Source organism: Falco biarmicus, chromosome 6 (assembly GCF_023638135.1).
Source record: "Falco biarmicus isolate bFalBia1 chromosome 6, bFalBia1.pri, whole genome shotgun sequence".
Lineage (NCBI taxonomy): Eukaryota > Metazoa > Chordata > Aves > Falconiformes > Falconidae > Falco > Falco biarmicus.
Genome location: NC_079293.1, coordinates 22,382,101 through 22,516,953, shown reverse-complemented (window position 1 = coordinate 22,516,953; position 134,853 = coordinate 22,382,101). Strand labels below are relative to the sequence as shown.

The window sequence follows — 134,853 nt, the reverse complement described above, 5'->3', positions numbered from 1 at the left end:
CTCTCTGTGATTACCAGATCAAAGTGAGGACCCTGCCACACTACTGGGTTGGTGTAGCTTGGCAAGTGATCATGTGTCTCCCGAACCTTGGTAACTGAACTTGTTTGCACTGTCATACTATTAGCAAAAATGAGCTAATTCCAGGTACTTTTACCACCAGGCTATAGCTTAACTGATTCAATTTACCTTGCAGGCTGATGGATAGTTACACCAGCAAGGCAGATATGCTTAAGCACATTAACCCATCAAAATTTGATCAGGTATCTAAGATGTTATTAAACACTTTTTTGTTGTTGTTGAATTTGTCAGCTGTGTGACTACTTTGCCTTTTCCTTGTTGCTGTCACTTGCAGAGAGTTCCTCCAAAGGTCAAGCTGGATATATAACAAGCCTCTCCAGTAACATGCTTATATTTAAGCTCAGGCAGTGTGGGTGAGATGGGTGGGCAGTGGGGTGGGCTGAGAACCGGCTGAGTGGCAGAGCTCAGGGGGTTGTGATCGGTGATGCAGAGTCTGGCTGGAGGCCTGTAGCTCGCGGGGTTCCCGGGGGTCAGTACGGGGTCCAGTCCTGTTCAACTGATTCACCAGTGCCCTGGATGAAGGGACAGTGTCCCCTCAGCACCTTTGCTGGTGACACAGCACGGGGAGGAGTGGCTGAGACCCCAGCAGGCTGCGCTGCCATTCAGCGAGACCTGGGCAGGCTGGGGAGCTGGGCGCAGAGGGACCTCATGGAGTTCAGCAAAGGCAAGTGGAGGGTCCTGCCCCTGGGCAGGAATAACCCCCCGCACCAGTACAGGCTGGGGCTGGCCTGCTGGGAGGCAGCTCTGCGGGGAAGGGCCTGGGAGCTCTGGTGGGCAGCAAGGTGCTCATGGGCCAGCAGTGTGCCCTGGTGGCCAAGGCCAGTGGGACCCTGGGGTGCATCAGGAGGATCATGGCCAGCAGGTGGAGGGAGGTGATCCTGCCCCTCTGCTCTGCCCTGGTGAGGCCGCATCTGGGGTGCTGTGTCCAGTGCTGGGCTCCCCAGTTCTAGAGAGACTGGGAACTACTGGAGAGGGCCCAGCGGAGGGCTACCAAGGTGGTGAGGGGACTGGAGCATCTCCCTTGTGAGGGAAGGCTGAGAGAGCTGGGCCTGTTTAGCCTGGGGAAGACTGAGAGGGGATCTTACCAATGCCTACAAATATTTTAATGGCATGTCTCAGGAGGATAGGAGCAGACTCTTTTCAGTGGTGCCCAGCAACAGGACAAGGGGCAATGGGCACAAACTGCAACAGAAGAAGTTCCTATTGAATATGAGGAAGAACTTCTTTCCTTTGAGGGTGGCAGAGCCCTGGCACAGGCTGCCCAGGGAGGCTGTGGAGTCTTCTTCTCTGGGGACATTCAAAACCTGCCTGGGCACAATCCTGTGCAACCTGCTCTGGGTGACCCTGCTTTAGCAGGGGGTTGAACTAGATCTCCAGAGGTGCCTTCCAACTCCAACCATTCTGTGATTCTGTATCCCTGACTGCATTTTTGCCAGGACAAGAATAGGTCAGGCTGACTTCCATCCAAAGTACCTTTAGCGTATGTGGATATAAGAGTAGAAAGAGCCCATGTGCATAATGTCATTGGTTTTGGCTCTGCATGGGTATTTGCCCACATACAGACCCCAATAAGAAATTATTCTAGTGAACAAGGAAACTATTTCACATGTGTAGCTCAAGCAGTATTAGCAGCACCTAAATGTGGAAGGAATTAGGTTGTCCACCCCCTAGTGTAGCAGCTACAAACATCAGTGCAGATAGTGAGGTGACCTGAACAAATAGCATCTTTGCTGAGAGCAAGTATTTGTGTTTAGTTTCTCAATTCCTTTTTAACTAATCACGGCAATCTGGCTTCATGTCATTTTGCTTTACACCCTCAACTGAGGAAAAGTGAAGAGCCCAGCCACCCAGCACTCCTCAGTCCCTGGAGAGGTGGGCTGGACAGTGATCAATCCAGACCTGCCTGCTCCTCTCAACTAACAGTGAAAGACAAGGGTGGCCAGGCTCTGAGGTGCTTCAGTGAAAAACCTATGCTTGGAGAATGAAATGAAAAATTCATTTATTTTGGTGAGATGTAATCCAGTGAATTTCAGGATTAGGAACTGGCCAAGCATCTGCACACCTGTTTGCAACATCCTAAATATTGATTCGGCCCATTTTGCAATACACAGTTTTGCTGGGCACAGACAGAATTGATTCTCCCTCACCTTCATTTCTGTTTGTGTCATAGGGAAAGTCCTAATAACCCAGCAGCTGCACAGGTTGTAGTCAAATGTCACAACTGACAAACAGAAAGATCCACCTCAGCCCCGGTGTAATTGGTTTTAAAATGTAACACGTCAATGTGTCTGTGTATCCTAAGCAATCACAGAAATATGTGCTATTTATTACGTGGTTTCTAGAGCAACCAGAGAGGGTTGCACCCACTGTGCAGAGTGCTAAACAAATGCATTAGTGAGAAAGCTCTCTGGGGTGAGGTAGATGGCAGAAGCATTTTCTTTGTAAAGCAAACCTTCCTGAAGCTGAAACTGTTTATGGGTCAGTTCCAAACAAATTCCTTCTTTAAATAAAAATGCTAGGGAACAAAAAATATTTTCAATTTTTCAAGCACCCCATTGTGACATTTGTAGAAGTTTCCTTTTTCCAGCTTGAACATGTGTTACTTCAGATCTCTTAATTTGTGTAAGAAGTCAAAACTCTATGGAATTATTTTGAAAATATAGAAGTTTATTTCATTTTAGACTCTTGCTTAACAATTTCATTAATTTTAAGTTAATTCTAAGTTGGGATTTTTAAATTTATGGTTGAAAATTGCTATGGTAGGGGAAAACAGTTTTGTTGCTGTTTCTAATTATTTGCAGTCCTTCATTAAAGACCTTGTGGTATAAATAACTCAGTAGAGCATATAGTTGGGAGTACACATGCATACACAAAATCTTCAGGTGAGCTTTAACGTGTGACATATTACTTGTGCCTCAGTAGTATTATGGCTGAGTTTGGAGAAGGACGAGGAAGAAAAGAGAGGGAGGACTGGTGGGGGAGAATTGAAAGGAAAAAAAAAAGACAAAGTCTCTGAAAGAGATGGAAAAAAGAGGGATATGGGACAAGGGAACCAGTTAAAGATGAGAAGGATGAAAGGAAGCAAATGAGAAAGCAAGACTTGCATTACAAGTGCATCGGGGGGGGGGGGAGGTGGGGGGGGGTGGGGGGTGGCTATAGGAACTAATGACCAGTCACTGGAAAATTCATTAAGTTTGGGGGATGGATCTGAGCTGCTGAGCATAACTTCAGTAGTATCCACAGGATGATGAAAACATACAACAACTAGATGAGGCATCCTGGTCCATCAGTCTTTGCCTGCTACAGCTGCTCCAGACCTGTGATTCTTTCTAGGAAGAAATTTTGTTATGGTTATTGCTATTTTTGAAAGGGGAAAATGGCTCATTTAAAAGGTAGTGGCATTCAGTATCTGCTTAAATTGCCAAAAGGAGGTTATGTATTATATTTTATGCAATTACATTTATGAAATAAAAAAACCCATCAGCTGTCAATCATACCACCCCAGCGTTTAAGAAATCCTCACCAAAATTGGCTTGTGTAGGAATTAACATGTTTGAACCCTCTCTGTGCTTTCCTTACAACCTTTCACATACGGAAAAACCCATATGCATCCCATCTCTGGTAATATAGATCTTCATCATCTAATGTCAAAAGGCCTTATTGAGGGTTTTCATGGCTGCAGCTACTAATAGCTAATTTCAGTTTTCAGCGGAACTGCTGACTTTGCCCTCACATCCCAGCAGGGTCAAAGGTTTTTCCTGCTAAATGTCTTCTACCATGGTAGATCAGGGTAACAAATGCCGTTGTTCTCTACTGTTAAAAGATCTTATTTATTGAACATTTGAAAGATGGGGACAGTGCTCAGACCTTTTGCTCTATCGTAAAACAAAACTGTAAAAACAGAATGTCATGACCCACTAGTAATAATTGTTGTAGATCTGGCCATGGTTTTTACCAAACAGTAAAGTAAATATATGTGTGCATTTGAAATATATTGAAAAGGCTAATTTAATCTACACTTTATTTTTGCTGAATGTCTGTTCCATTTTCCGTGCGTATGCAGAAGATAGAAGGAAGAACGTGAAATATCTACACCCATCCAGTAAGACAAAGAACCTGTGTTTTCTTTTCACAAAGCAGGGAAATCCAGGGACATTTTTTGTGCATTTCTAGGAGAGGCGTAAGCCAAGTTTTCTGACTTGTATACTTCTCTTTCACTACTGGACTTTGCCCTACACATTGTTCTGATATTCCTCTTCACTTTGGTCTCTTTGAAGTATGTTTTCCTATAATTTCTTCAGGTATTATAATAGACTTACACAGTATTTTACTTCTCTGACACTACAGTTAAGCCTTTGGAGCTGTGCAAAATCATTCTGTGTTCCTGACCTGCATTTTCTATTTACTCATTGCCAAGGCCCAAGATAGACTTCTTGGACCTCCTCAGATGTCCACTGTGGAGGCAGCTGCAAGTCCTTCCATGAGCTGTCACAGCAGCTGGAAGATGAATGCTTACAAAGGCAGTTGTTGCATTTTATCTGGGAGGAAGGAAAAGGATAAATTCTGAAAAGCTGTAGCAGGGAAGAGCTAAAGATTTTTCTGGGGTATCCAGAAGTCTTGGGCTCACAGAATGAGGGTCATTATTCACAGTAATTAGCTAATACATTCTTTATTATTCCCACATTTTAATACAGAGGATCTGGGATTCCTCTTACAGATCCTGAAAAGCAATAAAAGGTAAATGGCTCCTTCAGGAGCTTGACACAGCTATTCAGCTGTGAAAAATTGAGGAAAGGGCTTTTAGGAATTTGCTAGGCTGTTTGAAGTGCATGATCACATGGAGCCATGTCTGAACACAATGTGTTATCACTGGCTCGCTCTTTTTCCTTGCAGTCATTTGTTAATTTTGATAAGAAGAGATAGAGTTATTTAACTGTATTAGTCATTTAAATTCTAGAATGACTGAAAAGTGAATCTTCTTTAACACTCCACAGCATTATTGAACACTTTTTTGCATTTATGGCTTGCAGAGGGGCAAGGAAGTGGAACTTGCAGATCTCTGGGGTCAAAGGGATAAGGCAGCTCAGAAAGGCTTCCAAAGAGCAAAATGACCCTGGCTGGCTCAGAAACAGCTGCTGTGGGGAACCAAACCCTTTCAGGGTAATCACCACAATATTGCTATGACAGCCCGTGTTTTCTAGATGATTTTCGGCTGCCAAAAAGGAGGTGGGAGTTGGTGATGCCAAAACCAAGATGACCCCTGACAGCTTCTGTGATCCCCTTCAATATATCTCATTTTATGCTTTTTCCAAGATAGAACCTGAGGGGTGCAGCCAGCTTCCTCTCCTTGGTTTAATAGGCTGTGTACATGGGTACTCTGCCCGGTAGCTGAAGCCTGGTTTCACAGTCCTGCTAACTGGAACTGTGCTATATAAAAGTGGACAGGCTGGATGAAAGCAAGAGATCACGAATTCCTTAGTCCTGCTCTTCGGGGGATGGGGAGAGTGATAGTTTTGTTTTAGCAGTCTTGGTAGTAACCTGAGCTATGTAAAATGCTGGGATTCTTCAATATTTATTAGTGTAATTTATATGAGAAATGTGTTTGTGTTTGGAAAGCCAAACAAATTCTGTCTCTTGGGCACAACTTAATATGAATAACAAATCCTCTAAGTTATGAAATGGGCAGATAAAAACATTTTTTTAAAAATAGGGAAAAAATGCAGAGAACCGCATTGTGCCACTGGAAAAACATGTACCATAAAGCCATTTGAATGAAAATGTCTGAAAATGGCATAGCAGAGTAACAAAAATGTACGGAGGAGAGTGAGAAGGATGATGAAAGATTTAGAACAGCTTTGCCATAGTAAAATACTAAACAGATTCCTTCATTTGGGAAAAAGAGGACTGAGGAAGGGATATGGTAGATGTCTGCACAATTATGAATAATACAGACACAGTGAATAGGGATCGATGATCCATTTTTTTTCACAACCAAAGAACTAGTGGCACATGATTAAATTATCCGGCAACCTGATAAACAAACAAAAGGGAAATTCTTTTTCAAATGAAGCATAATTAAATTATAAAGTGCATTGGCACAGGATATGGTAGAGGCTATCAGTATAAATGGGCTCAGAGAAGATTAGATCAATCCATAGAGGATGGATCCATTGGTGGCTATTAAAAACGATGGTCTAGATCAGGAGTTCTCAAACTACGGCCCGTGGGCTGGATATGGCCCCCCAGGGTCCTCAGTCCGGCCCCCGGTATTTACAGACACCCCCCTGCCGGGGGTTGGGGGGGAAACCAAGCAGCCGCAGATGACTGCCTGCCACTTCATCCGCGCGTCGGCCCCCTGGTTAAAAAGTTTGAGGACCCCGGTCTAGATTAAAATTCCATCTCGGGAAGTCCCTTAAGTGCCGATTGTGGGAAGCTGGAAAGGTATTCTAGGCAATCTGTGTATTTCCCCTGTTTACAGCAGCATCCACTTTGGACCAGTGCTGGATCCAGCATACTGGGATGAACAGACCTTTGCCAGATCTATCAGGAAACCTTTTATATGTGTGTGTGAGAAAAAATGAGAACAAAAAAAAGAGAGTTAATGCAAGAAGAGCAAAAGCAACTTAATTAAACAGTGATTTCCTTTTAATTCCTTTAAAACTTCCTTTTAAAAGTTAATACTTTTCACACAGGCCTCTTGCAAAGGAAACTTCAACAACCTTAAATCTCCTACTATCATTTTTAATTTTTACTTCAATCAGAATTTTCCCAGCCCTGCTGTGTTTCTGTGCATTTGTTGTTTATCAGCATGCTATCAAAACAATGCTCAAGAATATTGTATTTGACAATACTGCCACCTGGGCTACATCTGTAGTAGTAAATTTAAATACCAGGAAAAAGGCCCAACAAATAGGAATTTGATTATTTATTATGTTGGTTAGAGAGATTCCTGTCTTAGTTTTCACTGTCCCAAATATTCCCAGGCTTGACTAGGGAGTTAGCACAGACAAGGGACCATTCCCAGTAACAGTTCGGGTGAGGCCAGCCAGTTCTTGAGGATACGGCTAGACCATGCCAGTTGGCATCCCGGCCAGAGGATGAGACTTTGCCATGCCTAATTTACTATGTAGATGTTGTAACATTGATTGGATGTAACCTCTTGTGGACTGTGTTAGAAAAGGAATAGGCTTGCCACAAGTGGTTTTAGCCACTTGGAGAAGATCCAAGCCAAGCCAATTAGCAGTCTCCCGGGAGGAGCGAGGGGGCTGTAACAGCACCCAGGCGTGCATGCATTTGGTCATTTCCTTTAGGTCAGGATCAGCCTAATGAGAGTCCTCAGTGACACATACCCTGAGCAGACTGGAGGTATCTTTGGCCAGGGTCAAAGGCCATCTGCAAGGAATACTTTAATTGGACAGCAGGCTAGTGGACTTTGAGGTACAGGAGGTACCTCTCTCCTCAGTCTCTAAGTATCTCTATTCTAGAAGGGGTGATTTGGTTTTCTCAGATCATGGAGTGATGCGGTACTCATACTCTGGACACATTTTATGTTGTGCAATTATATGACCAAATGAAGTTGCACCTGCTGTTTAATCCAGACATTTCAAGGTTTGTGTTTTATTTCATCTGTTGTCAGAGTTAATATGCCAGGTGCTATACAAGACAGAACTAAAAGAACAACAGCTACCATAGGGAGTTTACAGGCTGAAAGAAAAGCACACATAGTAAAAAAACGGTGGGAGGTCCAAAGCAGGCCAATAATAAAGAAATTAAAATCCAATTAACTAAGAAGTTCAATATCGGTTGCAGTTCAATCTTACTCTTGTATTGCAGTGGAGAAGACAGTTCATTGCTTATAAGTCTTACTGATGTGAGCCTTTTAAAGTATGTGAGTGTTGTGGTTTAACCCTGGCTGGTGACCAAGCCCCACGCAGCAGCTCGCTCGCTTCCCCCACAGTGGGATAGGGGAGAGAACTGGGAGAGTAAAAGTGCGAAAACTTGTGGCTTGAGGTAAAGACAGTTCAATAGGTAAAGCAAAAGCCACACACACAAGCAAAGCAGAACAAGGAATCAATTCACCACTTCCCACCAGCAGGCAGGTGTTTGGCCATCCCCAGGGAAGCAGGGCTGTATCATGCATAACAGTTACTTGGGAAGACAAATACCATAATTCCAAACGTCCCCCCCCTTCCTTTTTTTTCCCCCAGCTTATATACTTGGCATGACGTCCCATGGTATGGCATACCCCTTTGGCTAGTTTGGGTCACCTGTCCTGGCTGTGTCCCCTCCCTATTCCCCGTGCCCCTCCAGCCCACTTGCTGGCAGGGCTGGAGAAACTGAAAAGTTCTTGACTTAGTATGAACATTCCCAGGCAACAACTAAAACCATCCGTGTGCTGTCAACACTCTTCTCACACCAAATCCAAACCACAGCACTGCACCAGCTACCAAGAAGAAAATTAACTCTGTCCCAGCTGAAGCCAGGACAGTGAGCAACAAGTCCACTGAGACTGGGGCCTATTTTGTGGATGGATGGGTTATGAAAAAAGTATGATTAGGAGATGGAAACAGTGTGCCTGGTTATTGAGGGCAGAATGAATGCATAAAAAAGAGGGTCAACACAGAGGCATATCTTGGTGCAAGACTTTGCAGGTGAAGAAAGAGAATTTAAACGGATAGGTCAGGCTTAGAGAGGTCAAACCTGAGATGATATATTTGAAAGATGGGTACGGTGATTATCAAACTCAGGAAAAGCAGTGATATCAGATTGTTTCTATGCAGTGACTTTCAAAATGCTCACTTAGACCACAGGCAGACAGCAACGGGGTAGAAGAGAGTGTGTGTCCCTTAGCTCGTACAGAAACTTCACTTCCCTGACCCAGAACACAAAGTAACATCCTACTCTACTCACCCGCCATCCAATGCCAAGCGCAGCTCAGGCATGATTCAGAGTTGATCCCCCAAGAGATCAGCTGCACCTCCTTTACCCAGTTTTTAAACAGATGTGATTCTGTGGGCTTCAGCAGTTTTATTTTGGATTTACCTTAGACTGTAACCTATTCTCTAGAGACAAAAAACCGAGTAGAAGCTAAGGGTCCCTCTGTACTTGTAACTGGTTGGGAACACGCCGCACACCTGAGCAATGGCAACAACCATCCCTACCACAGCACATGCCCTTGCCCAGGTTTGGCTCATGCCAGCCAGCACTTCCCCAGGTAATGCCTCCCTAGCAGGGTAAGGAACAGCACAAGCCAGGGCACACTCCTGACAGACACCCATCCTGTTCTGAGGACAAAAGCTGCGCCATGCCAGCTTGATCTTGGGCACTGGTCCATTTCATTTCCCACTGTACATGTAGTAGCCTCAGGGTTGAGTAAGCCATATGGATCTGTCAAGCTGGTTCCAGCTCAGCAATGTCTCCTGACATTTCCAAGCTTAAGTCTGGAGAACTTCAGCTGTGAAAGGTTCCTATCACAGTCTTGAGTGTCGTCTGTGCACTGTTGCACTGAAATGCATGACAGATCCATCACATTTTTTAAAAAGAAAATGAGATGCTAGATGTAAATGAGTTTATGCCTCCTATTTATGCAGATCACAGCATCATTTTACTGTATGTTCAGCTTTCACAGAAGCAGATATCTCTGTACTTTTAAAGCCTATCATTTTTTATTGCTATTTTGAGCTCTGTTGAGAGTGAAGACTTCTCCCACTATTTTTTAGTTTCAGTTTCAGAGGCAGGTTTTTGCTTTCTATTTAGACCAGTCTGTGGTGCAGTAGTTTGTATATTGAGAGGGGATTTTAACTAGTAATTTTGTCCCTTGTCTGTAGACTGTGTGTTCCGTATATTTTTTAAAATCTTAAGTTGTAAATCATTCTATTTTCATGATCTCATCTTTGTTTGTCAATGCCCATTGGAACAGTGCTAAGGCTACCATTTTCCTCTATGTCCACGGCTGTAGAACGTTCTGCCAGTAGGCCCACCTTGACCGAAGGGCAAGCTGAAATACTGTGGATCTATGAGACAAAGGAGGCGAATGACATGAAATGAATGCACCATTTTATGACACTTGAATTTCAGCATGCACAAAAATTCTGTGGTAATCCGCCTGACTTCATTACCATGAGATATGAAGGCTATTGCTGTGCTCATGAATGAAGGATATGCTTTTCATTTCTATGGTCAGTAATAAAATCAGTAATTTCTAGGAAAAATGTAAACTGAATAAGTAAAGACCATGTATGTCTGTTTTTGAAGGAATAATATGACTTTGAAGTACAATTCAACCTCACACAAAGATTGTCTTTGTAATATTGCAAGAGCCACTGAGACTTTAGATTATGTTTCATAAGTGCAGAATACAAAAATTTAATCTCTTCAAGGGCTGAAGGAACTGACAGTAGCCATTTGAAAAGACAGTCTAAACAATGAATTAGTAATGTGAATAGGTATAATCATAAAATATAAAGAAATTAGAAGTACTCATGCTTAGGAAGTAAACTAATCACTAAGAGCTACTCATATCCCTAATGCAGATTCATAAACCCAAGGAAATCACAAAGGAGTTTTAAGTTCCTTTGAAACATTTGCAATTGACCCTATTCAAAACAGAATACAGCTTTTTTTGCAGAATGGAAATTCTAACTTTTTTGTGCTCTCTATACGATCTTCTAGGCAACATGCTCGCTGACACTAACATATGTATTCATATAGGATAGCTATGAGAAAGAAATCAATTCTAATCCTAAATCTACTGGAAAATTGAGGCAGAAAGAGATTGACTGAATTGTACAAATTTGCACTGGGTTTCTTACAGCAAAGTTAGAATCTGACTTAAGGATCCCATTGCATGACCTTTCGTATTCATTTTGAAAAGAAAATTTATTTTCTTCCTTTTTTCTGCAAACATGCCAAAGCCATAAATATTTAGTCTAGTTTAGCCTACCCCTAAAATTTTTGTCTAGTTTTGAGCAGAGCTTGTGAGAATAATGCTGATTTCTTGCAAGGGAGAAATAATGTTAAGCATTTTATTTTCTTTGGATTATTGTACAAGTGTTTCTGAATATATGTATATGATACAACTTTGGAATAAATTAATAGCTTCTTTTTGAAAAATACAAAACTACTGTTTCAATGTAAAGCTTGTTTATTATGAAGTTAACAGTAAGATCTCCTAGTTTGTTACATGAATGTAAAGGATCTTTCAGAATATTTTTGTTATAACTTTCATTTGATTCCTTATTTCTCTGCAGCCAAATTAGAGGACAGGCATATGAGTTATACAACATAGGCAGATCATGTGAGCGAAGTCTCCATGGAAACTGCCTAATTTGTGCTTTTATTTAATTAGAGTTGTCCATTACCTCTGAAAATGAAATTTAATTTAAATTCATATGCCAGTCATTTTTTAAATTGTGTATGACTCTTTATCCATCACTTAACAAGATCTCTAGTAGGCTGTATTTTAGCAGAGTGAGTTTATTTAACAATTGAGTTTATAAACAAGATGTTTATTTGACAGTTCAGCTTATCCAACATTCTTAACATCCTCGGGACTTATTTTCTGTGCAGTGTTTGTGCTATAACTACCCGTTGTTATCATTTTTATATTCTTAACCTCATGAATTGTGAATACCAAGAACAATTGTTTGAGAGTATCTACAGGAGTATGTTCACTCATTTTGCTTGCTGTCAGATAATTGGGAAAAAAATCATAGCACAAATAAAAAGTGCAACCAAGACCAAGAAATACACAAAAGACATGTATTTGTTAAATGGAGCATTGAAACAGGAAAAACAGTGTGTGTGTTGTAAGCTGAACCACAAAAACCAGCTTGTCTGATACAGGGGTTGAGGTAGTCTGAAGAAAAGTCTTGAGTTGGTTCAGACTGATGGGAATGTCTGCCTGAGGATATACAGAACATGAATTTATGTGAGTTATTTAGAAGTCATCAATCCTCAGTTGTGCACTACAGAAACGTGGTCTGCAATACCTGATTTTATCTTTCTCTGAAGAATTCCTGGTTGAATGTATTGTGAGAGGCTATGGAGTACTCCACTCTTTCACTGTTCTTTTTAGGTGTCTGTGCTTGTAGCACACACAGATGGTAAGAAAGTACAGTAGAAGGCTGTATATACTCAGAGAATTTCCACTCAGCTGAGACATCAGCAAATATGGTTAATAGGGCAAAAATATTTGAAAAAACATTAAAAAAGCCTATACTATTGTGTACTTGTATGAAACACATCACTGCAATATTTTGTATCCTAATCTGTGTATTCTCAAGCCAATCTTGTACCTTAAGGAATTGTTACTGGCCCAATTTTCCATATGCAGCTCCGTGTTAGAAATATCTGAGCTAGGTGCCAGGTCCAAATTAATCTGTATGCCAGCATGACAAGAGCACAGTGCAGAGGCAACAAGCTGTGATTCTAAAAGCGACATAGGCAGGGTTGCTAAAAGCTGCGCTTAGGCCATTTGGCAGGTTTCTGCGTACCTCACTGCATTTATACAGCATAGACAAATAGTCTGAACTTAAGTACTTTTCTAGAATTACAGAAGTTGTCTCTTGCACAAAAGTAAATGTTATTGATGGAGAAAGTCACCATAACAGCATTATCAGTGTTCAGAATCGCAGAGTTGAAATGGTTGTGAATAAAAGATAAAGAAAGTGGCCTGAGAATCATGAGTGGCATTATTATCATCAGAGATGGGAAGTGCTAAAGCTGCAACTGCAGGACTGACAATAATGATTCTTTCTGGAATAAATACATTAAGCCTAAAAGGCAGTAGAATTCAATGTGACTAAGCAAAGCTGAAAAGAACAATGTAAAAAATGTTATAAAAAAAAAGGCATTTATGAATATTATGACACTAGTGATGAGAAAACGTTTGGCAAAATGAAGAAAAAAAAAAAAGAAGAAGAAGATCACTAGAACAACTTGCAAAGAGGAATAGATACTACAGATAATGGCACCTCAACAGCTTCACAGTATCAGAGATACTGACTGGCCATAGGTATCACTGAGTGGGTTTAAAAACTAGTGGAGAGTTTATGTCTGGATATACAAAAGTATCAGCATTATTAAATAGCTACTTTGTTTCTGTCTTTTCAGAAGAAGAGGGTGGCGATCTGCTCAAGTCGGGCTTCAGTTTTCCAGGGACGCCAGAGGAGGAGCTAGGTACAGATACCATCTCTCAGATAACTTGTACAGCTTGTACATCCAGAGGCTGGTGCAGCCATGGGGGTGAGGAGGCAGGAGGCTGCTCTGTGGTACAGCCTTTCTCCAGCCACAAAACCCACAGCAGGCATGGTACCGGGCGGTGATAATGAGAGTGGCCAAAAACCTCTCAGTCCAATCTTCCTGGAAATTTCTCACCTACTATATAAGGTTAGAGAATCAAAAGCATCAGATTTGGGTAACATCCAGGCAACCAAGAATTCATAAGAAGGTGTTAAAGGAAATTATCAGCTTTCCTTCTTTTGTCTTTATCTTTTTGTCCTACCTCCTAGAGAACACAATAATTGCAGAAAGTTTTCAATGTTACCTTTTAAATTTAAAACAATAACAGAAGCAAGAAGTCAGAAACTCATAGAGCCCATGAGTGAAATCTTGATACCTCTGTCTCACAAGGCTAGTAGTAAAATGTCCCACTGGCTTCAGTGTAGCCAGATTTATACCTTTGAGATTGTACAAACCTGAGTTTCTGTTTGTGGAATTTCATATTCAGATTGTCACTGTTTTATGTGAAATCCATCAAAATTTTAATTTATATGCGATTCATTTATGTGGTTATTTTTGGAAGAGAAATATGGAAAGTCATTTCTGTGTGTTTGCTGGTTAAAGCTCCCTTTATTCAAAGTGAACATACTTACATTTCAGCAGTTGGTGTAACAGTAATTTTTCTGTTTATGCATATGCTGATGTTAATATATTACAACTCTTTATTTTGTGTTATTAGTGTACTTTTCTGTTTGACAAGAATATTATAAACTCTTGCACACTGATAGGGAGATAAATCATAGGTGCTATATTAAGGAAAAAAACCAACAGCTTGAAGAAGGAGCATGACTTCAGGCAGGGATTGTCATCATGTTTAAATAGGCTCTTAGAACAGGATTTTCTAAAACAGGTAGTGTTGCCACTCGGTTACACTCAAGTCAGGGAGTTCCGTAAATGTTCAGTGTAAAAATACCAGTATTGGACTTGTTTGTCCACTTAATATTCAAAAACAAGTGAAAAAAGTGAAGTTACAAAGATTGGACAGAAGGATCTTTTAAGGAAGAAACTGAAGAACCTTTAGGCAGTTTCTATCTTAATTAAAATAGTGTAAGAGGGAAGATACAGTTAAACAAGGCTCCCTAGGAACCTCACATGTGAATCCTACAGGAGTCATGGAATGAGCACACCTCTCAGCGTTCTTGAACATTGGGGTTTTTTTACCCTGCTGCCCCATTTCACAGCACACGGGAAGGGGTTCAGATGCCCTGGGGTAGAATTCTTCTCATCTAACAGTGGAAAGTAATTCAGATGTAGATGTCTAAATTGTGGATATCTGAACTTCCTTGAGAGTCAATGAAGAGTGATAGACTTTTCTAGGACATAGCAGATTTGGCCTACTTTAGAAACTTAACATAGGGTGAGATGAGTCATGCCCTAGAAGTATCTCGAAATTGTTCTCCTTCCCATTTGGTTGACAAAGAACTGCAGGATTTCTGAAGCCAGAGGAAATGATGTATAAGTTAATAGTATTAAACATCAGGTGTCTACAGGAGTAGGGACACTCATGTGAAATAGGTAATCCAAGATTAACACAAAGCTATAAACTAAACTGATCAATCATCCAGAATCCTGATTAGGAAGAAGAACAAGGGATTAGTCAACAGAAATGAGGAACAGGAAAGCAAAAATCTTGAATGAAATCACAACCAGACTACAGAGAATCTAAGCTGCTTTCAAAAACTTCAGCTATTTATGGCCAGAGGATTGGAAAAAAATACGCTAAAAGCAACGAAAGATCTCTCCTTGCTCCTAAATTTTGACTCCTTATCGGTATCCTCTGAAAATATGTTCCAAAGATTGCTAGGTAATGAATGGAGAGAGGTGGGTGGCTTTAATATTTTCAGAAGGAAATCCTGTCCTGCTTAGCTGCCAAACCATAGATGGCCAAAATAGGTGGACTGGATACCATCAGCAATGTAAAACACATGATGTCCCATTCTCCCCTACAGAGAATCACTGTAAAACAAGGAGCATACTATGGGAGATGTAAATTGGGAAGACTTTTATAAAAGTTTTGGGATAGTCAGTTAAGTTCGATGTAGACAAGCTTTGTAGTTACAGCTGTGCTAGTGGTTAACACCTCTACAGACAGCTGGTGCATATCTGTCTGTCTGTCCCCCATTGTTGTGTTCCGTTACTTGAAGATTTGAGTTTGAGGCCATGAACTGAACATAACATTTGTGAAAAAACTACAAACTATTAGCTCTTTCTCACTCTCCACTTTTGCTTGCTGTTGCACATGTATAAAGTTAAATATTCGTTGGAGGGAAATCTGAATCTGAGAGGATACTCTAACCACTGGGCTATGGAAATGGGCTCTCTCTCAATATGTATACACATCTCAATGACTATGTAATTTTTTTCTATGAGCAGCCTCAGTCTGAAGTACTGGTAGCGATATTAATTTCTTGGGGGGGGTGGGGGGGGCGGCGCAGGGGACGACACCACAGAAAGGGCTTTCCTTGAGAAGTAAAACAATTGCCCCAAGACAATGCAGAATCTTTAAGGTAGCTTTAACTGCAGGGCCATTCGTTATTCTAGACTCTCACTGTCCCAAGGAGCTTCAAGTTATGATCTCTCTGGAACTGAAAAATCTCTGGCTCCAGGCTCTTAGTTTTAAAGTAGGTTTAATACTTTCTAGTGAGGTTTCAGGGCTTTGGTGGGGATTAATTGATGTTCGCACAGTATCTCACCAGAGTGAAAATGCTGAATAGTCACTAAATAATATTATTAATACAATGATCCACTGCCTTAATTGGGAAAAAGTATCAAGGGATGGGACTGATCTCAACTCTTTTACATTATTGATTCTATAAAAGACATCATTAGTTAAAACAGGCAGGAATGCAATGGATTCCTTCAAAAAAAGCTTACCCAAGCGTTCATAGTCAGTTCTCAAGAACAATCTTTCATAGCTTTTCCATTACCTTTTATTTTTTAATAGAGTTCAAGGTGATAAGTATTGCCACGGTTACAAGATTCACACTCACACCAAAAATTCCTGTCCTTTTCACTAGGAATATCTCAAATAAGCAACCCGATAATGACAGCAGGGCATGGTGGAAGAAGCAAGAGATCTGACATGTGTGATCTCAAGCAGCTCACTCTAAGTCTCATGGAAACTGGCGTTCTAGCTGGTGGTTATAAAATCTGGACAATGTTAATGTATTAGAAAATAAACATTTTATGAAACTACTTCTTTTGATGCAAACTAGAAACTTCTTACAATCTTCCTTACTTTAGGCATGTATAGGGTAAAACAACAATTTGCTTTGGGTGTCGAAACCAAATAGTGCAATCTTAACAAGAGACATGGAAAATGTGCCATGTTCAAATGGCATTCAAATAGTAAAACATGTGAACAGGCAAGATGGGCTGACCTTTTCTCTAAATATAGATTTTTATAGGTAGTAGATGCACAAAGTGAAGAGGGAAAAATAGTTTATTGAAAAATTGTATAAACTTTCTATAGATGAGGAAAATATTTTACAGAAGTTCAACACTTAGCAGCTTCTAATGTTAAGCAAATAAAGAGAACACACACTAAATGCTTTTTGTTTCAGTAAAGTACTGTTTTCAGGAAAGGATATTGAGTTGAGGTTAAGAAAAAGGTTAAAACCTATAAAACATATAGCAGTTAGTAATAATGCTCTTAATCTGCCAGGATTGCAAAGTAAACTGTAAGGGACTTTAAAGGCAGGTTATAAAAATGTATTTTTATTTCACAGTTGATGCAGTCATGCTTTTGATTAATTGGTATAGTTCAAGTGTCAGACAGTAACTCATGGTTATTCAATCACTATTGATTGCATGATCATGCCTCTATGACCTTACATATTGAAAGGAAGAAAAGACATAGCCATTCTTGAAATAAAAAAATATGTGAAGGCCTGACTTTCCAGTCCGTCTGTCTCTCTACCGAATTATCCAGCCTTCCTCAGTGCAGTCAGTATCTGAACGCTGTGCACTTTTCATGGGTTTTAGCTTCATATAACAGGCACAACAGGAAATTTTCCCAAGAACAGACAAGGGGTTGGCAGTGGGTGCTTGGTGTTCCTTCCTCTGTGCCAGATCCATGCCTCAGTCTACTTTCCCCTAGTGCAGGGGTCCTCAAACTACAGCCCGCGGGCTGGATACGGCCCACCAGGGTCCTCAGTCCGGCCCCCGGTATTTACAGACCCCCCCGCCGGGGGTTGGGGGGGGAACCAAGCAGCCGCAGATGACTGCCTGCCACTTCATCCGCGCGCCGGCCCCCTGGTTAAAAAGTTTGAGGACCCCTGCCCTAGAGCATCCAGGGATGGTTAAACAGCTGTAGGCTTTGACTGGGGCTGGTGGGTCTTCAGTCAGACCATGTGGCTTGGCCACACAAAATGAACTGGTACAGTGACACTTGTCCTTCTAATTATCAGGCACAGTAACAAATCCTTTGTTTTAAATTCTTAGATGGGCATTATCCCAAAGACTGAATGCCTCCCTGCTTTCTGACACTAACCCTCAAAGGTACAGAAGTTATTTTTATTCCTGTGCTATGATGAACTGAGGCAGGGAGTCTACCAGAGATGTCCACAAAGATTAACTTTAACCCAGTAAGGCAAGGTCAAGCCTCTCCATGACCGCTGTCATCACTTCCCGTGGCCTTATTCTGGATCACACAAAAAAATCATGGCTGGACAGGAAGTCTTGACTGCAGATTTCCCAAGTTAATCCTCTTAACCACAGGACTATCTTTATTCCATATAATAAAAAATATATAGACAGTTGGTTTGGTATGGAGATATAGAAGTCATTTAAGAGATTTTAAATATGAGAAGTCCCAATATGTCTCTGTGTCACTATTTTATTTGCCTTATTGGGACTAGCTGAACAGAAACTGCATAAAAGAGTCTTTTTTTAAATTCCATTGTACCTCTGAATAATTCCACTTCAAATCCTTCCTTTTGTTGTACCCTGAAACTGTAGTGTAGAAGTTCACTGATGTGATGATGAAGACCACAGAAAATGTTAATGAAATAACGGGGAATGTTTTTTTGAAACTAATTTTTGAACTTTAAATTCCTTTTAGTTATGCTTGAGAGCCTAGTCTGTGAATTACTTTCAGTCATAGAACAAAATCATGTCATATGGCCTAAGCATCATATAAAAACTTGTTAACTATCCTGCATTGTAATTATAGGCTGTTGGCAACAAATGCTCACTAACAATCTGCAGACCAGAAGCTATTTCTAAAAATTAAACACCTCATAACGTCAGATAACTCTGCAAAAATCTCATTAGGCCCAAGGTCAGTTCACAAACAGGAGAAGATATTTGTAAGGATGTAAGATTAATCAAATAGGTTATTTGTTATGAATTATTCATTCATTTCTACTACAGAATACAAAGAGGCTTATGCATTTGTTACTTTGCCAAGAAGCAAATATTTTTGTCCTAAATGATTTGTGCGAATGACAGGGCTGTCCAGCTGAGGAGGCTCCTAAGTTCAGTTGCAGAGGAAATACATTTTTTCCAAACTGGGAAGCTTCATCCCATTGTTAGATCACATCTGGACTACTAATTCCAGTATCTGCACTGGAATAAATGAAAGACTTTTCCAAGGGAGAGAGAGAGAGAAGGTGGGGAGGAGGGGAAACAGTCTGAATTAGGTTTCACATATGGGATGTAGGATGTTAGCAAAGGAGCGACAGTTTTCTGTCCCTCATACCCTGCTGACCTCTGTAACACCTGGCTGCATAGCTGATCTGCAACATTTATTTACCCATAGAAAGTGCAATGGCTGTAATGGAGATGAGAGGCTGACTCATCTGACTGCTTCGCCATGCCCGCCTTCTTCACTGAGCATCTTCACTGTATTGTCTCCTTTCAAAAGGATAAAATGTGCAACCTTTTAATTGTATTCCCATGATGAGCAGCTTAAACGCTGTTCTCTCCATTTCCCCAGAAAAAAAGTTACCATGCTCTGCCTCCACATTCATTTTAGGCTGCTTAGGTTCTGTTGAGGACAGGATAATTTGTATTGGCACAGCCAGAGTGTTGGGGGTGCTTCCAGCATGGAGGTACCTGACCATGGCTGTCTCCCACAGTGCTGGGTATGTAGGTCACTGATTCAGTCCGTCTTCCTAAGGGGATTTGCACTAGTGTAACTAGTACAGCAGGATAAACACCAGCAAATATTGCTAATACAATCCAGTTTTTCACTGGTGAGTTCAGCTGTCACCTTTCATCGTGAATTTCTTGTGCAATTCTGTTTGTTTTTTCCATCTTTTTACAAAGTAATTACTATCAGTAAATAGATGGCAGCATATTAAGATGCCCTATCTCAAACTTGCCAAGGGTGTGGGTACTGACACCACCACTTCGTTCCAGGAGCAGGGTTCACAGTTTGATCCTTCACTGCCACATGGAAAATCTGTATGCTAATGGTTGTGGGAAAAGGCAATTAATATTTGAAGTGTTTACCACGACCCAAAACAGAGCTCATCCAGGCAGAAGAGACGGCACCCGGATTTGAAAAATTCCCCATCTGAAGGTTATGGGAAAAGGGAGATATTCTGCCTGTAACCATGGCAACAGGTTTAAAAAGGAACTTGTCACCAGGCAGCTATTTCTTCCTGCACCCCACAGGAAAATCAGGATGAGACCTCCTCCATCTCAGTGGGTTGAGCTGAGCAGAAAAGTTCACAATACAATGATAAAGCAGCAAGAGGCAGCACCAAGGATGTACAACTGAGCAGATAATTATGAACTCCAAAAAGTAAAAGAAATTATTGTTTTGGGTCAGACCAAGGCTGAAACTCTGAATTTTTTGGTGAATCAAAAAGCTGCAAAGAACTGATGCTGAAGCAAACAAAAAATCGAATTCTTTCTTTCAATTCTGACAATTTAAAAGCTGTACTGAATGTTTAAAAAAAAAAAAAGTACAGCAGATTTTGAAATAGAAAGGTATTTTAAATTGAACAGTCATATGTTCTGTGGCAATTATCAATGCTTTTGAGAATTAATGCATAGATTATCTTTCCCAGAAAAGCACTTTATAAAATAAGCAAAATCTTTAAAATCTATCCATGTTTTAAAGAAATAATAAAAGGCAATGTAAAAGGAGTGTATGGTAAATATTTTTGCTTGGATGTAGAAACATTAGTCCTTGCAGTCTCCTCAGTATTACAGAGGATGGTAAACTTCCTCCATGTCTTCATAAATAAGGGACAAATTTAGAAGAATTCAGGAACAGTAAGCAAAAGAAAAATTCATTTGATGGAGAAGTTCATAAGTATCAGCATTATTTCTTTTGTTTGATTTCCATTTAAGAATAACTGATAAGCATTTATTATTAGAAAAGAAACCCTAGATATTTGTTAGCTCCATGCAGCTGAATAGTCAGTCCAGGTGGTTTGGATCCTTGGGATTTAATCTTGGCCATTGTGCTATCAGTGGCAGTATTTTAGCAGAACCGGTTTCACCCTTCCATGCCATCATCTTCCTGACTCAGGACCCTTCAAGGCTTGTAACACGCTTATTCTGGTGCAGCACAAATTGTGTTTTCTGTAAAATACAACCCTGATTAGTGATCCTCTTCAAGTAACACCAGGATTCATAGGTAAACTGAACCAAGAACTTTTCTCAGCAAATACTTAGAAATAACACTGACCCCAGTGAAGTTAATGGGAGATTTGTCATTGCCATCAATGTGACGAGGATTTCCCTTTCACTTCTAGACAGACTTGTGTGTAGACTCCTGTGTATAGCTTTGAGCTGTACTACCCAGTTGCTTTGGCTTTCTTTAATTGCTGAGACAATAGTTGCAGTTTTAATGATGCCAAGAGAATTTGATGGTGTCCTGTATTTGAGCTAGCAACTGCAAGAAGCAGAGTTTTGTCTTTTAGGAAAAGAAGTCCATAAAGCCAGGCACAATAAGAAACAAAGAAGTTTAATGGTGTTGGGCTAGCTTTTCTGGTCCGTATTTGGAAGGATTATAATCAATTTTCTTATAACCAATCGTTCAATAATATTCACATAGTGAAACCCTGATTGACTCCATACAGCTGTATTTCTCCAGAAGAAAGCTTACATGTTAGTTGGTTTAGGTCAATCTAGTCCTGATACTTTATATTTTTTCAAAAGCTTCACTGATCGTACAGATTCTATGAAAAAAATGTTAGTCATAAATCATTTTGTGGACTTACCTCTGTCACAGAACTGTTGAAAAGGTAAATAGTGACAATATACCTCAAACTTGAAAAGCACTGTGAAGGTCTGTGTGCTACATACCAGTCAACATTAGGACATCATACACTTCAAGCCAATGGAAGTCAATTTTGCATCATCCTGAGGACTCCCTGCATCCCTCTACTTCAGACCCTGGAGCTTCTTGCAAATCCCATGCTGCCTTTCATGGATTTCTGTCCTGTCCTTTGTCACAGCATGGGCACAATATTGCGCCTCTCATCCTCCCCATACAAGTGCCCGTTCTTCCACCCACAAGATGTGGGACGTCATCGGTCCTCAAATACTGTTTCTACGTTTCTCCTTTTTCACACATGGCATGCCCTGTTCTCCAGGCCAGGCAGTTGGTGGCATAACCCTGCTTTAGCATGTTGCTGGTCACAGCTTTCCCTGGTGATCACAGTTCTCTGTGCTTTTCTTCCTCACAGTATACTGCACTACGTGGCACCTGAAATTCAGTACCCTCCCCTTCCACCCCACCACCTCAGAGATTCCATTCTCACTCATTGACAGTTCTTCTGCACTCCGTTCACTATATGCCCTTTTCTCTGATCATGCTTATTTATCTCAGAAATAAATCTCTTGGGATGTTGGATTGGCAGGTCTACTAATCTCTATTTGTAAGATGGACAGAGATGAAGTTAGAACTGTTGTGCTGAAAAACATGATTGGGTGCCATCAAGTGTTTGTTCACCTGCAGACATCTGCATCAGTGCTCAAAACTGTGACTGTGCTGAATAAATGGCAGCATTCCACATGCTACTTACTTCTCCCTTTGGGTTTTCTGACTTTGCTCCAAATTGGTATGTTCTGGTCACTGATGATGTTTTTGGAATAGAATTTGCATGTCCACTTTTATCTAACATGGGAGTTATAAAAACCATCTTACCCTTGGTCATTATTCATCATGTGGTTCCACTGAATTAGCTTGGGCTGTCAAATCATTTGCTATGTTTTAGCATTAGACATGCGCCTGATATTACCTAAACTGATATATTTGTCATGTAGTTTTCGGCATTGGCACTTGTCATCTGCAGCTTTCACTGTAGTCAGCAGAGATAGATATGTACATGAAGGGTGTTATTCATCTGACATTTTTTAGATATGTACTTCAGGATGAGATGAATCATACCAGTTTCTCACACTTCAAAATAAAACCACATCCAGGTAGTATATTTGTAACAATCTTTGACCCACATTATTCTTGAAATCGTATCTCTGTATTGGTTGGAAGAGTAATATTTACACAGTATGAAACTATGATGGCAACAGTGTAACCGTATGTGCTGAGCACATCTTCTAACTCTGTTTAGTCAACTAGTGTAAACACAGCCATACGTGTCTACCACAAGGATTGCTCAGGATCCTGAATATAAAGGTATTTCATTTTCACACTTAAGTGTCAGAATGAGACAGGAATCCTCACCTAGCCCATGGCTAATGTTTGTTGGACAGCCTTGGGCATTTTGGTGTTTGGCTTTAGGTTCTCAGAACTGCCTGCTTCTCTCCTTTGATTGCACAGGGAGACTGGGTGCATGAAGTATCTTGTTGCAATAGCCCTGAGAGAGCCAATATCACTTATTTCTGAGGGACTGCTACCCTCCAAAGTTCAGTATTTCAGGTAAGCAACCTGAGATGTCAGATAGAAGAATTCATAGATAGGTGAATGCACTGCACGCAGTGCAAATGCATCAACTCCATGTAACAGAAAATAAAAGTCACCATCTAAAGCTAAAGGTTAAATTCAGGTAGTCACCCAATCTTTGCAATTTTATGTAATTTTTATACAAGTGTTGTGCTACATAAATAGGTTGGAAATCTCATGAGACCAGACCAACAACTTCAGGCATTTCCAGATTTTTTTCCTTGCACTTGGCAGGTTAGTCACTCTTCTCAATCCCTGGAAATACTAATTTTCAAGGTTAGAATAAAACAGACAAAAATACTATAACAAGTTAATGAGGAAACGGTGCTCATCTAATGCTAATTACCGCAGCCCTTGGGCAGACAAATCTCCAGCTAAAACATTTTATTTATGAGTTTTAATATTTAATGTGTAGTTACTTGATTAATATAGTTGTTTTTGCACTACTTAATATTTGTATTAGTTATAGGTTAGACTGTGAGTATATTTTTTTCATAATACATTGCAACACTAATTGAACTGAGTGGAGCAGCACAATGCAACAGTCTGGTTTTCCATACCACGTCTTTTTGAAAGGTAGATTAAGCATCTCTTTTCAGCAATGCATTTTACTGGTTACACTATGCAAAGGAGCTGTCTCTTCTCCAGTGAAAACACCACAAATGTTTCAGATGGGTAAGCAGTTTACCAAGGGGCTTGTAAGGTTAAAGCAATTTAAATTAATTTCTCAATAGAAAAAGAAGTGCTTTGTGAAAAATAAATAAATAAATAAAAGCAAAAATCAGGCACCATTTACTAGTTCCAGGAATTATTATTATGCTCTGAAAGCTTGCTTTCAATAAGTAACACACAAAAATATTTGTACAAAAAGGTTTGTGGGGACATGCACTTCTTTTGAATGTCAGAGAGATTTCCACTGTTTTCACATTGATTTCTTTAGCAAAGAACAGTGCTCCAGGAACTCCAGGGATGCACAGGCCTTATTTTTCATTGCGTAGAGGTTTTTAGCCCTTTTGCCCTAGAACAATAATACTAATTGTAATTGGTTATTTCAAACAGTTTTCTTCATCCTCAAACTTCTCTTTCTTCTCTTGATACTGACTGGCACAAGGAAGAAGCCTGAATGCTCTAAAAATTGTGACCAGTCCCTTAAGACAGGCAAAGTAACAACTCCTTGGAGTAAGAGAGCAACTCTTTTAGCATCAGAAAGTCCAAAAGAAAAAAAATGGGGAAAAAAAAAAGCAGGAAAAGGCATGGCATAACAGGGAAAGAGCTGAAATAGACAGGAAAGGATGCAGAAATCCTTCCATCTGTCACAGGTTAAAGGATGACATATCTGTATAGTAGTCTCTGAAAAGAACAATTTTAAGGGATTTTCAGGATTTTGGAATTACTGTATTCTCTCTGACATAACAGCCTATGCCTTCCTCTAGATCCTTCCCCATGGTCTTTATGTAACATCTGACTAGCCATTTAAGTCAATGGAAAGAGTCCATTTTGCTCTAATGAGACACAAAGAAAAGACATTAATGTGCTCACATATAGTAGATTTTTTCGCTGTTCCTATTCTTCAGTTTTCTTTGGATTAAGTTCATTTGTTCTTCTGTCTCCTCTCAGCTCTTTAGTTCCGACAGTGGCACTTCCTTTAAGAAACTAGACATCAGTATCCTCAATTACTTTTATATTTTTGGAGTGATTACCCTAAAACAATGTAGAGGCTGCTGTTAAAAAAAACAGAGAAAACCAAACCAAAACAAAAATCTTATATTTTATTCTAGATGTCATGACATCTAGATGTCAATGACACAGACTAAAATTCTAGTCCAGTCTGTCATTATTTGATAAATCTGGAATTATTTTGTTATACCAAAATCTCAAACTTTATTTTTAAAGGATGGAGGCAGAAACATTGATACTGCAGCTTTACAAATTTTTATGCATCAGCTGAGCTGTGGACATTGACCACAGACACACTTCTAGTCCCTTGCAAATGCTAGAAAATCATGTTATCTTAACTAAATTGTAAGATAGCACATTTTTCTTTGCGTTTCTGGCAGGCTACGAGTTAGCACATGGTCAATTACACTGGTCTGGTACCGTACAGTAATTCATTCAGCCATAGCTCAGCTGTTTCTTCGAGCCCTGAAATAGGCCTCCTGAACAAAGTCGACTGAATAGTACAAAACTCAGATGACCTGGTAAATTTATATATCATAATGCAAAATTCTGAGGATTTTCAGAGGGTTTGTAAGAGGAGGTAATGGTGCCTAGGACATAGTACAGGTTTGATGTCCCAAGCAGAGCCCAAACCTAATCGGAGTGATAAATTTACATGATGCACATGTAAGTAATTTGAGACTTTATCTAGTATCAGTTACTCCCTATTGCAAATTTAAGAGGGGAAAACTACTTTTGAAAAATGCCACTCCTTAATTCAGTTTTTAATTATTTTGATGGTGCGTATTGAATGCCTATAGTAGTTTCTAACTACTGTGTTTCAAAGAAAAGAAATCAGACATTCCATGAGGCACATAAAATGCTCTAAGTCTTTGGAAGCAACATACAGAAAACTATTTTTCTTTAGTTGCACTGAACTAGAATCATAGGGAGTCATGAGAAATGTAAAAGCTGTTCTTACATTATCCAATGCAGTACAGTCAAATCATGATGTCTCATATTCCTAGGGATTTAACATGATGAAAACATTTAAAGACCTCTAGGCTATGCTTGATGCTGGGTGAGGCCTGAAGAAATCACCAGGGACTAGCAGTTCTGTGTTAGGGAACTCGTTTAAATGAGTTTTTTACTCTTGTCTAGCTCTTTCTTTTGTTCTGGATCTCTGCCATGCCCTTCAGGTTTTTTTCCTAAATGCATTGTTGGAACATAGTGCTAGAGTTATCTTCATTCATAGATGTGCAAGATTGTAACGAACAGGCTCGGGGTTGATGCTCCTTGTGCTGTCAGTTTAACTGAAGAGCCTCTTTCCACATCCTCGTGGCTCACACCACTGTGAAAATGAAAATCAGCAAATACACAAGCACTTTGGAAAATGTTACCTGTGTTCCAGTTTCCTTTTCTGTAAAAGGAGAACAGTGCCTTCCGTTTCTCATGGAATTGTAAGAAATAATGCAGTAATCCCTGTCAGGTGCTTTGGGAACCCTTCATGAAAGCACAGACTAAGTGCATTGAACACATGGACCATCATTATTCCCCTGGTAATGTTTAGTAATATGCTGGGTTAAATACCATTAATTACAATCCTACTTATGTGGCTGAATCCCAATGCACTGCTATAATTTACTGCTTTGTCTATATATAGTTGTGCTTTTAATTGGATAATCAAAATTATGTTATTTCAGAAAAAGTTATGTTTCCTTTTTTAACTACATTTATGCAAGGTATTATAACCTAAATAGTACAACAGACTGAACAATCAACAGTAATAAGTTTTTTATTTTAATGTGAAAATAGCCAAGGATTAAGTAAAAGAAACTGGTATAAAAACAAAACAGAAGCAGAAAAGAATATATGCACAGACACATCATTTTCACACCATGATAAAGTCTGGAGGTGACGTTTGGACCCTTAAATCCGTCTTTGACTTTAGTGTGGCAGGATTGTGCCTAGGATGAAGAATACTTTATTCTTATTATTAGTTTAATGCTGCATTCATTTTAAAAAATTATGTGGAGGTCTGTTGAAATTAAGATGTAATAAAATTATCTAAGCATCTTCCACTATAGGAAGATTAAAGCATTTAGGTTATGAGATTGCTGATGCTAAAGAATTTCACAAATTGCATTCTGTACTGAAGGTATCATGACATAACACTTATTAGTTGAACAAAATTAAAGAGATATGGGTATTGATCTGTTTCATGACCATATCCAGGCATTGAGTTTTCACTAGTAAAGGGAATATGATTTAGGAGAGTTTTGTCACATGCTTAGCACCCCCTCAAAGTGCTGTTAGCTACTGTGTTATCTCTGCAGGCTGGTCTCCAGTGTCCGGTTATGTTGTTATATATAATGACTAGATATTCTCTGGCTTCCATACGGGGTGAAGCCTTTAACTTCCTTGTATCAAGCACTTGTGCAAGATTATTTAGAGTCTTAAGAGCAAATTTGCCAAAAGACTGTGCTAAGTGGATTGTATAAACACTTATGCATCTGTTTAATCCTCTAAAGGATTATCTCGCATCCTATATCTTTGTCTGCTTTTGAAATGTTGCTTAAATAAGCTGAAATTGAAGATGGAAAGTGAATGTGCAAATCAAATTGAAGCATTTCTGGGGGGTTTAATTTTCTGTTTGTAGCATTTTACAACTGCAAGAAATTGCATGAGAGAAAAAAAAATCAAAAGCTCGAGTATCAAAATCTTTGCTTACAAGCTACTCTTATTTAGTAATCATGCTTGTTTAATAACCACAACTTGGAGCACATGATCCATAGGAACAAATAATCAAGTGTACAAAAACCTTGTAGCTTGTACCTAAAGATATTTATCAGGAATAACGTAGAGTCATTAAATAAATATTTTGTAATTTGGACAAAATAAGGGAAAAAACACCTAACAGAGAAGACTTTACATTTATGGGAATAGTGGTAATACTTCTGGACTAAGGATAACAGGTGTTCAAATAGTATGAAATGCTTCTTCATAAACTCTTTAGTGATATGAAAATTAAGCTTCATTTCAGCATGTTCATATTCTTTTACTCTTTGCTGTTTATTATTTATGTTTATGAACAGTGAACTTGGGATCCTGAAGCTGAGATCCATTTAAGAAAAGGTTCAGTTTGTGACACAAAAATGCCTCTATGGAGAAAGGATACATTTAGGTTAAGATATCCAACTGAGAAACCACAGAAATAGAAACTAGATCTGTGTAACTTAAATGACAAGCCACGAAGCTTGACATATGAATTCCAAATATCAAATAATAAACTGAATACTTGAATACATCCATTAAATCTGAGTAAATTTGCATAATGAATAGCTTCGTAAAATTTAGAACTGCTAGCAGAGAATTTTGCAAACAGGAAGGAGGCTGCATTCACCCCATAATTTGCTCACAGTGGGCGCTTTTTACCAGTTTTATACTGGTGAATGAAATTCCATGAATGGTGAGACTTTCCATCAAGCTCATAGAGAAAAAATGTTAAGTTATGCAATATACTTGGATTTTGCAAGTTAATCTTGAAATCAGACACATAACGTAGGTTTTATATGTTCTCCTGACAGACCAGCAGTACTCATGGTCACCTTCTCAGCACTTCAATGAAGAAAGATATTCTCCTGCTCCGAGGAATATGAAAGGATTATCTGGTAGTCGCAACCAACCACAGTTATGTTCAGCTCATACTTGTGGCTTAGCATCCCCTGAAGATTGTGAACACACCCACGACCATATCCACCATGGGCAGGAGCCAAGGCAATCGTATCTTCTCAGCCCCACGGAGAGTTGCCCGATGGACCACCATCGTTGCTCGCCACGCAGCTCCATTCATTCTGAATGCATGATGATGCCCATGGTAATGGGCGATCACATGTCAAGTAGCACTTTCCCCAGAATGCACTACAGCTCACATTACGACTCAAGAGACGACTGCGCCATGTCTCACGGTAACCCTAAGATTAACCGTATTCCTGCCAATCTTTTGGACCAATTTGAGAAACAGCTTCCTCTTCACCGGGATGGGTTTCACACTTTACAGTACCAGAGGACCTCAACAGCTGCAGAACAACGCAGTGAGAGCCCAGGAAGAATACGCCATCTTGTTCATTCAGTCCAGAAACTTTTTACTAAATCTCATTCCCTGGAGGGATCATCCAAGGGCAACGTCAATGGAACAAAGGGAGACAGTCGAGGGGATGACCATCATCATGGGCACCATTCCAAGCATAGCAAAAGGAGTAAAAGTAAGGAGAGAAAACCAGAAAGCAAGCATAAATCAGGAATGAGCAGCTGGTGGAGCTCTGATGATAATTTGGACAGCGATAGCACTTACCGAACCCCTAGTGTGGTAAATAGGCATCATGCAGATCATATATCCCATTGCTATCCTGAGGCTCTCCAGGGGCATTTTGGGGATCTCTCATTGAAGACTTCCAAAAGTAACAATGATGTGAAATGTTCGGCTTGTGAAGGGCTAGCAATGACCCCTGATGGTAAATACATGAAAAGGAGTTCTTGGTCCACGCTTACAGTAAGTCAGGCTAAAGAAGCTTATCGCAAATCATCACTAAACTTAGATAAGCCTCTGGTTCATCAGGAAATCAAACCTTCCTTGAGGCCGTGCCATTACCTTCAGGTAAGAGGAAGATTTTATTAAGATTTGTACTGAAAAAAAGCATCACCATTTATGCCATTAATCATTGTAAAAAATCACAGAATCATAGAACCCTTTGGGTTGGAAGGGACCTTAAAGACCATCTAGTTCCACCCCCCTGCCATGGGCAGGGACACCTTCCACTAGACCAGGTTGCTCAAAGCCCCATCCAGCCTGACCTTGAACACTTCCAGGGATGGGGCAGCCACAGCTTCTCTGGGCAGCCTGTGCCAGTGTATTGTCATCCTCACAGTAAAGAATTTCTTCCTAATACTTCCTCTAAATCTACCTTCTTTCAGCTTAAAACCATTACCCCTTGTCCTTTATATATAACGTAATCTGTGTATCTCTCAAGGGATGTCTGTGTGGCTCACCTGATGCAGATATTCCATGAATGTGAGAAAAATCTAGCTTTTGTCTTTGTTTATAGGGCACAGATTAAAAACTATAAAGCTGGTGTGATATAAATTAATCTAAGGTCAATTAATGTGTTTTCATCTTTGGACATCACACTGAACATTTTGATAAAACCTATGTATCAGACTGAAAAAGGAGCAGTTCTGGCAGTCTGGGGGCTAGAAAAAGTGTTTCAAATACATCTGTGAATGAGTGATTTTCAAAAACGTCTATGTGAGATCCAATTTTTTTGTTCTTTTATTCCTTTTCTCTGAGTTTTTGTAAGTAACAGGAGAATAGATTTATTGGTGTACTCAATTGCTTTGTCATGATGATGATTACTCACAAACTTCCTTTTGGTGATTGGGTCACCCAAGATCATATTGAACTGAGCCTCTTTTGAGACCGTACTGTAAGCTGTCCTTGTCAAAAGTTACATGGGTACCTCAGGGAGACAAATATTTCAGGCCTGGCACTCAGACTAGTTGTGGTGGTGTTCAGCACACTTGTTTTCTCTAGAAGCAAACAAGAAGCTCCCACTTTCTCCAATATTTAAACTTCTATGCCTGCTGCTTACTGCCATTTGCCACCCCAAAGTAATGCTAATGTAGCCATTTATGATGCTGCATGTTGATCTGGATCTTAAAGTGATATAGGCTTAGAAAACAGCTTCAAAAATACTTTGTTTAGACTTTTACATCATGGCCTAGGTCCAGCAGAGTCCCATGGGAAGTGACATTCGCACGTCAGGGTGTACAGAGAATTGCAGTGGGAGCAGAGCAGGAGGAGGGAGTTGTTGAAAGGATAATTTCTTCAGCTAGCTTTACCACTGGGAAAAACATAGTATACGAATATTCCCTTAGGTACTTTTAGCAAGTACAGCCTGCAAAACCCACATTATTCTGAGTACCTTCTCTTTTACTCTTTTTTAAGGAACTTCTCTTTCTCCAGAACGTAACTGATTCTTACGTGGGCAAATCTCCACTCCACATTTATGTATTTAGAGATTTTCATTTCCTGTGAGCTCTGCAGAAGCCAGCAAGCACAGATTAGCAACAATCCTTGTACTTCTGTGCAGAGCTTTTCCACCTGTGAGCAATAGGGGTCCAATAGTAATGAGTCACACTTGAAGAGCCAGATCTTTTCAAATGTATATGCCGATATCTGGGATCAGTCTTCCCGACTGAAACAAGGAAAGTTCCTCATTGCAGAGCAAGGAAAATAAAGAAATTGCAACGTCATAGCATTACCATGCAAGTTGATACCAATTTAGACTGGCAGCTGTGATATTTTATCATATCCAAGTACAGTTCTCATGTATGTAAAACAGCCTGGAAGTTTTTAATCTAACTCGAGCCAGAACTGGAAGCACATCCACTGCAGAGGCTTGCATTTGTGTCTGTGTTCTAAAACCATGTGTACAGCTCTGACATGACGGAGAGGTTTAGGTATGTCTAGCTTTTTCCTTACCATGACGTACTCCTACTTCTACACAGACAGTTCTGGTTCCTCTACATCCCTGCTGAGTTTTGTGCTTTCCTTCTCATCATGTTTCATTGTCCCCACTCCTTACATCTCATTTTTCTTTGCAGAAGTCACCAGATTTTACTTTTCATGAGTCTTCTCTTCACTGCCAACGCATATTAGCATCCTCAAGTGAATATGAAACACTGAGTTCACAGGCTAACTTGGTTATCACTAAACTTTAGATCAAGCCCAGTGGCAAGCCTAGGGAGCAGGAAAGCATATTTTTTGCAGTCATTGTTTTATGCTTTTTGTGAATTGGGATGACTGCAGAAAGGAATTTTCTTCCAGTAATTTGGAAGGTTCATCCAGCTTAAAATCTAGGAGATATGAATTTTAATATTTGCTGCACCAGAGACTTTGTGGTCTTTGGTTTTAAGCCCCTTTAAAAATGGGATAGTAGCCATTCCCTGTCCACAGGGATCCTATAATGGAAATTTGTTAAGACTGGAGTGCTTTATTACTACCATAAAGGATCTATAGTTGTGTCCAAAGCAATAATACCAGGAATTCTATAACAGGAATATTGTCATTACAAAATATGCCATTCAGAGCACAGATACCCTTCAGACTGAGTGGCTGGTTTAGTCCCTAGCTGAAGGTCAGCAAACAAATTGAAGGGACCCCATTCTGTCACTGTCATAACCAAACGCTTAGTTTTGAAACTTCTGCGTTGAGGGATGCTGTGCTGTCACACTATAATCATTAAGACCAGAGATATAAGTCCCATTATTAGCTCCGCCATGAACTTTCTCTCTGACCCAGGAAATGTAATTTGTTAATCACTGCACACTGAAATTACTCTATCTGTAAAACTGAGGAGGGATATTTAATTTTTCTTACGGCAGTGTAAGAAACATCACTAAATAATGATTGGATAAAAATAATCATTAGGTTCAGAAACTGGGAAAGGTAGAGAGACTTGTCAGAATCCCTAGCTAGGAGAGTTTACTGCCTTGCTGCAGAATATCTGGCAATGAGAATTCAAGGGATTATGAAGTTGATTATGCAGCAGCAGACTTCCCTGAGGTGCACAAGTGAACAGATTAGCATAAAACCCCAGGCCCTTCACAGGATCTCTGTGTTTATAACATTTCAACACGTGAAGTTAAAAGCCATTTCTCCTGAGTGATGTCAGTTATATATTTTTAAATACTTTTTTAAGCAAATCTGTGAAGTTATAGTCCTTCAGTGATCTTATATATGAATACATAAACATACCACAAAATAAAAAAATAATTCTATGTCTATACAATAATATTATAAATTTATAATAGATATATATATATGGCTACCTAGTTGTATACCTGGTATATAGTTATATCTATTTATTCTGCTGCCTAGTTATACAAGGATTCACTGTACCCAGCTCACTTTTCTATCTACTGGTCACCTTCTTGGTTTTTTTTTTTTTCTTTTGACGCCTGTTTAAAATATTGCCACTTCTGTTTTCCACTAGAGAGTTTAGGTATACGGAGTCCCAAACTGGAAGACCATGGCAGTGCCTTAGGCCTGTGTTTTCTGTGTTGTGGTTTTGGGCTTCCATTTTGCCTTCCACAGTAATCTCTGAGCTGAGCTGCTTTTTCCTTAAAACTGAAACTCTGAAGAGTGAAGAAAGAAAATTTCTTTCTGAGAAGGGATCTTCTACCAAATCCACTGATACCTGAAAACAGGAGATGAGAAAAGTTTTGAAAACATCTGCACATTAGATGCTTAAATCATGTCCTAGAGTTGAAAGCAGGTATTTCTTTAGCCTGGTAAACCTCCAAGCTTAGTCTCTGGCTCCTCTCTTAGGGTTTCACACTCCCTGCTCCTCCACAGACAATCCTTCAGCTGGGGGATCTCCTTGGATGGGGAGTGTGCTGTTGTAAGTTAGAGGTGATGCAGTCAACACGCCTAGTTCCAGCATGGGTGGTCACCTGGCCCTGAAGTGGACAGTTTCAGAGAACTAAATTAATAGAAATAAAGCTGTATAAAATAGTGATTACTTTTCTTATCTAAAGCTCACGTGGAGGTGGTGGGAACGTACAGGGAGAAGGGAAGAGTAGGAAGCCCCTTTGGGCTCCAGCTCATTGTTAAATCAACTTTGCTCTAAGGTGAACCGGATGGTCAGCTAGCACCACAAGGTCAGAGAGCAGCCATTTGTACACTAATAGCATTTGTCAGATTCTTGTGAATGACTAGCAACAGTTTTTATGCATGGGCCGTTAATTTCTATTTTGAATGCAGACAAATCAATCTACAACTGCATTTCTGGGCACTAAACGCTTCCGTCATCTCACTTAACAGGCAGAATAGCCCAAGTAGATCGCACATACAGTAAAGCGCACTATTGCATAGTTTTAGCTATAGCAGCTGCTACTGCCTTCCATGTCATTTTAATTTTAATATAAAATATGTTAAGAAAAAGATAAATGAGTTGTGAGATCTCTTCTGTCTTCATCAGCTGTTTTGGCTAATTAGGTTCAACATGTATACAGTACAACGACTTTGATTAATTACATTCTGATATGAGTACTAGTGAGGAGCAAAGATTTTCATCAGAAAAAATGGATATGAAGTAGATAGCTGTGCTAAAATGATGAATACAAAAGTGTTGCTTACAGTTTCCAGGACTGAAATGCCTGTGAATGCTAGTTAAAGAAAATAATTTCTACAGTAAAGCCAAAAGATAAGCAAGAGGATAGCACTCACCATCACTGAAGTTCTGGAGCACAATGCTGCATGTCACTGATTAATATTCCTTCCTGATCCATTCAACAGCCCGTGAAGCAGCAAGCAATCAAGGTAAACATACCACAAGGTACGGTGGATGAGTCAGCACTAAAAAAGAAAATAGCATGTTGTTCTAAAAATGGCTTCAGCCCACTCCTGTCCTCCTAGTGCATTTAAGTACTAGCGTCATCCGTTACAGCAGTGGCACTGCTAAGCATGTGGGTAATAATGTCAGCTGTGTTCTCTACAGAATGAAAGAAAAGCACAAGAGTTGGTCTCTTACAAAAGGAAAAGAAAAAAAAAAAAAAAAAAGCAGCTGTTTCAACAAGACTCTTTGCTGGTTTAAGTTATGCCTACCTGAAGAGCTTTGAGGACAAGCTAATGGATAAACAGGTATTAAGCCCTCATTTTTCCAGGAAGTCTTCTGGGGACAGGACAGATTCCCACAAACGAAACAGTTGCCCTTGAGAGGCATGCTACTGCTTTGCACTCTCCCTCTGGTTTGCAGGGTTGGATGGATCTGAACTCAGTGCACCTTTCTCAGCACTTCATCTTTGTGAAACCAGATTGTATCTGTTTGCTTGACATAAAACCTGTATACGAACTACAGAAGCTATGTCCAATACTCTACCAGCTGGTGCATACTGTGGAGTCAGCCAGAGCTAGCAAAGTTTTGATACTAACATCCAAATCACTATCACCCATGCTGCCTTCACAATGATTTATGACCAGTGCCCACTGCAGAATTGACTGGGTTGTTTCCACAGCAGTAGGAGCTAGTATAGATAATATGTTAACAGGGTAGCCTGCATCCTAAATTAGCATGGGCATGTGCGCTACCATTTTGATTGCTACAGCCCATTCCAGCCCCACAAGCATGTCTCAGCTAGCCTTGTGCCCTCCCAGTCAGGACTGGCGATGTGCAAGAAGAGGCCCAGACAATATGGGAAATGATGGGACCGTTAATGCCCTACAGTCTGTTCACAATGTTAATGTCAGCCTGCAACATCTGGTACAGCACCTGGGGCCACTCTGGAGTTATTCCCCAGGTCAGTAAGGGTGTAATCCTCCCATACAGAGCAGCAAGCTTAACCACTTGTACTTGTTCCTTATAATGTTCTCTCTACCCATCATATCTCTGAAGTATTGCACTTAACAATTTAAAGAACGTTAAATAAAAAGGATTTAATAAAGTTGACACTTCCCTGTATTTACAAAATGCTGATGGTTTTGTGTGTCACAAAACGCAGAATACTTCTGAAATACCCCTTCCAAGGGAAAAAGGAGAAAGAAAAAGAAAATAAATACATTCAATCAATGGTGGTGTAAAGCTCAGACCAAACATTTGTCTCCATTACTGGTATCTTGAATTACTGTGTTAATCAGTGGTACAACAGCACATCGCTTCCATGCCCATGTACTAAGATGCTCATATCGGCTGAAATGAGCTGCTGAAGCTTTTTTCCAAACCAGAGTAGAAAGATTTCAGAGTTAGTATTTTCTTAAAGCTGCCAAAGCAAGTCCCTATTACTGTAGAAATGTCAAAGCTAGGAGTGGAAAAGGGAGGCCATGATCCCACTGCCCTTTAATCAGAGAAAATTGTCCTCCTTTATAATGTTAGTACAGCGCAATGCCAAATTGTTTTTCAGCATTCACTTCACCAAAGCTGAAGGCTGACCTTTGCAGTTGTTACTCAAAGGTGTTACTGGGTCTGAAGAAGTTTTCAGGCAGGAGTAGCTTGTTATTTTAGACACTCAGGCCAGTTGCATCTGTCAAATGAGACTGCCAGGGATGCACACCCGGAGCTGTCTTGACTGCACACTCTCCTAAAATACAGTCTTACCGCCTAGGGCAGACCCTGCTCCTCTCCTGAGCAGTCTGTATTGTTTTTCCTGTGAACAGGTGACTGTAAACAATGGTGAAGCATTCATAAACGTGGCTTTGGTTTGGGGTTTTTTTTGCATCTAGTTTTGGCCATCTTACAGTGCTGTGCTCAAAGGTTGTTTTTCAAAGTGGAGATGCAGGTGTGTTTAAATGGCTGAACGTCTATATGGACAAGGTCCTGGTATTTCTGGTAGAGGAACTGGTCTTTTGAAAAGTGTGCAGATAGTTTAGCGTTACCTAGTATCTAGACAGGAAAAAATACCCATTTCACTCTGTCAGCCAAATAATTTGAATCATCTGGAAATAACTGTTCAAAACTGCCAATCATTACTTCAACTGAGAAAAATGGATGAAAGGCATATATATATATATTACATAGCCTTTACAATTATTTATGTTTTAAAGACGTGCTGTTTTTTGTCAGTAGTAGCCCTATAAAAAGTTGGTTTTTTTTTAAAAGGTGATATAATTTCCTGCTTAGATTACATAAGACCCTGTTTACTACAGGCCATCTTTTGGGTCAGCCCTGAATATGCTGCCTTTTAGGTTCTTCCCTGTCTAGCTCTTATACTGGCTCTGCAACGTTGGAGTCCTTGCTACATCTGCAGTCTCTGTGGTTTTAGAGTTGCTGTGCATTTTAAGTGTGTTGGAAGCACTTCTCCTTTTCTTCCTTTAAGGGCATTTTTGTCTCTTACTCTATACTTCTATGACAATGAATGGTCTGTGGGGTCTTGTCCCACTCACATAAGGTGACAACTCTGAATTTCCCTTAGTGTCTGCAGTGGTAAAGGCAAAGATATTTCCAGGGGGACTTACAGGTGATTTTGGCTGATAAGTCATGCAGTGTTGAGACCCTGGGCTGAAGGGGCTGATGACACTTTATTTTCTCATTTCGGAAAGTGGCTAGAAAAGGACAGAATAGTAAGGCACTGCAGTGCCTACCCTGTACCACACAGGCCCCTAGCTACCTGTGGGAGTGTTGGATGTGATGCAGCAAGGCCACAGGGATGCAGGTGACCCCCGGTGAGTGGGACTACATGCCTCATGCACTCAGAGGGTCTTCTCTCCCACAGCTTCATCAGTCACAAAACCCAGGCTGTTCTTCACTGTACTGTGCAGATAGCTGTGTTCCATTCGCTCTGCAAATGTGGTTCAGGCAATTCAGTCTACCTCTCCCAAAGATATCTGCCAGGAAAACTTGTAGTTAGCCTCAGTTGCTGATATTGTGGTCCCTTGGGCTTCGTCTGCTGCCCTGTCAATCAGGAAGCCCTGCTGGCAGGTATAGTCCTGGCTCCCATTCTCCTGTAGTAAGCGATAAGCTGCAATCCAGTTTAAGTCTTTAGCCTTTTCACGCTTGGTTTTAGCAGAATTTGCATTGTAACTAAATTAATTCAATTTATAGAGAACGATGTAAAGGAAAATGCGGATATAAGCTGGCCCAGAAAGGCAAAGAAATAGAAAAACAAATTCTGGGTGTGTAACTATGGCAATTTAATTGGCAGAAATGCTGCATTTCGTGGCAATCATGAGAAGTTCCAAGTCTTGGTCTTTGATGCTTCTGTGGACCTCCATTATTACAATAATTGCTACCTTATGGTACATCTATGCTATCAAACTGCATAGTGTCGGGATGGTTTCCTTGGCACTGCACCCTGATCCTCTGTACTGTTATGTGGCTCAAGCTGTCTTGGGCATCGTTTTCATCCAAGCCAGCCAAATTTCCCTGAACAGTTCCTGGGTACAGCTCAGGGCTTAGCACAGGCCAGGGACCATTCCTGGTAGTCACACTCAGTTAGAGACAAAGATTTCTCAGTATCATGGGTGCAGAGTGCTGCAGGCCAGCTGACCTCCAGGCAGGACAGTGGGTCTTCATTCACTGAGGTATGCCCAGCCATGGGGTAATCATCACACCATTTTCATCCTTCTGTCTTGCTAGTACTGATGATTGTGCAGTGGCACAGTGAGCTGGAGGAGCTCACCAGTTCAGATGAAAATTTTTCTTTACTTATCTTTATTATTATATTTTCCAGGCAGCACTCTAAGTCACTTTACCATTACTAGCATTGCTTGAAAAGCTGAATATTGCTTAAGGAAAATCTGCCCCACTTAAGATGATGGTAGTATAACTTTAAAGCAGATTCTGCTGACCACAAAGCAGCATCCTGGGTCACTTACCAAAGTAAATATGCAGCCAACTGGAACCCAGGGTTCTTGGTTGAACCTGTACTGGGTTTGTGTCTTTGAGAAGCTACATATATATAGGTTCTTTTTTAAGTACAGGCCAAGCCCGCCCTTCAGTCCAAGCGCAACTCGTGTCAAAGTTCTGGCACCAGATCTCAGTGAGCTAAAATCTCTTTTTTTAAAAAGATTTAAATCTTTTAAATCTTTGAGCAGGCTAAAATCACTTACAGTGAGGACAAGCCCACCACTGTCATCTGACTGCACCTCACTCCACGGTGTCAAAATGGCGCAGAGTCCAGAGGGTCCCAGAGAGACCCAGCAATGTAGCAGAGGATTTGCAGGTGGCTGAACTGCAAAGGTCTTTGCCAGCAATATGAGCATAGCAGGTCAGGAGGTGTGCATTTGGCCCACATTCATCCAAACAGTATAAACAAAGCCACAGAGTCCTCACAACACTATTTACAGTACTTAACCATCCTCAGATTACAGTTAACATTGTTGCTGGGGAACCAGTTAGGAAACGAAACATAGTACTGGTTCTTTTTGGTTTAGTTCATCCCTGTTGAAATACGAGTTATGAAGTATAATTTAAATGAAAAGAACTCTGTTCTGTAGAAAATACAGAAGCGGTGACTAAGCAATCCTGAGTACACTGGACAGAAGTCTTCTTTCTGTCAAGTATCAGTTAGTGCAGCTTTGCTTGGAACGTGAAAATTGGGCAGTAAATAATGCTGGCACTTAGTTTGCCTATTCAAACATCTCCCAGCTGGAACGTTATGTTTGTGTTCTGTGATCTGCATGGTTGTCCTATCCATTCCCAACTCCCAAATTCCTGAATTCAAGTTCTTTTCAACCCAGTGTAAAATATATATTGTTTGGGATCTATGTCATGTCCTTCATCTTCCTGTGATACTATGGCTGTTCATACCAAAGCCTGGAGAGAATGGCTGGCAAGCAAAGATGCCTCTTGCTTTTCCAGATTAGCTCCTGCCTTGATGGACAGCGTCAGCGGCCTTTCAGGGGATGCTGCAAGATCTCTCTGTGCTTTTGAGCTGTCAAGGAGTTTGGGGAGTAGGGCGTGTCTTGTGAAAATTACACCTAATTACGAGGATTGGCATTGTTAGTGGTGAGGAGCAGTCCCCGGCATATTTTGTAGAGGATTTTGAATGGCTTCATTGTATAATTCATATTCTTTGAACAATGAATCAGCACATTAAAAAAAAAAAAAAAACACAGAAAAAAACTAGTCAAAAATGTTCAGGGAATGGTGTTGAGGCAAAGACACAAAGTTAGGTCTGAGGAAACAAAGTTTTTGTTTTCAGATACTGCACTTTTCCCTCCTGCAAAAGCTAGACCAATAGGGTCTAGAGTCTGCATCCAGTAAACAGGGGAATGTCATTAGAAGAAAAATCTAGTAATTGGTCACTGTCCTTTCATCTGCAAAATTTTTGAAAACACAAGAGGTCCAGCTCTCACCTGTCACATTAAGGGGGAGGGTTTTCCCCAAACCCTTTATGTTCAACTAGTCTGTCAACATGCCAGGAAAGACAAGACCCTTGTACCCAGCCAGCCTGTCAGAGCTCGCTACAGAGACTCCATGGGGCAGCACACTGCATCGGAGGGTGATTCACCCGTCCTGTTCAGGGATTCCCGGTGACAGACGCAACGATCAAATCAATTATTCGAGTTCCCGGAAACACACACAAAACAGATCTCAGCTGAGAAATTTTATCATACAGATTTGTAACATATTAGGGTTCGAGTTTGCCATTGATAGTACACTGACTGCAAGAACAAGCGTAAAATGGTATACAAAGTCTAATCACTGATAAAAGCCAGCTGGGGTAAATCATTAAGCACACATAGAATATAGTATAGCTCTTACCCAAGAGGCCTCCCTGTGGGGGAGAAGACAGGTCTGGCCCATCGGTCAGTCCCAACAGTTACAGTGGAGACTTCCCTAACTTCTTCCTAACTTACTTTTGTATTATTTCTTTACTTTTAGGTGGAGCTTGAGTGACTCCAGTCATAACATCATTTGTTACTGATAGGTGTAAAATTCTCTCACTTTACCTTTAAAGGTACAGTCAATAAAAATGTAAAGCGCACTTTCAGTGAGGGGTGGTCTTACCTTGGAGGTGGGTAGCTTTGAGATGGAGGTGTGCTTTGGTATTACAAAGAGATTATAATGAGCAAAGTTCATCCAAGGAACCAGCTGCTGGTTCAACAGCCGACACCTTCCCCTACCTTCCCTGCTGGACAGCTGCTACGTGGTTTTATCAGTACATGGTACCAGCAAGTTCCCCTCCCTGCAGGGAGTACGACAGGGTCTGGCCGCGGTGCCTTCACCCCAGACCCCCCCACACCCCCAGTTCAGTTCCCCTCAGCATGTGCTGAGGCTGCAGGTTCTGCTGCCTGGGGAACTACTGGGCAGCAGATACTGTGCACACCAGCTGCACTCCATCCTGACAGTAGCAGCTGCAGTTTTACCCTAAAATTTCTTTAATGTTATAATATAACTTTATATTTTTATATATATGTTATTAATAGATAGATAGATAGAACTTTTACACACACCTTCCATTATAATATCGAGGAAACTTCTACCATGCTAAAAAGCATTGCTGTCTGCCTTGTAAGATTGTCATCTACTTCCATCTACTTACAGCTTTGCACAAAGGCTGTTTTTCTGAGGCTCTCTGAAGAAGGCATGATTTAAAAGAAAATCTCTTACCTACAGATTGTGTTCTTTTTTTTTGGGGGGGGGTCATCTTTGTGAAGAGGCTGAGAAAGCATAAAATTACAAAAATTACATATCTACTACATAGTGTTTCATATCTTATCCTTCTTTATAACATCTATAATCTAATTACATGCACAGACAGCTTCAGCTTCTAGTAAAATGTGAAATTTATATTACTAAGGTAAGATTTAGGTCGTAATGAATATTTCAGTGCATTTTACATCTGCATGCTAATTAAATTTCACAGGACTTCTGTGAGATAGGTAATCGTCATTTTAACCTTTGAGAATGAGAAATATGAAGAAGTGATAGTCAGCTCCATCAGCTGAAGGCATTTATTTACAAGTGTTTCATTTTAGATGGTAAAGTGATATGCCAGATTTTAAGCAGATCAGCAATTTAGTGGTGGAACACCTTTAAAATTCTGGGAGCTGGGAGGAAATGCCATAGAAGTGGGTGGAACAACAGGAGCAAATCTATTTTGAAATGCCAGTGGTTGTTGCCAGTTTGATGATTTTAGCTAAATCCTAAACTGAAATTAAAAAACTTGAATTAACAGTGGTCAAAGTCCAAAAGAAAGAATATTTCATTGGTTCTCCCAGTTTTGACATCAGTAGTTCTTAGATACACACTGCTAACACTAGTTCCTGAATGGTAGCCTAGATTGGCCATCTCTGATTAGATATAAGGAAAAACTTTTTCCTCCCGAGTGTGGTCAAATGCTGGAATAGGTTGCCTAAAGAGGTTCATATGGGCCTACCTCTCAAGCCTGTCACGGTCCCTCTAGATGGCATCTCTTCCCCCAGGCGTGTTGACTGTACCACACAGCTTGGTGTCATTGGGAATCTTGCTGAGGGTGCACTCAATCCCAGTGTTCAAGTCACCATCAAAGATGTTAAATAGCACTGGTCCCAGTACTGAGCCCTGAGGAACACCACTTGTCACTGGTCTCTGCTTGGACAGTGAGACATTGACTGAAACTCTTCTAAGTGTGGCCATCCAGCCAATTTCTCATCCACTGAGTGGTCCATCCATCAAATCCATGTCTCTGCAGTTTAGAAATAAGGATGTCATCCGAGACAATGTCAAATGCTTTGCACGACTCCAGGTAGATGACATCAGTTGCTCTTCCCTCATCCACCAATGCTGTAACCCTGTTGTAGCAGGTTGGTCACCAAATTTGCCAGGCAAGATTTTCCCTTGATGAAGCCCTGTTGGCTGTCACCCATCGCCTCCTTACTTTCCACTTGCTTTAGCATAGTTTTCAGGAGGATCTGCTCCATGATCTTGCCAAGCATAGAGGTGAGGCTGGCTGGCCTGTAGTTCCCCATGTCTTCCTTTTTTCCCTTTTTAAAAATGGGAGTTATGTTTCCCCTTTTCCAGTCAGCGGGAACTTCACTGGACTGCCACAACTTCTCAAATATGTTGTCTTTCTCTTCTAACCAGCCCTCCCCAGGCAATCTGTGAGTGTTTCATTAAATGGCCATGAGTTACAAAAAGAGGAGAGCATGCCAGTTTGTTTAACATCAGGTCTAAGTCCTCTCCTTCCTGAGCACTCCAACTGTTACTGATTAGAAGGTGAGCAGTAACGTCTCCCAATTCCATAACCATTTCGTCATGGAAGGAGAGAATAAGGCTGCTCAGTCCTTTGAAAAAAAATCTGAATTTGTTCTTCAAAAGATGGTTTTAGGCTGTGAATGGGAAATGACAGAAGGGCCTTTCTGCTGCCTGTTATCACGTGCAATAAACCCAAGAAAGGAGAAAAACGTTTGAGATTTTTCTTCATGTTTTGCATTTTGTTTGCTAACTGAAGAGACCTTTTGGATGCTACTCTGAAGGAGCTAACTCTCCCAAATGCCTTGTACAGGGAATGTGGAATCCTACCTAAGTTTCTGGAGTTCACTTTCAGCATCAGCTCCATAAAATGTAGTAAGTTTTAGGTACCAGGTGCTTTGATAAAATTGGCCCCAGATGACTAATGTAAGATATCACATTGAATTAGCAGCAGAACAATTAAAAGGTCCCAAATTCCTGAACCTGGTTCTGCTGCTCACAGCAACAGTGCATGAGAAAATTGTAAGAGAGACTCATCATTCTCTGTAATAGTTATAACCAAATCAGCAGCCAGTGACAGAATTAAATGAAAAGATCCAGACCTTGTCAGCTCATTGTTCTTACAAAAGGAAATTCATATGGTAATATGCAGTCTAACTCCTCTGTGGATAGAAACTACATACACAGGGATTCATGTTAACATCTAGAACAGGAGGAAGGCCTTTTTAGACATTATAAATAACAGCACTCATCACTGTATGCCAGTAGATAATTAGGGTAATTATTCCAAATTAGCAGCTGCAAACCCTGCAGATGGGAATTTCAGGGGCTGGTAACTATTGTAAGAAAGCATTTCTGCAAGCTGCAAAGCCCTTTTCATGTTTTGGAAAATATACGTTTAATGACCCTCACACATGCTGTTAAATATTTTTGTTAATATTTCAAAATAAAAATCTTTCCTACACTAGTATAACACTTCTGCTTTTCTTTAAAGCTATGCTGGGGTCTGAGACGACCTGGATTTGGGAAGATTTTTCCAAGTATTTAACCTATCAGCTAAAGCAAATGATGAACCAGGCCAAACTGGACCTCAAGTTTTGCTTTTATTATCAGTCCATGAGGAAAAGCAATGTCAAGGGCCCTTTCCTTGGCTTTTGACAACAGGGGAAGGGCTCCAGCTGTTTTCCTAGGCTCTGCATGAAACCTTCTGAGAGAGCACGTTGTCAGACTTGCTTGCCAGGCTCCAGAAGCATCTTCCCTGTGTTCATTGTATTCTGCTCCTTTGAATGGCTGAAGGGTAGAAATATGCACATATTTTAATTGTGAATAATGTTTCTTCAACCATAATTTTTTCTGTGATAGTCAACAAGTTAGAAGGGGATTCTTGGTGCATTTCTGTGTACCATGCGGTTTTAGCTTTTATGTGAATTCATTTGAGTCCAGAAAATAAAAGAAATGTAGTCAACAAAAATAGTAAGACACATAAATGTAAGATTTATCCTCATGAAGCTCCTTATCACAGTGAAGAAACTTAATTTTTTAGATACTTCAATGTAAAGAAATCAGTCATTCCTATCTTTTAAAGTAAGATTTCAACTTCAATCAACAAATAAGCCCGTGTTTACTCATTTAAATCCAGTCCTTATCTAGTTATTTGAACATGGAATTTCAGACAAAAGGAAGTTGAGAAACTAATAATTTTTTTTGCATTTGAGTAATTAAAAGGTTATTGATCAATGTCTTTTTAAACTTTCTATTTAATTATCATTGAGCTAAAATGAAGGAAAAAAATTTCAAGCCAAAATAATGATTCTATGAAAAAGTTATCAATTTTTTGAAAAAGAATATTAAGACTGAACATAATAATTCAGCTTTAGTTCAGAAAATTGAACAGTATAGCTTGCAGTGGGCCCATGTAGATGCCAGTAAATGCTTTTTCAGCATTTGGATTTTGTTTTTAGCTATGCTGACAGGAAAGTAATAAGACTTCGAAGTGAGAGTATGTTTGTGTGTTATCAATTAATTTTTCATATACAGCTCTCTGATTCGGATTTTTACAGTTAATAGTGTTGCCAGCTGTAGATTAAAAAAAAAGCTTAAGAAAATAGATTTATTTTGTATATTTTAGAAGTCTGGCTATTACAACTATCACTACATGTAAATACTTCTAGGTCTCCTAGTATCTCAAAAAACCTTCCTCCAACATTAATCTCACACATACTAGGTCTTGGAAAAGAAATGAGAGTGATGTATCACATTTACAGGCTTGAAGTTTGGGAAGATTTTTTACACTCCCTTTCTAATCACCATCCAAAGCTGAATAATATGAAAAGTTTGTTTCTTTGCATGATGTAACCCATATTTAATTTAGATTCATGCTCTGTCCTATTACTTTATATAGGAATGTAACTCATAATTTTTTCTCTCATATTTGCCTCTAACATTTTTCTGATATGTGTGATCTGTTTCATCTCTTCTTATCTGTCTTCAGCCTCATTTTTCTCTCCTGAGCTTGTTTCTTTAATTTAATATCTCTATTTTCAGTTGTTCACCCACGTTTAAAACTTCACTTCCCCCTTAATCCCTTTTTGGGGCTCCAAGCACCAGGTCTGTTCACCTGATGTGTGGCTAAGCCATGTATCTTGAAAGAGCAGCAAAGGTGACAGGCAGATCATGTTAGTTACTTAGGTCCAATCTCCTGCTGAAACTGAGGGGAGTGTTTGCTTCAGCTCCACAGTGAATTCTGTCTGCAGAGGGTCTCAAATATGTTTGACTTGAAAGTCTTTATCAGACATCTTGCTTTGCAGAAACAGCTTAATATATGTGTAACTGGAAGTTCAGATTTATAGTATATTTGTAAATAATGCCATTGTACTGTTTAATATATATGAAGTCATTATGTTGATAAAGGATTTGATGCTGCCAAGTGCATCAGCCTTAGTCCACTGATGGGCTCTGTCACATCCTTCTTTTTAACCATGAGTCATTATAATGGATTTCAGAGAGCTGTTTATATCCTTTAAATTAAGTAAATTCTTAAGTGTGTTTCTGGATTAGGACCAGAGGACTCAGCATCTTGGAAGATTAAACAAAAAATCAAAGCATCAGCAATACTGGCAGAGACAGGCTTGCTAAATTTTCCCATAAGTCTTAAAACAAGGCTGATTTCACTTTGGATTGGAAAACCTACTCCTGCTCAATTCCCTGCCAATTTGTGGTGCAGAGAGATATACATCCACCAGCTGTGGATTATCTGACTGCCAATCTTACTATTTGATAAACGACCTCAACTGCATGAAAGCAGCCTCAACCAAATGTATTTTTAATTAACTGGCTACATTCCTGATATGATACAGCCTCTATTAACTATTTTGCAGTTTCTACATAAGAAAAAAAATCAAATTGCCACATGTGCCTTTTTTTCCACAGACATTTACCCTAAATGAAAATCCTATCCATTTATGCCAAAATTATAGCTTAGTTTAACTCAAATACTTCATTCGCCTTCCTGAAAAGCAGCCAAAGCCCCATATGAGAAGAGCTGGTAAAAGACTGAAGTGCTCAGCTTTCAGAGAGTTTTAGGTCTGGAGACACCTGATCAACTTACTGTTTATCAGCTGAAAATCTGTGTGCAAACTTCCTGCAATTTAGAGCTTGTCTGCAAATAAGACATTGTAGCTCAGCGCACAAACCATGACTTGATTGTGCCTTAGGCTCCAGCATTTCTAAACTGAAAATTTCCAATCTTGAAGTTGAAATTAAATTGCCAGATCATTTGGGTACCTTAGAAATTTCTATGTTACCTGTTTCTGAAGAATAAAAAATTCACAGCTTGTGTTTGTAAAATGAAAAATTGAAGGATGCATTTAAATACATGAAAAGAATAATGCACATTTTGTTGATGTGTTTTATGGTCTCCATTAGGTACCTCAGGATGAATGGGGAGGATACCCAGGTGGTGGGAAAGATGAAGAGATCCCCTGCAGAAGAATGAGAAGTGGGAGCTATATTAAGGCCATGGGAGATGAAGAAAGTGGAGACTCTGATACCAGCCCTAAGACATCACCAAAATTAACAGTTCGACCAGAGTCGTTATTAAAATCCATTGGACAGAGACCACTGGGAGATCATCAAAAGTAAGTTTCACTGTACTATGTTATACACCTTTCTAAAATTTGCCATGACTTGGGTGACTTTTCTTTGTGTGTTACTGGTAGTGGTCAGTATCCGTGAGAAAATATGATACTGTAGTTAAAAAGCTAACTTTTGTGTCTTAGTTTTAATTTAGCTAGAGTTCCTTATAATTACTGGGTGAAAAACTTGTGATCTCCCTCCATCTGTGTAACACACATGCTACCTCAGAAAGATTTTGTTATGTTTACTGAAGGAAATATATCCATATTTTTATAAAAAGTTTAAAATTCTGCATTTTTTCTTCTCTAGAAGGATTGTTTTATATTACAAGTCTTTTTTATTTCATTGGTTTCTCTAAATAGCAAATAACTATTCTATACTAGGTATAACAACAAATATATAATTCTGTCGTATATTTGGCATCTTACACCTTTCTTATTGCTACAATGCTTTATGTATCAGCTGTACTGTAACATACACATGTAAACATTGTGGAGGGTTTTGTTTGACTGTTGTGTTTTTTTCATTCATACTGCCTACAATATGGCCTATTAAATAACTAAAGCAAATTTTAAAACTATAGGAAAATATGTAGTTAAGTATGTTTTTCAATAGATCTCTATTTTTCTCTCCTTTTTATTCTTTCAATATATTATTTTATAACTAAACGGCAAATATACTTCTGAAGACAGTTTCAAAGTGGTAGCCTGATTTCAAATCTGCAGCTTCTATTAAAATGACTGGGTGTTTCTCACAGCTTAGAAAATGGATATTTTTGCCTGGGAGAAATACACAAAATGAAGAAATTAAGATTGAAATCTTTAATCAAAGGTTGTTTATTGTTCTGTAGATAATACCATGTATAGCATGCCATAGTGACTCATCTTTCCATAAAATAAAACAAAACAAAAACCTTAGACAGAAGTCCTTAATTAAATTTAATTATTTAACTTGCAATCTGGAGGAGAACCATCAACTTTCACTGTTGCTGAAGAGAACAACTCTAGGGTTTGCAACTCTATTATTTCACATAGCTTGCTCATGCATCTCTGTAGACTTAATTCAGATGCACAAAGGTGTCTGTACCATGAACCGATGTAAGATTTCTGAGATAGCATTAAAGGACACTGACAGGTCTCACTTTCAATTGGCAACTAAAATCAAGGCAGGATACTTGTTCATCTCAAAGGGTGCTGGAGACCTATGCTTAGGCAATGGAGCCAAATTCTAAAGGTGAATCTGAAGAATTTGCTATAGTATTGGTTCCAATGATGAAAACATGGCCTGTAACATGGGTATTTCTGACAGACCTGTGCCTGGCTGATTACCAACGATGAAAAGATGAGTGCTTAATGACAGTGTTTGGAAGCAATATTTCAATTTTTTTGTATTCTTAGTCACTGTATCTGGGCTGAGTTTGGAGTTTGAGGTGTGCTGGCTACATCAACTGGTTCAGTCCAAATTTGTGAAAGTCTCTGGGAAACAGAAAAGGTGGTTAATTTTCAGCTTGTGAGTACTTGTCAGCGGAAGTAGAGGTCTCTCAGGATGAGGAGCCTGTAATTTCTCAGCCATAGTGGAGACATATGTTGTGAATTCTTCAGTCCTGGATTTTCTCATAAATGGCTCTGAAAGCTGTGGGTCTTGCAAGAAGGCAATTATCCTTGTAGGATAAGGTGTGCTAAGGGAGAGTAAACTAATTAATGTCTGTGGCTTGTTAAGAGTGACCCTTCTAAAGGCAACAGGGAAAGAGGAGATACTCGACTTAGACTTCCACACGTTGACCAGCTTTGTTCCTGCTGGTAAATTAAACATTTCCAGAACACAGACCTAAGTACAGAAACCTGACCATGTACACCGAGAAGGTTTTGAAGTGGTCTTTCCCAGCGGCAGTCTGGATGCAGCCATCCTGCTTTGGAGGGTGTGTCATATCCATCCTAGTACCACAAACTAAAACCTTTTCTCAGAGACAGTTCTAATTTTCCAAGTACTTAGACCAAACAAAATATATTTTATTCTGTTCTTTGGTTTTGGCTATGATTGAACTTCCCGCAAGTGAATGTAGATAACAGCACAAATTTTCCACTGAGTGGCAGGTCTCAGTGCCTGCCCTAGACCCCTACAGCTTATAAGCGGATCCAGACGGCATCTAGACGTATGTATTCGAGCAAAGAATATGTTTCAAGAACGAAAGTCTCTGATCTGTTAAATCCTGAAGGCAGGTGGTTATTAGCAGGTCAGTACCAAATGTTGTGTCTTCCATCACTTTTCCATGTAATGAAAATACACTGCTCAGAATATAATTGACTAAAATATGGGTGAGATGCTGATGCAGTGTACTGGTGTTGACAGCTGTGCCTGTTCGTGCTCCCAAAGGATTTAATGGCATAGTTACCAATAACTGCAGTCAGAAAAGGAAGAAGGTTTTTGTAATACTGTGAAATATTATTAGGGGCTCCGTTGAGAATTTGTTGCAAACACTGCACTAGGAATAATTGAGCAGCCAGGCTGCTGTTGACAGATAACTTTTAAATCCTCGGGTTTCCCTTAAACTGAGGGGTGCGCCTTGAATCTGCCAGCCTAACATACAGGCTTTTTCCGGTGAACTTCAAGCAGAAATTGACAAATACTCTGGTTCTTGTATCTTTTCCTTGCAAAAAACTGCAAATTTCGGTAGTCCAAAATCAGACAGAAAATTTCTTGTCTTGCAGGAATACAAAGTGCTGGTCCTTAACCTGGGTTTTCACCACAAGCCATTTCCTCCCAGTACATCTCTGTCTCCCTGTCACTGTGGTTACCTTTTACGTCTGGTGGATTTCTGTGAGGGATGTAGCAAGGGGTGATGGTTATGGAGCCTGCCTTCCTCCTGAGCGCGGCTCAGTAATCCCCATTGCATGCCGAGCACCCTTTCAACTGCTGGTCATGCTGCTGAGCCAGAAGCCAAAGTTTTGAACAGCATTCCTGCATGCATAGCAGGGCTGAATAACATTTCTGGCATGTATTATGAGACCTTACATAATTCAAGATGTCAGCTGCATTAGCTGGCGTTTTAGCTTGTTTACCAGGATGGAGGGAGCTAATGCACAGAAATAAAATAGGGCTTACACTCTTAGTCATCTGCTTGGGTGTCAGGATAGCTCAGAACTGGGGTCTGACAGAGCACCAGTAAACCTGTAATAAAAACTGAATATTGATAGTTTTGGCAGTATAAAAACATGCATTGGCTGCAGAATGTATGTAGGTGGGTTTCATAAGAATATGCCTAGTTTTCTGTCGCTATTCTGAATAGGGTAAAATGAAAAGTAGAACAGCCTTCACTTAACCTTCAACAGACCTTTGACATGTGTGCTTGTTTCTCTGAGTTTTATCAGGCCTCTTTGCAGGAGAGTTTTCCCATTTAAATTCTGTTTCTACTTTGATGAAAGTAAGCCCCTATTTTGTTGGCTTGTGTTGCTCAAAGATTCAGCAAATTGAACATTAAAAATTTATAAACAATAAAAATGCATATTTGCATCTGAATAGAAAAAAATGTTTAACAACATACAAATAGGTAAGTGTAACTGATTTAACAGAAGCATTAAAATTCTGAAATAATTTCTTTTTAAGTTACTCTTGGAATGGAGCATATTTTATTCCAAGTGGGAATAAAAAAGTGCAGGGTCTGCCACTGTTGGTTTATGCAGATGGCAGAAGCAGGGCATATACCCAACCACTGCCATCTGATCACCACCTCTGTCAAACTGCTGTCACAACCAGCATGATCCCCAGCCTGCTTTCAGCCTGGGCCACCTGGCTCTCCTCTAGATAGTGCCCAGGCATGTTTCAGAGACTAACCCTGTTAGATGCAGCCACCCTCTCTATGGGATAACAAAGTTTAACCGTATAGGTCAGTTGGCCAAAGGGTCAGGTAATGAACCTAGCTTATTTCTGAGTATAGCTGTAGCCTAAGTGACTCAAATTTTGCTGGATTTTTCAAAAATTAAATGCTTCTAAGTATATAGATTACTTACTGAAGATAAATGCATTTTGGTTCCTTCTTTGTGAATGCTGTTTCAAAAGACTAAATAGTGTATTGCACTACAAGTTGAAGGCCGATGTAATTTAGTGTTATGATGAAATTGCATTTGAGTGAAATATAATGCAATAAGGCTTGCTGTGGTGGAGACAGAACGCATATTTGAATCTGCTTCCTTTCCAACTTTTTGCTTTCTTGGAATCCTGCCAGTAATCCCATTTATTGAGGAAATTATCTTGACTCCCAGTAGTCCCAGGAGAAAAACATATTACACATTTTTCTTTTTTTTTTATTTTATTATTTTGCATTATCATTAGACATACAAAATCTTTCTGATGTCAGTTTCGGTATCCTATGAACAAATATAGGTCTTCTGGAGGTGAAATGCAAGCTACTTCAGTCCAGTCTATTTCTTTCTGCTGTGCTGTGATGCTGCTGGGAATGGAGTTAAACTGTGTTGGAAGGTAGTTTGCAGAAGGTAGTTTGTAGAAGGTAGGTAGTGTGCTGCTAGGTATTTTCATTTACAGTAAGGTCAAAACAGCTGAACAATGTATGGAACTGGTAGCTGAAACAAAAGGAATGTTTGTCCTAAATAAGTTTTGTGCAGTCCTGGAAGAGAGACTGACCCATGGGATTTGGAAGGGTATCCTTCCAACCTAGTAAATGTCATGTCTCTGTCTTTGTGACAAAAACAAGAAAGATGAGAGATGGAAGCATCAGAGACACTGGGATCCAGAAAGGAAAGCTGAAAAGGCAACAAGACTTTGGGACTATGTGATGGAAAAACAATTCTATGACTGAGGATGATATTCCAGTTATTTGATGCTTCTGATTTCCAAGAAAAGAGTATTTAATATACCAATTATGTAAATGCACAAGATAGCACTGTAGAAATAGCAAGTTTCATTTTCAGTATCTCCTTTTTGAAGTGTTGCAAAAGACTCTAAAAACCATCTAACCATTTAGTCAAAAGGGATAACAATAGCATTTAGCCCAAAGTCAACACGCTCTATTTGAAGACCATACTGTTATCACTCATGCAAATGGGTAGTTGTGCTGTGCTGCAGTTTCCATTAGGCTCTGAAGTGACTCATAGGAAACTAGATGCTGCAAATGTGAAGATGAAATAGGTTAAGCTACAGTAAAATAAAATCAGTGACATCAATGTGTATTTTTGTTTTGTGAACCCCTCTGATAGCCGACTTTACTGTGATGATGGGTAGTCCAGATACCTTAAGCTGATGGGTGAGCAGACAGAAAGGCATGTGAGCAGATCGGTAGTACAAAAATGTGGTCTTTCATTGAGGAAGGAAATCTGCCATAGCACAAACCATTTGGTGGACTACTGCAGTACAGTACCAGTGGTGCTTTAATTTGTCTTGGCTATATTCTCCATCTAACCCTCTGCCAGGTTTGGGCCCCTGGATGGAAGTGTCTGGAACTCTGAGTCACAGTCACAGAGAAAGCAGCTGTGCCTCCCTCAGATGTTTAGTGCACTGGACATCATTAAAGCCCACAGCACAATTGACATGCACAATGCATGTCCGTATCTCAGCCGCTCTTCTTCACAGTCTGGTATCTTGGCTCAAAAAACATTTTATTCGGTATTTGAAGATAATACACCTAAGTAAGACCTGAAATGGTTGACATGTTTTCTGCGCTTATGGTAAACCAGATCAAATCAGTGATCTGAATGAAAATTAACCTTTCCCTGCTCTTCCCCATTTCAGAGTAAGAGATTGCATCTTTCCATGGCCATACTAACTTATGCTGACTTAAAGAATATCTGGACTATGACCTGATGCATACCCACATGTTCTGTTCTGCAGACTCTATTATAACAAAAACGTCCCCAAAGCACACAGCAGGGGAGTTAAACTGCAACAAGATCTGACAGCACTTAAATGCCAGAGCCCTTGGCTCAGCAGGAATCATGGAACAGCACAGGCTTCTCTAAAGCATGTGGGAAATCTCCGTTAAAAAAAAAAAATCTTACCATTTGTAACCATATGTGCTAACCGTAGCACACTTAAAACATGAGAAAATGAAAACCAAATGACAAGTTTGGAAGCACTGCATGAGACCAAACCTCTGTCTCTTCATCCGTCTTTGCCCATGACAGTGCCAGTACCATATCATTTAGTGATGGACGAATGTGTGGGTACTTGCCACTTGGTAAGTACCCAGAGAGAAGTCTTGATGTTGCAGGCTGTAGGTAAGTGTGCATATGTGGAAAAGTGGGTATGATGCAAAAACATTACAGATTGAGAGTTTAAGCACAGCTTCCTTGCTACAGAAATTAATGTCCTATTTCAGTGCTGCACACCAGTGATGCAAGCCTTTGTTAATTTTCAAAGGTAAACTTCAATTTACCATTAACTCATCTTCTGCATTTTAAATTAGAAATGGTTTTGAAGCCTTTCCTGAGAAATGTTTTCAATTGAAGAGATCAGAAAAATTGCTAGAAAAGTAACCCTCATCTTTTATATGCTTTTTATTTGTTTTTTCCTCAGTCTTCTGACTCTAAAAAGCCTCATTACACACTTCATTAGTAGCTTTCTGAGGCCCTATAGTGTAGTAGCATCTACTCAGAGTCTCTGAGGGGTGAAATTGGAGATTTACTGAGGAGAGTTTGAGGGCTAATTACAAAGCCTTATCAACTAATAATGCAATCATTGGGCCACTGGCACAGTGATAGTGTTCTCTGCTGCAGTCAATAAGATCTGGGTTAGATTAGTCCTCAGGGTTAAGAGTGAATGCTGATGAAGGGCAGCTAGTCATCTGGCTACCTAGGAAGTATCTTTTATGGGCTCAGAAGATGGTTCCCATCCTTTCTCCCTTTGCACAGTAATAGGAAATGTTCTTAAGCAGTGTTAGGCACCTTGTCCTCTTAGAAGTAGCATAGTGTGAAACTCGGGGAGTAATTGAGCCCAGATTTCCTGCCTCATTGTAGCAAATACCAGCTTTATGTTGTAGTGCTGAAATGTATCACCCTGGATGAGGAAAGGGGATCCTAAGGCTCTGAACAAAGTGCAGAGTCTTCTCAGGAATAAAATAGGCTTTGGTCAGAAAGATGCAATTATGTGATGGATTGCGGTGAAAACACAGTAAGATTCAGGCCAGTCTCACAACCACAGGTACTGAGGTCCAAGAGAGTGTGTTTCTGGTGCTTATTCATTCCTGCTTTCAACAAATATGTTAGTTTTCATTTCAAAAGGATCAAAAGCTGCTTTTCTCGTTTGATTAGTTTTTAATAAAAACTAAATGAGGCTAGAAAGTATGTGTGTAGAAAGACTTCTTCAGGCAAGGATTTGAAAATTAAGATGCTTTTGGTTAAAAAGCAGAAATCATGTATATATTTTCACTTCTTCCAATTCTACTGGGTTTTTTTTCCCCAGAAATTACAGTCTCATTAATATCTTCAGCATTAAGAAGGTTCACTTATTTGCTTAAGACCTATTGGCTTTAATGGACTTACATGTGTGTTTAATTTAAACTCATGTTCAGATGCTTTGCTGAGTCCCGATGGTCTGTAGTCTACATGTGATCTGCCTAATTATGATTTTTCACATGTATACATGTATATGTACCAAAAGCAAAGAAAAGAAAAGGGAGATAGCTTCCTGAAGAAAATTGTGACTATTACAATTCCATAAAGGGATATAGGAGCATACATCCAATATCTGAGTCCTGCTTAGATCCTCAGATCCACTTACTGAACTGCTACATGATGCTTTAAATGCCTCTAAATTTTTGCTGTAACATTTGCCTGAGTTTTGTTGTTGCTGACCAGTTCGCTGCCTACTCTCCAGGGCAAGCTCAAAATAGCATATTGGAACAAGACTTTTAGGATTAGCTATATGGGCACATCTGTCACCTCTTACAAACAAAAGCTCTGAGTTTAGATTTCCTACATCAGACTTTTTTTATTACATGTACATTCTGCATGATTTGGAGTACAGGCTTGATTGAGCCTACATCCTCTGTATCTTTACAAGGAGTGAGCAAACCACCAGACTTTAACTATTCCAGATGATTTCCTCTCATTCTCTTCTGCTTTGTGTTCTACAAAATCCCTAAATACTTACTGATGAGAAAGGTTCTCTTCTACCAGTGATTAGTAGGCATTTCATAAGGACAGAAACAGCGGTCTCCACCTCTTTGCTAACATGTTCCTGTAGCAAATTAGATGTTCAATATCTTCTAGGCACCTTTTTTAAAAAAGGCTGTAGGTCAATGATGAAATATATAGTATCTTAAAAGTTTAATCTGTCCCAAATTCTCATATCTATCACTGATCAAAGAGAAGCTCCAGTCTGACAAAGATTAAAAACCAAATTCTTTGCTACAGATAAATTTACCAGATTTATGTGTACTTTTTTTTTTTTTCAAAGAACCAGACTAACTGTGCTATTCTGAAGGGAGAATCAGACTTAATGTCTATACTCTGAGCTCCCCAATGGGCTGCATGGAGCTACATCTGTGCCCCTTTGCAGAGCTCTATTGACTTCAGCACCTCTCTCCACGGAGACACAGTATAACTCGCAGCTGCTATACAATGGCACTGCTAGCTAAGCTTAATCATTAGATTCTGGTCGATGAGTTATTTCATGTACCTACAAAGACATAGTTAAGATAGATCCAGATAGAGAAATGAATATCCATTGAAATGCAAATCTCTCAATAAAATAGGTTTTGATAACTTATGCTACCTTGCTAATCCTAATGCACTTCCCTTTTAGGTGCCCAAGATGAATTCTTTTACAAATTTTATCTTTTTGTCCCAGAATGATACTTCTGAATCGCATATACTGATTTAAACAGAAGTGATTGTACTTGCTTTATTGTTCCCATTCATTCTCAGATTTTTGGACAAATGCAGGCATGATCATGAAAATAAAAAGGGATGATTTTAGAATATTAAATTCCAAAAAATAATTTGATGGCAAATGGACTTTCTTTATATCTGATGCTTCCTTAATAAACCTGATAGACCCATTCAGAGTCAGAAGGTGACTTTCTTGCTGCAATTTTAGAAGCCTAGGAAGATTTTAATTCACTTTCGGTACCTTCTTGACCAGGGTGCACTGGTGGCTGAACATTTGACAGAAAACAGGTACTCTGGGGAGTGGTCATAATTACTATTTTGAATGTGAGTAAATCAAGGAATGACCTTGGCAAGTGCATAATGTTTTCTGCGTTGCTGACATCATGTTCATATTTTTATACAAACATAGAAAGTTTGTGACAAAGTATATATCAATTACTTATTAGAAAATAATACACACAGTAAAAAAAACCAAACACAAACAAAAAAAAAAATGGAAAAAAACCCGAAACCACAAACAAAACAGTGTGACAGCAATCCCTTTATCAGGACTCACACCCCATGTTCGCACTAGGGTTGTCTTGACTATCAAGTACAGCTGCTCAGGAATCTGAATTTGTAGGGAGAAGTCAGGAGGTTTCTTTGTTTTGTTTTGACCCTGGCTTAGCTATAAGCTGTAAAACCATGTCAGCCTCTAAATCTGTCATTTCAAGGTGCCCTAGAAGTGAAACCATGTTGTTTTACTATCATACATACCTTTTCATCAAATGACAAAAAGGTTTGTCTTCTGCAAAACATACAATGGTTGCATAAGTCACCGTAGAGTCCTGCGTGTTGTAATTCTACCTTATGGTAATGCTTGTCATACAGCAATGACAAGAAAATTCAGGAAACATGCTACAAACCATGCTGGGTGTTCATCAGCATCTGAACTCAGTGATGACAAAGCATGAGCTGAGTACCACACAAAGCGATAGACTTCAGGCGGGTGGTGCAAGGTGCTGCAGTGCACAGATCCCCCAGCACTAATTGCTGAAGTCGTTGGGCTGCTTCAGACACTATCCAGGGACATATAAACTTTCCAGAAGTTATATTAAGCAATGTAATGCGGGAAAAAATGTCCCAAAGTTAACTAGCTACTGTCTATACAGCAAAGCAAGCATCCTACTCCTTTTAAAAATACACAGTTAATACAGGAGGAAGTAGATGGCTAAATAATAGATGGCTAAAGATGAGAAAATAAGAGTCTTTCCCTTACCGTTATTTAAAGCTCGATTGCAGCTATTGGATTAGCTTACATGATTGTTTCTTTCATTAAAACACATTCTAAATAGCTTTCCAGTTTTACAAGTCTTCTGTTACAATGGCATAAGTGGGGAAAAGTTACGGAGATGTGGACATGCTCTTCCATCTCCTGAAATCTCTTGGCAAATGTTACCTAATGTTTTTGATTACAATACAAGTAAACTTCAACTTCTTCCTACATTTTTACTGTACTGAGTTCTGTTAAGAACAGCTACAAGACATGGCAAAACACAGAAGAAAATTTTTCTGGAATGAAAAAAGTAAAAAATTGTCCTTTTTTGTTTCTTTTTTGTGTGTGTGTTTGTTTTTGTTAGCTCATCATGTTGCTTGTAAGGCTGAAATAACAGGAATTTTCCAGCAGTTATTTTCCTCCATTAAGCTCTTAAATTTCATTCTTGGTGAGTTGCTGGGAAGAACAGTTAGTTTGCGCAAGAAGGAGAAGAGTTTGTGTTTTTGTTGAAGCCAATGTCAGCAGTGAGGGAGCCGGATTAGATGGCTGTAGCACGGGTGAGCTGGACTCTGCTGACAGGGGCGTTCAGGGTAGTTTCAAAAGCTGCAGAGGACAGAAGTAGGAGAAGTGGCCCAATTGCTGGCTTTTGTGATGGTGTTTTGGAAGATCTTGAACAGGACAACTATGAGCTGGGAATTAAGAGGATTCTACGGAGCAGTAAGGATTGGGATCTGGGTTGGTCAAGAATGAAGGAGAATTATACTTCAGGGTTTTGGTAAATATGAGTTCTGGGGCAGCTTTCAGACAGAAGCAGCAGACGCATATGAGATTTGGATGCAGAGGCCTGAGTTTTTGCAAACTAGAGGAATGCAAGAAAAGGGAGGCTGTGATGCAAGACTTAGAAACTGCTAAGCAGGAGCTCTTTAGGTGTTTGGGGGTTTTTTTGGACTGCTGCCTCTTTCCTTATTCTTTGTCTATTTTTTGCTGTTGGAATATGCAGCGTAACCTCTTTGTCGTTCATTCTATATCAGGGTGACATGCTATCCCAGATATGCTATCAGATATACTGTCCCAGTTCAGTGTGCCATGCTATAGCTCACTTTATGTGGTTATGTTACAGTATTTTGTCCTTGAATACACTCAGGGAATCTGCTGAGCACTGAAAGTGCTGTTGCAGATTTAGCTAGCTTCACTGGGAGTCTTAAAGCTTCACTTTTAGAGCAGAGGTTCTCAAGACCTGCAAGGTCATTACATGGGACTGCCTTATTCCCAAACATTTCTCTAGGATTTTAGCCTTGCTTGCAGCTAAGATACTTCTCATTAAATTTAAAGACCTCCTCCTACCTGCCCTGGACTTCCTATGAACCCAACGGAAAGGGGCAAACAAACCTTGAGAGCAAAAGCACTTTTAAGAGGGAATCCATTTCTAAGAGCTTGTCTCTTTAGAAAAGCAAATGGGAAGACAACAAACATGCCAATTTAATTTTTCCTGTTCATCTCATCCTCTTGCTCCTTTTCCATGGTACCAAACTTTAGTCATCTCCTTGATGTTAATGTGTGTATTTGTTTTGCGTTCCTGGAAACAAACTGTCAAACCATCTCATGTGCTCATGCTTGTCTTGCCCTTCTTCAGTGATCAACTGAGATATTTTCTTTTATGCTCTATAATAGATGATCTTATTACTTTCTTTTACCAACGTGATAGAGTTGTGGAGTTTTGGAAATGAAGTCAAAAATTTTATTCCTAAGCTTATAGATAGAGTGGATATCATAAAAAAGTCAGCATTTAGCAATGTCACATGTGGCATGTGTTTTGTAGTGCTGTTGGCAAGCATGCAAGTTCCTTGAGCAACAGATAATGACATTTAAGAGCAACTTTCCCATCTAACTTCTGGTTCTATGGTGTTTTGGTTCTGGATCATGTTTATAACAAGGTCGTCATTTTTACCATGTATTGACACGTTTATCCTAGAAGATAACTTTGAGTGTTTATCTTAGAAATGAAAACTAATGATTTCTTTTTATCAGAAAAAATTCAAAGTATTAAACAAATGGATGTTAAACGCTTTTACAGAAATGTAACATTTATTTTATTTTGCTACAGTCCTATGAATCAATTGCTGTCCTCTGATAAATGAAAAATTAGTTAACTCTCAAGTACTGTCCAAACTGATCCATCAAAACTCAGCTGCTTAGCAGTACCATGGAATACTGGGTTTCTTTCCCTAAGAAATTATTGCTGTAGAAATTGTTGATTGTGTTTAATGATAGCAATATCTCACAAGGAACTGGTATGTATATAATGAAGTACTAGGTTGTTGAGCATTACTTAGCAAAGGAGGCAGTTATTAGAAGCCAGTTTAATTAATTTTACATAGTTTATGAAGTAATTAATAATTTATCCATTTATTCTATTGCTTCTGTCTTTTCTTAATGTGGCCCATGTTTTAATGAAGAAACCTCAAACAAACTCTTTCTGAACTTGGAATCCCAGATTTTGCCACCTGCTGACAAGCAGAAGGTCCAGAAGGGATTCATCTGTTTGGAAAAATACTAAATTAACAATACCAGCCAGATTTAGTAAAGCATATGCAAAGAATCATAATGACACAAAGCAGGTGACAGTCATCAGCTTGCTGCCTATAAAGGAGAGGAGGTTTAGTTACATCCAGCAACTAAATATAGCTAGGGAGACTGCACCGCTTTGCCTGTTATAGTGTATTTGTCTTCATACCTATGGGAACAAAAAAATGCTGCTAGAGTTCTTGTTTTTATCATCTAAAACTAAATTAGACCCACTATCAGACAGCTATCTTAATATGCAAATCACTTTGACTGTTATGACTTAATTAACCTCTGATCACATGCCTGCATTGATCTCATACATTTTCATTTTGGTTTCAGCAGTTATAGCACAGTTTCAACATAGTTTGCCCCTGTTGTGGGGTTACAGAGGTATTCCATAGAAGGCACTGAATAAAGATGGGAAGAAAAAAATTTCTTTTCTCCAGGGAAATTTCTTAAGAATTCAAAAAAATGCCTGCCTTGCACCAAGATGAAAAAAAACCTGTCCTTTTTTACTGAAGAAGGCAGCCTGTCTTAGAGGCACGGATAGCCCAGCCATTGGCAGACACACTGGGGAAGCAAGGCTATGTCGATGTTGCCCCCGAGATGGCCAAGTCAGGGAGAATACATGGAAGTGCTTGAGAACAGATCTCCCAAGTATAAGCTTGAAAGGATCTATAAATCTCATCTGCTCTTGCAGCTGGTGATGTGAGGGAGCCCTGGGTCATCACGTCTGACATCAAAGCACGTGACCACAGAGGAAGATGGAGCTCAACACATTGCTTCTCTAGTCAGGGCCATGACAAAAGGTCTGAGATTCCTCCCCGAGTGTTCCTCAGGGACTGCATCCAGCCCAAACTCAGGTTGTGTCCATATTAGTGAGGAAGGCTGAGTCCTTTCTCAAGCACCAGCCTATGGTCACACTTAGTGTTCGATAAATAGGGTCTAAGAAAAAGGTCCTGGTTTCGGCATCATTTTGCACCAGGAGTTGGACCAGTGGTTTTCTCATTCACCGAGTGGTCTGGTCCTTCCAGAGAGGAAGCTTCCCCCTTCACAGGGAAATTGCTGGTAGCCCCGGCATGTGTCACAGCCACTGCTGGGCTGAGTAACTCTGCCAGCTCAGCTTGAAATAACTGCATTGCCAATACTGACAGACATTCAACTGGCACAAATCTATTGTTCCCGGAAACTGTTTTTGTTAAAGCTGCCGTTAAGGGCTAAACATAAAACCTGCCTGTTTACCATAGGAAACCCAACGTTATCTGAAACGTTAATTAGTTTATGCACTGATATCTAGGGATGAGTGTCACATGACTTCTAAAATCTGATTTCCAGAGGTCCTGAGAACTCTGATAAACCTTATTTGTGACTTTTTTTTTTTTTTTTTTTTTTGTAATTTTGTATTCAGGCCCAAGTACTGTTCTTTTCTTAGGCTTATTTATTTTCCTGGAATGACAGATAATCAATGTATTTATCATAAAACATGAAGACTAACATACTCCTGTAGTGAAAGCATACTGAAAGGGGCCCAGTGTGGTGTTAAGGTCCCAGTCCTCCAAACTGGAAGATGTGTTCTAAGAAAAGCATTTCTAGAGCTTCGTGCAGTTGCTCCAGGTACCTGATTAATCTATTCTTCTAGCTGAACATGGGATATTTTGATCTTTTGTAAAAATATATCAATCCTTTAAAGATAAAAGGTCTCTTGATGCCTAAGACCCTGATGAAAACCAGATGACAAGCAGCAGATTTTATCTATGAAGAAAGATTTTTAGTTACTTTGGTTTGTGCTTTAGCTCTGGTTCTTGTTCCTGTTGACCTAGACATTCTCTTCTAGTGAAGTTCAACATCAATAGCCAGGAGAATTGATGATGTTTAAATACAGCAAAGACTAAAAATTTCATATCATCTAGGTAGCAGAACTGCAGACAGATTCTCTGCTTGTGCTAAGGCGTTTGACTACAACAGATCTATGACGCTTTATATATAGAGAGATTTGGACCCTGGGGAATGGATTTGTGTCTCATACAAATTACTGTCTTTAGTGTCCTAATTGATTCCATCTGTAGTTTTACACCCTTTCCTTTTTTCTTCCTCTTTCCTTTGTAGTCAGAGCTACCTTCAAACTGCAAGTGACGTGCCTGGGGGTCACAACCTGGATCCCTCTGCAAACTACAATTCCCCAAAGTTTCGCTCAAGGAATCAGAGCTATATGAGAGCAGTGAGCACGCTCAGTCAGGCCAGCTGTGTTAGTCAGGTGGGAAATTCTTGTTATAACTTTTCTTATAGGTTAATCACAGATGCAAGAGTTGTTACTAGTGGATGGGTTTAGTTTGGGGGGGGGGGGGGGTTAATTAATATCAAAATGAGGATGTGAATTGTCAAAGTAATTCAGTTCTAAGGAATGTAACCCTTGTTCAAAATTTCAAGGAAAATACCGAATGCTAGAAGCAAAGGGACACTATCACGCATATTTTCCGTTTATTTTTCATTAAAAACATAAATACTGGTATTTTGATTTTTAGTCTATATTAGATATTTGAATGTTTAGAGGATTCAGACTGAATATAAGGGGCACGCTCACTTATAATACTCATCCTCTGAAAATATCTACTCTGATTTCAGCAAATGTGGGCTGCCAGGTTAAGATATAGATTAAAATAATTATGCTCCAAAGGAGCAGTGATTCACCTCTAAACTCAGTCCCTCACTTCTGGGTGAAAGAATAACTCCCATCAATTACTCTGTGTATGGGGGCTTCTGAAAGGAGGCATTTTTCCACCCTGCTAGTTTTATGTTGGTTAGTTAGTACCAAATCATGTTGAAGTGAGATCTGAATCAGGCCTGAGGTGCAAGCAGCCTGATGAAGTATGTGCATGTTCTGTTTTGCAGAGGACTTTACATAAAGTTTCTAATGTTCATTGGTCCTGACATTTCTTCCCTGTGTTGCTTCATGACAGGTGGGCCCTGCCCTCTTCTCAGACATGTCTTACTTTATTTTTCTTTGACCATTTAGTGAGACACCTAAGGGTATAGTAGCTAACTGTGCACAATGGTTATGTTAAAAAAATATGTATTTTTTTAAAGTAATTTTATATTCATTCACATTCAATTTGTACTGCATGGCTATTCAGGCCTGGATTCAACTCATCTACCTTGAAAGACTTTTAACTGAGGCAACACCTAAAGATTCCTCTGTAGTTAATGGAGTGAAAGAGTTTCTTCCAGAACAGTGCACATCCCAAGCGGGCTGAAAGCCCTCTGGAAACTGTGGTCAGGCTCCACGGACTGTAGAGAATTGGGAGGGACTAGTTGCCTGACTAATGCCCTTCAGTCAAATTCCTTAATTTATGTGGGATTAATCTAAGTGTAATCTTGTATAGCACGCATCAGATTTAGAAACAGTCATTTTCCAAACCTTTCATTATTTTTCATAGCTCCCTTGTGAAACCTGTCCCCATCATTCCCATTGGTTTTCATTATCCTGGTTTGCTTATTTTCTATTTTTATTACACTCTGGTTTTGAGAAAGTTTCATAAGAATTAGGTCCTGCATTGAAAGCAAGTGCTGTTGGCTGTCACCTAACAATGCTGTAATATAGAACTATTCTAACATCTTCTGCCTCTTTGGCCATGTCTGTGCATGGAGATGTTCACTGAGCTGTCCATAATGACTAATTGGTTTCAGCAATGTTAAAATTCTTCATTCCAATGTGCATTACCTGGAAAGATGTCCATAATAGATTTTATTTGCAGGTAGATTGCTCAATTGGCCAGATTAATTAAACCTGCTGGATATAGTTTCTTACTTTCTTTTTCAGTCTTCACTAAACTACGTGATTTTGTGTCAACCACATAATTCCTACTTCACAGTTCAGCTGTTTCCAGACCAGTAACAAATGCATTTGATAGATACTACACACAGTGAATATCTTAAAATAACAAATTCTGAACCTTTGCTGTTTCCTGTTCCTTTTCCATAACACCATCACCTTCTTGCCCTATCTACATAATAGCAGATTGTATGATTTGTGGTATTTTTTAATGCCTTTTTAATAATTATGTTTTTTGTGAGGGCCCTTCTTTTTCACTCTTGTCCAGGGGTGGAGTCAAGAAAGATGCTGGGTTCCATGGTTTATATTTTTAATTTAAGTTCTAAAACTTTTATTTTTCTATTGTCAATTACCTTAGTTTCAAAGAAGTGGTTAGGACTTAGTGTTTATGGACTACATTACCATAAATTTCCTGATCAATGATGTATGCAAAATATTTCAGAGTAAGATAGGGGGTTTTAATCTTACATTAGATTGCATTAGTCTACTTAACTTTATTAGAAACAAACTTTATGAAGGGTAATGTAATTTCTTTCAGAAGAGATTTAGTAGCCAAGATGTCTTACATGAAATTAAAATATCAGTTATTCATTATCATCAGAAGTTCCATATGAAATTTCCATTTACTTAATCAAAATCCTAAAACATTTGAAACATTTGCACTCACTCTCTTTCCATAATGAGTAATGTACTAGGAACAGTAATCATGAAAAATGCACTTAGCAGCCGTGTAGAAAAAGTAATATCAACTGGGTCTGCTGTTTAGTGATGCTACAAATTTAACTTAGTATTTAGACTGATTCTAATTTCTAGCACTCTCCATTTAAAAAAAAAAAAATATTATCAGGAGGTCATATCAGTGTTAGCTTCCTATCTGATTTTGTATAAACACAATTTTGAATTATCCAGGTACATTTGCGGGTAGTTAGGGCTGATCTCAGAGAACCTGTTAAAAATGATGAAGGTAGAATTTAGGCACTCATCTTCAAAACTGCAATACACAGTTCCCTACCACCAGGTTCCCTAAGCTTGGCCAGCCTGCCTAAACCCTGTTTAGCATGAAAGCTGCCCAAAAATGTACGGGTTTGCATCATGCCCAGCCTTCAGACAGCAGGTAGATGCTGGCTCCTGCCCAAGTCCTGCAGGAGCTGGAGGGTGGTGCTGAAATCCCCCAAGGGGCCAGCCTGGCAGGTAGTGCAGGTAGGCACATCTCGGGTGCTCCAGCAGGCAGGGCTCCTCCACACAGCCCGTGGCAGAAGTATCGGACTTAAAATAATGCTGCTGCAGAAAAGGCAGCAGTAGTGGCTGCATCTCATGTTCCCACGGTAGCTGAATGGCTAACCCAGTTAACCAGGGAGTGTGGTTTAGGGCCCTTCTCAGCTAAAGGTGAGCCAAGCATTACTTTCTCATCTGACCACTTTTCACCCTATTTCAGACAATGGTTATTCTTTCACATGCTTCACTGGACATAAGTGTAGATGCAATATTTCTCAAACTTTTCAGAAGCATCACTTCCTCTGAACTTACACTTCTTCAAGCATGAGATACTTCCTTGAGCCCCTTGATAGTGAGAGGAAGAAAAACCTGCCATGTACACTAAATAGCCACATGAGTAGTAACTTTGCTGTTAAGTGAGGAACCCAGGCAATCCACCCTCACCTTCTGAGGCTGTTAGTACAGCTGATTTCAATTCCCCTATCCTGGCAGAGTGTGGATTTCTATCAGCACAGAGTGATCTTGTTGGTTACTATTAAATCATGTATTAACAATCCTCTGTATATGCCAAAAGATATAAAATGTAAAATTAGTTGTATAGCATGTGTGATGTACTTACTATATACATATAGACAGCTGATGTAAGTTGAAAAAATGTGAATGTGATCAGAAGGGATTACGACATTTTAACTATTTGCTAAAACAGTTCTTCATCAATGTACAGGTGTCCATTTGAGATGTTGAGGCCGTGATGATCACAAAAAAGCAAGTCAAAAATCAAATGCATTGTTGTTGTTTATTCAGATGAGTGAAGCAGAGGTTAATGGGCAATTTGAATCGGTGTGTGAATCAGTGTTTAGTGAAGTTGAAGCTCAGGCAATGGATGCCCTTGACCTCCCTGGATGTTTCCGAACAAGAAGCCACAGTTACTTGCGTGCCATTCAGGCAGGCTATTCCCAAGATGATGAATGTTTACCTGCGATGGCATCATCCAACATCACCTCAACTATCAGGTCAACCACAGGTAAGCGAATCTACACTGACCCTTCCACTGTTCTGCATGTAAAAATATGTTGTCTTGCTTTGTAAGAGGATGTTTGACACTGGAAGTAATTTCCCTGTGTAGTACCCAGTATTCTTAGATTTGCAGTACTGTACTGTTGTGGGTACAGCTTGGAATAAGCTCCTTCTGGGGAGAATCCTGCGAGCATAATACCATGGACCTAGACTTTTAACCTCCATTTCCCATGCATAGTGTTATCCAGCTGCAAATATAAAAATGCAAGCATCATTTAGATATTGTTAGACATTTATATATTTTTATCCATCAAGTCATTGATTTTCTAAATGAGATGAGTTGCGATTTTTTTAATTTAGGTCCTTAAAGTACCAAAAGAAAAAGAGAAGCAAAATTTTAAATATTTGGTCTAAACACTTGCAGACAATTAACTTGACAAGGAATTAATTAATTACCTTTAGCAAAGGTGTAACCAGTTGTATCAATACACTGAATCATAAACATCATGGCAAGCTTCACACATCTGCTATTACTAATCAGTGATCATTAGCGTTCATTGTTATACCATTCACTGTTAGGATCTTTTTAACATGCTTCTGGCTACTTTCTTTTCTCTTATTAATTGCTTAGCAAAGATGATAGCTTTATTTATTTTAGAATATTAACGATTAGTATTGGTAGAGAAAAGATTGCACAGATTGCAGTTAAATAATTAAATCTATAACAGAGTAATTAAATCTGTAACAGATATGTATTCTTTGTTAAGTGATGCAGATTCACTTTTATGTTACCAAATATGTTAATGACAGTTTCTAATTATGATATTGTCCTCCTCCCATACTGCTAAATTGCAGTGCAGGCTACCCATCTACAAAAGGTAAAAACAGAACTCAAAACATATCATAAAAAATAAATTTTAAATTATTTGCTTGACACATCAGTGGGAGCTTAAAAAGGAAGTAAGCTGAGGTTGGATAACATAAATTTTCACTCCAGAAGTAGCATAAAATACTATTTTATGGTAAGCACAATATATTAATTAATACATATAACTTTGTGTAAAATCAGAAGTTGTGGCCTACAATGCCTAGATGTAACATCTAGGGATATTTCTGTCCTTTGTTTAATAGAGATGTTATCATGATATAAAATGGGATTTTATTGCTACTCCAGAGACTAATTTTCATCTTTGTCCTGTAGTACTGTGTGATTATTATGAAGAAACCTTCCAAGGCAAAAGACACAACTACTAAGTTGGTTGGTTTTAGCCTAAGCTGTCTTGAGTTTATATGTTAAATAAGCCCAGAATTCTCTCTGGAGGAATTTATTTTATTTTCTCTCAAGCAACAAAGCTGAATAATAGAATGTGTTTGGGAAAATAACCAGATTAGGCAGTAAATATGTTTGTATCCCAGTGTTTTCATACTTATGAAAAATGTTTTGCATTGACTAGCACTCTGCTGATTAAATACTGTGGGTTTTAAAACTTTAACCTACGTTTCACGCGAGGCTTCTCCCTCATCTCAGAAATTATACGTCAGATAGATATTCTTGCCCAAATATGTAATCTTTCTGCTTTGTTGTAGGGAGGTGATATTGACATTGTGGAGTAAAAAGTTTATTTGAGATGTTTTTCTGAGCCAAAACTGTTTCCAAGCCTATGGACTATATACAGTTCTGAGTGTGGTTCTATATTCAAAATACTTTCTCTGTACCACTGATCAAGTTTTTCCTCAGCTTCTCTGTAGGGTAAATATTCAAATTAGTAATATTTATCTGATTTAAAGAATACTAAGGATTATGTAATTCCTTATTAGTTGAAAATTTCAGTTGCCAAATAAGTTCTCATTTTTAAAACCCCTAGGGGTAAATCTTCCCTATTTCTCTCTTCAGGCCCTGTCACTTTGGAGGGAGATGCTTCATTTCCTATCATTACTACGATTAAAAAAAAAAAAATAATCTTACTTCTTCAGTCCTCTCTAAAAACTGCAAAAGAAGCAGTTGCCTGGAATGTGAAAATGGTGTTGGCAGATATTTGACATTTATATGGGCTTCATTCAAATAAACGTCAAAAAGGTCAAAGTTTCACATCAGCCTTCAGTTCAAATTCAGTCTTTTGAATTCTTAGGAAAATTACATTACATTAATTCCTTTTTAGCTTCTGATGTAGCAAACTCTTCTTGGCAAAGAAACTAAAGCAATTTCTTAGAAAATTAATAGGCATGGCAATTTAATTATTACTTGAAATTTTAGTAATATAGGTCATGACTGCCTCTTATCGATGTTGTAAAGCAATTAAATCATAACACACAGGCTTAGCTAAAAATTAATTCATGTAACTAAAAATGTAAATCAAAAATTAAAACTGCAATATTTGATCTATGATTTCAGTTACAGAAGTATGGAATATATATTTACAGCATGCATTTTCCTAAAATGTTCCTAGATGCATTAGCACCTTTCAGAAGGTAAGAAGTTTGCAGCTATGATGAATATTATGTGAGACATTATTAATGGAGAATGTAAACAGGGTTTTCTAATCGATGGGATAAGAGCTAACTAGCTCTTTTTGAATGTATACAACTTTACAGAGAAAGCCCAGTAGGTTCATTGGTAATATCTATGGTACTAATAAACACATAACTTTTACACAGACCCACACAGCTTAATTATTACCTTAATTATTTTTGAAGCCAGACTTCTCCACCTCTGATGGAGTCTGTGTGACAAGATAAAGGGCACTACCTGTTGCCCCAGGTGTAAATGAATGAGACAAATGACAATGCAGAGGAGGCAGCCAGCCTTGCGCACACACTGTAGCTAGACCTGGACTCTGTGTGACCCCTGCTAATACTCATATTTTATTGTGGTTATGGCATTTCTAGCCATCCTGTTTCATTTTGTAAAGAGATAATGAACCCAGTAGAAAGTACTTCATGTTAAAAGCCCTGAATGACAGCGTATGCTTTCTGTCTCTGAACTGTATCCAGTTGCAGCTGTCAGATGCACAGCTGAGAAAATACAGCTCCAGCTGCTGCTGCCTCCCACCTTGCCCCTCCATCACAGACAACATGTAATTTCCTGAATGGGAAGTCACAGAGTGCAGCAGTCATCCTAAGTATTACTGCCTTACATCTTTGCTACTCTTGCAAGCAATGCTTTGCTTTTCAGGAAAAGTTCACAAAATCTGGGTCGCTTTTCCAGGTGGGACCAGCTCGGTTCCCTATTGTGTTCACTTGGAAGGCTTCTTTCCGGTGAAGTCTGAGTAGTGTGGCAGAGTGCTGTGGGGAGGTGTGCAAGCTACCTGAAGTAGCAGAGCCGTGGCACCATCAGCTCAGTGCGTAGTGAGCCCTGGCTGTGTAGCCCTGTTGGGAAGCAGAGCACGCTAGGCTGGGAGCAGTGCTGCAGTAACACATCATCCCACATGCAATACCTAGGTTGTCTTACTGAAAATTAATTTAAATACCCTGGTACAACGCTGGGTTGTGCTATGAAAACGTAACCAATGAGGAGGTCTGGAAGATATTAACCACTCTCTCCCTTGTTAGCCCTTTGCCTGAGAAAGCCAACTTATTTTTGTTAGATGTACTCTATATGTCTTATTCCATGTGTTATAGTTCCTCACAGGGGTTGTTTTTTTTTCTCTCCTGCTGATGTTGTTCGGTTTTACCATGAATGCAGAAATATTACTGGGTTGCAATGATACTGCAGGTAGCAGTTAGGATGATCTCCTGTGAAGCAAAAGGACATGTTAAAATCCATGTTCTGAGACAGAGAGTGATTTGATATTTGCACCTTTGGCCATCCAGGATAACCAAAACCAGGTTATTGCCTTTTCAGATGTGGGGGGCACACTCACTTTCTCCTGATGGCATTATTACACATTGTATAAACCACTTTCACCTTTACTGAGAGAGACACTACCACTCTAGCCTGCTGCTCAGGACACTCACCCATCAGGTGGGATATCTGCTCAGTGAATATTGCTTTTATATGCAAATTGAAACTGCTGAAGCAGAAAAGACTAAATATCGTATAAGGAGGAACTGAAGCACTCTGGTCAGAGGTAGGAAATCCTTCTCCAGCAACTAGCACTGACTGAGTGGCTGTAGAGGAATGAAGTTGGGTTAATTGGCATTGATAAATGCAACTGTGGGCTGGCTTTAGGGGTGTTGGCCGATGTAGATAAGGTGCAGCTGAGGCTGGTTCTGGTAAGGGGTAGAGAGCCAATGAAGAGAGAGCAGCCAAGGAAGAAGCAGAGAGAGGAAGAAGCAAGATAAGAGAGAACACATGCCCCGCATGAGGTGAGATGAGGAGAAGGCAGCAGAGGGACTGGCATGAAGAGTATGCTGGTATGAGATGGTAAAAGACCTTGTCACAGTGTGGTAGTTTGGAGAGTGCTGTGACAAGTTGCCTCAGTTAAGTTCTTCAGCTTTTAGTCTGATAAATAAAAGGGAACATCTTTTTCAGTTTCTTAAAACTACTTTGCATTTTCCTCTAACCTGTTTTTTGGCTACAACTGTATGTTTTCATGAAAGGTTTAATGACAAAAAAATCTACCTAGCTATGGACTTCAGCAAAATGGGGATTGGGTCATGGTACATAAAAGCATCCTGGGTTGTTATCCTATCTTAGGTGTCAGTCCAAGATCACTTCTCCTGCTTCATGGATTTCCAGTCAATATTTGGAGAAGCACTGCTGGTTTCAGGGGATATAGTTACTCGCCTTAAGTGACCAGTACACTGTATTACAGTGACTTCATTTTTCTAGAAAACAGCAAAATGCAAACCTGTCAGATCGGTTGTATATGTACTTCCTTTTATCTAATTCATAGTAGGTAGCTTTACTAAATTCATGTGTATGGAAGAGTCCACTGAAAAAGGTGATAAGTAGAGAACTGTCTTTTGTCCATTTTACTTTTCTCAGCCAGTAGGACTCTGCTTGGCAAGGAGTAAACTCGGAGAATTCCACATTTGCTGAACTATTGAGCAGTAATTCCAAAACCAATTAATTCAGACAAGGTCACATTGCATGAGGGAGTTTTCAATTACAGCTCATACGATTCCACAGAATGCCTGAGAAATTGCAGGTTTCCTTTCTCCTGACTTAAAGCTATTTCCAGATTTCCATTTTTTAAACAAGGGGCTACGTAGGGTGAATTTTTAGTGCACATTTGACATTTAGCAACAAAACTCTCATTGCCAGTAAATAGATTGCATGGTCATGTACCTACAAACATAAAGGCATGAAAATATGGTATTTGATTGAGAAGTTGTACTGTTCCATAGCACAGCTACCCCTGCAGACCCCGAAAGGACTGATTCTCTGGTTGCTGTCTGAACCCTAATGAAAGTAGTTATTCCTTTTGGGCTTGGTTTTGTTGTGGGTTTTTTTTTTTCCCCAAAGATATGAGGATACCAGGGCAGGCAAAAGTTTGGTGCTACTACATATGAAGCTAATGGAGTTCACTGAAGGATCACTAAGAAGACAAAGGGTCTCAAGCATCTCTCCCATGAGGAAAGGATAAGAGAGGTGGGACTCTTCAGCCTGCGGAAGAGAAGGCTCAGAGGGGGTTTATAATTGTTTATAAACATAAAAATTGGGAAAACACACTCCTCAGTTCCTAAAAGAAAAATATTTTATGATCAATAAATGCATTACTTTTTTTTTTATTTCCTCAAGGATAAGATACTTCATGCAGGTGGCTGCTTGGATCTTAATCCAACACGCTGTGGCTAAGAAAACCCAGCCAAATAGGGAAAAACATATGCATGAAGTAACATTTCCACAGTTTCTGTTCTCTCTATAGATATAAATGCTGAGTCTTAGAGGTTTTTACTGGTATCCATTACTAAGTAACAGCTAGCAGTGATATCCACAACAGGCATGTTTAAAACCACAAAACCTTAAGTCCAAATAAGATATAGAAGGCTGTTTTCTCACTTATAATTTGCCTGTTGACTTTGCTTAATTACTGTTGGGGCCCCATGGAATTATCTGGCATTCTGACTCTCTGCAGGCAGCATACCATATATCTGTGGGAGCACTTGGGGAACTTGAGTTAATATGTTGATGCTGTGCCAACTTGGTGTGCCTATACTGTGAGAATAAATCTTACACTAACAAACGATAAGCCCAGTTCTACACTTGGATACACATTTTTCATTGCTCTGGGCTTATAAAGGGGGGATAATTAGTCTTTAATTCTTTTAAATATATTGAAGTTCTGCTGCTATGTGGACACTGCTGTTTAATAGCTGTTCTACATGGTGGAAGTGGCCCAGGGAGTCACCAGGATGAAGGTGACACAGGCCCTTTGGTTCAAAGAGTTCAATAGAGGATGGCCAAGGGGGCATTGCAACTGTTCGTAAGTCTGGGATTCCCTGAGACAGAGTAAAGCTGTGCTAATCAGGGCTGCCTGGCCTCTTTAGGCTGATGAGGCATGAAAACAGTGGGAGCGGTAGCCAGGAGCTTTTCATAATTTTCATTCTCCTTGGTACAGATGATCTGCAGAGGCAAAGATAAAAAATGAAGTCACTGCCCTCCATCTATGGTTAGTTTAAAAAATGTGTAATGAGTGTTTCTCCCTTGCTCCTGCTGTTCTGCGCTTGACATAATTCCTCTGTAACCTATTAGATTTGCCAGACAGCTGCTTCTTTCTTTATTAAAAAGGACACCCCTGCTCCATCCCCTGACAGAATTTGGCTTCAAAGCTGTTCTGTGGGATCAGTTTTCACAGTTTTCTCAGCTTCATTTTCTGTAGCATGTTATGCAGAGAAAAAAAATAATACAACAACAACCAAACAAGTATGTATAAGGAAAAAAAATTATGCAAGGAAGGTGATTCACTGGGCAGTGTTTGAAGCCTTGTTGACATGATAGACTGTAACAGTGACAGAGGTAAATCTCAGCCCAGCTGTTCAGCTTGAGGGTGCCAGAGGTTTTTGTCCTCAGGTGTGTCTGTGCAGCTGGGGGAAGCTCACAGGGTGGGTGAGCCTAGAAGCACCAGTTCATCATGTTTCCTTGTAGTAAGAAAGCAGGACCCCTCTCCTGCCGGTGCTTCTCCTTCTGTGTTCCTCCATGAATGAAAAAACCTTTAAGGAGTATTCTCAGAAGCTCTGCATATATTCAGTCCTGGGTTTTGTTGAAGGCATGTATGTCAGGAGCCATAATGATGAGATGTGCACTGGAACTACAATGCTTGCTGTGCTGGGTATGCAGACATCATTTTGATTGCATTCTGACACTAATTTTTACTAGCTCACATGTAATATTTCATCCATCAGGGCCTCAGTCCATTAGTTAACTTTAACAGAGTTATGCTTAGTTACATTGACCCAGTTTTGCTTGCTGACAAATTGGCCCTCAGCTTTGTTATGCTTTCAGTACAACAGGGGTGTGAGTTGTGTTCTGCTGTGGCTCCTTTACAATAATTGATGCATTATATTTATTTATTTGTAATGCATGCAGCCACAGGGGAATTCCTCTCCCATGGGTCCTAGCAAGGGCACAAGGGCCAGCTGAGGCTATGTGTGAAGAAAGAGAGCTGCACTTCAGAATAACTATAAACTCCTTTATGGCAAGTCAGGTCTCGCTTCTATAGGGACCCTTCCACTTCCAGAATGTCCATTGGCCAGTAAAGCTATTTCCAAAAATGTATTATCAGACACTTAAGGAGGCCAGTTCAGGTGCTTTCACTGTGTTCTGCCTCGTGGCGAGGACGTTTTGATTAATGTTTGCCACTTACAAATGTACTTCTCCTGAGGGACATTATTTTTAACTTGCAAAATCGCCTTTTCCAGGAGAACAGAATGGTAGTGGGAAGCTGCCACCCAAATCCTTCCCAGTAACGGAGGCACCTGAAGGCAGAGACAAAGTTCTCCACTATTTAAATAAAGCCATATCTATGTTTCAGTGGAGAGGCACAGTAGTACAAGAAAACCTTTTATAGTTACCTTTAGTTTTACTTCCAGCAAATTCTCTTTTTTGTTAATATAAAAAAACCTCTTGGGATGCTTGCGCATCTCTGCAGCCTCTCAGCAACTCCCATCCACTATTTTCAGTTCCCTAAAATGGAGTTTCATCAAGGTAAGCTTGAATGTAAGTCTCCACTTCTGTGTCAGGAATTTTATTCAGACTTGGATCTACCCCAGGGGGTAATTGGTAAACCTTATACTTAAAATGTACTTGAAAGATTTTTTTTACAGAGGATCAGAGAAAATAAAGATACTAAAATAAAATAAAGATTCCTAGGGCATAACCAGAGGGAATTAGCCTTTGGCCTGACAAGTTAGTTGAGCGGTGTGGATTTTGCATCCGGATTGTTGTCTAAACATAGATGCTTTCGTGCAAACTAGTTGTCTAAGTTCCCATGACAATAAATTCAGATTAGTTCAAAGATAATTGGCTGGTACCATTTGAGACATCCACATGGGACCTACCAGAGAATTGCATCTTTCTGGGCAAGCACCTGTAAGCTAGGCAGGAGGGCCTAGGATCTCTGGAAAGGCATTAGATACTGATGTTTTAGGTGGGTTTGACTCAGACTGAATACAGTGTATGGATCCTACTGTGTACCAACACAGAATTAAGAAACCCCTACCTACAGCGAGGTGTCTTACACATACCTAACAGCATTCCGATGCTTACTAGCAAACTCTGTACTCACTGTAAGGCCAAAGTTTACCCTCACAATATAGTCCATTAAAATACACACACTCGAAACCACAAATATCAGAACAAGCAAGTAACTCATTGCTACTCTTCAAGGACAGCTAGAGGACAACCAAACAGGGTTAGGGAAGATACTGAGTTTGAACTGAGTAACCTATCTCTTGGCTTTCCGAGACTGAGAACGGAATATCAAGGACCTATCAATGAGTCATGATTTTTATATGCATTTCTTGATCCTTTGGGATAGTTCTGTCTCCAGAAAAATACATATATTTCCACTCTTTTCCTCCTTCCCCCAAACACGCACACAAAAAAAAAAAAAAAACCAACAAAAAAAACCCAAAAAAAATCCCCAAAGATTTCAGTCATAAAAATTCATCTCACCTAATACATATATCTAAAATGTAGCTGTCAAAGGCAGTCACATTAATGTCCTATTATAGTCAATGAAATGTGATTTATCTTCTTTAGGATTGGTATCTGCTATGAAAGAAGTTGCCCTCTGGATGTCCCTATTTGTTGCCTACAATGATAGCACAGTATAGCTACCTAACTTTTATAAATCTGACATAAAAGTCGAGCCTATTCAAACTGCATTATAGGATGAAACCAAAGATTAAATCCTAGTCGCACTGAAAGCAAGGATAACTGAGAAGGCCGTGCTCTTACTGGGTCAAGAGCATCATTTGCTGCACTTAAATACAGGGTTGGCAGCCTGCAAGTAGCGTTCTGAGCACTGGTTTTGACACTGATAGTAACTCCATCTGCATCTTGGGTAAAATGATTTCTTGATTTGACTATTGCCTGTATTGTTGCCAATCTCAAAAGTGCACTCTCAGATTGTGTCCGGACTTCAGCTCTCTGTGGATTAAAAGAATGATTTAAAGGTATTAAATTATCTTTAATTAAAATATATTGTAATCACTTACATTCTATAATGTAGGGCCATTATCATAATGCACTGTTAAAATTATTCTACTGTGCAACACTTCCTTAAGATTAAGTAAGCAAACGGTTTTTCTCATCCCATTCAGTTTAGAATTCCTTACTCTCTGTTAAAGAAAATCACAAGCTGCACATAGTTACTGTAAGAATAAGAATAGAAAATATACCAACAAAACCAATGATAAGCCTACATAATATGACCATAAGTGGGTTTAGGAGGCTGATGGAAATTATTTGACTTGACTGACAAAGGTATGTGGGAGTTCAAGGCAATTGGTTTTTTGTGTTGTTTTTTTTTTTAAGTACAGAATTACAGCAATATTGGTTTGAATCTATTGAAAAACGTTTTCAAATTTTCTGGTTTATTTCAATGTGAAAAGAGTAGCCCAGTAAGAGTGACTTTCAGCTTTTGGAGCAATTTTTTCTCTTTGTCTCTTTCTGTTTTGATGATGTGAAAAATGTAACCTTTACACCTGAAAAGCTGCACCTACATTCTGTAAATAAAATAGAGTATAGTTAAAGGTACCTTTTTCCTTCCTGCAACCAAAAAACTGAGATGGCATTTTTTTAATGCAACTTCAGTATTCTGGAGGCACATAGGAGCTATTTAGAAGAGCAATACAGCTGTCAGCACTTTGCCATACCATCGACAGGATGCTGGTTAGGCTATAATTTCTCACTAATTAACTGATCTAAAATAGAACCCTTTGTAACTAGTCCATCAGCAATCCATGAGGTTTGTGTTGCCCACATGTCTCTTAACTTTGGCAAAGGCTTACAGTTCCTGATCTTGATGTCTTGTTTGATTTGCATTTCTGTTTTGAGACTAACATTAATTACACTGTCAAAACAGATTTTAACGTTTACGTAACATGGGCTGCCTACAGACCTAAGTTTCCTCAATATGGAGGTAACAACTTACGCACTGAATGACTTGATTACAGTAATTCCTTTTATACTGTTCTCCTCCTGGGAGATTGTACTGTATACTTAAGACTCCATTTTTTTCCAAATTTAGTGGTCGCATCTGCACTTAATTGTTAGTTTTCTGTACAAAATCAGATAGATGTACAGAACTTAAGGCTAAATTGATCTACTCTGAATATTTCATCTAACCTGATGCACACAGAGATTTTTTTAAAGAAAAACAACTCCTCCAGTCATTTTGCCTTACCCCACTAAATTCTGATTGAGGTTATGTGCCATGCTAATGATTTCAGTCTTTTTTCACAAGTGCTATAGAGATTCTCTTTAGCAGTGAGATGTCAGAAACAGATGCTGCTTAAAAAATAGCATTTTATATGGGATTCATATGATAGCACTGTCTACAGTGACATATTTTGAAAAAGGTTTTAAAAAGGCAAATATAAGAAGCACAAATTTTGCCTATGTTATGATAATGGTCCAGATCCTGAGTTTGTGTGAACTGGTCTGACTCCACTGACTTCAGTATCTGCGTCGTCAGTGAGATTAACAGTACAGTCTAGTCCAGTGCCTAAAACTGTGCAGTCAATTTAAAGCTACAGAAATACTGAGGGTTTGCTTTTAATACCTCTGTGGAGCTACAAAAAGACCTTGGGCAAAGCTATTACTAGCTGCTATGTAGTGGCTCGAGCAGAAGGGATCAAGGAGCAGGAAATTAAGATTCCATCATTAATGCAAGCAAATTCCACTCAGGCTTGCTTTAACAGCCAGCTCACAGGGGGTGTGGAGCAAAGGAGATGAAGCTCCCACCTTTTCATTGAACACAGGTAATGGAAGACAGGAGAGGTTATGTCCCAATGCATACCAGAGTCCTACCAGTGCTGTCACAAGGGCAAAGCTTTTGGTTGGAGTTTATCTGACCTCTGTAGGCATTTCAAAATTAGATGTCCTGTTCTAAGCTGGTTGTCCTTGATTTTTGTTACGATTGATGGAGAAAAGTAGGCACCTGCATAGGATGATTCATTTTGTGGTAAAATGAGCATCTAAGATGGGTAAGAATTGCCCCCAGAATTGCTTGTTTTTCTCCCAGTAATTCTAAAAGAGATCAGGCAACTCACGTAGACTTGGATGACTGTTTTTTAAGTGGCTAACATGAGGTGAGATGGATTCCCATGTATAGTTCTGAAATACTGTCTTGAAGGTATGATATAATTCATTGTTACTAAAAGACCCTGCTTAAAAAACTGGCACAGGATACATGCAGCATTTTGCCCCCATGGGCTATGGCAACATAAGACCATCAATTAACATCTGACTTTGGGGTGTAACAAATATCCAGGTTTACCTAAACATAGTACATGTAAAATGACCCATCAGGAAAAAAGATTAGGAAGTTATAGATACCTGCCACACAGAAAATGCTTTGGGTTATGTGGTTTAAATAAAATGCAGCCCATCATATAGACGAGGGGTCCTCAAACTTTTTAACCAGGGGGACGGCGCGCGGATGAAGTGGCAGGCAGTCGTCTGCGGCTGCTTGGTTTCCCCCCCAACCCCGGCGGGGGGTCTCTAAATACCGGGGGCTGGATTGAGGACCCTGGTGGGCCGTATCCAGCCCGCGGGCCGTAGTTTGAGGACCTGTGATATAGACTGTGCTGATAAAACTCACCTGCATGTAAGCAGTCTTTCCAAGAAAATACCTTACAAAAATATCACTGTGAATGTATCACTGTTTCTTACTGCTTAATCTGGAGAGCAAGAAACAGGGTTCTTTTCATGGATGTCCAAGCTCAGAAAGACTCTACTGAGAAACTAACTACCCGCTCCCTTTACCAGCTAGGATTCGTTGTGGAGGGCTCAATGAGAAAAGGGAAGAAGCAGGAAGATATGTTAATAGCTAATGTATCTCATTATGTTTGAGGGAAGTCTGTCCAGGATTCGAGTAAAAGCATTAGCTTAATTAAAATTCTCTCTTGAATTGCAAACACAGTATGACATTGGTAAGTTTTAATGACTGTTTTTGCGATGTTTGAGTACTCTTACAGTACGAAAAACCACTCTCATAACCTTACAAATGGAGAAACTCTTCAACATGGAAAGCCCTCAGAAATGACAGGATCTTTCACTAGCAGGGCAGCAAGCGGAGGTGTGGGCCTATGCAGGGAGCAGCAGAGAAAAGGGCTGCGAGAGGCCAGACCGTAGGAGAGCACAATGTGACTTCCTCGCCTACCCTATGCTCACATACAGCCAATGTTTCAATTGAAGTGCAAAGAGGGTGTGTTTGTGAAGTACTTTGAAGGACTTGAATTTACATTCAGTTAGCACTGCCTAGGGTCTGGACACGGAGCAAAACGCTTTTTTCCGTGCAGAGCCTGAGCACACACTGCTCCAGCATTGAAAAGAGAAAGTAAACCCCAAATCACAGATGTAGGTCTTTGAGGTGGCCACTGATGGCACACATCGAAAACAGCAGACTTGGATCCGAACAGACTAATTTTCCTTAACCTTTTCCCCTCATTCTAGCTGATCACTTTTTCTTAGTTAAGCAGCCAGAATCTATACATGCCAAAACTAAGCTTTTCTAAGTCATCTTATTATGACTGAACTTTAAATTACTGGTCCAGGAAGGAACCTCCTTTCTAATACTTCAAAATTTGACTTTATTAAAAGTCAGATTTGCTTTGTAAAAATTGAACTGGCCTGTTTGATCCTACAGTCTCCTTTTAGTTTTGTTTGGCATTGGAGACCAGTGTATAATGGAAGTTGACAAGAGGCATATGTAAAAAGATGTGTCCCAGCATCTTCTGTGTTAAATAGAGACTTGTATTCCTATTTTTGACATCCATGGCTTGGTAGAAAAATCATCAAAGAGTTCGTTCTTTTTGTGGGAAATAGAAATTCCTTGAGTGGCTGAGATTTTTTTCCTCAAAAGTCTCCTTTGGCTTCTTAATGGTCTTTTACTGTTCATCATTCTTTGTTTCAAGAAGTAACTGTTACACGTCCATACATACATTTTTACTTGAAGTGTAGCTCAGAGGTCCTGGTGACCACGATGGAACATAGTGAAGAGATTTCAGGGCATTTCAAGGACAGCCATGTAGAAACCTTTGGCTAGAACAGTATGCATGATGGTCAAAAGACTATACCAATAACTGAGTGGTCTTTTCATACAGGATTAGATTTAACTGTAGCCTTTCATTATGAGAAAGCCTGTTTCTCCTCTCCTGAAATGGTTTCAGGGCTAGCATTCACCTTCCCTGTGCAAAGCAGAAGATCCAGCATCAGCCTGGGAGCCTGCACCGTGTTTCTCTTGGCGCTGTGGTTACGCAGAGAAACCTTGTCTGCCTGCAGCAACATACCCCTGGGAGCTCTGCCTCCAGGGCAGCTCCACACTCCCAGCAGAGTAATTATCCTCCTTCTGAATAAACCTCCTTACAAAACAGAAAATCCAGTTTACTCCTGCCGTGTGTCATAAGGGACAACTGTTTTCTTTAATTGGTGGTGCTCTTATGTAAATTCATCATCCAGTTAACTTTGTGATCTCAACCTAAATAATGCTATTTTGACTAAGTGCTTAGTGGTTACACTGATTTGTAAGAACCCCTCAGATGACTCTATCTTGCAAATGGACTGACAGCAGTGATTTATGAAAAGGCTGCCTTTTGAAAGGTGTTCAGAATGTCACCTACGGCCACTGATATTTCATCAAATACATCACATTTCTCTTTCTGCCTTTTCTCTGTGAATCTCTATGGATAACCTGAAGTCATATCTAAATGGAATTATTTTAGTCATTTTATTTCTTGTATGAACTGTGTTGGCACTGAAATATGGGCAGGGTAACTGATTTCTATGGCTGTAGCAACAGTAACCTTAAGCAAGTTTAGTTAAATGCAGTATAGATTAAGAGGGCTAGTCTACTTCCAGGTATATTAATTAAAGTAAAAAAAAAAAAATCTGTTACTTATGAATTACAAGAACACTTTCCTTGGATTTTTATTGTATATATCCAAACCACCGAATTGCCAGTTCTCCAGTGCTGGGACTGTTTTCCTGGTTACTCTGCAGTATTGCCATAATGCCTGGTTCTGACTGGCGCTTCCCGACTGGGATCACAAAGCACATAAATTAATGCATTTTACAGAACAGGTCACTTGTAGCCATCTCTGTGCTAAATTCAGCACTGACAGGCAAACTTGCATATGTGACAGTCATCTGGCAGTTATCAAATATAAGTTGTGTTAGGAAAAAATAACTGGACCTGGCATAAACAGGCACTGCAGTCTTTACATAAAGGCAGTGATTCTTACAAAAACAAATTGATGTGTTACACTTTTTACTGCCTGAGTGACAAATTAATGCATGTTATGCTGCATTGCTACCTGCTCCTTTCTCCTGAACAATTTGTACCTGGTTTTCATCATCATTTAATCTAACCCACTATGAAGATCACAGAACCATTTTGGTTTCTCTCCATTTCTCTTCCTCCTCAAAGGGAAATCCAGTCGAGCCAATTGCACATTTATGTTGAAGTGGGGCAAGTACCTGAACAGTTAATACTTTGATTAAAATGGTTTAGAACTCGTATAGTTTAGAATTAGAAGAGGTTTTTTACTATTTTTATCATTTTTGGTTGATGATCATAAGCTAACAGATGGAGACAGACTATCGTATAAGCTCAAAAAAATATTTTCCCCACTTTATTAAAAAAGGCAAAAAATAAATTCAGCTTTCTATATTAAGATAGCCTTCGAATAGAACTGGAAGGAAAATTTGTTTCTTTTTCATAATTCCTTCTGTGTTTAGCTTAAACATTATAAGGATAAATTTACCTCTTGTGCCATCTACTTTCTTTTTCTTTGCATTTCAGAGCAGCTTTAGATTTTACAAATTAATTAACAGTGTGGCAGAAGGCTGTTGCTTTTACTTTGCTTGAGCCTCATTCCTCAGCAGCAGGACTGGTGAGAGAAATATCAGGAGTGCCCAGCATATGCACACTAAAACTACTAAGGAAATGAAAGAAATCAGAAATCTTTGGTCATCTTCTGTGAGCCACAGAAACAACAGAATTGTTATCAATCCAGGATTGATATATGTCAAAACATGAAGCATGTCTGCTCCTGCTGAAGGCCACACTTTAAATCAGGCTGAAGTCACACTGTGACAGCTCTGCCCTCCTGGTGCTCTGCTTTTGCACACCCCTGTCCTCACGCTGTGTTTCATCCCCAGATGTTTTGCTGCCTCTGACACCCAGCTTGTACTGCTGTGGCTGAAGACAAGGATCCTCCACCCCAGATTTCTTTTTCCTAGTTCAGCTTTTAACACCAGTTCCCTGGATGAAGTTACTCAGGCACTGTTGTTCTCCAGCTCTTAGCACCCCAGGGCTGCATGGCCCAGCACCAGCCTCCCCTGCAGGGACAGCAAAACCCACCACAGCTCTGGATTTTGTAGGAGGGTGGCCCAAGAAATGGGGAAGACGTGAAACAGCGCTGAGGGGGGTTTATGTGCTCACTTTGAACTAATAACCACTAAGGCAAATAAAAGTTGCAGGGTACCAAATGATGTAAAGCTGACAGGAGCTCCTGTCCATCAGCGTAGGTAGGGGATGACAAATGAAAACTCCATTTTCTGTTAGAAAAATGAAATGTTTCTTCCCATATATAATGCATGGTATGTACAACTGCTAGGGCCAAGAACTGGACATGATAGAAAAAGACATTACTGTTGATAATAGGAACATTCACAGACATAATGGAAAAAAAAAAATGGGAAGTGACATAAAACTTCATGCTTTCAGACCTTAAGCCAATACTTACTTATTAGAGACCTAAGAGCAAGCATGAACAGTAAACTACGGATTACAGGGTTACTTTTCTCCTTATCTAATATGTAGATATTCTTCTTATCTATTATGTAGCCCCTAGTCTATTATGTAGTCATCTTTTAAATCTGCAACACATACCAAGTTTATCTAAGACAAGTCCTGATCACATTATTCATCTAAGTTATCCCATTTACTTCACTAGAACCGCTTGAGTGATTAAAGCAAATAGAATTTGGTGGCAAGATTTGCCTTGCAAATTCACGCCTCCATCCTCTTACCTGATTTTGTTACAGTCTCCAATTAGTGCCAGATTTCTGTGGCTCTGAAACTGTTGTTCCAGATATGAACTCATTAACTGTGTAGAGATGGATTTTTTTTATTCCCTGCTAAATATTTGATCTCTGTGACTGTAGCTTAGAAATTAATCACATTTATTCCTGCCATATTGCACTGTAAATATGCAGCCAGTTTTTCACAGACTTTCAGTTTTTCTCCTCGTTTCTTCTCCTTGTTGAAAATCCACAGGTTTTTTAATTCCTGTTTAGTGCTCACGATTAAATGCTTGCCAGAATACTGCAGTAGCTGTAATACTTGGTAGCTTTAAGACATGTCACTCTACTGAAACAATCAGAAATTTCCAGAATAAAATATTCAGTCCTAGGGGGAAAAAAGGCAAAAAAAAGGGAAGTGACTGTTTTGGTTTTGCCACAAGGATAATTTTTTCTTTTTTAGAAATGTAAATGAAGATTAAATTAGCTATGAAGGGTTTCAAAAGAAGTTTAACATTTATATTCATTAGAGAGAGAAGTGATCTGCTGCTCGAGTGGTAGGGATATACTTGCTTGTGATGTTTCATTATCACATGTACCATATGTTTCATTATTCACTGCTATTCTTGTGCATGAAGACAGACGATAAAACCCAGTAAATTAGTTATAACAGTGATAACCTGTCTTATGTTACAGGTAAAAATAGCTTCCTGTTCTGGAGTTCACTCACCCTATCACACGCCATTGTCTCTATTTCTGATGCTTCCCAGCACTTTGATCGCTGGCATCTACATTTGCAGGGGGAAAGTGAGGAAGCAGTATTATGGCAACTTTCTTAGTGGAGACATTCCTTAGAGCCACTGCTTGAGCTCATAAAACACCATCTTTAATTTCCAAGCTCTACAGCCTCTCCCTCCTTTCATGAACTTTCTGTATTCCCTAAAGCGTCTGAAAAATACTGGGGTTTTCTTTCTTCTTAGCTGCTGGTTACAAAACTGACAGGAGATAAGATTGGTGATAGGACAACAAAGCAGCACTTCAAGAGAAGCACATGGTCTCAGAATCTGAAGAGTGTGTTTTCACGTGTTTCACTGTTAGAGCAATTTAGCTCAGAGCAAGACTTTTTAAATCTCTAACAGAATTGAGTGGCATCAGTAGTAATTCAAAATGTGCTTCAGATGAAGGTTTTCACTTCCTAGCTCTGCCTTGCTGTCTTTTCTGTATGACCAAAAAAATCAAAACTTAAGCGTGGTTTTCTCTAGGCTCACTTTTCCCATAGGCTAGCCTGGCCATACAGTTTCAGCAGTCCCAGGTATTAGCAAATTCCTAAACTGGCCTCGTCTCTCCAGAAAGCTGCACCATAGCCTCATATCAAAAAGCACAGCTGCAGAGGCTTCTGACTTCATTGCTCATCAGCTGATATTTGTATAATAGGAAGAAGAACTATCGTAGAATCCTTTTTGGATGCAAGTATCCCGAATTCCGAGGTTACCTGAATCATTGTTGCAATGTCCAATGCATTTAAGAACACCAGAAAAAAGCAAACCTTTTCCTTAAGTCATTTATTATCCTGGCCTCTGCAAGTATACATTACACTATTTCAGCATTATTAATATGAGAAAACATCATATTTTTCTTTATCTTCCTGCAATTATGGAAGAAATTAATTGGACTTGATTTTCCTGTACAGGAATATGGAAAGCTGTATCACAGTGTGGGTTTTTTATCAGTTGCTTATTTTATGAATTATGATTATACATGCTTTGGGGAAAAAACACTTCCGTAACCGAAATGCTCTTATTAGTACTAAAAAAGTATAGTGTGCTTAGACAATTAGAAAATTCAGATGTATGATATTAATGAATAAATGTCTATCTCCATGAAAGCTCTAAAATTTTGTAAGGAAGCAGTACTGGCACAATTCTGCATCTGTAGAGCTTTCTTGGATGTTTTATTGAGCCTTTTGCTGCAAGACAGAATCTATGTTAAACCAGCCTCAAACCTGCTCTGCTCATCAGACTAAAAGTCTTAGCTCTGCTCATGTGTATCCAGTTCTCACAGTGTTTCAGACCCATTTTTAGATCTATATTTCCATATTCTCTACATTTAAGTATATTCCCCTTCAATGCATGTTCTAAGGATTTAAGGCTCACTGCAGGATAATAGATAAAAAGTCACTGCTTTTGGTATTACTTGTAGTTTTTGCTTGTCCAAATATCTAGTAGCTTTGCATATATTTTAACATCTTTTGCATGCCTGGAATTTCCCTTTATTAACTATATTGTGGATATTTTTAAAAGATGCTTCTTGTGTAAGTAGCCAATCTTGCCTAATGCCAGCTGGTATACCTGGAAGTATTTTTCAAGATTAAAGTGTGGCATACTGTAAATTAGGAGCTTCTGAATAATATTTTTTCCAGTATATTGATGCTATTTTCTTTATACACTGTATCAATACAGAGCCCACAGTTCAAGTGATAACAAGAGGGGGAAAAAATCTTTCTTTATTTCTCTTATCAGCTTTACCCTATGTATGTGGAAGCAACCTCAGAAGCCCCAGTGTGCACCTACCCAGCACAAGCCTTAACACACAAATCCTACTAACTATCTTTCTTCTTCACCTTAATCTGGGACTCCCATTTCTACTCCTTGCTTCCTGGTTGAAAAGAAATGTTGCTGTGGATACCCACCTGACTCTGAGAGACACTTTCAACTAATAGCGAGGTTCACAGAGTGCTATGTTGCACGATCTTCATTTTTAAATAGCATAATCTTAAAGTTAAGGTGATTCCTATTGTGAAGGTTCCATCAGATTAATCTTGACTTCTCTTTTTCTTTTTTCTTTTCTTTTTTTAATACTTTCCATAGCTGTAACTTACACAAGTTACAAAAAAACACCACCACCGGTACCCCCTCGTACCACTTCCAAGCCACTGATCTCAGTCACGGCACAGAGCAGCACAGAATCCACCCAGGATGCATATCACGACAGCCGGACTCAGAGGATCTCCCCATGGCCACAGGACGCGCGGGGGATGTACAACTCCACCGACAGTTTGGACAGCAACAAGGCCATGAACCTTGCCCTGGAAACTGCAGCTGCACAGCGCCACACGTCTGACAGCCAGAGCACCTCCATACGAACCAGTGACAAGGCCATCTTAGTGACAAAAGCAGAGGAGTTTCTTAAGAGTCGACGTTCCTCTATAGGGATCCAGGTAGCCTATCATTAACACCTGCCTGTGATGAATTGCTTGCCTTCTTTCTGTAAATAGCATAGAATGAGTCATTCAGCTTCACTGGCTCTAATAATCTAACAAACAACCCCTGGCTGCTTAGCGTTAATTGTAATTCACATCATGGCAAAGTGGCTGTGCAGAAAAGTCTTTGGCTAATATGCTGTACCTGGAAGAAAATGAATGAATAAATCTCTAGGGAGGTTACCTGTCATTAACACTTGATATGAAAATTATACTGCAGAGCTACAGGTGAACAGCATGTTCATCTCCTTCCCTCCATGAATTCACAGTGCTTTTTATAGAATTACACCAGCTTTAAAATGCTTGACTATTTTTTCCATTATCTTTCTCTTTTGACCTTGGAAAAGTGTAATGCTGCTGGATCTTCAAGTTATTCTACCTAAAAAGAGCTCCCTGGGCTTTCTTCTAGTTGTGCTGGGAAGAAGGTACCAAGGAAGAGAAAGAAATGTGCTGATGTAGATACAACATAGTTACAGATGGCGAGTAATGAAATAACATTAATAAACATGGACTTTGAGCATTCCTCCATTTGTCCATCAAAAAACTGCACTATTTATTTCACCTGACAAAATGTGTGTCAGACTATGCTCAGTCATGTTGTGCTGTTTCAGGGAAATGAAATAAGGTAATTCCACATGAAAATTTTCATTGCTAATCCTTCTACCAAATGGAAAGCACTAGCAAGATAGCAATGGCCATTTGTTTAAATCTCTAAGAAATACCAAGTAGTAATAAGTATCAGAAAGTTGAACTTGCAAAGAATGAAAAATCCTTTGAGACACGGGAATAGAGGAAAATTTAGGGTTCTTTCTACAAAATATTTAATTTCAAGTATGCGAATATCCCCTTTTACATCACTGGGTTTACTTTTGCCAGATCAGCTATAGAGGAAATGCCATGCATTCTGGCATAGTTACAGATATTGTGGAGACAGCAACATAGATCTTGAGAAGGTAATAGTCCATGTAACAAAGCCCAGTGAGTGACTGTTCCTCTACTAGGAAGTACATTATTTTCTTAAAAAAGCAGTAATTCCATTTCCATTAATTTCACAATACAGTCAGAGAAAGGTGTTTGGGTTAAGCATGTCACAGATACTGATTGAACTTCAGTTTAACGTCTTAGTGTGGTATAATTTTGTTTTTCCACAACGTATTAGAGTAATAAGAAGGCACAGGCTTTGCCAGCAAGCTGCTTGTCCATTTCTCAGCATAAAAGTATTTGCTTCTGCTTCTTTAGCTGCAAAGGAGTAGAGTGTAATTTAACAGCAATGGTCAAATATTCAGATGGCTACTTTTCAAATATTTTACAAAGCAATTAGTGTATCCTAAATTGTTCAGAGAAGGGGCTTAGCAGATAACAGTGAAAATCTGAAAGGAGCAGCAAGTAATTTTTTAGTACATTTAGCCCCTGACCTGAAACTTACTATTCAGAAAGGAATAGTGTCTAGTGTTGTTATCTCTTCTCTACAGCAGCTGTGCACAGTGGTATTTAACAACGTTGGTGTCTTGCTTCAGTCAGCGCTGGTATCTCAGCAATTAATTCTGAAACTTTGATTACATCACTTGATCCTGTTTCTTACTGCAGGTGATGACCAGTACTTTTCACTAGGCTCTGACCCTTCTTGGTATGTGGTGTGTTTAATAATACGTGCTTATAATCCACAAAAACATCTGTGCAATGATTTCCATGAAGGCAGCAGCGCTTCTGTAGCAACTTCTCATCTGATGCTTGGCCCATAATACTGGTCCTCAGGTGCACACACTGGAAAAGGCAAATACTGTTTGCAACAGCAGGTCTTAGAAGGATAAGTTGTTTGTTACCTTTTGAGAAGTACGGACTGTTTGGTTGCGCCATTTGGCATTGGATAAGGTTAAAATCACAACATTACCTTCAACCCAGTATCCAGAGAGCACATTTTAGTTGTTTGCGGTTTTTTCAGCAGTAAGTTTCAAACCACATTAGTGTGAAAAATACCTTTCTGCAGCATTTTGAAGCAGAAAATGCTTTTGTTTTGGTCGTATTTCTATTGCCAGGTTTGCAAGGAATAAAAACACATGGTAGAATATCCTTACTGCAAACTATGTAAATAGATATTCATGCCTCCAAAATACAGTTTAAGTATCAAATTTCTTTCAGACTTCTGCATCAAAGCACCTTAGAAAAGGATGTTTTTTATTTGCGTATTTCCTTGATTGACTAAATGACTTGTTTTCTCATTAGCATGCCATGCCAGGGTAATGCATTGAATTTGCATTTATTTGCATTAATTAATTTGCTATTAGGATGGTTAATTTGTGCATTTTTTAATGTTTCGTTCCTTTAACACACTGGTGTGAGAATGCTCGCCAATGGAGCTTCATACAGGAGCACAGAGGCACAAAGATAAGTATGACCAGTGACTCCTCTGCATGTGGAACTACTATGGATTCAGCCTAGGGCTGCCACGTCTTTGGTATATATGATTTATGTAGTGTACATGTAATGAACAGAAGTCCTTGTAAAAGGTTCTGCCAAACTAGGCATGTGCCATAGGATTGGTATTCATACGCATAGGGAACCCAAGCTCCTAGGGGAAGCATTGGCATTTCTATAAAGATCGGTATTACCCGATCTGCAGGGACAGAGAGCAGCAGAGATATGGTAACCCATCTCATGGTATGTTAGCCCTATCCCAGATGGGAATTTTGAACAAAAAAATCTTCAGAAACAAAGCTTTTCCAGAAAATAGCTGGTTTGTTGCTGTTTGGGTTTTTGTTGGTTTTTTTTAACTGCCATATTTAAATCAAGAGGAATATTGTCAGATGTGTCAGTAGGCACTGGAAAAAATGTTTATTCCTAAATTCAAATGAAATGCAAAATACTTATTCTGGGATTGAAAATTTAGTCAGTATTCTTAAGAATTTATATATAGGGAAAAGGATAAAACTCTAGTAATACTAGTAGCTATAGTCTTCATATCTGTCTTCTATCATGCCAGCAGAAGACTAATCAAAGTATTAGAATTAAAATGGAGGGTAGAGATTGTCTAGAGTAAAATAACCACTAAGTCAAGAACAAGGTTAGTATATATTCAAGTATTTTCCTTGCTTCTTTGCACACCCTTGTATATATGCTAATGATTAACATTCAGTAATTGCTCTTGTTATAAACCATTTCATATTAAAAGCATTTGGATTGTAAAGTATATGAGGAAATATGTCAAGAAATTGCTCCTTATTTATTTCAAGTATTTCAAAACATGCAGCCCTTTGTTTGTTCTCTATTTAAAAGACATCGAGGCTTCTCAAAATGAACAGAAATCCCAGAAGCAGATGAGACGGAAACAAATTTTCTAATCAGCATGTGGAGGCTGATTCATGACGATATTTTTGGAGACAAGCACTAATTGTAGCGTAGAGAATGGACTCTGTCATCTTCATTTATCGTCTGGAGATCACACTTCAAACCTATCTAGGTTTTTTTTAATCTCCAGAATCTTCATTAAACAAGTCATTCTTATAAATCAAAAGCTGTATTCAGGAGGTCTAGTGCAATCACTTGCCTGCTTAATTTTTTGTGCCAAAAGGGGATCTTCTGTGTAATATTTATGTATATATTTAATGAAATTATTAACATTGTATAGTAAAAACGTTGTTCAGGAAACTGCAGTCTCAAACTGGAATTTCCCTTTAAGGCAAAGCATTAAAGTATGCCACATGGCATACTTAGTTGGATGAGCATCTACATTTTCTTTGTACTGTCTAGGTTGTACCATCCTTGTCAGTGCTCTACTTCAGTGTACGCATAGCAATGGCAAGAAATACTGGCATTGATTACACTGGTCTTTGCATCATAAATGATCCAAAGTTTTAGAGGTATGCTTTGTTCATTCTTCTAAAATCACTGTCCAGCTGCACTTTTGTGAGAGAAGTGCATGAAGTCCTTGGCCTGCAGAAGTCAGTGAAAGTTTTGATAACACCTTTATGGTACAGAGGCTATAATCCGGCCTTTAGAGTTAACACTGACCTGTACATATATATACACACACACATAGGTAGGTAGGTAGGTAGGTAGGTAGGTAGGTAGATAAAGCCAGAATTGACAGGCTTATCTGGATAGCAGAGTTCCCAGCCAGTGGTAGCATTTTGCCCTCCTCGCTTGTCAAAAAGCTTAGCAGTTGGAATTGTAGTTAAAACAAAGCTATGGTTATTTTAAAGCCATCTAATTTTTTACTCTTCACAAATTACTGTTGCTCGTTTTCTTAACTGCCATCAGACATAATGAAAGCAGGGAAGACACAGATTGCTGCCTTAGAGAATGCTGGTTCAGAGCAATTTGCTACTTAGCAGTAAATGCACCAAAAAATTATGACAACCACTGCTGTGTGCATTATTTTGTTGTTACTATCTCATATTATTTTGACACAAATCCTATTTCTAAACTCTGCCATGAATTTTTAGCAAAAAGTGCTTTCTTAAAAGCAGCAGAAGTTTTCAACCCATTGTAGGATATTTTTGTTGTAATTAGAACTTACTGTGCCAAGCAATGTATTGCAGTAGTCCACATGTTCTGCTGGGAAGTAGTGGAGTAGCAAAACGGAGCCCTTTGGTGAGGCACAAAAAATCACTCAAGTATAAAAGTGTAGGAGTCTTTTGGTGGGTTTCTAAAAATTATTTTGAAAAAGTATATGGTTTTTGGCTGATAAAAGTATTCCATCAGTAAAGGAAAGCAGTAGCAGTTAGTACTATAGCTTATTTCAAGTATTTTTCCTACTTTGAAGTCACTGCATACAGATTAGATCTCCCTGTACCTAAGAACGTTTGTCTGCGTTCACAATTACATGTACTTGATCTACTGTCAAAGGTAGTGTTTTCTTCTCTTTTTCCTCTTGTTATCACTAAGAAGCCTATGCAAGAGAGGAGAGGTGAGTTATGTCCCTTCCTGTGCATCATCAGAGAGATTGTTATTAAATTCTAATTATAGAACAAATCGGTTGCAGCAGTGAAAACCCATTGAGGGCAGTGAAGTTGCATGGGGGGAGATAATGTGGCCTCAAGGACTTCTGTTACTGATGCTTATGACAGAGGAGCAAAAGGCACCAGGTTAAAATCTTTTTTCTTATGTGTTTAGTATCTTAACTTCAAGCCTTCCTTAGAGACAGTATGTATAGAAGTTGAGAATGGAATTTTTAGGACACTACAACATTATGTTGCAGTGCTCATGTATAAAGCAGAATAATATTTCAATACAGAAATAAAGGTTGCTTTTAAGTAATTAAAATTATCAGCTAAAAAAGCTTAGTAAATACTTTGAAGGAATAATTGACTTGGTTCACGCATCCTTTTCTAGAACAAGTGCCTATAAACAAACTAAGATTGATTATAACAAGCAACTTCTTTGCAATAGTGATTTGCATTCATTCTAATAATTTTGTGTTCATATAGTTTACTTGTGGATCATTGATTACCAAGTCAGTGCCAGTACCTGATACTTAGTTTTCAAGTTTTGGGCTGGATGGGTTAGCAGTAACTGATCACAGAGGATTCATAGTATTGTTGGCTCCTTGTATTGGCAGCAAAAAAGGGGAGTGTTATGCCTTTGTGAATGGTAAAAGAAGGAAGATAGAAATAATCTCAAAATGTTCCATTAAATTTCCTATTAATATTAAAAGCCTTATGGGCATATTATAAACCCATGAAACAATATTTTTCATGGCATAAAGTGCCAAATTTTTAAGGAAGTTTTAGTTCTTTGTTTGCAAGGAGAGAAGAAGATGACCTGCTGTGTTAGATCTACTCCTTACTTCTACTTTTTGTCAGTGCCTGGCTATTATTTTGTTTCTTCTTCTGTGTGAGATTCCCTTATAACCAGATAGACATATAATTTGTCACATTGTTTTGCTTTACTGAGATTGTGGGCCGATTTACAAATACTAAGGCTTTTAGAACCCATGCAAGTATTAAAACAATAATGAATCTTGGAGAATAATAGCAGATTTATTAAGACTTATTTGAGTTTCAGAAGCCACACAATCAAACCAAACACTGTTTTTTCTCCTCTGCTCATTTAAATCTAGCTTGGCCAATCTGATTAAATCTAAAGAGTTTCCTTGTTGTCTTCTAGCAGGAGTCTTTATAATATCTGTCATTCAGAAATGCAATTTATTTGATAATTTTTCTCTTTGTAAATGCAAATTATTTCTTATTTCCCACTTTTATGTGTGTTGGCATTTGCCTCCATTTTCCAGATCTATTTTTTTTGTTGGTTGTTACAATATTTGCAATCCTAGATTGTGCATACGTGCGTGCACACACACACTTGGCATTCTCCTGCTATTACAAGGCACAGTGAGGAAATGCAAGCATTAAAATATGAAGGCAATCAACAGGTCATTAAGTGAGTGTCATCCTTGGCAAGCTGGAGGGAAGGATAATTTGGCAAGAGTTTATATTTAGAGGTAACTAATGTCATTTTTTGTTTTGATACCTGAGCCATCATTTTCCTGATAATTTTGTTTTGAATAAAATTTTAGGGCAGATTCCTTCGTTTATGCCTGTAAATTCTAGGTGTCAATTGCATATTGGGAAAATTATTCAGGATATACCTCTAGGTGAAATACCAATAAGAAAGCACTGGAAGCAGATAGATGAAAATTACTTTTTCTTGTTGTGTTGCATCAATGGAAAGATAGCAGTCCATCCAAAATATAAAAGGAAAATCTGCCTCCACATATCAGAAGCAGAGTTCAAAAGAAGACATTGCTATCTGTTACTAAACCAAACAATGTAGTAGGTAAAAGCAGATATGCTTTCGATGTGCAATACAGAAGAAAAGGGTGTGTTGTTACCCTGTCTTCCTGATTTGTTCCAACAATATTAATTAGCCAAACTGATGATCTCCGTACGGACCTTTCCTTTTTTATATCTTTAGACCATCATGTTTCCAACAGCACTGTGTCTGAGCTGCTGAGATACCTGTGTGGAAGACAAAAGTCTCTTCTCTGTCCATTGACCATCGCTTACCTCCACACCATTAGTAGCAGTATGTTAGCCCCTCAAGGATGATACCATCAACCTTCCTTAGCCTATGTCCATGTCCAGCAATCTGGCCTCCACCTTATGCCACAGGACTTGTTCAGTAGGTCCCAAGGAGCATAAGATATAGAAATGGTCATCCTAAGGATATCACTCTGTGAAGGAAGTGCAATGTTTTAGAAGGAACTGAAGGCAAAGACTGACATGTGGGCAGATGTCAGCTTGGCTTCTTTTTTCTGGCTTCGGCTCAGGTGTGGTCTGAGACAGAATGTCCTGTCCCTCCATGCTAAGCTGTGTGAGTGAGGAGGAGACGCTGATGAATCCTGAATTCCCATCTGCTCAGCTTCTTCAGCCTGGCCACCCACAAATTTCTTTCCCTTGTCAAATCTTCAGGCTTGTAATGCTGCGGAGCCGGTGCCTGCCTCCCTGACGCCATCAGTTGGAGTTGCAGTTCATCCAAACAAGTTCAAGGATCTTGATCAGCAACCCCACAAGTGGAAGTAATGATGTTGGTCCTTTCCTTTGGACCCAGTCCAATAGAATCATAGAATAGAACAGGATCATAGAATAGTTTAGGTTGGAAGGGACCTTAAAAATCACCAAGTTCCAACCCCCCTGCCATGGGCAGGGACACCTTCCACTAGACCAGGTTGCTCAAAGCCCCATCCAGCCTGGCCTTGAACACTGCCAGGGATGGAGCATCCACAGCTTCTCTGGGCAACCTGTTCCAGTGTATTCACCTTCACAGCAAAAAATTTCTTCCCAGTATCTAGCATAAATCTACCCTCTTTCAGTTTAAAACCATTGCCCCTCCTCCTATCACTACATTCCCTGATAAGAGTCCCTCTCCAGCTTTCTTGTAGGCCCCCTTTAGGCACTGGCAGGCAGCTATAAGGTCTCCCTGGAGCCTTCTCTTCTCCAGGCTGAACAGCCCCAACTCTCTCAGCCTGTCTTTATAGCGGAGGTGCTCCAGCCCTCTGATCATCTTCATGGCCCTCCTCTGGACCTGCTAAAGCAGATCCATGCCATTCTTATGTTGGGGTCCCCAGAGCTGAACACAGTACTGCAGGTAGGGTCTCGTGAATAGAGGGGGAGAATCACCTTCCTTGACCTGCTAGTCACACTTCTTTTGATGCAGCCCAGGATGTGATTGGCTTTCTGGGCTGCAAGCGCATATTGCTGGGCCATATTCAGGTTTTTTATCCACCAGTATCTTTCTGGGCTGCAAGTGTACATTGCAGGGTGATATTGAGCTTCTCATCCATCAACACCCCCATGTCTTTCTCCTCAGGGCTGCTATCAATCCATTCTCTGCCCAGCCTGTACTTGTGCTTGGGATTGCCCTGACCTGCATGCAAGACCTTGCACTTGGCCTTGTTGAACCTCATGAGGTTTGCACGGGCCCACCTCCCTAGTCTGTCAAGGTCCTTCTGGATGGCATCCCTTCCCTCCAGAGTATCAACCACTCAGCTTGGTGTCATTCACAAACTTGCTGAGGGTGTACTCAATCTCACGGTCCATGTCCTGAACAAAGATTTTAAATAATACATCCCAGTACAGACAGCTGAGGGACATCACTAATCACTGGTCTCCCCAGACATTGAGCCACAGTCTTTGAGTGTGACCATCTAGCCAATTCCTTATCCACCAAGTCCACCCATCCAATCCATGTCTCTCCATTTTAAAGACAAGGATGTTGTGTGGGACAGTATCACATGCTTTCCACAAGTCCAAGTAAGTGACATCAGTCCCTCTTCCCATATCCACCAATGCTGTAATCCCATCATAGAAGGCCACCAAATCTGTTCAAGCATGATTTTCCCTTAGTGAAGCTGTATTGGCTGTCTGACACAGTCTTAGCTGTGGAGCTGTGGTCCAGAGCAATCCAGGTGTACTGCCTTCATCATGCCATCAGCGTCTTACCTGGTATTAAGTCTCAAGAACTCCAACAGTCAGTGACTTTTTCCATGCCTTGGGATTGCTGTTCATGATCAGTAATACTGTGACTCTCCCTTACACTGTCATTAGACCTTGTCAGCAGCACTGCCATATGAGGCTGTGCACAAAGACTCAGTCTCTTCTCCAGCCTTTGACTAACTAGTCATGGCACTTTGGCATTTTCTGCTGCTTCTATAAGGAGAGACATGCAGCCTCAAAATCACACTGACTACCTATTCTCCATATGTCCAGGTTGACAGTTTTGTGCATTATACCTCAAACTTCTGAGGCATGAGATAGGAAAGCAAAATCCTTTTCCTTGTGTCACTGCCCTGAGAAGTATTACCCTCATCACTGGGGTACTGTGAAGTTAGAGCCTGCTCGTATAGTTGCCTTCCACTGTGTTTACTTGGAACACACTGCAGAAGATTTGTCTTCTGCCTTCTGTCACAGCCAGCGCTTTGTTTCCATGACTTAGGAAACAAAGTGCTCAGACCTTCATGCATCCTCTTGGGGAATGCATGACACTGAATGTTCCCATAACCTGACATCAATACTACCAGATATCTGACTATCTTTTCTAAGTCTGTAAGGCCACCATGAAATCCACCAATATTCCCTGGTAATTACCTGTCTCCTGCCCCTTCACTACCAAGACAATAGACTGGAAATGCTCAGGAGATTAGATTTCCTGTATCACAATCACCTACTTTAATAACCACTGCGTCTTCTGAACATAGGAAGAAATCTTTATTCTGAGATCATGGTCTTAAGCCTCTAGTGTCACCTTTCAACCACCAACTCCCAAGTGCTTTCTGTTCTTCAATAACAGAAATTACAGTCTCCTTTGTCACTCTTCTCCTACAAGCGCTTTATAGTGACTGTCTGAGATCAAGATAACTTCTCTGGCTTTTTCGCAGGTGTTCCATGATGCATCAGATATGATTTGGAAGGCCATGGTCACTGCAACTTTAACAAGATCTTCCAGACTTCTTGTCTCCAGGAGGAGATGAAATCCCTAGTTGAAGACTTGCTCTTTGATGGCATTATTTATTGTAGTTTAAACTCAAGTGGGGTTTTTTTGTTGTTTTATATTATGTTTTAACTCATATTGAATCTCGTTGCTTTGGGTATGAAGCCAAATACTGTAGTTCTTAGCAACAGTTTAGACTTCCTGACCACTCCAGACGTTGTTATGGATTTCAACATCAACAGACCTCCTCTAGAAAATGTTCTCCCACCTTGGACGTCATTTTCCTGCGAGCACTGGTACAGGCACACCCAAAAGCCACAGTCTAAGTATTTTGCATTGTCTGCTCTTATTCACCACCTGCTCTCTCCTCTCCCTTTGAGAATAAGTTGGCTTCACTGCTAAAAACACGTCTATGCATATTTGACTGAGCTCTCACTACTGTAGTCAAAACTGTAAGTGTGCCTTGCCTCTCTGCTCCCTCACAACAGGCTAGATGGGTATCTCGTTCTTGGCCCAGTTAATTCATTTCTGCTCTAGTGAAGAACAAACCTGTCTCTATTGCAGGTATTTTATACACAGCTTTTCTCACATCCCTGGAAGGGCTAGCCGAGTGCCTAGTTCCTCACTTAGACTCTAACTTATTATTCAAGACTCTTTTGTACCCATCTATGTTATAAATCAGGGTGTCTTTCCTGGCAGATATCTCTTGCGCTAAGAAACTGGACCTTGTGCCTGTTCTACTCATTGCAATGTTCTTTCAGGAGAGGGTGACCCTCCAAGTGCAACTTAAGCTTCTCACCCATGTTGCAGCCAAGACCCACCTTAACTAGGAAATCAACTTGCCTGTTTTTTGGTTGGTTGTTGTGGGTTTTTTTTTCTCCAAGCTGCCTCCCTCTGTGGTTGAGGTTTTTTTTCACTGGCAACGTCAAGAGGGATCTTTATTTTTATAGTGACAATGCCAGATCCTGAAGACTATTACCCAGTCTGATATCTTAGCTCTCTCAATGTGCTGCCCGTCCAAGTGAACATAGCGGCTTCCATGCAGCTGCCAAGGTGGAAACAGATGGCAGCACATGCTTTCCCCTAGACCTCATGCAGCATAAGTGGAATCACTGGGAAATATGTCTTTCCCTGACAGTTGCCACACTGATAACCAGAGCTTTTGGCAAACCGTGCCTGATGCTATACTGTACACTTCAAGCATGCCATTAACATTTACTAAAGGATTCCTGCACTAGCTGGTTTTATGAACATTTCCATGACCCACACCCAGGTAAATATGAATGTGTACTGATTACTGGCTAGAATTCCTTTCCATGCAAATGTACATGGAGCTACGGCTTGAAGATGGAAAGAGAAGTTACCAGCAACTGGCTTCTTCAAGAAGTATAGTCCACAGGTACATTCACTTCCCGCCTTCCTTCCCCCTTCTCTCTGCATCTTTCCAGAAACCTGGTAGGATTAGGACTGTGCAGCTGAGAGGCAGCTGCAAAGGCCATTGAGCTCTTTCCAGAGGTGCCTGTGATGGCTGCAAGGCAAAAAGTCATCTTGTCTTCGTGATAGGATATGCTCTTTGAATTCACGCGTGCAGCATGCATATTGAAAAACTGGTTGCTGATACCATTTGTTTGATTTAACAGTGAAAATATAATTTGAAAGGAAAAGTCAGTTCTACTCTTCTTCTTCTTTCCTGACTCTCCCTTGATTCAGTACAATTTGCATACTGCAGCGCTCATTTTGTCTGTGTCAAAGACTTGGGGGTGGTGTGGTGGTGGGCAGTGTTACATAAAATCCCACAGAAACTTGCAAAAGCAATATGGTCTCAGTTATGAAGAAAACTCTACTGTGAATATATTTTGGGAAATGTATTTTGGATGGGAATACTATAAAAAGTGCATAAATTACTTGCTTGATATAACATTTCCAGGACCATGTTATTAAAAAAGGTGAGATATGGCATTCTGCTGTATCCCTCACATCATTTAAATGGTTCTATATTTGTCAGCGCAGTTGTCGATAAAATTTCATTGCAGCATTTCTTTTTATCACTTGCAAGTTTATCGGGCTACTTGAGATTTTATTTTATTTTGTAAATCAAGGACTATAATGAGACTGGTTTATAATAGCATAAAAAAGGGCTATCCTGTGGTTTCCTCATTCTAAGAACAGCTCTTCCAGACCAAGCTTACTTCATGCTTCCACTGAACTGAGTAATTGCCTTTGCTTAGATTTGAAATAGGGGATTACATAGCAGAACAGAAGTACTCATGCAAAGTTTTATAAAACTGCACCAAAACAATACCAGGCTGAATACCTATTTCATTTATTTTACTGTGCTAGGTGTTTCTTAGCAGTAAGAGAGGAAATACAGAATTAATTCTAAATGAGTGCAGGTTAAATAGCGCTGAGTTGTTGGTGCTCACTCTGCAGATGTATCTTTTGTGTTGAATTAGGTGGAAACAGCAACTGATTCAGATACTGAAAGCAGAGGCCTACGGGAATACCACTCCGTTGGAATACAAGTGGAAGATGAAAAACGGTAATTCAAGCGTGTACAAAAACCTGTAGTCTTTCACAACGCAATGCACATTTGTAAACAGAGTCAATAACAAACATCTGGCAAGTCCCTAAATAATTCACAAAGCCAAATTTCTTACATGCACGCTGGTCATTTGGTAAAATTTTTAGAGATTATTAAGCAGTTACTTAATATTTAGTTAACTTCCTAGGTTTTAATTGGAGGGAAGGAACTGAAAGTTTTAAATTAAAGTAGTGGATGAATATAATTTCATTATTGGCAGAACAAATACAAAGAACTGTGTATTGGAATACTCTTCCTTTGATAGAACCCTTCAGGCTGATCCAGGCTTTACCAGTCCACACAGGGGAATGTAATGGTTAGGATGTAACCCATGGTACCTGTATCCTAAAGTAGAATCAGCTTTTACACTTGTTCAGTCCTTCTCTAGCTTTGTAAAACTGCTGGGCAGTACACTAACCCACAGGTTATCCCTGGCAGGCACTGCCTGTTAAGTACTGGAGTGGGACCATTATCTCATTTCATAGCAGCTGTCAGACAGCATCAGGATGCTAATTGCCTTTTACCATCATTGAATAGAAGTAATTTGAAACAATAGGTTCAGGTGTGAAAAGATTGAACAAATAATCTTTGCTTCTCTATCTAACTTTTTAACATAAAGATTTTCTAAAATGTTGTGGCATTATCACAATATAAAATCAATATTTAATGGCCATCCTATGAGGCAAGTAAAAAATACCTCAGTTTTTATATATGTACTTTACAGGAGATGTAACTCTGCAGTTCTGCTAGTTATTTCCAGTTCATTTAGTAATTATACATGGCATTTTGCAGTATGAGAATAAATCAATATTTGCTTCCAGAGATAATTTAAATTATTTTCTTTTGTATCTTTGCTCAGATCAATGATGCCACTATGCAATTTGGGTTTCCTCTCTGTTGTTACTCGCTGTCTTATTTTGGTGAAATATGCACAAAGAAAAAATATTTAACATAAAGTCCAAGGAGAAGACTAGAATATGCTCACTGAAACATTATTCTGGGCCTCCGTATAATCATGTATGAATTTACACGTCTTAATCTCTTTTCTTTCTCCCTTCTTCACCAAGACATGGACGATTCAAGCGCTCAAACAGTGTAACAGCAGCTGTCCAGGCTGACCTGGAGCTGGAGGGCTTTCCAGGACACATCACCATGGAGGACAAGGGACTTCAGTTTGGCTCGTCATTCCAGCAGCACTCAGAGCCCAGCACGCCCACCCAATACAGCGCAGTGAGAACTGTAAGGACACAGGGACTGTTCAGTTACAGAGAAGATTATAGAACCCCAGTTGACACCTCAAACCTTCCACCACCAGAACCCTGGCTAGAGCCAGCCATTGAGACAGTAGAGACTGGTCGAATGTCTCCTTGTCGACGTGATGGATCTTGGTTTATGAAGTTGCTACATACTGAAACTAAGAGAATGGAAGGATGGTGTAAAGAAATGGAAAGAGAAGCAGAGGAAAATGACCTTTCTGAAGAAAGTAAGAACATTTCAGTGTCTTTTCTTATTGATGTCTGCTAAAATAAGAAATCTGTTAGGATAAAGTTGTGTTCAGTAGTTTTTCCTTACTCATTTTGTAGTACCAAAATCAGTCTACAGAACCATTAGATATAAGATCCCTGCCTTGCAAATGGCTATGCAAGCTGGTGTTTCCCAGAGTAAGATTTTATAGTAGTTAAGGAGCCAACTGTAGAGTCAAGCACAGGATCAAAGTCTGGTCTTAGATATGGCTCAAATGGTGCAATAGCTCCATCCGCAGCTCCAGGTCTGACACATTCTTCTCACTTACTTGTATGGCTCCAGTGCCTGAGTCTTTGCCAGAGCCCACAAGGTGGTCCTACATGAACATTTTTTTGCCATTTTCCTAAAACATGAGAATTTGCCTCTTTTTTTATGGACAGACATTTTTAAAATGTTTTCATTCCTTTACAGGCACTTCTGCCTATCGTAAAGGGTCTGTTGGAAGAACAGAAAGGAGTAGGCAAGAACAATAGTTAAAGCACTTCTGCAGTAACACGGGCACATGCACTATTAGATAGTTCAGCTGCATTTTCTTATTACAGTTTTGTCAAGAATCACTATTATTCTCTCACATCCTGTGGACACCTTGAAAGGAGTGATGGGACAAAGTGAAAAATAATGTAGACTATTTTGGAACAAGATCCAAGCCAGCATTAATGATAGTAATATATCAAAGTGGTCCTAGCACTCAGTAGCCAGCTCCCTGTGATTCCCTCGGAGGTCAATTATCCATGTTCTTCAGGCTCAGTTTTATAAATATTTCAATCCCTGCCAATCTGAATTATTGTCTCAGCTGAGATTTTCACATATCACAAATTAGTTCATATTAAGTTTTCTTACTAGCATCTTTTCCTGCACTCTGATGAATCTCACCATTGCCTCCGAATACTCTTTCCTGATTGTATTCTTTCCTGCCCTTGAGTTCTTGCAGTGATCTACCCTCAGGTCTTGAGCCAGGCCTGCATGGTGACTAAAAGGCCAATTTCTATTTCTTGCACTGACCTTTTCAAAAGAAAGAATTTCTACTTTTTTACCACATCTTTTTTTTTTTTTTTACAGTCATATTTCTCCACTGTATTGTGCACAAGTATGCCAAGTAACAACATAGGATTTGGGGTAGAGGGAGAGCATAAGGCTGGTTTTCTTCCTTCAGCCTTCAATGCTTCCTGGAGTGTTGGTTTTTGTCCTTATTTTCATCGTGGCAGAGCTGAGCTGAGAATTTTCCCTATGCATTAATACTGTGAAGACTTGAATACCCTCCTAGGGGCTGTTAAAGTGTGAATGATAAAGTATTTTTCTTTGCTTAGCCTGTGTGAGGATTTCAAGCCTTTTTTCACAATCATTATTTTTTTAATACTTGTTTTTACTGTATACATCTTACTGTTAAGTTGCCAAAATCTTTGCGCTGCTGAATACTGACATTTTTCTGCCATCATTAAGTATCCCAAATCACCTGCTTCCAAGGTTGCCTGTTACTGATGTGGGGGCAAGAGTGCTTACAATCTGAAGCAGAAGGTCAAAAACCAAGATTTTAATCTCCTTGGAAAGAATAAAATGATTAGGGAGCAAAGGGGAGAAACACACAGGCAGCTAGCCCCTCTCTTTCCCTAGGAGGCCGGTGAGGAGCCTGAAGACAAGGGGTGGACGTGTCCTACCTCCTCTCTCTGCAAGCTCACCCTCATGCACAGCCCCAGTCAAATCTGCAGCCACATGAAATGAGCAGTGGAAATGCTCTCACTTCAATACTCCTTCCTCGCTTGGAGACACAGCTAGGGAGTTAGCGGTGTTATTCTCTGGAACATGGATCTGTGTACTACATTAGGAAAACTTGAGGAGCAGATCTTAGCTGACCACCCATTCCCAGGTGCAGAACCACCCTCCCTCCCACCATATGAATTTATGCTCTTGCAGTCCAGAAGTACTCTGAAACATCTTGTTGCATGGAAAAACGGCAATTAGGAAGAGAGTTTTCAGTAAATTGTACAGAGGGCATGAAGACACATTTGACTTCAGTAATTTTTATTAATATTCAGAGTTAATTGCACCCTTTTAACCTAGAATATTTCAGTCAGAAAACAAAACAGAATATCAAGATTTTGTGTTTCCTTGTTTGCAGAGTGACTACTCTATAAAAAAAGAAAAGGCTATTCCCTAACAGTTAACTAAAACACAACTGAAATGGACCCTTGAAATCCCCTTTATAAACTAATCAAAATGGGTTAGTTAATTATGTTTGGGGGAATATTTTGACCTCTCTAATAGGTTAAAGGAGTTTTTATAGAAAAGGTCTATACAGTGTATGCCAAATCAGATGTTTGTCTTCAGCTGATTGTCAAAAGTGACACCCAGACTTCCAGTTTGTCATTATACATGACTCATTTCAAGAGACTTTCCTCAATAATTTCAAAATTACATTATCTTTGAAATTGTATTCGTTCACTTAATATAGCTTATATCAAGTAAAAGTTATCAAAGAATTATTTTCACTGAGGGAATGAGCTTCACAGCATTTTAAAGTTTCAGTGCAAATAATTTTTTTCCTGTTGAGTCTTAGACACATTTTGTATCCATAGTTTGAGCTATGGAGGTTGAAAGGTATGTATCCACTAGAACGGAAGTTTAATGATATCCCAGCATGAAATGTATCTTGACATATTTGAGCATTTGGCAGTTCCCTGAAGAAAATACATGCAAATGCCGGAGCCAGAAGCAACTAAATATGTTTTTCCATCTTCCAGCAGGAGCTACTATTCCCAAAACACTTCACAGCAAAGTTTGCACATTCAGACTGTCACTGTTAATGCTGAAACATTTATTTTTGTCCTGGGTATATTAATTGTACCTGAAAACCAAATATAGCTTTGTATCTCATAGGAGAAGGCTGTCTTTATGATACCATTTCTTTTTTGTTTTAATCATGGGAAGAGTTAAAATAGAACTGCATTTTAGAAAACAATTTCATTTTCTGCGTTAACACAATAGCCCTGAGATCACAGAAAGCTGTCTGATTGCTATATTGATTTTTTCTTTCACTGTAGCTTTTCTCCCATAACATTTTAAGAACTTCACTCATCAGGTCTTAGGAAAGGAAAAGATAATCATTGCAGCAAAAATAACCTCTCTCTCTTTCTCTTCACAGAATTTGTTTATTTGCTCAGTTGCTATGAATTGTATTTTGAAGTCTCTGCGAAGTTCATATATTGGCTGTGGGGGCAATTATTTGTGTTCTCAGTGTTTATTATAACATATATAGATATATATATAGAATATATATGTGGCTGTAACTGTTCCCAGGGTAAGTCATCTGATCATTTGCACTAGCAGGGTGCCCTCAAGCAAAGATATGTGTTTCTCAAGAGTGCTGACTGGAGTTTCAGTTTTACACCCTGAAAATTGTGTTTGCTATTAACAGTGTGCAGGTGATGACAAGAAAAACACTCTCAATTGTCACAAAGCTACTGAAGACCAAAAGGGCCAGGACTCTGCCTCCTGCGAGCTCTGTGATGGGAGCAGGGAGAGCAGTGCAGGGACGGGGGGAGCAGGAGCGCGGCAGGGAGCTGCAGTCCTGCCTGCAGCTTGTAGGCGAGGTCTGGCAGAGGGAAGCAGAAGACATCCTGGGTTTCTGAATGCCACATGCTTGGACACTGAAATATTTCAGTACACAAGTCAAATGGAGAACAGCCACACAGAGTTCAGTCTCATAAAAATCCTAAAATAAGCGCAAAAAAATTAACCATAATATAAACTATGCCAGCGGAAAAGTTGTTTTGCTGGTATCTTTTGCATCATGGTTTGGGGCTCTGATGGCATAGCTACGTAGCAAAATGTTCTCTAGTGAGAAAAAAAGGCATTAGAAAGAGTGAGAGGTCAAATTATCACCCTTCTCTCCCCTTACCCCTTCATGCCATGGATGCTGGATTTTTCCTTGCTAATCCTCTGGCTGATATTTCCACAGCACTGCAAGGGTTTTACTAATATGGCCAAATAGTAATAGAAAACACAGAGTTAAATCTCCCGTACTTTGGAAAAAAACAAAAACAAACAAACAAAAAACCCAAACAACAACAAACCACAAAGGAACCTTCACAACCGATTTTTATTCATCAATTAATCATCCATAAAAGCTTTTATGGCTTGTCCTTTAACCAAAAAGAAATTACTCACCTAATTTCCTAATGCTTTTCACAAATCTATCCTCAGAAACTATTGAAATTTACATTTGGAGTGTGGTGAATGACTACAGAATTTCTTAATTGCCCTGAAACAGTCTTTAAAGTCAATAAAAGATAGTCCCATAGTGTGGAATCAGAGAAGTCCTCCTAGCATTTGTATTCTTCTGCTCAAATTTTCTCTTCTTTGAACTCAGCTCCATTGAGGTAAAAAGCAAATTTGTAGGGAGTCTCCCTTGGTGCACAGGGGTCCCATTGCCCTGCCTACCCTGCAGAGCACCACCAGCTGGTAGCCAAGCTGTCCTAAAATGTCATCTCACTCTGAAGATTACACATATATTATTATGCCTACCTGCTGATAGTGAAAAAGACATGTATTTCTGAAGATTACTAATTTAGATTTAGAGATTAGACAAGTATCGTGCCCTGAGTTAGGAGGGTGAAGTAAATGCCAGTTTCAGTATTTTTTTTTCCAGACATATTTTCTGATATTGTTTGTGGAACAATTTATCTACAAGTACTAAGAAAAAATGGAATAATCAAATGCAATGAAAATTTAAAGTAAAACATGTCATTTTAAAAAAAAAAAAAAACCAAAAACAAAAACACAGTAATGAATGCCAGAAACAGATTGATTGTTAGGAGTTTCTCATTGCTGGTACAGCAGTGGCACAATTGAGCAAAGGTTTTAACCACTCAAGAATAGAGTTACAGCATCAGACTGTAATCTTGGGTTCATCAATGTAGAGCTGTTTTCCCCCTCTACCTTTGTGATATGAAACCAACGTCAATTACAAAATTTTGAAGTATTTCTCAACCAATACAACGCATATATATTACTTGCAATTTTGTATCTGCTTGTTGCAGGGGAAAAGACACCATTGTGTTAATTGTGCATGTTATATGCAACCAATTTACACAATCTCTATCCAGGTTATAAATCCTGAGACTGCTTTCACTGAAGTCATGGTCAGAGTTTTGTATGTCTTCAAAGCAGAAGCCATACAGGACCACACAACAAAAATGGAGTGCTTCATATGCTTCAGGGAGCAGAAATAAGGTTGTGTGACTCCTTCCTGACATTCAAGTAAATATAACATTATCTAAATGGAGAGAGGTACATGGATTATATGAAAATTATATATATTTATGTGTGTTGATAGATTTTATAATCATTTATTTACAAGCAAAATCTTCTAGGCATCACCAAACATCTCAATCTCTCCAGTCTCTAACATTCATCATTCTTTCATGGAGATAATCAATCTGCACTCATCAGAATAATTCCCCAATGCATGAAATTAATAACAAGGCTTTGGCTGTCTATTAATATTGTGCTAAAGATTATGAGTTGAAGTGTTTAATACTTTAATTTAATTACAGCAAAGCAGAGTAGCATGAATATGAGAGATTCCAGCTTCTATGTTTTATTATGTTTGATTTACTTATTGAGATGGAAATAGATTTAGCCTTTTAGTAAATGGTAGGGCTGTAATTGTACATGTGTATTCACCGCTGTGACTCAGCGACACATGCAGGTAGCCCAGGACCACTGTCTTACATCCCCAACAGATTTGTACCACACCAAAATGTCGCATTGCCAGTGCCTAAGTCTTGTCTGGTCTGACTGTGGGCTTTAAATCACCAACGCTTGTTGATGTGTATCCTTCAGGACAATGAAGATAAAGCAAATGTTTACTTAATATGGGGGTTAGGGTAATTGTGAGAATCACTAGAAAATATCAGTCATATATAGATTCTGTCAACATTACATTTCTGTAGTAGGGCTATTCATCTATAGATATTCCACAATGTCCCTTATTCAAGCTATGTATTTGAGCTAAGAATGATAAAATTCAGCAGAGGAAACTAAACCTGAATTTAACTTACTATGAGACAAGCACTACAACCATCAGCCTACAGAATCATCCTCACTCTCTTTCTGCCCAGTGAATAGTTGAACATAGCGTGGAACAGGCAACACCAGGAACCTGCTGCAGCACAGTTGCCCACCCTGGCAAAGGAGGGACTCTGGCCCCACACTGGGAGTTTGTTTTATGTCCTGAGCTACAGAGCACCGAGGGAAAAGAAGGATACAAGGCTGTTTGTCACTTGTCTTTGCCTTTATTAAAAATGCTGAAAACAAAATTAAAGCAATTTGTTTCAGATCAGATGAAACCTTTCTTATTTAAGTTTCTGTATGTTCAGGTTTTAACACCCACAACATTGCTTTCCATACGCCAATAACTCCATAGAGGAAACTGAAGGCTTTGGTGATCAAAAACCCCAAAACAATTAAAGTGCTTGATTTCATTTGGCCAACAAAACCCCAGTGAATTACTCATACAGCCCTGAACTGCTTAACCCCTTCACAAATGGGTGCCACACGGGACTGATGAATTATGCATATTGCTGTTCCGTTTAGTGTTGTGGCACAGCTGTACTATTTGTCTAACAGAAAACAGAATAGAGTTTGAGAACCACAGCTCTACATGCTAACACATGCTTTTAAAGTTACAGAGCTTCCACAGAACTGGAGCCTAAAAATTCCAAGTTATCTCTTGCTGCTACTTGCAATTAAGCAGGTGTTTCACTGGTCTAGAGAAAGCAGAATTAAAATGTAGTTACCTACTACCAAAATACTGTTTTCAGATGCCACTCAGTCCCCTCCTTTGCTTATTCTAAATAACAACAAAATGTTAAGGCCTGGCAGAGTTTAATGTTTTCTGTATCCCAGGCTGCAGATCAGTTCTGCTGCACTTCATTCCACCCTCTGCATCCTGTTTGAATTATCTATTTGGTTTCCTCAAATAGAATTAAGAGATGTCAGAGTAATTCCTGTCTCACCCCTACCCCTACCCCTCCCTCTCTCTGTCTTTATCCTAAACATTATTTAAAGATCTGGAAATCCTCCAGATAAAATCAATCTTCTACTGAATGCTTTTTAAAGTGCTGCTTTTCAGCAGAGAGATGAATGTGGAGGAAAGGATGTGTAGGAAGGATGTGTAGGAAAGTATATTGCTACCTACAAAAGTATAGTGTTTATCCCAGCAAATGTGGGAGGGAGTCCGGGAGGAGTTAGTTCCTAGGGATGAGACAGTCCCCTTAGGCACTCCAGTCAATAGAAAGAAATAGGCATCTCCAGGAAGAGATTCAGCTCATCTAAAAATAATCAGATGAGCTCAGATTACTGATAATAAAGCATCCAGAAATTTTGATTTAAATAGATGACTTTTGGAAGCAAAGTCAAGTAAAATGAATTTGGCCCTTTTCCCCAGTGCTTATGTGCACTTGAAATGGCAAGTGCACCGACACTGGGGAAAGCCCAGTGAACCACTGGGGGCTGGTCATGATTCAGCAAAGTCCTGCAGCACCCGGTTGTGCCCCACGTTGTCTGAAGCTCCTGTGCTGAGGACCTCATGTATTTTCCTGGATAGGCAACTGGTAACTCTTAATAGTGGTACCAAGACATGTCTCAGAGATGTGATTCCTCTGAGGAGCTCATCCTTATGGTAGGAGTATCTTATGTGATAGTTTGATGTATTAGCCTTAGGCCCAGAAGAGTCAGGATAGAGAGCTCACCCAAGGATCATCCACGTAACTCAGTGAAGTAATTTTTGATTGCAGAACCAGAAGGTATTACCTAAGGTATGTGTAGAGCTCCCTTTGACACCAGAAGGAACAGGCATCTCACTGGTTCGTGAGGCAAGACTATTTCAACAGCTTTCAATTTACATAAACAAACGTAAATGGGGGGGAGGGGTGTAATTTGCTTTGAAGTTTAAGATTGTTTTCAAAAACATATGTATGCATGCCCACTTCAGGAAGCTGTCTATATTCCCTTGGTTTTTTCTGCTTCCTTAAGCAAATACAGTCTTAGCTGTTCTGAGTTATTATTATAGCATTTGTTACTGCTAAAGGGTAAGGTGCCACAGAGCTTTCCTAGATCTCCATCTTTTTCAAAAATATTTTATGTATATCATCACAAGCAACAAAACCAAATATTTACTTCCCACATAAAACAAACAGTAATTTCAGATAAATATTTTTTAGAGCTGGATTTTGTGTTTACTGCCAAAAAGACATCTATTGGTAATAACCTGTCTGTATGCTTAGTCCTAGGTAAGATCCGAAGTGCTGTTGGAAGTGCTCAGCTCCTCATGTCTCAGAAATTCCAGCAATTTTATTGGCTTTGTCAGCAAAATCTGGTAAGTCACCACATCTGGCTATTCTTAAAGAGTTTAAGGCTATTCATCTGTAGTTATTCCACAAAACATAACTTTAAATTTTATAATAATTTAATATTTTTACTTTAAAGGCAACAACAAAAACAAGTGTAACGTACCCATACAATCGTATTCTGAAATGTCATTTTCATATTTTGTTTTACTGATCCTTTTTTTTTTTTTAACTTAATCCTTTGGTATGGAGTTAGTACTTTTTATTGTTTGGTTGTCTGGGGTTTTTTTGTCAAAACAAACATGTAATTTCAGTAATTTCTGTCTGGCTGTGATTTGTCTTTTCTTTTTTTGCTCTCTTTATTAAAGAAGAAAAATTAGAAGGGAACAAATGCAAGTTTACTGAAACATAATATCATGGCTTATTTTTGAAATACCCTAAAATAGTAACTGTATTTCATCTAAGAAAGCAGAAATTTTTCACATTACAGTAAGTGGAGAATAAAAGAAACAGCAGCATAGTGAAGAATATGTGAATGAGCTTTCTACATACCTGAAAATAGAAGTGATCTTGGAAATGGGACTATACATAATGTTCATAGAATTAGTTTTCATAATTTGCATTGTCAATTATATATAAGATGTCCTAGGGCTAAAGGAACAGATGTAGTGTATTACTTATGAGAGTTACTGTATTGTTCTGGAAGTTCATTAAAGACAAATTCGGTTCTAAATGTTGTCTTCATTAATATGACAGCAGCCATCAGTGATAAAAATGTTGTGGCAAGATGATACTAATCAATAGAAGAATGTAATTCTTCTAGCTACGGCTAGTGGTAGGACACCTTTCTTTGTCTCACTTGGAAATCAAGTGTAACTTTCACCTTTTGACTGCTGCAACCCCTCATATATTAAAATATTAAAAGTGCTAAATTCTGTTGTGTGCATGTTCATGATGTGTGCATGACCTATGTCTGGTGAGATACATTTCTTTACTTGTTAGTATTTACCACATAACTTTTAAAGACAAAATATTAATTCTGCAGAGACCCACTTGCTATTTTCCATCCATGAAGTTAAACATCCAGAATTCTTGACATTGCAATCAAATATTACTGAGAAAGTGATGCCAAAAATGTCCTACCTTCTGATAATAAATGATAAGATATATGGTCCTCATTAGGAAAGAATCCAATTATCCACTTCAAAGAGTCTGTCAAAACAAGAATTTTAACAGCTGTTACAGATGCAGAATGACAGAAGAAATATGCAAAGTCAGGCAAGCAGGAGATGGCCACATTTGTCATACCAAATACATCACGTCTGCTCCCTTATCTAGTCATTTGTTTCATAGCGAAAGGAGGAAATCTTCATCAATGTCTAAAAGTTTCTCACTGCACATTTCAAAGTGCCCTCCATTACCTGATTGATTAAGCTATGCAAACTAAGATTTGGAGAGCCTAACCTCCACTCCATTTATCTTCAAGTGGGTCCAGCACTTGTGCTTGAGAGCATTACTGTAATAACAAGCGCAGCTCGCAGCTCCTGCTCAGCACAGCCATCAGCTGTTCGGAGGTGCAAACAATGTGCAAAAGCAATAGGAGCACAAGGAGAAATCTAGAGCTTTGCAGACAACATGACCAAAACACTGGCAAGATTTTTATTTCTCTTATTTGGATAAGAAACCTTTGAACTCCACAACAGCAGCTTTATCCCACTCTGAAGATTTAAGCTCTGAATGTTCTTCAGCTTCATTAAATCAGCAATGGGCTCTGCAAAAAGCAGCAACTGCAGAACTGGACTTAGCTCATTCATCTTTTGAGACTTTTCTTCCTATGCCTAATGATAGAGTTTGTTGTTAAATAGGCACTTAGTGCATATCCGCAGCAGGCTTTCCATATGCTCCTAAGGCAGCATCTCGGTGCCCCACAGGAATGCTACCACATAGCAGCATTCCCTTGCTTGAAAACATCTAGCACTTACGGGGCTACCACACAGCAGTTTCTCTAAAAGTGTTCAACAACAATAAGCATAAATGTAGGACAAAGAACAACGGCGTTTACTTCTGCCAATTCAAATTGCAGCAAGGGTTTAGGAAGAGGAATATGCTTACTCAGACTGAAATTTACCAGGAGACTCACCCATCGCCTATGGACTCTTCTAAAGCGTCATGGGAACTTCAAGGGACACATTTAATTATGCTCAGGGTTAAGATCTCTTACAAAAGATTCTCAGCATAAATTCATGAAAATGTAAGCTTCAATAAAGTCTTTTTTAGGAATCTGGCTGGCTATCTCCTACAGTGTACTGTTCCCACTAACTGCCAGATAAAAACCATCACCAATTAATAACACTTCCTCCTGCATTATTCACATTACCTCTTGTAAAAACCCTGTTTCTTCTCTGAAGTGTCCTCCTCCATACTCTCAAGTCAGCACAGATCCTGTTCAGCTCATTAGGCCATCACTCAGTATGTCAAGGTTGCAGGCAAAAACCAGAGCAGCTTGAGCACCAGCTAAATACTTTTTGCTTGCTTTAGGCTTCCTCCACAGGCAAGCCTGCGAAGCTGAATTCCAAATAAGATACAAATAAAAGACGAGTTTCTGAGAAGAAACAGGTTTAAATCAATCTTTTCAAAACTTGGTTAGTTGTAACAGTAATCATTTGTGCCAGCATTTATCTGTAGACCACAGATCCAGAAGCACTAGCAGCAGGAGGCAGCCCTTGTGCCCAGACAAGGCACCACACGCTCCTACGCCAGCAGCGACGCCAGAGGCTGCCGTCTTCCCAAACACCACCAGCAAAGGTGGGGTGCACAAAAGAACAGAGGAGCAATTAGTCTTCATTCAGAAGGCAATGGATTTCAAGGAGTGGCATCATTTTGTAGCTGTTTAGAGGAAAATGGGGAGAGGGCTGAGGAGACCAGGCTGGAGAGAACAGATTGTGATATAGGATGTGTTGCTGTGGGACTGTCCTGACACATCTCACACAGGGAGTCAGTTCCTGAAGCCTGAGCTATTGACCTCTGTAGAGTAACTAACACCCCTGACATAAATTGTAAATGGCTTTGGAGTAAATTGGGATCTACCCAATGAAGTTGTTTTCAGTGAACACTAATCTGGAGCTGTATCACGTTTCCCTGAACTCTGTTATATCTGTGTGGCCAGTTCTGTTAAGTCCCTGAAGCTCACTGTGTAAAGGACACTTTCTTCTAGTGAAGAAGACTTCTGAGTGGATAGGCTTTTAGGCTGGTTCTTGGCCCAGATTCCCAAAGGGGTTTAGGTGTGGATGACAATGCATGTTGTCATGCCCAGCTCCAGGCACTCGGCTCCCACAGTGGCACCTGCAAACCCAAGTGTAAGAGCTGTAGAAATGCACGATTCAAGGGAGCAATTGAACAGAAACGCTGACTTAACTCCCAGTTTTTAGGCAACTATGTAGGGTTGTGTTTAATATCTAAAACGCCTTTGTCCAGTAGATTTGTAAAAGATGGGGCACAGAGCACTTCAGCAATCACACCAGTGTTTCTAACATTGTAAACTAGTGATTACAGCTTTTGCCCTGGAAAAGGGAGATCTCAAGTCCCTTTGGCCTGCTTGTGGTTCCATCTGTCCCACCCCCGTTCTGTAGACCATCTTAATGGCTTCCTCCTGCCCTGGAAGGGAACAGACATTTCTCCATCTTCTTCACAGAGATGTTTACCAATTAAGCCCTATTTCACTAAAGTGACAAAGCTGTCTCCTTGAACTAATACCAATGCTCACAGAGCATAGAGTTAAGAGTCTGCATAGCACCTTCTAATGTAATTTTTATCCAGCATTGACATCAGTTAATTGACATTATTAATTGACATTAATAGTTAAATGGAGGGTCATCTTGCTAATCGTTACCCCTAATGTTTGCTCCATTAAGTCTGGTGCGCATAGCACCTTTTAATTGCAGTAACTGGGGGTAGTGCCTTCCCAGTTCCTGAGCATGATTCAACTCCCTGAAGAACAAAACCCAACCATCCCTGTAAAAATTTTATACCTTATGTATTTGAAAATGCAAAACAATGTAACATAAGCTGATGTGATGGGTTGACTTTGGCTGGATGCCAGGTGCCCACCAAGCTCCTCTGTCACTCCCCTCTTCAGCAGAATAGGGACATGGGAGAGAAAATAGGATTAAAAAAAAAAAACCAAACCCTTGTGAGTCAAGATAAAGGAAGTTTAATGAAGCAATAGCAAAAGGCATGCACATGGAAGCAAAGGAAAGCAGATGTTATTCTCTACTTCCCATCAACAGGCAATGTTCGGCCACTTCCCAGGAAGCAGGGCTTCAGTACGCATAGTGGTTTCTCTGGAAGACAAATACTGTAAATAACGAATGCCCCCCCTTCCTTATCCTTTCTCTTGGCTTTTATATCTGAGCAGACATCCTATGGTATGGACTATCCCACTGGTTAGTGGGGGTCAGCTGTCCTGGCTATGTCCCCTCCCAAGATCTTGCCCACCCCCAGCCCACCGGTGAGGGGGATGAAATGCCGGAGAGACAGCCCTGGTGCTGTGCGAGCGCTGCTGGGCAGCAGCCAGAACACTGGTGTGTTATCACCCCCTTTCCAGCTACCGATGCAAAGCACAGCACTGTGAGGGCTGCTGTGGGGCTCAGCCAGACTCAATACAGCTGACAACTTCTTTGTGATGGTGTTGTGCTTTCTAATCAGCTATCGTGAATGTAATTTTTAACCAGAAGGACTTCAGGCTGGCTAGAATACAAACCACATTCCCCTCCCCTTTAATAATCAGCAGGCAGAGGCTGTCGGCTTGTCCCTTTTTAGAAATGCAGGTCAGCGCAGCATATGGTGCTAAGGAACTTCCCGTGCTGCACGGATTCAGGAAGGCTCGTATGAGACATCCAACTCATTCATGTTTGGGTTGTGTAGGAGGCAAAACTTTGCAGTCACAGCTCCCAGCTGTGAAGCGCACATAGCCTTAGCAGTGAGCAGCACTGCAGCAATGTAATCTGGCACGATGCCCTTCCTGCCTCAAAGCACTTTGTTTAAAGCCTTCTGGTCTATTCATATTCTTTCCTTTGTGCATGACAGGACCCGAGTGCCATGCCGAGACCAACTTCCCAGGACCTAGCAGGTTTCTGGGACTTATTGCAGCTCTCAATTGAAGATGTCAGCATGAAATTCGATGAACTGCACCAGTTGAAACTCAATGAATGGAAAATAATAGAATCACCTGAAAGGAAGGTAAGCAGACCATGAACAATACCTTTTACTCCCCATTTGGAGTCCTACAGTCTCCTTGTGAATAGTGAAGTTCCAATAGTGAAACACACAATAGGTTTCTAACCCTAGAAAGTATTGAATTGGCATGGCTCAATTTATACACGGAAACCTTCATCAGATGTGAGGGGTTTTCTTTTTAACAATGTTGAGCTGAATTGTATAACAAATAAAATGGGGTTTGCTAAGTTAGTCCACTCCATAACACTTTTGTTCAAATTATTTGGATTCACATTCTAAAGTCTGGCACTGAAAGATGTTCTGATTAAATAAGACTGAGGACAATAGCCTGAGAATTCAATCAAGGTAAACTTGGCGCTCTGGTACATTTGGGGCAGCTCAGACCTGAGCACTACAGTGTTTGATCTGTCCTGCACAACAGCCGATACTAGAACAGGAGTGAGATAAAAGCTTGTGGCAGGGCACAGCGCAGGTCGTACTAAGGCTTGGCCCACCAAAGTCTGGGGCAGAGAGTACTTCTGGCAAACTGCCTGCACCTCTGCCCTGCAACTCCACCACCTGGGAGACACCCTGGCCATGATGCTTGCAAACAAAAGGTGGCACATGGCCCATGAAAGCAATGTAATTCTGAAACTGCCCTTCCCCTTTCCTAGAGCTCCATCTCTCACCTTGATTATCCCACTATCCTTGCCGATTATTGTATCAGTCAGATGAAGAGAGCATTTGGTTTGAGTCAGTACTGTTGGCCTCAGGTGAATACTTGTTTGGTTTGGGAGGAATTAGGAGGCATTTTGACAACTCTTTCATTTCTTCATGCTCCTCTTGGATTTTAATTTTCAGCCAACTGGTTGGTGGATGGTGAGTTTGCAACTCTTGCTTACTAGTGACAACTGGAAGTAAGAAATTATTGTAGTGACAGCAACAGCAATGTTCCTAAGAGGGAAAAAACTAAGAGTGGAAAGGGGAAAAAAATAGATGGGACAACAGGAATGGAGCACTTATGTTCCTGGCTGAAAACAGAAAATTAAAAAAAAAGACTGGAAGAGCTAGCTGTCATGGGGAATAGCATCTTAAGCTGCTGCACTGTTCCTGTTGAGATGAGAATGTAGAACTGTGTTCTTAAATAACCTTAGTTATTTAGTCTTGGCTAATGTATTTTGGTAGTAAACTCAGAATTCGTTAAAAAAAAAAAAAAAAAAAAGACCAAACAATGAAGAGTCAGTAAACCATAGGTGCATCAATTCAGTTTTTGTATTATTTGAATCCCGCTGTGCATTGAATTAACTGTGTTCTCCATAAGGAACAGCCCATACTCTGGACTATTACTTTAAATGATAATGCAGAATGATGGCTCATAATAACCATACTATATATATGAAGTTGTGGAGTCTCTGTCTTTGGGGCTGCTCTGTCCAGTGCTAAATATGATGTTGAAGAACCTACTTTAACTTCAAAGTTGCATGTAATTTCAAGTGGGCTTTGAATGGGGGTTGTATGAGATCACCTTCACAGGTCACTTCCATTCTAAAATGTTGTATTATTCTGTGATGCTATGTTATCTTTTTAAGGCCTTTATATGATATTTCGTGGCCTCTAAATGGAGTAAAATACCAATTTCACACTTGAAAACAGTGCTTGATTTAAAACCTGCAGAGCAATTTACAGCAACTTTGGTACCAAAATCTACTGATTCTCACTTTATAATTTGATAATTCTTCAGTATAATTTTCTTTAAAATGGTCCAGGCTGGCAAGCAGAACAATTAGCGCTATATTCTCTCTCTGATTGCTGCTTGCTTGTTTCCATTTAGCAATTCATGGAGGAGACTAAACTAATAGATATGTATACACAGCTGCTATCTCAAATCCAGCTGAGGCTAAACTCAGTGTGATTAATTTCATTAAAAATCCTGTCCTGCTAATCTTAGACAGTCTTTTCACTTGATCATACCACGCAGATGCGCTGAATTCTTATTGGAGAGCCAGTATGTGTTTCTGTTTATACTGAATGTAATAACGTGTCAGCTAAAACTAAGCAAATGCCTAGGAGAGTGCGGTACGCAGATTGCATGTGCAGGGTACCTGCAAGGACAGTGGAAGGAAGCGTAGTCTTTTTTAAGGCACAGGACTGCAGAATCTGTAATGGTTGCTGAAACAACATGGTTTTGTCAGTGTCCCTGGTGTGGATAGCTATTCATGTAATCCATTAGCCAGCTGATTGGAGAGCACAAATTGAGCATGCCTGATGTATGTAAGCAGTATTTTGCATTTCATGTCTTCAATTTGCATGCTCTGCTGACAGTACCTGCCGCACATAGTTCACCCTCAGTTTTAATACCCTATTGCAGGAAGAAAGAAAGGTTCCTCCTCCTGTACCAAAGAAGCCCCCAAAAGGAAAATTCCCTATCACAAGAGAAAAATCTCTGGACCTACCTGACAGACAGCGACAAGAAGCTAGAAGACGGCTAATGGCTGCTAAGAGAGCAGCCTCTTTCCGACAGAATTCAGCCACAGAGCGTGCAGACAGCATTGAGATATATATCCCAGAGGCTCAAACCCGGCTTTAAAGACAGAATGCTGCAGTTCCTTTTTTAAACAAAATGCTTGTACAGTTTGTCACTTACCTGGTAATTTTTGTCTCATTCTCTCCACTAAATATGCCCTTGCTGTTGTGTTCTTTGTGCCATAAGCACAGTGGAATGCTTTTGATTTCCTCAGAATTTGCTGAGCTCACCGCAAGAACGACTTCTTTTTGTATTTATTGTCTGACTTACAATCAGCTACAATGGATAGGGCTTGTCAAGACCTGACTTATCCAATATATTCTCAGAGGACAACAAGAAACACCTCTTGAGATGGAACCCAGCTTACTTTTTTGTTATTTATATTTTTATAAAACATGTGATAATTAGGGATAAGAATAACAAACTATAAATGGGTGCATCTCACCATTCACTAGAGGCATTAGCTAATCCAAGTAGAAGGTGCTACAAATGTTAAGAGCAGGAAAGAAAGAACCCATTTATCTCTCTGACCTCCAGTTTCTTTTCCTAGAACCCAGCTAACATATTTACCCACGTGCTCTGCCACTCTTCTCATCTTTGTTACTGCAAAATAACATTAGGCCTCTCATGTCATGTCAAGTTTCTGGAGATGAACAGGGATATCCAGCCACTAAAACTCCAAAGTTCGTCAGAAACCAAGAAGCGTACAAGTCTGGTGGTGGTGGGAATGCCCACTGAGAAACGTTTGCTGTTAGCAGTATAACGACACTCTGAAACGTAAGCAAAATTATAATGCAAGAGGACTTGAGTGATGGGTGAAAGGAAAACGGAAGCCTTAAAAAGTTAGACCTTCTGTAGCAAGATGTGTAAAGAAAAAGTTATACTCGCTCCTTTGGAACACTCATTGCATTTTTAACTGTTCTTTTACATGTTAACATTTATTTTATAAACCTTCTCTCATTTCAAGAGCTGTGCTACATATAATATTTCAAACTCTCAAAATGCTATATCAATTGAGTTTCCAGGGTATCCTTGAGAAAAAAAATATCTTGCTTGTTTAAAATGCCAGTTGTGATGTTGTAAACAGTTTAAGAAATATGAATGTGAGTGGTAAGTATATCTAAGTTTAAATGGTTATGTTAAGGTAAAGGTGAACTGTGGTTTACAGTTGTTTTTTTGGGATTTTTTAGAACTATTTTTCTATGCACTATCATTTACAGCAAGAATAAGCTTCTTGCTTGCTTCAGACATAAAAAAACCACTACCCCATAACTCAAGAGATAAGTGATTGCCAGCCATGGAATATAAGGAAAATAATATATTTTCAAGCCTCGCATTGTCAAGAGAGAAGTGGTAACTACCACAGTCAAGAGGCTTTAATTTAAAACAAATTCAGACAGAATTATCCCACTTCACCTACCTTCCAGAGCCAACTGAGCAACCCAGCACTTAGAAGTCTTCAGGTGAAGACGCAATAAGATGAGTAACCCACAGCCCCTGATTCTAAGGTCTGAATCCTACTGAACACTACTTTAGGTCAAAACAGTTGGAACCCAGTGAGACAGACAGCCCCAACTACTGCATCCCCTGTTTACCTGCTTTAACAAATGCAATGTATTTAGCCATAGGCAGAACAGCTATTTAATTATACTCGAGCACTTTGGTTCTTCACCTGATGAGCACTTTAAATCCGAATCCCATTCACCCTGCAGCCTGATGGATGACTGGAAACATGACGTATCATAGGTTATGCAGATCTGACATTGCTTCAAATCTGTTTTCTTTTGGGGTTTTTTTTGTTTTTCTTTTTCCTTCTCTTTTTCCTACAGTGTGTAGTATTAAGCATGAGTTCTGTCTTTGGAGCACAGCTGATAAAGCATGTTTAGCTTCAAGATATGAATCTTTAGAGATGAAGTTTTGAGCAGTTTCTGTGAGGAGAAAACCCTGTAAATTGAGCCTGATATCTGGTATATACTTTACCAAATAGCCTTAATCTGTATTTGGAAGCAAAAACCAAGACGAATGTATAACCTTCAAAAATGCAAAAAAAAAAAAAAAATATCCCTGAAATATTCTTCTATAGATGAAAACATTATATTTCCCATCCCCTGTGTTTTCAAGGCATTTTCTATTAAGGAAAGGACTGAATGCTAGGTAGTGTACAGTATTGATGCTACTTCCTATATTTGTTGTTTTTTAAATAAAAAGGTACCTGCAGACATTGGCATCTTTAGTCTTGAAGAGTGATGTCTTATTTAAAATGGAGCTGCTGATTAGAAATGTCCACACACGACTAAAGCCAGTGTCTTTCCTAGTTTTAAAATAGAGACACACACCTATACAAATATATATGGCAGCTGATACATTTTATCTAATTTTCCTGTACACTTCAAGGAGAAATCACACTTGACTTACTCGCTTGAAAACCCCCACCTGCAGCAACAGGTCTTGCGATTATGACAAGTTGTATTTGATCCTGCCAGTTATCAGACTTTATAAAGACAAATTTAAAAACAACAGGTTACTGGTAAGCTTAGATCCCAGCTGACCTAATAAAGCTGACCTGGAGCAGTTCATAGAAGCCTTTAATTTTAGAATCATATTTTGATAAGTTTTTTGATATTTTAAAATTTTATTGGATGTTCTCAGGCAAAAATAAGCCTGCATGAATGACACCAACCCTGTATTTTACATTTACACGCCATTACAAAAAAATGTTCAATATAAGCTTTTGGATGATTTGTGTTTGTTCCACTTTTGTTCAAAAAAAAAAAAAAAAAAGACTCAAAAGTAAACTAGATGCCTACTGAAGAACCTGATAATATGTTATCTGTGCATGTTACATTCAAAGTGCAATATTTATTAAATTACTGTACAGGTAACATTCTATCATTGAAGGCAAATAAGCCATTTCTATTTACATATTGTAAATCTGGTTAGTTTTGAAAAATAACGTTATGCTTATCATACTTGTGTTGCAAATAAATCAAAGTAAAATTGCCTCACTCCCTGACATGGGAAACACAGCATGTGGTATCTTAATAAATGTATAAACAGATCAATTGTAATCTGACCCCACATCACAAAAATAAAATTCAGTTATAAAACCAACATAGGAGGAACATAAATAAACATAAAGATAGAAAGTGGAATGCTTTCTACTTAGAGACTTCATGAGGTAAACCCACACAGAACAGCTGGATATAGCAAAATAGTTTAGTCTTTAATTAAATACTAATTGGACTAATATTTATTTTAACAGATGAAAATTATAGGAAGTGTCTCTTCATTTCTTCATTGCCTGTAAAACACAAGTATAATAAACAGATTCTGAAAATTTAAATAAAGACCTGACTGGTAAAATTGTGAATATTCACCGTACTTATTTTTGCTTTGTATATTTTTTTAGACTTGAAATTCTTTGTAAATTGGTGAAGTACATTATGAAGTGTTTTATTATTTCATGTTGACCTGATTAGAATGGCCTTTGACAGTGTGCAAAGACTAATAATGATGTAAAATTTAATACCAAAAAATGACATTTTAATTCATGCTTAAACCTTGTCACTATGTTAGATTTGAGATCAACCAGGAAGGAATTAAAGCGTGCATAAGAAAGTGTGTGGATTTCATATATATATGTAAAATACATCTCATATAATGGAAATTATTTGTTTTAAACTAAGCCCATGTCCTGCCGTATCAGTAAATTAGTACTCTACTTTCATCTCCTTCAGCACTGCATCTAGTATGAAGTGAGGGAACGTTTGGTCGTTGGGTGGTTTTGCAAGGAAAAGAAAAAGCCACTACGTGACGATGTGCTGTACATGGCCCGCAGATTGCTCGTGCCCTGCTGGAGCCGTGCCCTGGAGGCTCCTGGCCCCGTGGCACCCTCGGGCAGCACCGCCGCTCCATGCCCGGTCCTCCCCCAGCCCCCCTGCGCCCAGGGCGGCGAGCCTCCAGATCAGCCCATCTCAGCCCTTTGCGTTCAGGGCCTTGAGCCTGCCCTGCCTGCTCGTGGGTTTGATGCCTTCCTCGGCATTCCAGCGTTGGTGCCCGTGCCAGGGGGCACACGCGAGGCTGACCCATGGAGTGCCGCATTGTGCATGTTAATTTGAAGTCTAAAGCTGGTGTGCAGCTCCAGGTGTCAAGCTGTGTGCATGGATGAGCTGTAAAATCCTGCGTAGCAGGAGCCTCAGTACTAGACAGAGAGCTTAAATGAAACGTGAAGCAGCGTTCTTCCTGCTACTGTTCCCAGAGCATCTTACAGTGCAGTGATACCACCTGCAAACTGCATTTGAGGTGAAGAATATCAGCAAACCCTTTAATGTCTAGAGAGGTGCTTCCTGGCGTATAACAGGTTGACACATTCATACAGTGCCTTTCATCCAGAAGGATCTCCAAGCACTTTATTAGCCGACTCACAAACTCCAGGCTGGGCTGCAGCTGGGGCAGGTTACCCTGCCCATGGCCGCCTGGTGAGCCAGATCGGCGGGACACTGGGGGTCTCCTGCCTGTCCCCACCCTGCCGGGGAGTTTCTTTCCACACCACCCTCCCAGAACCTGGGAGGACCCTTACAGTACAAGCCTGTGCCAAAGGAGAAGCAAAGACTTGCTGAACCAAGAGGACAACCTGTGCCAAGCAGAGGCCAGGGCAATGCTCATACCATCCTTCCAGAGTGTAGGCAGGGAATGAAGAGCATCAAATTAAGTTTCCAGAACAATCTCTGCTTTTTCTGTTCGTGACGATGGCAGTGAAGGTCCCCACGGTGGAGGAGCTCCCCTGAGAGGGGCTGCAGGAGAGCCCTGGCCAGTGCCAGGCGCAGGGGCTGATGGCACCTGCAGCTGAGTCCCCTTGGTCGGGGATCTTCACAAGCCTCTCCTGCACAAGTGCATTCCCCCGCCGGCTCTCCTAGTGGAAGAGAGCCATCTGGGGCACGTGCTGCAAGAGCAGCCTTCGAGCGCCCTGTTCTCTCCTCAGGGCTGCCCTCCAGCCGAGCTGACACGAGGCGTAACGTGGGGCACAGGACTTAGGCATAAGGCATATGCTTTGGTGTGGGCAGCTGCTCTTTACCAAGACTCCAACCTTAAGGGTTCTTTGTGTGGCAGAGCGATGGGGACGCCTCTCTGCACTGGCAGGATCGGCAGAATAGAGACAGCCATCTCATACTGCAGATAACAGGAAGAGGATACATATATACGTACATATATATCTGCAACAATTTTTCAGTGTCATGGTCCCAGACAGTTGTACCCGAGAACCACAGTCAGCACTCATTCCTGGAGACCGTGCCACTTTCTTGCAGCTCAGCCTCAGTGCCGACAGCTGTGGCAGGGTCACTGCCTCGTGCGGCCTCACGGCCCATCTGCAGCTATTCACCGTGTTCATCTCCAGGGACCATCTTTTGGGAACAGCTGTTTTTTATGGCACAGTCATATGCATACACTGACTCCTGGCAGGAATTAAGCACTCTGTATACACAGAAACTGCTTAATTTATCTCTGAAATGCAGCTACCTCTATGGTGTAATGCTGCAGCTGTTTAACTACATAATAGGCTGTTCAGGACAGCACGTCTAAAACCAAAATTGAAATGGAAACTTGCCCAAAAGAGAATTTGGCCAGCATGTTTAGGCTGATTCAGCTCCTCTTAACAAAATAAAATTCTAATAGCTGCAAGAGGCCATGGCACTCGTTATATCTAAAAACGATATTCCAGATCCTTTCTCATTAAATGCGTATCGCATTTAATAAATGATGATCACAGAAGAAGACTGCATGTTCGCAGTCCCACCTGTCCACACCTGGGTGTTTCTCCCATTACCCTTCATTGCTGAAGCAGAACTGGGCCTTTGAAGTCAGATTGCAGATAATGTAAATCAGTATGTCTAACGGCTTGCTCTTTAACTGAGCAAACACAGAACAGTTTTCATCAGCTGGCAATTTAATCCTCTATTTTATTAGGGCCAAATTGTTATTTTTCTAAATTCGTTTTGTTGGACAGGATTTTTTACTTCTGTAGTACAAAACCATGAATATTTTCACCTGAGTTTAAGAGAGAGGGAGGTTTATTTGAAGCTGTGGTCATTATTCACCAACACAGTCCATTAGCGGGGATTTCTCTTCTCCTTCTCTTACTCTTCTTTCATTCAACACGGCATTTCCCATTCCTAAAGCTGAACCGTCATACAAGTTTCTTCTTTGTGAGATGAATTATTATGGAGCTTTGGGCTAAGTTCTGCTCTCAGTTGTGTTAGAATCAATGCTAAGAAACTGAAATCAGAAAGAAATGCCAGAGTTGGATCGGTATACTTCAGTATCTGACTCCGCAGGCCCTGCTGAGGTAGGCAGGAATCATTGTTCAAGTTCGCGAGTGTGTAATTACCTTGCAGAATATAGTTCTTCCTTTCAGTAGGTCACCATCAAGCAGAGGGCTTGGCAGTAGGTTCGAGTCTGACAATAGTCCTTACAAAGAAATACGAGCTTTGTTTATAACTCCCCGTGGAATCCACATGCTCATATCCATGCTTTGATTTACCCTTTGGAGGTCTAATAGTATGGCCATCTCATCTGAAAAGGGCTCAGCATGTATGTATTCTTTATTTCAATTTATATATTAATTTAATGAATTAAGAAAATCTCCCTTTCAAGTAGCCTGACTTATACTGCTCTAGACCTGTTCTTTCCTGAAGAAAAGCCACTATGACTCTGCAGGATTTTCTGTACAGAGACAAAACTCATACTTTCATTTACCATGTGACATGCCAAAATAATCAAGTGTGGCCTAAGGACTAAATTAAATGCCTCCTATAGAATTTCAAGGAATGTTAGAACCAGGAAACTAGCTGTTTAGTTATCATTAAAAGTATATATAAATATATATAAATATATATATACATAAGAAATCATATCAACAATGAGGATGAACTGAGTGCCAAATATTGACCATCTGTATAAAGCTACACTTCACTAGAATTAAACTATTTTATGTAATTCTCTTTCTCATGCTTTTATGGTTCTTTTGATAAATTCTATTTAGTAGCATGCAGGATACCTAAATTGAATGTACAGTATGTTGTTTCATTGCTACAATAATTTCTCGCTTCTCAGTAATATCTTCTTTACCAGAATGTTATTTGTTACTTTGGAGACATATTTGAGAATTGCTTTATTATTGAGTTATTCTTTTTTCATGGTTCTCTACTCACCTCCAGCTGATTGTAAGAAAATGTGCTTCACTATTTTGCCCCATGGCTCTTTTATGAAGCTGCCTCTTTCAATTGGTTTATGTATTGTTTATGTTCATCTCCTGTAAATAATTCTGCAATTAAATTTTTTGAGAAAAATAGAGTACACTCTTTATTACATTTTAAATTTTGCATTAGTTCAAATATGCCATTTCCAATCAGACAATTTGTAGACCACTCTATTACTTTAGACATGTAGCCTTTTGAGTGTCAGGAAATTAATTTTCAGTAAAATAATTTTGATAGGATTTTATCTGAATTCAAAGGAAGATATGTTGAAAATCTGAAGGAACTTGGCAAATAATGGAATAAGCTATGCAATGCTATCAGTATGTTTTGATTTGTAGTCATTAATACTATAGGTATAGAGCATCATGCACCGATTTTGAATCAGACCATTGTGTGTCATTAACAGAAAGAATAATAGCCTCTTTTGTGTGTAAAACATCCAAAACTGAATTATTTGTAAACAGTCATTACTGGGCAAAAGTAACTGAAAGAATTTGTTTTGGAAAGGTGAATCCTGAAGTGTCTCTGTGTTTGTTTTTTGCTGTTTGCAACAGAGTATCAAAAAAAAACCCTTTTAGCCCACTTTATGTTTTTTAGCTCCTTCCAGGGCAGACAGTTCTCCTTCTGGGAATGGCTTTAGCATGCCAGCAGAAAATTTGATCAATACTTTGCATTGGCCACACTTCTTGATAAGACAAAAGCCATGGTAGACGTGAAACAAAGATGTGTGGAGCCTCTGAGTCTAAACAAAGAAGGTACCAGAAATACTATGACAAATATGAATTTATCTGGCATAGGAAAGTGCTTAGTTGCTTGAATCATTGGATTTTTATTGCTCATTTATTGTATATACTATTGTAACACCTAGGAGCCCTAGCTATGGACCAAGAAAACATTGTACATTTACAAAATGAAAATATTTCCTTTAACACAAAGAGTTTACAACCCAACCATTAGGTGAGAAACGTCAGATAGGAAGATAGAGGAGAGAAACCAAGGGGAAAAGTGAGAAGCTATTAATTAAAATTAAGAGCAGTGCACCATCTCCGCAGCCCATCAGTTGTCAATTGTTTCATAGCCATCAGAAAAAGAGAGGATAATGAAGTGGTTTGGAAGATGCCCTCATGGATCTCTTTCCAAGAAGGGAGGGAGTCCAAGAAAGACGTTTGTTTGAAAATTTAGCACAGAGATGATTAATTTTGGCATCATGAGTCAACTGGCAGTGGAAGTTGACATCTCTATAATTAATGAATGATGCTAGGTACACCGTGGATAGGTGGCATACAAAGAAGCTGTGAAAGATCTTGCCAGTAAGACCAATAAAATTAAAGATTCGGTACCCTGCTGGCTCGTTATTTGTGTAAAGGAATTTCCATCTTTAATACTCGTGATGCAAGGCTCAAAATTTTCCAGCTATCGGTCAGCAGTTCTGATGAAAATGAAATTTAGAGAGGTCATTATAGTAGCTTAGTGCTTCTTTTTGTCTGTCTCCTAACAGCAGACATTACGAGCTAAAGCCTCACTCACAGCAGTTATGTACTGACACTTTACAACTCAGAAAGTTCTTGATCATTTCTAGGTGAAATTCCAATAACCATTTAGCTTGTCTTAGCCTTCATGAGTTTGCTAAAATAGGATGGTCCTTCCTGCAGTCTGGGAAGGATCTCAGGACTAACGAGTTGTACAGATGGTTGCGTGTCAGCCTTAGTATCATAGGAATACCCATATAAATGAGGACAGTCGCTGCTGATGAACTAGTAAGGTCAGTAAAGCTGCAGCGTAGATGTGGCATATTTTATTTCAATTGCTGAACCAAATAATCAGGTGCAGAGTTCTGGAATTAGCATATTTATCCCAGCTGAACTGCACTGACACTGGCAGTGGGTTTGTGGAAGGCTGTTATTGTTTTAACTGTGGCAGCACAGCTGAAGTGTGAAAATTCTGAAATGCAGACAAGTGCCTTACATAACCTATTGCAGCCCTAACACAATCCCTGGATAGACTCTGCTGTGAATTTTTAAACAATCAACGTATAAGCAGCTAGAGAATAATATGGTGATAAAAACTAGGCAACACTGATTTGCCAACATCCTCTCATGTCAACCAATTCAATTTTCTTCTTTGACAGGATGAATGGCCTAATGGATTAGGTAAAAACAGTGGGCTGTGATAGATCTTCACTTCATTAGGGCTTTTGATACCGTTCCAGTGTAAGACTTCTATATAAAACTAGGAAAATATTGTCCAAATAAAGTTGTTGTAAAATTAATTCAAATGCAGCTGAAAATATTATTTTAAATACACTTACCTCTTTGACCCATTGTGAAATCTGAAGGCCTTTTGAAGTGGGAGAGAAAGGGAGAATCTTAGGAAAATATAACCTGTACTAGTACTAGTCAGTAATTTCCTTGACAGCTTTGATGATTTCTTGAAAAATATAACATTCATTATTCATAGCATATGGACGTGACAGCAGTTCTATACAGGATATGATCACAATTCGCAGTGATCCCAAAAAACTAGACACACTTTCTAAATCCAATGTGATGTAATTCAGTGAAGAATAATGACAAAATGCGCTGCTGAAAGATGGGATCAAGCTCAGATGTGACAGAATAACTGAGAAAAAGTAGAGCAAAGAAGATGCAGGCTGTGGTAGATCACAACCTAAATGAGAGTCAACCCAATGCTAAATCAACACCAGCTAAATCACGTGCTTTTATGGAAAGGGGAAATCTAATAGTGAATATATTAGCATACCATTAAATTAGTGTGGCTTAACAAATCGTTGCGTAATCATCCATGCGTACACAATCTTAAATTGTGGCGCACACACATTATTGGACTTGACATTGCAAGCCAAGCTAAAACAAATTACCCATGGAAAGAAGAAATCTTCAGATCCATAAAAATCAAACTTGGGTATCCAGGGCTTGTCTTCCTCCATCCAGGCTGCTCAGTGACAATCTGCATGGCCACTGCATTCTGCTGCATGTCAACGGTCTAAGGACTTGTAGCAGGCTGGGCCCCTTTCAGGACTTGGGTGGAGATCGTGCACATCTGTGCCCTAGGTCTGAACCACAGCAGGGCTGGGGCAGAGGGCAGGCTGCTTTTTGTGTGCTTGGCTGCCTGTCTTTAGGAACCAGACTGTCACGTTTGGGCAAGGGTGGGATCCAGACTCTCCGAATCTTGCTGTCTTCAACTGAGACGTGTCCACCCAAGTCCTGTCTGAGATGGCAGAAATTAGCCTCTGAATCTCAGGTAAATGCTCAAACACAAAATGATAACAAGTGAGACAGGCAGAAGCATTTCAAAATATCTAAAAGTGACACTGAATGACTGAGCCTTCAGTCATGCCACTGACCAAGTGGCAAGCCAGATTCTGGGAATGTAGGGACATCTCCGGTATGCTGCAGAGAGGTTCTTACTTCAATATGTCCAGTATGTCCAGTAGTAGTAAAGTTTTAGTTAGAGTATTAAATCCTCTTTTTGGAGGAATTGAGAAGCATGTGGAGAAAATTCAGAAGATAGTAACAAGGATTGTAAGAGATTTAGAAAGCATGACCTAAGTGAACAGAGCTCAAAAAAATGGATCAGGAAAAGAGTGACTTGTTTTCAACAGAAAGAAGCTGTTATGAACTGTTAATGTGATTGTTTCCCCATTCCCTGGAAGGAGGTTGTTATTATAATTAGCATAAAAGTCTAGCTTTGTTTTTTTCGTTTGGATAAGGGTAGTTAATCCTGGAAAAAAATTATTTAGCTCAAAGAGTCAATAATACAAGGTAGCAAGCCTGCCCTGCGCAACCTACCTTGCAGATGTGTTCCCAGGTCAGGATCCTCTGGAAAGCCACAGGAGCCCTGTGTCCAGGCTGCATACATGCTCTGAAAGGTGAAAGGGATGTGCCCAGATCACCCGTCCACTCCTCTCACTTGACACAAGGTCCTATTTGTAAGCCACTGGCCATTTGCAAGTGTAACAGAGGTACTCACCTGCAGGTGCTGCACAGAGAACCATACCCAGCTCTCCCCAGAAGGAGTGGGTGGCCAGGCAGGTGGACGTGAGAGGCAAGCCTGGACCACAGCCATAGCTGGTCCCTCAGCATCGCCCTGCTCACAGGTACCTCAGCTGGCCTCAGCACTCAAGTTGAGAGCTCAGGGTCATGGCAGGCTCCAGGCTTCTTCTCCTGTGTATTATGGGTCTGTCAGATCATAAAGGAATGAAGGGCCCTTCTTGAACAAAAGACCTTAATAATAAATAAAGGAATTGCAGAAAATTGGTGATAGTGCCCGAGTCAGCAATGTCCTTTCCTCAGTGTGAGGTCCATATCCCTTTTCTTTATTAGCAGGCACTCGGCTGCTTGAGATGCTGCAGTTAAGGGAAAAATCAAAAGAAAGTTTCTGCTCCACATGAGGAATAACATCACCTCAGCCTTTACCACTGAATGGAAGCTCAGAACCTGACCAGGTGTAGAAATAATTAATGTGCTCAGCCAACGCCTCCTAGAAAGTCCTTGTGGCTGTTATGTGGGTTTTGTATTCTTCATGACCCATACCAACTCACCTGCACAGGTGTGAGTATTGAGGCAATATGTAAAAACACAGAGGGGCTTGCTTCTCAGAAGATGCCTGTGCACCCACGGTTGCCCTACATCAGGGGTCCTCAAACTTTTTAACCAGGGGCCGGCGCGCGGATGAAGTGGCAGGCAGTCATCTGCGGCTGCTTGGTTCCCCCCCAACCCCGGCGGGGGGGTCTGTAAATACCGGGGGCTGGACTGAGGATCCTGGGGGGGCGTATCCAGCCCGCGGGCTGTAGTTTGAGGACCCCTGCACTATGTGGTTTGCCTCCTTGCAACCGAACGCCATCACAGTCATTGCAGAGCTTGGCGCTGAAATATTTGAGGAGGACAGGGCTTAGGTCAATGGAATGGAAAATAATGACAAATCAATTTAAATGCAGATCCTTGTGAAGTATATGATAATAGACTGCTTCAAACAAATTTTAAAAGGAAATTAGCTTTGGTAAAAAAATCAAGGATTCTAAGCATTAAAAAGTGACATAAACCCAATCATAATAGAGGTGATAAATCAGTTTTGCCAGATAGGAAATAAATCATGAGTGAACAGTAAGGGAAACAGATGAACGTTATGCTTGGGGGTTTTAATATGTCAAAATAAATTTTGTAAAATATTTATAAATTTATGAAGCATTGCCACATCTTAGAAAAAAAGCTGGTATTTAGAATTTTATGAATGTTTATATTTATACATTTGTATGAGTTTGTGTGGCTTTGTATGTGTGTATGTATATATATACATATATATATGTATATATACAATATGTATGTATATATTTATCCATACAGAAATAAAAGAGGATCAACTTTAAATTTTATATACATTTACTTTTTTTAAATAGCAAAAATTTGTATTTGGTTTTGTTTGTGCATGTCTGAATCTTGGGATAAAACCATTTGCTTGTCTAAGTCACGGAAAGAGGAAGCTGAAAAGAAGGGTGAGAACAGGGCTGAGGAAAGGGAAAACCTATAGACCGAAACAAACATAAATGCTGTATTCTTTATTCTTTGCTTATTAGGGATATATGATTACTTTAGCTGATTTGAAACACAATTTTAACCATGATTCTGTTTCAGGGTGAAAAATCATTTTTGGGTTAATTCATGCTACATATCTGTTTCCACAGCCAGATCCCTACTCAAATACACACATGCATGTTGCGCCGGAAGGCAAACAGTCTGTGCCCCAGATGAACTAATTCATGCAGTGTGACACCTTCCAGCCTGAATTAGAACAGGTACTTGTATTGTTTTGAGACAAACTGCTACCTAACAACTTCAATGTCTTTCATTCCTCCACCCAGATTCACTCCATTCTCCCAAGATAATCTTTCCAAAATGCATTTTATCAATTAATTTATTTAATGTGATGTGGAATAAACAAAAGTTACCCGAGCACCCTCATTTGTAATGATTAGTAAGAAGCTGTAACACTCCCATCAGATTTTACATTCTGAATGTAGCAACCCAAGAAGAAAAAAGCCTAATGCCTGCAGACAAATGTGAATCTCTACTCCTGCAGTCAGAAGGGCCATTTCAGGCCATGCATGTACCAGCTGTAACAGCACATGTGAAGGGGAGGTTCCCTGTGTGCGGCATTTCCTAGCTTGCTTGTCTCCAAATATCAAAGCAAAGTCAATGTAATCAAAACACTGTTGTAAGTCAGGGGTTACAAAGTTCTCCTCTGAATTAACTGTTTGGGAGGAGGCGGCAGAGATGCAGCGAAAGGATGGGGTTTGTGCAGAGGAGAACCTGAAGAGCAGGCAGCAGCACTTCATGGCCACTTGAAAGACTTGTTGCAGGAAGCCTCCGGGGCACATTTACCATCTGTCATGTGTTTCACTTGGATGGCATTTACCTTGTGAAACCTAACAGATTGTGACCCTTCCTTGGCATCTTTCTGGGATCAAACTTTTCTTCTGGAAAGCAGACAGAATAGCTGGACCATGAGCTACTTAGTATTTGTCTTTATTGTCACAAATGAAATAGCTGTAAATATCTTCTGTGTTGATCTAATGTCAGATGCTACGTTGGGATGATTGACTTTATTGAAGAAAGATGAAAGGCGTCCGGTGAAGCTGCTGTTGTATTTTCACCAAAGGTTAGGTGAGTTCAGGGACGAGGCGAGTGATACTTCTGAGTCAACTCACAAAAGGGTGTAGTTCACAAGGTAAAACATACGGGGAAAATCGTTCCTGGGAAAGTGGGTGGGAGCTGTCAGAGATGGATAGGAGGGAACAATTGCTGCTCTTCAGTCACAAGTTTATTTCCAGTAGCTAAAAATGAAGCATGATTATAATCAAAATAGGATCTAACTTGCTGTAATTCTCCTTGCATTAACTTGCACTTCCTGAGCGATATCTAGATTTCAGGAAACACAAGAGGGGCTGACAGCCATTTCACCCACCACCACACCACTGTGCTCTCTCTGCTAATCTGCCCCCACCCCCCACCCCCCCCAAAAAAAAAAAGATTATCTCAAACTACTATTTCCTTTTGCTCTACACAAACACGCTGCCATGGTCCTGGAGTTCCCTGCCTGTGCAGCTCTGGTTAAAAGCAAAGCTCATTTGACCCTTCCTGCTTCATTTTACCTTGTTCTGGAAGGAACCTTACTGTCTCTTACATTTAGCTAAATGAACCCATATAACCAGTATTAATAAGCCAGTATAAATGTGGTTCTCCCACTCTTCTTGGTCACAATGGAAACGGATTAAAGGATGCCTTTGAAATCTGTGTGGTGGGACAGTCCAGGGAGGCACTAAATTCTTCAGTTCTTTTTGATTATGTCAAACAGGAGGGAAGAAGCATTCAGCAGTCCTGTTTTACTAGTCTGGAAAGCATGAGGAATGGCAGGAATACATCACACCTCCTTCCCAGCCTGGCCTGCCGCGTGTCTTTCCAGAGGCAGGCGGTGCACAGTGGAATTGTGGCAACCTCACGTTGTGCCCTGGCAAGCAGCTGGGCTGCTCGGCACGTGGCAGCGTACAGCTGCCGAGTCAAACAGGCTTCTGAACACAGCTCTCAGCATTTCAGAAGTTTATACTGCCACCCATTGCTGTATCTGAGCACATTTTTCCTGAAAGTGATAGCAAACTCCTGCACAGATTTCATTTCGCAGTAGCACATTTCCCTTTCTGGAATCAGAGCTCTCCATCACAGCAAACAGATATATTTGGGAATAACAGGCTCTGAAGCGTGTCTGCGTAGGCTAGGGTGGAGATGCTTTCTCAAAGGCAAAGTGTGATTGGACTGTGGAGTCATTGGAAGTCTTTTTGGTGCCTACTTCTTCGCAGCCAGGAGTATTTTGGCTCAGGGGTTTTGTTCCAGATGTTGTCAGCATGTGTTGCAGTGGTGCAGAGGAGAAAATTCAGGTCTTCATAACCTCTGAGGTTTGAGCATTCATTGCCTAACAACAAGATACATTACACACCATGACTGGAAGCAACTGCAGCTGCAGGGCAGGTGCAACGGGAGCTATGACTCCTATAAAATGAGGGGAGAAGGAAACTGCATGTGGAACTGTGTTGGTACATCTGGACCATCAGTGTATGCTGCTGCAATAAATTAATCTATTTTTTCCTATAGGCAGAGCTTGCAAAAAAGGCATCAAAACAATGTATCAGGAATTAGTGCAAAAGAAAGCACCAAATTCAAGAATTTTCTTCAATAGTGTTGAATTCACTCTTTTTCAGAGTTTTGGGGATTGCAGTTAAAGCAAAGTTCTTTGAACAGCACAAGCATGGTGCAAAGAAATATTTGCCAAACTATGTATGACAACCTAAAATCCCCAGCTACAAGTAACCACAGGGATTTATAATACAGAGAGGGGGGAAAATACATAACACAATTAAACAAGATTCCTATCTGAACACAAAGGAACTTCAAGAATTTTAATTAATGGCCAGGAGTTATGTTACAAGGTACAAGACAAGCAGAGAGGTGTGAATGAATAAATAATAGCATCAATAAGGCTGAATTGTAGAATACATTTTTCTCATTTTATTTGTTAGTTTTCATTCAAATCACAAAAAACACCCTACTCAGAGTTGTAGCTAATATATAGATCTTGATAATGCTTTAAAAAAAAAGAAGATCAAATCCACAACAAAATATTGCAGCTGTAATTTAATTTCAATAATGCATAATCAGTCCTAGTATACCAGGGAGGGTAAGCAGTATATTCTTTGAATATAAGTCAAGATAGGTACACCACATCTTACAAAAGTACATGGTTACTCAGGTTTTGCTACTGAGAACAAATTGTGATTTATTTGCAAGGACTGCAAGAGGATTTGTGGCGTAAGCATGTGGGACACATTTCTGAATACTGGGTGCGGAAAACCCTATTAGCTTCATACTGGAAGAAAAAAGTACAGATTGAGAATGAAAAATTGTAGTAACAATCAGGATGAACTGCCAGAACATGAAAACTGACATGAAAAAATATCTTCTTCTCCAAGGCTGCAACTGCCCCTCTTCCCTGCTCCAGCCCACCAGCACAGGCAATGGCCAAGCAGAAAAATCACTGAAGGCAGCTTTGCTCCTGGCTGGTTTCAGTCTATGCTGAGTAAATTTAATGAGGAAAGTAACATCATTTAGTATATTTGGGGCTGGAAAAATCTGCTGTTCCTGTTCTTGAAACATTAGCTATCTGTTGTGTTCATCCACCTAGAGAAAAGACACAGGGCAGTTCAAGATTTACTTTAACGGACAACAAGTGGATTTTCAAAGCACTAATAAAGGATCATGTATTGGAATCTGGTGCTGACTGGCAGAGTACAGCTAGTCAGAGACAGTCACAGTGGAGTAGCCAGGGTACTAGTGGACATCCTAGTTGAGAGTAGAGAGGATAAAGGATATTTCTCTCACCATCTGTAGGTGTTCCATAAAATCTTGATGGCAGTTTCCTTCCAGAAGTAGGCTTCTCTTGTACCATGATGGATTAATGTAGCTCCATTGCTATTAACATTACTACTGCTTTCTATGGATAAATACTGTCTGCACCAGAAAGGGGGGGGGGGGGGGGGGGGGGGGGGGCGAGGGGAGAGAAACCAAAAATAATTTTAAAAAATCCACAATTAATTGTCCAATCCAATACTAATTTCTCCCTAAAATACTCCAGTCTTGCAAATCATCTCAGCACCAATGAATCAGAAAATTGCAATGGAATTAAAAGAATGATAAAAACCCCCAACTTTAAACAAGTATTTACACGTAAAACAGCTAACAGCTAAGAAAGTAAGTGCAGCTATAATTATGCTTAAGAAAAACTTCCTTGATATTTTTGATGAACAATTTCTAGTCCATGTATGGTCTTTAAAAGACACCGGCAAATTCAGAGAGTCACACAAGTTATATTAAACTTCAGAAAATGCCTCACAGATCAGCATAAAAATGATCTGTTTCATTTATAAAAATATCCCCACCCAATCCACTCTGCCCCAGACAAAAAACTGGCATGTCATCTATTCCAATACATCAGTATTTTCCTAGGGAGGAAATAGTGGGGATTAATAGGCTTCTTAATCTAGCAAGGAGAAGTGTAACGAGCAACACAAAAAGGGAAGCCAGACTGCTTCAAACTGCAGAAAAGGCACGCGTTTCAAGACTGAGATTAGTCACTGCAACAAGCTGCAAATAAAAGCAGCAAATTCTTCATTTCTTTTGGCCTTCAAAAGCACAATAACTGGCTTTCTGAAAATAAGCATTAGTCAAACTCAAGTGATGAAGCCTGATAAAGGAATGACCGTGTGAATGTTAATGGCTTGTGATGTGCAGGAGGTTAGATTATATGGTCTAATGATATCATCTGTCCTTAAATGCTCTGAGTAAATACAGCATTGTGCTTGTTTCCAGTGCAATGATCAGAATTCAGCAAATCCACCTTTTTCTTCTGCTCCATTTTACGTTTTTCTTCAGAAAACAGGGAGACAGTGCCCATGTGCCTGTCTATGACGGCTTTGCTATTTTCTGCGCTTTAAACCCTGATAAGAAACAGAATTCACTTTACGACCCCTTGACACTAGTACAGCGTTAGCACAAACGAGAGCTGGGGCCGCTGTACTTATCACAGCAAACCAAGGGGAACGCCAGGCGCTCCTTATGCGTGCGGGCTGCAGCCAGGCATGCCGGATAAATGGCAAGGTCTTAGGGACTCCTTAGGAGCTTTAGATCTCGTTTCAGTTCTACCAACAAATAAACGCTAAAGATGCTTAAATAACTGTTTGCTTAAAAAGCTTGTTTAATTGAAACAGTAGAGGAAATCAAATGCTGCAGATTCCTGTCACACATGTCCCACAGCAGCCCTCGGCCCGCTGCCTCTTCTCTGGTGGCGTTCCCATATCTGTTTGCAAAGCAAGCTCCCACTGGATCTCCTGTTCCTGAATGATTTCTAGCATTGAGTTAAGTTTAAACGGGAGAACAGATCTGTTAATAGTAATGTGCTTGAAAAGTGTTGAAGTGATGCAAAGAGACGGTGCCACTGCCACCGTTCGCTCCGGGGAGTCATTCCGCCGGGGAGGAGCGGCGTCCCTCTTCCACGGGCTTGTCCTGACTATCCATGCGCCTGGCACCTGCCTTCTGAGCAAGTCCTGGCCTTATCCCAGGGCACGGCTGGCCGCTTCCCAGACAAGCGCCGGCACGTATCCCTCCCCGCACCGGGCGGCGGCTCTGCCCCGGGGGCGCAGGGGCGGCGGGGGCCGGGCCCCGGGGGGGGCGCAGGGGCCGCGCCGGGGAAGCGCTGGGGAGGGGGCGGGCGGCACCGGCGGGGCGGGGCGGAGGGCGCAGCGGCTGCAAACACCGCGGGGCGCGGCGCTGCCTCAGGCACCGGCGGGCCAGCCCGCAGCGCTGCCAAGCGCGGTGGCGGGGCGCGCTATGCCGCTGGGGAGCACGTCCCCGCTACGCCGTTCGGCGTTGTCCTCACTTTGGAGCAGGGAACGACGGGGTTGTCCTGCTGGGAGGCGCGGCCCCCGCCTGTTTCATTGTGACAGGCCAGGCCAGGCCAGGTGTTCAGACTTGCGGGGGGGGGGGCGGGGGCCGCCGCCTCGGACCACCAGCCCCCTCCGCCCCCTGCACACGGGCGGGCGGGCGGTGCATAAAACGCGCGGTGGCGCTAGGACCGCTGGACTTTAATGCGAGGACCCCGAGGACCCCCCCAACAGCACCGCCGCACCGCGCGGGCGGCTGGGGGCAGGTGCCGAGAGAGGGGAACGAGCGCGACCCAACCAGCCCAGATCCCCCAGCCCGCCCCGCTCCGGCCCGGCGCGCTGCCACCGGCCCCGCCGCCCCCCGCGGGGGCCGCCGCCCGCACCCGCGGCACCACCCGCTCCGGCCCCGCCCCGAGCCCGGCCCCGCCCCGAGCCCGGCCCCGCCCCGAGCCCGGCCCCGCCCCGAGCCCGGCCCCGCCCCGAGCCCGGCCCCGCCCCGCGCCCGGCCCCGCCCCGCGCCGCTTCGTCTGTCGCGCCAGGTGGCAGCAAAGGAGCAACGCGCGGGGGGTGGGGGTGGGGCGGGGCCAGGCTCCGCCCCGGGCGACCCCGCCCGAGGCAGCGCGAGCGGCGTGGGCGCGAGGCGGCGCGGCAGGGGTGCCGGCTGCCGCTCCCCG

The 134,853-nt window shown here is 40.1% G+C and overlaps 1 protein-coding gene across 1 annotated transcript; it reads left to right on the top strand.

Moving 5' to 3' along the window:
• Window positions 1-13,194: 13,194 nt before the first annotated feature.
• Window positions 13,195-122,766, top strand: DLGAP2 (DLG associated protein 2). Its single transcript, XM_056344472.1, has 11 exons — window positions 13,195-13,257; window positions 28,468-29,537; window positions 46,477-46,688; window positions 61,453-61,600; window positions 65,195-65,414; window positions 84,911-85,260; window positions 97,683-97,768; window positions 98,878-99,293; window positions 107,620-107,711; window positions 112,768-112,920; window positions 115,265-122,766. Exons 2-11 carry the CDS (start codon window positions 28,536-28,538, stop codon window positions 115,481-115,483), a joined length of 2,898 nt encoding a protein of 965 aa, XP_056200447.1. The 5' UTR covers window positions 13,195-13,257; window positions 28,468-28,535; the 3' UTR covers window positions 115,484-122,766.
• Window positions 122,767-134,853: the final 12,087 nt, after the last annotated feature.

Coding starts and splice junctions, on each gene's coding strand:
- DLGAP2 (XM_056344472.1), top strand. CDS start 28,536: ATGAAAGGATTATCTGGTAGTCGCAACCAACCACAGTTATGTTCAGCT. Junction 29,538..46,476: donor GGCCGTGCCATTACCTTCAG/GTAAGAGGAAGA, acceptor GGTCTCCATTAG/GTACCTCAGGATGAATGGGG. Junction 97,769..98,877: donor CAAGTGGAAGATGAAAAACG/GTAATTCAAGCG, acceptor TTCTTCACCAAG/ACATGGACGATTCAAGCGCT.